General features: G+C 39.4%; 1 protein-coding gene across 1 annotated transcript; it reads right to left on the bottom strand.

Annotated features, from left to right (window-relative positions):
• Nucleotides 1-37,066: 37,066 nt before the first annotated feature.
• LOC110564177 (STAM-binding protein-like) lies at nt 37,067-91,018 on the bottom strand. The gene is made up of 10 exons (XM_060388330.1): nt 90,938-91,018; nt 50,793-50,998; nt 45,729-45,807; nt 45,381-45,473; nt 44,675-44,987; nt 43,707-43,831; nt 42,821-42,958; nt 39,609-39,721; nt 38,506-38,605; nt 37,067-37,123 (listed from the first exon to the last, which is right to left on the bottom strand). Exons 1-10 carry the CDS (start codon nt 91,016-91,018, stop codon nt 37,067-37,069), a joined length of 1,305 nt encoding a protein of 434 aa, XP_060244313.1.
• Nucleotides 91,019-144,179: the final 53,161 nt, after the last annotated feature.

Raw genomic sequence — 144,179 nt, 5'->3', positions numbered from 1 at the left:
TGTCTCACCAACAAAGTTCCACCAACAAAGGCTACAAGCTCTAACCCACCCAGAGAGTCACTGAATTCTTCATGTCAAAAGACCACCAGCCCTTCTCCCACAACCTGCATATTCCCCTTCCACCATGAGACTGAGGACCTCTGCCCCCAGCAGGAAGCTGCCTATGAGAAACTGGCCTCCAAGACCCTTTTTCCCTTTTCTTTTGACCCTTCCAGAATTAGGATATGGTCTATAATAATCTCAGATCATGAGTCATTGATTCCAGCTACACTGGACAATATAACCTCAAGCCATAAAGAAAGACCTATCCCCAATCTGATGGCTCTGCTCTATCTGCAGAAACAAAATGCCCAGGTAGAGAAAATAGCCCACCATGCTCTCCCAGTCAAACCACAAAAAAAATGCTGTGACTTCCATGATTGCTACTTATGTGTGTATACATGTCCCCCTAACCCTCTAACTGCATTTAACCTTCATCGCCTGGAAAGGTTGGTGTTCCTCACCCTTTCAGTAAAGCAGTCTCAAGGTATTAAGATAGAGTCTGTCTGCATCTCTGACACATTTTTCTTAGACTGTTTGAGACACCCGATTAATAAAATTCTTCTTAGAGGTTTCCTATTCACATTCGTCCCATTATCTCAGGATCTTGATGAAGGGAATCACCATACACCTCAATTCTTTCCTGCCCTTTTCTCCGTGTCACTTGTCAAACCATTATTAGAAATGAGCCTCTGACCTTTTTTTCTCCCACACAATTTCTGGTAAAGATGCTGCCACATGGCCGTATCCTAGTAACAAGGTTTTACACCAAGAAGTATGATTAAAAAAGAGGCCAATATAGACTGGTTCCCCCATCAGCAAAGGTGATTTTCTGGTCTTGCTCTCTTTCTCAGTTTCCTTAATTTAGATGAATAACTGAGCTAAACTTAATGTTCTTTTTGATTAAAAAAAATACTGTTCTTTAGGCCCAAATTAGCAGATTTGCTTTTGATTACCTTGTAGAATTCTATTTGCTCTTTTCTTAAAAGCATAATAATTCATATGAAGCTCCAGAGGAATAAAATCACTGTGTGCCTGAACAATCCTCGCTCCCCTGCTGAAGTTAAACTGCAGGCTTCAAGGAAATTTTAAAAATAAATAATGGAAAGTGATACTCCATCTTGTCTCTGAACTGCTGCATAAGCAGTGCCTTGGCCGTCCGAACTGCAAAGACTCAGCACTCATGAGGGCAGGTGCTGGACACCAGGCATATTCTAACTGAAGAGAATGCAGCTGTCACACAGTGAGCTTGAGACTGAGAGTCTTCTACTTTTAATGCAGTAGCTGGCCAGTGAGAGGGTTAAAACTCACAGGAAAGCAGAACCCAAGTTTGAGGAGATGAGGGGTACACAAGCACCCTAAAGAAAGCCCTCTGCCCTTGGAGTAGTCTCCATGGTAGAACAGGAAAAGGCCACATAGCAAACAGAAATAAGCTTGCAGACGGCTGTAGAATGGCAGGATATTTTTGCTTCTCAGGTCAGAGGAATCCAGGAACCCACTGTGGACAATCTCTTACCTCGTCTCTGCCCAGGTAATGGCACTCCTGTCACCTAAGGACATGGATGCATATTCAAGCAGAACACCAGCAGCATTAAGGTGATAATGCAAGAGCAGCCTTTTTAGGACAACTCCTCCCTTTACTAACTCAAGCAAGTTCTGGAGATGGTGATCCACTGAGATGTCAGGGCTGGGGGAGTGAGATCAGGCAGGCAGTTAGATTTGCTCAGCACAGGAACTGCACTTCTTGGAAACACTAATCTAATTTCTTAGAAATGTTGCAAGTCCTTCCTAGAGGCGCACATATTCACGTCTATGGATAGAACCAACTGAAAATAGTGTATTCTTTTTAGTGTGTCCATGTTTGTTGGTTACATGTTTCTTGGTGTGTATGCCTGTGTGGGGTGTATGCATGCACGCATGTGTGGAAGCCAGAGGGCAATCACCGCCCACCTTATATTCTGAGGTCGTGCATCTCACTGAGCATGGGGCTCGTGGATTCAGTTAGAGCAGCTTGGCAGCAAGCCGTGGGAATTCTCCTGTCTCTGCTTCCTCAGTCCCGGCGTTAAAGGTGTACATCACCTCTCCAGAAGAGTAAATGGTGAATTGGGAATGGACTCAGGACTTCATATTGGTGTGGCAAGCTGAGTCCTTTCACTGACTCAGTCATTTCTCTCAGACTCTCATTTTTGAATATTTGTAATTTTGTTTGTATTAAAATTTGTGTCACACTATACCTAAATACTACAGCTGTTTATATAAGTTTAAATTTTACTTAATATTACAAATAATATAAGATTTATTTACATCATACAGGAGATGTGCCTAGGTTATATGCAAATAACACAATGCCATGTACTATGAACTTGAGATCAACATTTGATCTCTGTAGGGACCCTGAAACCAACTGAAAAACAAGTGTACACCCCCATCCTCTGGCACCTTGTTCTATAAATCCAACCCAACCTACAGACTATATAACTCAGAGCTATGGACACTGCATTGGCCAGCATTTCAGTTACAATAGGTTTCTTTCCAAAATAGATCAAGCATCTGCTTCTTTCTTTCTTTTTTCTCTCTCTCTCCTTTGCTGCTAAAGAGCCCCATATGTCTTATTTCATCACAGTGTGTTCACAGCCGCAGTAGGTTAAACAGTGCCAGTTGAGAGCTGTCTGGTGAAAAACGAAAACCCCAGTTGCGTTTCTTTCTCCCGAATGTGGCTTTTCCTGAGCTTTATTCATTCATACACCACCATCACAACTTTTTCCACGTCTACATTTCACCTGGGACAGTTAACAATTTGGCCTAGGTTGATTCATAATTTTATTACCGTTAATTAATGTCAAAGGAAGTACTATCGATGTGGCCAATCGTCACAGATTTGAAAACTAATATAAAATACATAATCACTGAAATAAAAAAGTTTCATTGTCTCTAAAAATCATTTTGCAAATGAAACATAGACTGCACATTTTGAAATGTTTTTTTTTTAGAAAAGTTTATCCTTTAGATATATCTCAAGTGTGTAGTCATTTATTTCACAAAGTGATATGAAACTGTCAAAATTGTCATAACCTTACTCATTTTTAAAACGTAAAACACCTGCCGGCTCCAAGAATGTAGAATTCCATTTTGAAAATGAGAAAAAAGCCTCAGTCTGGCTTTAAGAAATAGAATCCTTGTGCTGAGAGAGACCCTAATGTTAACTTCTTTTGAGAATCATGTTTCGTATTTTGTTTTTCTTTTAATCCTTCTCATGTGCTCATGGTTTTGTGTGTGTGTGTGTGTGTGTGTGTGTGTGTGTGTACCTGTGAGTGTGTGCGTGTAGAGGTGGAGTCACCTGGTAGTTTGCTCCAGGAGTTGCTTGTTTTCTCTTTTCAGTCCTCTCATTTGCGAAACAAGTGTTCTAACTGCTAAGCCAGCAACACCCCCTCCCTAGCCTCATATTTTCTAACTTTTCCACAGGTTATGTGACTTTTCCACAGTCCTTGTGGTCTAGGAGTCTAAAGCCCCCAAGATTTTCCATTGCAGTGCTTCTTGCATCCGAGACCATGCTAGCTACCACTAAGGGTTATCCCTTTAATTCCTGAATTTTTATTCCTCTATAATTGTAGACAAATCAATATATTTTAAGTAACTGATAATTATTGAATCCTGAAAATTTTTATTTTCAATTAATTTTAAGTGATTACTTGAGAATTTCAAAGAATGATTTTTGCTCATATTCACCTCAACTCCTGTCCTCTTATCCCCCCAACTTCATGATCTCTCTTTAAAAAAGTAATAATCCATCAACTGCAGTTTAGACTCTCCACCTATTCTGGCTGTGGGACCATTCACTGGAATATGGAAGACCCACACCCTTAAAACTGACTCTCCCTCCCTTAGAAGCCATGAACTGTCCATAGGTCCTTACTTGGGGATAGGAGCTTGTGAAGTTCCCCTTCCATTCTGGAATGGTGAATAGCTTCATCTTGTTTGGATTTTGTACACAGCTTCTGTGAGTTCACGAGTGCAATGGTCCTGTCATGTCCAGAGCTCACTGTTTTCATCCTCCTCCCTGACCTCTAGACCTTACAGTCTTTTTTTTTTTGCACAATGGTACCTGAGACCTGAGGAGGAACTAAAATTTACATAACATAAACATTTTTATTTGGTAAGGCAGGTAGTTTTCAAATTTTTTTTATTTTTATTTTTTTTCGTTCTACTTTGCACACTGTAATAAAGATATATGTAAATCTGGTACCTTAGGTCATTGGCCATCCTGACAAACTATAAAGTTATATTTAAATAACTATTATATAAAATTCCCCAGAGTAAAAATATGCTGAAATACATAAACATTTAATTAAGATTAAACATCATAATAATTTTTCACTGATGAAATTATAACCATTTAAAGCAAATGTTGGAATTTGCATTGCAGACAGCTTTAAAACGTGAGATGTCATAATTGCTAGTATGCATAAAACATTACACTAATTGAAACTGAAAACAAGATTATTCATAAATTCCTCTTGCTTCTATGAATATTATTTTTATTATTTTTCAATTCTAAATTTATTATATGGACACTTTTCTATAACAAAGAAGGAATAAATATTTCCCTTCCTTTCCCTTCATCATTCCTCAATTCAGTCTCACCTTATTTTGTGAGAGGCAATTGTTATAAAATTCCCATGTATATATACTAGTCAGATAAAGTCTATGTGTGTGTATGTGCTTGTGTATGTGTGTATGTGTGTGTGGGTGTTTTGTGTGTGCACGTGTCTCCTGCCTTTAGGAGGATAGAATCCTATTTTGAATAGCTTTTCTTGATGGTAAACATTTTTCCATGCCATATGAACATCTTCTATATTCTTTTGCCCTAGTGCTCCACTGAATGTAGATATTACTATTGATGTCAGCGGTTGGCTTTTTTCCCCCCTCTAGCAGCTTGTATGGTAAATGTCTCAAGCTTGGTGAATTATGTAGTCTCTGTCACAACCATTCTTGTCAGCCATAGACACTATATAACTGATCAATGTGACTGTATTCCAATGAGACAGGAGAAAGATAGGCTTTTGGCTGGGTCTATAGACCATAGTTTGCTGACTGGTGACTTGTTTAATTGACCATCTATGCATGAAACGCAGGTTATTCCTCTTTGCTGTTGTTAAACACAGTAATGCGAGGGAGTTGTCATTGTATGTTCATTTGCTGGAGCAATGTAGAACAAATCTACCATTAGGTGCTTGAATGTTTCGTTGACAGGGAATAAACAGGCACACATCATGGTGTCCTCAAATCAAGTCCTTATATTTCTACATGGACTAGTGGATGTTTCCTGTATCAGCTCTTTCATATTCCCATGTAACCCTACCCTAATAGTTGAAAGAAATATTGGACCTTTCTGTGCACCACTCTTGCCCCTTTTCTTCTCTCTCTCTCTTTCTCTCTCTCTCTCTCTCTCTCTCTCTCTCTCTCTCTCTTTGTATTGGTTTTTATTGTTCTTGTTTGGCTTTCTGTTTGTTTTGAGACAGAATCTTAGTATGCAGTCTAGGCTGGTTCAAACTAATACTCCCAATTCTACCTTCAAAAAGATGGGAGTGTAGGCATGTGCCAACACTCCTGCAGTGGATTTTCTCTTCTGCTGTTTTCTAATATTCTTTGTGGTACACTGAACTTGTGTTCAGAGTTGATCAAACAATGAGAAGTTTCGGAATCAGCTTTTAGCTACCAGCTATTTGCAATACAGCAAAAGTTGATGTTTCAGATCATCTGCTAGTGTGTTTTCAGAGGAGGGGCACAGTTTCCCTCACCTCCTGTGTTAATTGTTTATACACTGTCTGACAGCACATATGGATGTAGATCTAAGAAGGATTCAGATTTAAGAGGTTCCAGCACTTGCACAAATGGCCTCAAGATCAGACAATGAAGACAACTCCCTCTTGCTTCCTTTATACATGAAGTGCTCATTGGGATATCCTTACTATCCAAAGGAGCTTTGTTTCTCATTTTACTAGTACTTAAAAAAATAAAGTTTCTTGTCCTTGATTCACCATTCTCCTCTCAGATTTTCCGGCTGAGTTTCTTGAAAAAAAATGTCTTTGTGCTTGAGATTTATTGATTTTATGACTGAATGCCTTGTCTTCAGAAGGGAGCACTTATCATCTGGATGAGGGTCCCAAACTAACAAAGGAGCTATAAACCCATGAAGACTTACTCATCTGGCAGTTAATGTTTTCTGGGTTCAAGATTCAGCTTCACTGAAATCTAATCAGACTCACTGGATTCTGGCTGTCATGGATGCATGGTGGAGCTTTTCTTCATGACCAGCTTATTCTAAGCAATTCCACCAGCCATATTTCACTCCATAAAATAGGCTATGTTCAAACTAACATTCAAATTAATCCACTTTGGGGCACTCTTACTTATCCAGAGAAAGTCTTTACTTGCATATGTCTTATTTCCTTATCATAATGGCTGTGAAGGCCAATGGTGTTCACTATAATGAACAGGATCAGGCTCAGTTACTCATAGCTCAAAACAAAAACAAAAACAAAAAAGCAAAACAAGCAAGAAAAAAAAAAGACCTGAAGGCTCTATTAATCACCCAAATTTATCATTCTGAAGTATATTTAGTGCAGTTGTTGTCACCAAAATCAGAGTCTGTCTGTGATCCAGTCATGAGCTACTAGAGACATTCTGTGATTCTGTTGTAGACAGACAAACAGACAGACAGATAACCAAGAAATAAAATTTGAAAAGAAAAAGTCTTTCTTAGCCCTGCCCCTGGGGATTAGAAGTCTCCCTAGAAGACTGAACAGCCTTGAAACAGGTTTAGGGAAGGGACTGAAGCTTGTCTGTCAAATTATTGCAACAAAGGGAAAGAGAGTGGGAAGTTTGTACAGCCTAAAGCAGAATATCCCGCAGTGCTTGCACCTCAGGAGTCCCGCTAGCATTACCTTCAGCTTGAAACAGGCAAGTCACTGCTTAGAAAATCAGAAAGGGCTTTTGTGATACCCCCATGCTGACTCGAGAAATCGGTTTTGGGTACAGACTGGAAACATCTACTTTGACAATGGCTTCTGTCCTCTTACACATGTATAGGCATAGAAGTCCCCATCTATTACAAATAACCCTTTCATATTAGCTGAAACTGAAAAAGATAAAAGCACACTGCCAAGCTTCTCTCCACAAGCCAGAAAGCCTGTCATCAAACGGACAACAGCAATATGTCACCCTCAGGGTTGCAGAGGCCAGCGCCTTGCTAGATAGAGCTTGAAAGATAACAAGCAGAGTAACTAAGATATCCCTAATATACTATCTGTGTCTTCTCTCTCTCTCTCTCTCTCTCTCTCTCTCTCTCTCTCTCTCTCTCTCACACACACACACACACACACACACACACACACACACACACATACACAGAGAGAGAGAGACACAGAGAGACAGAGACACAGAGGGACAGAGGGACAGAGACAGAGAGCACTTCTGGTGACAGGAACTAAGTCGACCTGTCTTTACAGTTTGAGAGTTCAGAGTGTAGCATTCCTTCCAATGAATTTCAGCTCAAGGATAGACCAGCTATGACCAACCCTACAACATCTGATCAAACTTAATAACTGTCAGATTTATCAGGAACTGGTCAGGAGGGCCAGCATCATAGTCAGCAAAAAGGCTTTGTTGTCTCTTTTGCCCCATTCCCATCTCAAAGTCACTCCAGCAACTTTAAAGTGAAGACTTTAAAAACTTAGAACATTCATAGGCATAATTCTGCTCGTTTACATCTATTATGGACAGGCACAGATCTAGTGGATTTTCCAAACAAAGAGCTCCCTCCATAGTCTGCTGGAGCTCTGATTCCTGGGACCCTTACATGGGTCTTCAAACCACATATGATTTGTTGCTGTCTCACATGCCAATGCTTTCCAATGCTCAATGGAATTAATTAGATATTTAACTTTCTACATATGTGTATGTTACAATAGATGGTTGAAACTAGCAGAGCAGAAATTAGCTTTTTTTTTTTTTTTGGCCTTTAAGAGTGGATTCATTGTCCCCACTGATTCAGTTATACATGGCCAACAACTCTGGAATATGAACAACCTGGCTTCTACTGAAAGCTGATCCAGTGGAATAGCTCTTTGCCTTCAAGCAGACCTTCAGTGAGACTGTCTTAGATAAGTGACTATCTAGTAAGAATGGAAGCCATTTTATGCCTCTGTGTTCAAAAGCTTTTATTTGTTTGTTTTGTTTTGAGGTCATGTCATCTTCTTGTTATAGATGTAGCTATCCTTATGATTTCATTTCCAAGTAGCAGAATTTGAGTGTTAGCAGGCCAAGTTCTTTACAAAACTTGCGTTTCCAGGTTAGCTATTTTTAAGTGTTTCCATAACTGTATTATGATTAAGTTTTGAGGAGCCCCTCACTCTGTTTATTCATCTCCAGGAACACCTCAGAATAGTACAGTCATCCTGAATTACAGAGACAATGCTTCTAGCATGTTCCGTGCAGTTGATCATATTAATAATAATAAAAGTAAGCTGGTGCTTAATCTGTGTCCTACGTGCAAGAGCTGCTTTAAGTGACTGATGCGCTTCTACTCATTCACTAGCAAGTAATCCTGATACAAATGGGACTCCTGAAGCAGAAGCTGAGACAAGGTGACAAGCAGTGTTTATTCAGATGGGTCAAGTGTTGGATGATAAGAGAAATCAACTTGCAGTGCAGTTGTTCTCTGAACACCCCAATAAATTCAGAAGTGGGCTCTGAAGCAAATGCTGCCCAACGGAATTTCCGGTGGGAGCCCAAATGGCTGGTCTGTTAACTAACACTCTCATGCAATGCTCAGTTTGGGTGGAGAATGCCAATGGAAGGAAGGATCTTGAGACAGGCAATGAGACTCTGAAGCTGAGCCAGATTCTAAAGGTACACTTATGAGAGAGCCAGATAACTCCTAGAAATCTGGTCTTGACAATGCATTTTCATATCTACCACAAACCTACAACACAAATACTTTTATTCTCCACATTTTACGTATTGAATTGAATTGAGATGTCAGCAGATTAAGAAATTTACCTAGATGGTACAACCAGTATCTGAAAATATATTTGTGAAATTCTTAAGTCTACAACCAACATAAAATCAAATATGAACTCAATATAGTATCACTGGGAGTGGTCTTTGAAAGTTCCAAAAGCTCATGTTGTTCTGAGCCATGCCATTCTCTCTGAATCCTCTTTGCAGCTAAGGGTATAAGCTGTCAGCTACTGCTCCAATGCCCTGTCTGCCTGCCTGCCACCATGTTTCCTGACATGGTGGTCCCTGACTTACCCTCTGATACTATAAGCCCCCAGTGAACTCTTTCATCTTTAATTTCCTTGAGTATGGTGTATCATCACAGCACTATAAAATAAACTAAGATATCAAGGCACTTTCCCTACAATGTACAATAATGTGTCAGCTATTGAAGGAGCTGTCAAAAAAATGTGCAAAGTCTGAAATAGTGCTCTCTTTGCAAGCACCATGTCAGAGATATTGGCAGAAGACATGAGATCCTGGGGTAAAAGGATAGAACTTGATTACTTGCTTTTTAAAAATAGTATGAGCTTCAAGTCCACACTAATTTCCTGTGCCCATTGCCTTCCACCCAAACTTGTACGCAGGTCACAAAGGGATGTAGATGGATACAGTATACTCAGTGAGCTTGCTGTAGGTGAGGAACTTTGGAAGTGAAATAGTAAGAGCTGGAGAGGACAGGGTCTCCACAAGGAGAGCAACAGAACAAGAAAATTTGAACACAGGGAACTTCCCAGAGACTCATACTCCAACCAAGGACTATTCGTGGAGATAACCCAGAACCCCTGCACAGATGTAGCCCAGGGCAGTTCAGAGTCCAATTGGGTTACATAGTAATGTGAAGAGGGACTGCCTCTGCCATAATTTGATTGGCCTGCTCTTTGATCACCTCCCTCTGGTGGGGAGCAGCCTTACCAGGCCATAGTAGAGGACAATGCAGCCACTTTTGATGTGAACTGACAGACTAAGATCAGAAAGGAGAGGAGAACCTCCCCTATTAGTGGACTTGGGGAGTGGCATGCAAGCAGAGGGAGGAGAGAGGGTGGGATTGGGAGGGGAGGAGGGAGGGGCTTATGGGGGGATGCAGAATGAATAAAGTGTAATTGATAAAAAAAAAAAGAGGTTGCTAGAAACCTCCTTAACCTTTGCTTCAAATGCAATCCCCACCCCCTCTGGAAAGTCTGCCCCTCTGGAATGAGATGCTATGATTTTTAAGGCTATTTACTGTGAAAAGATGGGTTTTAAAAAGAAAATCCATACACTGCCGTGGTTTCTGGCCTCCATTATCCTAGAGGGAAATCAAACCACATTTTAATTATCCACCACTGTGAGAAGTTTCCCTAGACAAAGAGGTGCTCATCTTTAATCTTAACACTCAGCAGGCTGAAGCAGAAGGGTCTCAAACTGAAATCTAGTTTGGGCTACACAGCAGGACTGTCTCCAGGGAGAAAAAGTTTCTATAAACTGGACAAGATAAGGAAGCTGCAGGAACAAATGGATGGAGACAAACAAATAAGAAATAGTGAGTAAAGCTGAGGAGTATCCTCACACAGTAGGTGTTTATATTTGGGTGTTGTTAACCCATCTATAGGATCACCAAGGGTGTTGACAAGGCTTTCACATCGGTGATTTCCGGTGCTTCATAGCTTTCTGTAATTTAATTTCCTAGTAGGAATGAAGGAAGGAGTAGCTGCTTTTTCACCATGAAGTTCGGCAGCATGTGGAGAATAGACATTACTTTATAAAAAAAAAAAAAAATTTGAGTCCTAGGATTTTAAGCTTTGGGAGAATGATGGCAGTAGAAACACATTCAAAACAGCCTTTAAAAGAATCTAAGGATGTTTTCCAGTCTTTTGCAGAAAGCAACAGTCTTCATTACCTAGGACATCTACGCACAATACTTAATGTTGAAATTAATATATTTGAAACCTTCCTGAATTTCAGAATAATTTTGGATGAATAACAGCAAGTACCCTGTATGGCCCAGGCATTTCGCCCAATCTGCTTTCTCTAGCAGGCTCTCATTAAAGAGTAGTTCTAAGGGCAGAAATGAATGGGCCACAGTTGTGCCACTCAAATCAAGCTTTATAAATCAAGTGAAGCCTGGACCTTATCACATGTTTCTCTTATATTTTTGTCTCCTAATAGGAGTGAAACACAGAATAACATCTCTAATTTATTGAGTTTTTGTCTCTGTCATTTCCTAAAGCTTTTGGTAAAACCACTGTTGTTAGATGACCAAAAATCCAGTTACATGGATGTTATGAGATATGAGAAATACAGAGAAAAGAAGGAAAGGGGATAACATCAGAGTAAACATCCAAAATCTCTTCTGAAATCAGATTGACCCAGGGTCTAATTTTAAGTATCTCTAGATGAATTCCCAAGAGGTGAGATGCAAAGAATCCAGAGGCTAAAATACCCCACATGCCATCTCAGAAGTCACATTTTTCTTTCAAACATTGAGGAAGACTTCACCTTCTCTCAACATTACACATAGTTTTCTACACGTATCTCACAACTCCAATATACCAATATCATCTATTCTATGCACAAACATCCTCTACTCTAGGCACCGTCATCAGCAGTGCCGTATTTATTCTTCCCTTTCTTCCTTAGTTTAGCTTTCCCTCACTACTCTAGTGACCCAGACTAACCATGCAGAGAATAGAAGCAGCTTGGAATGAACTCCTCTAACTAAACAAATGCTTATTTTATGCCTGTCATGAAGATATGCATTGCATGGTGATAGTCCAAAGACCCACAGGCCAGACTCTGCATTCAAGAAGCTTGCCCCTTGCTTTCTGCCTGCTTTCATAATCGTCTCGAACCTTCTTTACTCTTGATTGAAACCAGTTCATTTAAAGGGCAGAAAGTGTGTCCTCCCTCATTCCTCATGTCCTTTTTCACATCTCACTTCATCTCTACTATTATTCTCTTGTTTTTATTGACTCTATCCTCTAACATCGGAACCATACCAAACACTTTTCCTATCAATTGAGACTCACTTTTCAGGTAATGCTAGGCTATGTCAGGTTGACAATTAAACCTAACTTGTATTCTCAGAATCCAAGATGATTTATTCTTTAAAACATCTTGTTCCGAGATACATAAATAAATTCATAACTAATATTAAATATCAGACTTCATAAAAATACATCTGATCATAGAAAATATTGTTAGAACAATGAATAGAAAATGAATTAAAATTTCCCTCATACCCTGAAATAAATGGTTATAAAACATGTATATCTGCCAAAAGCTTGTATATATAATCTATAAAGAAATTCTGTAACCCAATTTTAAAAAGACAACAAAGCAAAAAGTGACTGAGACAAAAACATGAACAGGTATTTCACACAAACATACATACACACATACATATACAAATAACCACTAAGCCATCGAAAGGTTGTTCAGCATAACTAGTTATATGGAGGCAAAATCAAATGTTGGTGAGATAGCATTATGCATACAGTAGAGTGACTAAAATGAAAATTGGTCACATCTGTTAAAGATATGGTGTAAGTAGAAAGCAGTTTCTGGGAATGACAACACACAACCACAATTTCAGAATTCAAGAGGCTGAGGCTAGAGGGTCATGAACTCAAGTCCAATCCAAGCTATATGGTGAAACTCCTCCCAAAACAACATAGGAAAGAATTTTGCAGAATTGGTTGGAAGTATCTTTAAAAGTTAAATAGACTTTTATCGTTTTACCTAATAATTCACTTATGTGTATTTGCTAAGAAAAGCTGCGGCAGCACACACGTCTTGTACTGGTCTGCAACAGATAGGGTCTAAGAGCTGAAGGGACTGTTCACTTTAAGGAGGTGTATCCAAATTAAACCCCAAAATTGACTAAGGAAAAAGAGTAGCTAGGAAGATATACCAGCCTTAAGATATGAATCAGCTTCATCCTTAACTTATAGTTAGCACGAAGGACCTGAAGTCTAGTTTTCAACAGGATGAAATCAGAACAGAAAACCATCAGAACACATATGGTTTGTTTACCAGACTCTCCATCCTCCCCTATTCACTCCTTATTACTCCCCACTACTGCCTAGCTTCCTCTCCTAGATGACTACCCAGTCCCATCCTCGCTCTTGGATGACTGCCATTTAACCTCTCAAGCAGAGGCACAATTATGAGTCAGTGCATTCAGTGTTGGTGCACTTCAAATTCATATAAATCAGATCTTTAAAGGGTCTGTGGAAGTGTAACAGTGTTACCTGAAGCAGAGAAACAGTGCTGTGAGAAGGGGATGAGACAAAATAAAGATGGCAGAATGTCAACAATTATTGAACCTGGGTGATAGGCTTCTGGGGAACAGTCATATGCTTGATTTTTTTAGAATATGATTGAAATGCTCATTTAAATGACTTCTCAAATAGATATTTCAGCCAGAGGGTCATAAGTACTATAGCTCCTCCTCATTCACTAAATTGTGGTCATTTTAATTCAAATAAATGAGCCTTCTTCACGCCCTGCTCACACGTGGTAGATTCCAGCTCTGGGTATAAAATAAAATCCTAGAGGTAAGTCTGCACATAGCTAATGATGTTTTAGATTTTGTTTAGAATCCTTTAGTAAATGTAAGAAAAAATATCTACCTCTTTAATCATTACTTCTCATTATTTCTAACTTCATCTCACTCAATGTTTGTTTGCTTTATCCAAGACAAGCATTTGACCTTACAGGCACCTGAAATGAGTTTCTATGACCTTTTACCTTCTCAGGCTTACAGATACTAACCTCCTCTGTCTGGAAAGACATCATCCCCATGCTCCTGGTCTCCTGGATACATCTGATGTATCTTATTTCTATGCAAAAGCACTGTAGAATGTTGCTATCTAGCCTTTCTTACAGTTATTTGCCTTTTCTGGTAGACTAAGAGCAGCTCCAGGGCTAAGACACTCTCAATACCAACCCATGTTTTATGTATTTATTGAATCAAGTATTTATTGACTCAAACAAAAAAATACACATAGAGGAAATATAGACATGGATACAACTTTTTAAAACAAATATCTGGAAAGACAAGGAAGCGTCAGAATATCCTCTTCCAACCACTTCCTTGAATAAAAAAGTAGTTACAGAGTCTAATAGTAAGCTGTTTGGGGAAATACACTGGTGGTTTAAAAAATAACTGTGCTTCTAAAAATCTCGTGCTTTCCATTTTATTGAGAGTACACAAATACAAAATGTGAAATAGGAAGCAAATGAAAGGCTTTTGAAAGGACAACATTTGAGTGAAGAGACAAGTGGGTGGCTAAGAGGAAAAACAATTAGAGCAAAAACAGTCAAAAGAGGGAAGGCTGTAATTTCAAATGGTGGGACTGAGGCACCAATCCAAACACAAAACCTACAATCTATCCTGCCTGTAGTGGAGGCAAAGCACTTGTGGGTCTGTCTAAACAATGACTGATCTAATTTGAGGATCAAACCATGAGAGGGAGCCATTGCCCAGCACTGCCTGGATGACCAGGAAATGGAGACTAGAGAGCCCAGAGACCTAGGGTAGAAAAATAAATCAGTAATATGTTCCCTAGTGATATTTCTGCTATACTCATAGACTCATGCCTAGCCCAGTCATCATCACAGAGGCTTGTTCTGGCAGCTGATAAGAACAGATACAGAGACCAAATGCCAAACATTAGTTGAAGAGAGTCCAAATTGGAGATCTCTACTGGGTTTCTCCCCTTGGAGCTTTTGGAACCCCATGGAAGGCAGGGAGAAAGAATTGTAGGAGGCAGAGGGGTTGAGGATACCAGGAGAATAAGGCCCACAGAATCAACAGGGCTCGTAGGGGTTCACAGAGACTGAAGCAGCAATCACCACAGAGTCTGCCTGAGTCTGTATGAGGCCCTTTGCATATGTTATGGTTGTTAGTTTGGTTTTATATGGGACTCTTAATAATGTGTGTTGGGGGGGTTCTCTCTTTCACCTGCTCTTGAGACCCTTTTTCTCCTACTGGGTTGCCTTGTTCAGCCCTGACATGAGGTCTTGTTATGCTGTGTTCAGATATTTCTGAGAGGCCTGTTGTTTTCTGAAGGGAAATGAAAGGGTGACTCTGGGAGAGAGGGGAGGTGGGTAGGGGAACTGTGAGTACTGGAGGGAGAAGAAACTGCAGTCAAGATGTATGAGAAAAGAATTTAATAGACAGACAGACAGATAGATAGATAGCCTATAATGAAAAATTTAGGAAATATGAAATTTTTGTCACAATAATGTAAAATTCAACTTTCAAAATGATAGCCTTCCATGAATTTCCAAAACTCAAAGTTTTTGTCATTTTGTTGTTTTTGTTTTGCTTTGCTTTGTTATTAGGAAGAACGTTGTAAAGGGTGCACTTTCACATTCCCGTAATTCAGTCGATAAAAGCAGGAAGGTTGAAAGTTTAAGGCCACCTTGGCCTAAGTTTTATTTTTATCAAGAAAGTTAAAAAATTTTGCTCCACTGATGCTCCAAGTAAGACTCAATTAAGAATTCTCAGAAGAAGGAATACTTGTGGGAGTATAGGGATTTCAGAGCAGGTCCCGAAAAATGAAGACCATGAGGCACTCTGCCACCCTAGGTCACAGTTACTTCTCAGCTGGTCCTAGAATGAGTGGTATAGTTAGCGAGGCAAGATGGGTAAGGAGGAGGAGGTCATCATACCCCCTTTCCTGCACTGTGCACAGCCAATCTCCTCGACCATTTCATCTACTTAGAAAGCATCATCTAGGCAGCACCAATGGACATAAAAACCAGGATTGTTAGGTAAGCTCTGATGCTATCAGTCACTGGACAAAAAATAAATGAGTGAATTCTTTTCAGCTCTAGCGGGGGAAAAAACCCTCTACTATGACAAGATATGAAAAAAAGAAAAATGTGGTCATTAAGAGTCCAAGTGGGTTCATAGCAATGGCTTTGTCACTGACACAGTTTAGCAATGGCACTAACTAACAGGATGACCAACAATATAGGCACAGGAGGCCAAAAATCCCTGATTCTATGACAGAGAGAAAATGTGCTGATCTATTAAACACTTGGAAAAATCAACAGAGCAGCAAGGGCCAGATAATGATGACAGCTGTACCCAGCGTCAGGGACATACGGACAGAAAAATCCATCACAGAAGCGAGGTTCATTGTGCAGATTTAGCAATGGCACAATTCAAACTCCTGCTTGATCTATACACAGAAGCCAAGCCTCAGCACCCAGAGTCCCCTCCATCAAAAGACCCACTAATGCTCAAAGTACCAGTCTGCTTATGCTCAACCCTGCCCCTATACTCAATCTTGACGGGCTTCTCTTTTTCTCTCTGTAACATGGGAATAAAAATCAAATATTCTATTGCTTAAAGCAGAGCCTGTTCCGTAAAGAACTGCAGTGAGATCTGCTATCTTGAGTCTCTCCCTTTGAGAGTCACGCTTCACAGTCTTCATTGAATGGCTCTCCCACCTTGCCTAGTCCTCCTTTCTTTCTTGTTTCGCCTTCCTTGACCACTTTGCCCCATCTGCTTATCTACCTTGTGCTCTGAACCAGTCTACTCTCTTCTCATTTGCAGTTCTTCCACACTGCTGTCAACCGGAGATGCTTCCACTTCCTCAGCTGCTGGTATCCACACACTCCTGCCTGCCCTGCTGCCCCTGAAGTTGAGTGGGCAGGTCAGAGTCCTGACACCTCTTGGAATAAATAGCTTAAAAATCATTTTATTAAACTGTTCCTGAGTGAAGAGCCGGGAACACTTTTCAGAGGGTGTGCGGCAGTGAGAGGACATGGGAGATTTTCAGCAGATGTTGCTTTCTTAGTGGCTAAGGACTCTGGAATGTTTCTGAATCGTGATGAGCCCACACCTTAGCTGCAATCCACATGTGATTGCTCAGATGCTGACAGCATCCTATGTCAGCTAGTGTGTCAGGTTAATTAAAGCCATGTTTACCTGCCTTAGCTACATTTTCATCCCTTCCTGTTTACCCAGACCAGATAGAATGAATCTTACACATGCTTACACATGGGTGCATGCATACGTGCGCGCGCGCACACACACACAAACACACACACACACACATACACACACACACACTTACAAAGAGATCCTGGCATTTCTTCTGGAATTCCCATATCCTTAATGACACAGATCGTTAAGATAATCTTCATTCAAAATATCTTCTTTAGGAAATGAGCTAAAGGTTAAAACATCCGAAAAGCAATGGACCTCCTTCTCTCTCTTTCTCGTGTATATATGTATGTATGTATGTCTCATGGGCTATCACAGGAAATTCAAAAGTATAAATCTCCAAGATTCGTCAAACATTTTATTGTGTGAATTTTTGTAGAAAAAAAAAGAAAAGAGAAGAAGACAATGCATTCAGCATCTCAGTTTCATTGGAGCACAGCCGACTGAGTACTTCAGCAATGTAGGAGTCAGCTCATTGACCATGCAGTACTCACTGATGTTCCTTGATGGTGTGTATAGTAAACACTTCACTTCAACAACTCCAGAAATAGCTCTTCTCCTATGGCAATGGAAATAAATCTTGAGCATTGGGCCATTTGTCTTTAGTACCCAGACCCTGTGGTACCCAGCTCATCAACTTCTAATCTTAGGAAAGCTCAATAAAATCCCAGCAAAGGGTGATGACCCTTGTAATATAAAGACCTTTGATGATGACAGTGTACACAGGGGTTTCAAATTCAAATGTTGCTGGAGCCAAGAAGTAATAAATATAAATGAAAGGGAACAGAGCTGCAGAACACTTGAGTGCTTATAGCCCTTCCAAGGACATAGATGTTCCTAAGCTCAGGCTGGTTCAGAAACACAACACTAAATCACTAGACACTCCTTTTATTTTTCCTTCTTTTACCAAAAGAAATGAAGCATGGACATAACTGTCAACAAGTAACTGGACTTTTTGAAAAACAAAAAATCACGAGCGTTTTAAACAAAACATGTTTGCAAACATGAAATATCTGACGATCTAAGGTCCAAGAACTTGGCTAGACGTAAAATGGCAATACCTATAATCTCTATTTTTCTATCCATAAAATAAAGATAATCATGACAAGATAGTTTAAGAGAATAAACATGTTGCTACATGGTAGAAAATTGAAATATTCAATGTTATATTTTTACACCTTTGGGAAGAGCCATCTGAATGCAACATGATTCTAATGAAATGTTCTGGGTATAAACCTTTCCATGTTTGATACAACCCAATTTCAATTAAAACCTTGCACATCTCTCAAGTCCTGTTAAAAATGAGCCATCTTTGCATTTCAGGATGGTAGAAAGTGACACCCAGGAGACACAATGTACTGTTAGATTTTGCACAGTGTCATTGGCAGGCACAGAAAGTGTCTCTTTGTCTCAGCCCCAGAAATTCCATTACTTAAAATGGCCTTTGCCACTGCCTCACTGTGCTCAGTTCCAGGTTCTCTATGCATTTTCTGTATTCAAAAGACAAGGTTATCAGCTTCAACCTGGAGGAAGGATTCAGTTGTAGGCATAGGGCCACACTGTTCATTTATATTCACTGTGTGTCTTTGAAGCTAATCCACAGAGCTTCACCAGGTTTTCTACAAAGTTTCTTCTGAGGACACATTTTCAGATTGGATCTGGCAAAATAAACAGCATGGGAAATAGGAGTCTACACTGCAGAGTGACTCTGAAACATGCTGCATAAATGTTACAGCCCCAAAGTGTTAGCATGGGCATTAGCTTGTCAGAAATGCAGAACCTTGGCCCTAACCCCAGACATGTTGACTTGGAATCATGGCCACCAGATTATGTGTTCAGTGTAGTTTGTATAAAGGTAGTTTATTAGCAAATGTATCCTTGTAATTTCCTGAAATAGATGTGTGATCAGGAAAGAACCAAAGCTTTACATAAGATATCATAGGAAAAGCTTTTACTATTTCATAACTCATTTAAAGAATAAAAATAAAAAGGATTTTTTAAATGTCAGAAGCCAGTCATAGGCATGCTTAAAGAATCCAAAAAAATGTCAAAGAAAAATAGAAGTTTTCCTAGATCCAGGCTGAGAACTACTTAAGATGAGACTCTGGCTTCTGGCTGATGCACTGATGTCAAACAACTTAGCTACTGGGATCTTATCACTGGCAGCCTTGCTCATTCCCAAGGACAACAGAAGCAGGCAGTTAAGTTATACTTGAAGAAGAAAGAAGAAGAAGAAGAAGAAGAAGAAGAAGAAGAAGAAGAAGAAGAAGAAGAGAAGAAGCTAAGAAAGAAAAAGTGAGTGGAGGGAGAAAGAGAAGGAGGGAGGGAGGGAGGAAAATATCAGAATGTTTCCTTGTATCTCCCATTTCTATCTTTTTTCTTTTCTAGTTATTGAAAAGGTTTTCAGTGCTGAACCACCTTGGACTTATCATAAAGCAGGAGAAATGTCAAAGAGCCTCCTGAGGGAGGTGAGGGGAGGCACAGCACTTGACAAGTAGAAGCCCACATTCAAGAGAGTTATTCCTCTGGTTTTTTTTGTTTTTTTTTTTTTTGTTTTTTTTTTTTTTTTGTTTTTTTTTTTTTTTTTTTTTTGAGTCTCCATGGGGAAATTCTATGCATTTGCTAAGAGTATCCTCTTCCAGCTGTAGTCAGGCAAGAAGGTAAAGGTTCACACTACCTTGGCCCAGCCTTCTTGGTCCTATTGGCATAGCTCCATACTAGTGGTCATGCCCAGTAAGTAGGAAAGCACAGGGTTCCAGCTATCAAGAGTATTAAAGTCCACCTGGAAAAAATGAGCTTACAAAATTAGTTTTTCTATTTTCTCAAAAGTCTTAAATTTAGCTCTAAATTTTCTCTTTACCAAGTGATATATTTCTGAAAAATAATACATGTGTAACACACACACACACACACACACACACACACACACACCAGTGCTTGTTTGAAGGAAACTCTTAAATAATTTATTTGGCCAGGCATGGTGGTTCATGCTTTTAATCCCAGCACTCAGAAGGCAGAGTCAGAATGGTTTCTTTGAATTCTAGGCCAGCCAGGTATATAGAGTGAGTTACAAGTCAGCTAAGGCTATATCATAAGTCCATATTTCAAGCAAGAAAGAAGAAGAAGAAGAAGAAGAAGAAGAAGAAGAAGAAGAAGAAGAAGAAGAAGAAGAAGAAGAAGAAGAAGAAGAAGAAGAAGAGGACAAAAATTATTGTTTATTTGAAATGCAGCATCATGACTTAGTTCTTCTATACATGATGTTTGAGCTACGGCCCAGTGCTGCCATTCTTCAAGGTCTTCAGATGTCATAGAATGCAACATTAAAATACTTTTAAAGACATATGTGTGCCCAGTGCCATACTAATTAATTTAAACGTGTAATACTAAAAATCCTAGAGAGAAAATCAATTACTCATGTTAATCCTGTCATTATGTGATCAGTACAGGAGAATCTGTAATGCTTGTTCATGATGGAACACGTACAAACAGTATTTAAATCTACAATCATAACATGTTCTGAGAGTAATTTTTCATTCAGTAATTGAACCTTCAGGAAAATTTCCACAGCAGGCATTGTCTCTGCACCATAAGTCACTGAAATTCAAGAAAAGCTTTTGTCAGCTCAACAGTGACTCAGAATGCATCACCCCCTTGCAGGAAAGCCAAGCTTCTGTCTGGGAGCTAGAAAGCAGAGCATCCAGGTCCCAAGAGAACCTCTCAAGCGTGCACCATTGCCCCATCCATCAGTTTTTAAAACATCCTTTTCTAGAGATTCCCTCTCTAAAAAGAGGTGGCCTCACCCTGACCAGGAAGCACCAGGAACAGAAACACCAACTAATTCTCCCTTGTCAGTAGTGGCCATGACTGCTGCTGCTCATCTCGATAACACAGACTGCAGTTTGAAACCATTTTATTTTCACGTCTGTTTGTTCTTTGTGAACCATCTTCCACTTCCTTCTGAATAGCCTGCAAAAGTTCCAGGAAGTTAGAAATCATAATTTGATCCACTTTATTTTGAATGCCTAGCACAGGGCTCTGCTTATAACAGGAGGTTAATAAATAGCTTTGTTAAAATTAATGGAATCTTCTTCAAAAGTAAAGCAGAGAAGAGGGAAAATGAAGGCTGTGGCTAACCTTTCAGCTTCTGCCTTGCCCCCTTTATGTTTCAGACCCCCGAGCTCAGACTGGTGCTTATTAGCAAGTGAGTGGACACGGTCTCCACTCTCTAGCAAACACTAGAATGTAATTCAATTAATATGATTGCATTTAATGCTGAGATAGGAAAAAATCCGGCAGGAACTACTTCCTCAAAGTACAATATTGGGATCAATATATTCAACATTTCTTGTGACCAGTGTAGCTGCATTGTTAGAGGAAGAGCCTAAAAAGAACAGCTCTTGGACACTGTTCTACAACCTCATAGCATTCCTTCCTTGGCATGGCCTGTGTCATACACTCTGGAATATCAAGGTCAGATTTTCCAAGGGAAGCCAAAAAGTGTTATCAAGAAACAAAGATCTCTGGGCATTGTTTACTCAGGAGTTCTAGCAGCCAGCTCAGCACCTGGCAAGAGCAATGCATGCTAGGCAGCTTGCCCACTAATGAACAAATTAGAATGTGTTTTTTTTTTCATCTCCTGGACAGTTAACTAATTCTTAAATGCCTAAAAATAATATGGTAGAAAGTTACACTTACAATATACAAAGATGCTTCTATGGGAATAGTTGGAAGAAAATGATTTAGTAAATTAGTTGAGGTAGCATCTCTAAAAATTAAAATTAAGAACTTTTTTATAACTCCCAGAAGCATTAAAAATGCAGTATCATCAAACTATGCAAATGAATGTGCTATAACGTAATCCTTTGAAACTTTGACTTTTTACTTAATAGACTACTTAAAATAATTTCTCATATTGGACAAGATTAGATTTTGTTGTCTTTCCTAGTTTTTAAATAAAAACAAATGGTTTAGGAATTGACTTTTTTTTTTTATTCTTCCCTGGCTCAGGGTTTTGCTCTTATGAGCCAAGTCCCTCCTCTCTTCAAAAAGGAAACTCACTTTGCTCCAGAGAGCAAATTGTGGAGTGTGGTGCTTGGGGCCAGCTAGCTTATTGACTTAGTAGATTTAAAGTGTGTGTAAAGTTTGCAGCCAAGAAGCTTATGTCAAATTCTATGATTGTTCTGAAAGAAAAATTCTGCTGGATAAACACCCTAAACACAGGAAGGAAGAGAAAGAAGAGAGAATGACAATTCTTACTCCAGTTTGTTGAGGAGTACAGGATTAATCCAATGGGTTGAGGAGTGGCTAGCAGAGCCTCCTGTTGTAGCCATGAACTTACAGATTTCTCTCTTCTGACTTTGGAGGTATATCAGTTCACAGACAAGAAACTTGATGTGGCCTTCATCCAGAATCTTGAGTTTCTAGAAAACACTTTTCATCTCTTCTAATATCTGCATGCTTCTGTTGCTTTGGCTGTAAATGACTGGAGTAGCTTGTAGAAATACTACAAAAGCCAAACATAAACCTCACAGAAATGTGTGAGGAACGTAAAAGCAGCTCTGTGTATTCATTCCTGGAGTAATGGTCTGCATGGTGATTTTATTATAAGAATGCACTTAAACCCTGAAACCTACAATGACATATAAATGAAAAAAATTAAATATTAAGAAATTATGTAGATTGTATTATTAGTCCCAATGCTTCACCTCTAGTTTGTATGCATGTCTAATTGTTTCTGCCAAAGCAATAGGCTATCAAGAATAACATTGGCAGTTCCATCTCTAGGCCTTTTTTTTAACCCCTAGCAGCATAAGAATATGCCTTAAGAATTCTCCTGATCCCAGGGGATGAGGAGATGCATAAAATAGACAAAGAGACCGAGAATTTATGTTTAGGGAATGGTACCATCTCAGGACATACCAAAATTAAGTTCTCAGCACAAAGGAAATTTATTTGCCCCAGAGAGACAAAGGGCAAAGAATAAGAGACAAAAAGCAGGAGATAGAAGATGTGAGAGAAAGAGAAGGGAACAAGAAAGGAGGAGGAGGGGTGTTTTCCCCGGCAGGGGGCGATGAGGACAAAGGACTGCCTTTGGATTGAGGGGAGACCAAGGAAGATGGTGGTTTATAAAGATATAAAGGGAAACCCCGTGTTAGGATGAGGTGTGTAATTTTAATTGGAAATGTTAATAAGTTGAGCCAAAGGGAGCTTTTTATTGCTGGATTCCATACTTTGATAGCTAGACCTTGCTAGTCAGCCTCAGGATAAGGAAGTGGCCAAATAAGGGAATATACCTCTGTGGCTAGCATTAGGTGTATAATTTAATAGTTTTAACAAAGCAGGGGGAATGGGGGAAGGGCAAGGCCTACCAGAGCCATGCTTGCCAAGCTTGGGCTGACCAGAGTCTCTTCAATGTGCAGATTGTCTTGTAGCTAACTCAGTCATAATCTATATACTCATGAAAAAATAGATTTGAACAATAGTAACATAGACTAAGACCATGGCAATAAATGCAAATTTTTGTTCATGTTTAGTTGTATAAATAAATTTATATGTCAAAACTTATAAAATTTTATCTTCAAAAGTACTAAGTAACTAAATATACTTAGTCTTTGATATGTACATTGTAATCGCTTAGAACTTAATGAGTAACATCCTAAAATTAAGTAATAAAATCACTTCAAGTGCCTAGTCAATAAGCAATCAATAAATATTACTTAAAAATTATTGAACAAAAATAAAATTAAGCAGTATATTGTATTTTTACCTCACTGAAAGAAACTGCCCCATCAATCATTTGCATTATCTATAACTAACATTATTTTACTAATCTGATTTTGTAAGCAAACTGCTGTGTATATGAGAAAATAGGTAGTTATCTTAGCTTTATTATTTTCTTTTTAGTAAGATACTATCCCCAGTTAATAAACATTTAAAAGCCAGGAGTTCTGTTCCTGATGACAAAGAGAAATACCACTTGGAGTTCTCAAACCAAATAGTTTAATGCCCAAATAGTTGGGCATTAGAAGAAAGTTGTTCTTGTTCTTGTTCTTGTTCTTGTTCTTCTTCCTCTTCTTCTTCTCTTTCTTCTTCTTCTCCTCAAAGAAGAGCAATAATATACTAATATACCTGTCTTCTACATATTCCAAATGCATAATGAGTCTAAACATTGCTTCTCTCTCATCAAACATATCTATGCATTGGAGATATTCCCAGTCAAAGTACAGTAGTAATCGCAGACTCAACCTCTGTGAACAGAATCTTGGATTTCTGTCTTTTCAACTGGAATTTGTGCTTATGTTCCAACTTGTACCTTAGGATGGACTAATAAGAAATCTCCTCACTTCTCTGGACCATTTGTTCCTTGCAGTCCTTACATTGTTTTCTCATTCAAGCATATGTTTGTGTGTTTACCCGACCTCACTATCCTCATGCGGCTTCACAGTCTGACTCTCCCCACTTTTAGTGCCATGAAGTCTGCTATTGAGAAAAGAGCAAGTGTTGCCGTAAAGCTCTTTCTTGATGGGCAAAAAGTAGAACCATTTTAGTAACCACAGTTATTTATAAAATTATATCAACTCAAATTAGCTGTTATTTCTCCTTTGTTAAAGAAAAAGGAATGGAGAAGCATTTATTCCATGTGCACATTTCATTTTAACCTGACAAAGCCTGTTCTCAAATAGCATTTATGCTTTTTTCACCTTGCAGTCTTCCACTTGCACATCTCTCTTTAAACCTAAAACAAACTGATTTTTTTCAGCTGAAAAAAATTAGCAACTTAAATGTACATACATGTTTATAGAACTCATAGTCAATAAGACACACAACTTTCTCCTGATGTCTAGTTAATCCTGACCATCACTTACTTCCAGGGAAGTAAGTAAAAATGGTGGCAGATTAAAGTACAGGATTGAGTTGGAGATATTTCCACCCCAAATCAAGACAGTAAATCTTTTAAATAATGTTTAACTTTTTAATTTTTTCATCCCTCTCACAGCTAATGTCAGGGGCACATGACAGCCTAGCTGCTACAATAGCTTCAGAGCTACTACGCAGTTGTAAAACCAATGCCCACATCAGTCAGTGCCATAATAACATGAGGAAGAAAAATATCACTGTTGTATAGGAAGTTCCTGAAACTGAGAAGATTTCACCATGTTCCCCCCTCCCCGACAGAATAAGCTGAGAGGTCTTCTCGGATACGTGGAGTTGAGGGGCAAAGAAGACTAATCTTAGACAAGGCAAGTTGCAAAGTAGACTCTCAGTCAAGTCAACACACCAAGAAGGCTTTGAGATGAGACCAGCTTTCTGGAAGAAGCAGAAACCAGCTTAGCTACCTGGAAGAAGGCTAGGCCAACAGTCACTTGGGAGGGACATTTTCCAGCCTGTTGAGCTGCCTGGAGGCTGTACAATGTGATCTGGGTTCCCAGGTTTTGTGAGCTGTCACCCATTCTGGGGTTGGCTTGGGTGAGGTAGTTGTCTCAGAGTCATTTCTATAAGTAACTCTATAAGTAACCTCTGGCCCATACTCCTTTAAGTAACCCCAATAAAATTCATGAGTTCACGAAATTGGACTTGGTGGTATCCACACTTTGGTCTGACATAGGCTCCCTATCTTGAGTAAACAAGTGTACTGAGTCTCCATGGGGGCTGGGGGGATGTTGTCACACAACTATAGCAGATATATAAAGAACTGAAGAATTATATCTTTGCTCTAATTTATCTAGTTAAAAACTCTTTAAAAAATTAAAAATGCCCCAGGTCTCTACAGACAATATACTGCCCAAAATGGACAAGACTTGGTTGCAGGCTCAACTGTCTGCCAAGCTCTGCCCTAACAGGGTAAGCAAGTCCTTCGTATTTTCCTGCTTCACAATTATGTCTGCCAGATATGCTGGGCCAGAAGGTTGAAGATGTCAGTCTAACATTATATAGAGAGAATGGGTGACTGACGAGGCAGTAAACTGTCTCTGTCATCTCTTAGTTTTAGAAGCTGCTTGCCTGCACTTCCTATTTAAGTAATACTTTTATTCCTTCTCAAGTCTCTAATGGGGTTGAAGACTATATAGTTATAGCTTAGTTATAGCTTACATAGTTGTATCGTAAGCTTAGGCTTAAGATGTTTAGGATTTAAGAAGCTGTCTTAAAGTCTGGAAAGACTTTTTTAAGTTGATAAATACAAGATATGACAGAGAATGATTTAGGTACAAAACTTTAGACTCACCTTGATAGGATAGATAGGATTTTCTTCATGGTAGCTAAATACAAGTGACCCCCTCAATGGCAAAGTCTATATTTCATTTAATTGTTTGTATAATGTTAGGGGCTAAATAGTATCCAAAACATTAAAATATTGGCATGCTTACCCCCAATACATCAGAATATGACTTGACTTTAAAAGAAGACCATCACAGGTCTCTAATTAGTTAAGATAAAATTATATCAGTGTGGCCTCCAGGATATCAAGACAATACATTATTGTTATACAAACCATGCTATTTGTGCTACTTTTTTACCTTAGGAAACTAACAAAGATGAAAATACAAAAGTATGATTCATTGAGTACATTCAACAAACATTTACCTAATGCCTCACTTCCATTCTATGGAAAAAGAGGATGGTAAAAACAATTGTCCCCATGTACATGATATTCTAGCATGGAAAACAGGATATCAATAACTGTCAAATATTACTTATATTCATTTTCAGAGAAAAACTGAACTCAGAGAGATTTGGCCAGAATTTAAAAAGTATGTCTCATTCTTGTTCAGCTGGTGGCCCTTTCCCCTGGGGAAGCTGCCCTTCCCCCACCAAGCCTGTCCTCACAAGGAAGCCTCTGAACAAAGGAAAGGTGCCAAGAGCCCAGTTACACATTCTTGGCAGTTGACTTGACCATGATTGAGCTTATGGTTGAGACAGCATCATCTCTCTTCAGCAGTCTATAAAACTTCTGGGCCTAGCCTGGGGTGGGTGACTTCTTCATCCCTGGAGCAGCACCTAATAAACCTATCTTTATCTGCTTTTACTCTCATCTAATCTGGCCTATATGTGTGTCATGGGGGAATGGAGAGAGAGAGGCAGAAAAAGAGAAACTGTTAATCCATGAGTATAATTAGGAATCCCAGAGAGATGACAACTTACTATGCCTTACTATGTCCAAATTGTATGTTGCCATGTAACCAGGGAGTCTATTTCGTGGCTGCTGTGCCCCAAGGATGAGATTCTGACTGAGTTCCAGACTTCTAACTTTCCAGGACATTTGATTCAGAATCAACTGTTTAAAGAATAATTTTTCTCTAATGTTTCAAACACTTAAAAAAATCAATAAATTATATACATATATTCTGGATTTTCAATTTTGTTTCATTGATCTACATCCCTACCTTTCTAACATTGTAAAATGATCTTGATAGTTTTATAATAAGTTTTGTTATTACCTTATATGTCTTCCAACTTCATTCTTTGACAGAGGTGCTTCAGCTATTTTAAGTTCTTCACATTTAAAATATTTTTAAAAAACTTGTTTTTATTTTAACTTTTATTTTTTCATATTACAGTTTATTCACTTTGTACCCCAGCTGTAGACCCCTCTCTCGTTCCCTTCCCTCCCAATCCCACCCTCCTCCCTCATCTCTTCCCATGCCCCTCCCCCAGTCCACTGAGAAGAGGTCCTCCTCCCCTTTCCTCTGACCCTAGCCTATCAGGTCTCATCAGGACTGGCTGCATTGTCTTCTTCTGTGGCCTGGCAAGGCTGCTCCCCCCTCAGGGGGAGGTGATCAAAGAGCAGGCCAATCAGTTCATGTCAGAAACAGGCCCTGTTCCCATTACTCCAGGAAACCGACTTAGAGACTGAACTGCCATGGGCTGCATCAGTGCAGGGGTTCTAGGTTATCTCCATGCATGGTCCTTGGTTAGAGTATCAGTCTCAGAAAAGATCCCTGGGCCCAGACTTTTTGGTTCTGTTGCTCTCCTTGTGGAGTTCCTGTTCCCTCCAGGTCTTTGTATTTCCCCCTTCTTTCATAAGATTCTCTGCACACTCTGCCCAAAGTTTGGCTATGAGCCTTAGAATTTGCTTTGAAAAACTGGCATGTTGAGTTTTTCAGAGGCCCTCTGTGGTGGGCTCCTGCCCTGTTTCCTATTTTGTCCCTCTTCTGATGTCCATCCCATTTGCCTTTGAGTGAGGTTTGATCATATTAGCCTGGGTACTCCTTCTTGTATAGTTTCTTTAGCTGTACAGATTTCAGTATGTTTATCCTACAGCATATGTCTAATATCCACTTATAAGTGAGTATATACCATTTGCGTCTTTCTGCTTCTGGGATAGCTCACTCAGGATGATCTTTTTTAGATCACACCATTTTCTTGCAAATTTCATGATTTCCTTGTTTTTAATTCCTGAGTAGTATACCACTGTGTAAATGTACCACAATTTCTGTATCCATTCTTCAGGTGAGGGGCATCTGGGTTGTTTCCAGGTTCTGGCTATTATGAATAAAACTGTTATGAGCAGAGTTGAGCAAATGTCCTGGTAGTGTACTTGAGCATAATTTGGATATATTCCTAGGAGTGCTATAGCTGGATATTGAGGAAGCACCATTCCTAGTTGTCAGAGAAGCATCAGATTGATTTCTAAACTGGTTGTACAAGTTTATATTCCCACCAGCAGTGGAGAAGGATGCCCCTTTCTCCACATTCTCTCCAGCATGTGTTGTCACTTGAGTTCTTGATCTTAGCCATTCTGATAGGTGTTAAGGTGAAATCTCAGGGTCATTTTGATTTGCATTTCCCTGATGACTAAGGACATTGAGCATTTCTTTATGTGTTTCTCTGTCATTTAATATTCATCTATATAGAATTCTCTATTTAGCTCTGTATCTCATTTTTTAATTAGATTACTTGATTTATTGCTTTTTAGCTTCTTGAGTTCTTTATATACTGTGGATATTAATCCTCTGTCAGATATAGGGTTGGTGAAGATCCTTTCCCAGTCTGTAGGCTGTCATTTTGTTCTGATGACAGTGTCCTTTGCTTTACAGAAGCTTTTCAGTTTCATAAAAGCTTTTCAAGTCCCATTTATTGATTGCTGAACTTAGAACTTGTGCTGTGTTCAGGAAGTTGTCTCCTGTGCCATGAATTCAAGGCTCTTCCTCACATTTTCTTCTAAGAGGTTTGGTGTGTCTGGTTTACATTGAGGTCTTTAATCCACTTGGATGTTAGTTTTGTGCAGGGTGAGAAATTGGATCAATTTTCATTTTTCTACATGTATACATCCAGTTAGACTAGCACCATTTGTTGAAGATGCTTTTTTTCATTGTATAGTTTTGGCTTCTTTGTCAAAATTTATGTATCCATAGGTGTGTGGGTTTATTTCTGGGTCTGCTACTCAATTCCATTTATCCACCATTCTGTTTCATGCCAGTACCATGCAGTTTTTATTACTATTTCTTTGTAATACAGTTTCTGATCAGGGAGGGAGATACCTCCAGAAGATCTGCTGTTATACAGGATTGTTTTGGAAATCTGGGGTTTTTGTTTTTCCACATGAAGTTGAGAATTGTTCTTTCAATGTCTGTAAAGAATTGTGTTGGTATTTTGATGGGAATTGGATTGGATTTGTAGATTGCTTTTGACAGGATGGCCATTTTCACTATGTCATAATCCTACCCATCAATGAGCATGGGAGATCTTTCCATCTTCTGATATCTTCTTCAATTTCTTTCTTCAGAGACTTGATGTTTTTTCAAACAGGATTTACACTTGCTTGGTTAGAGTCACACCAAGATACTTTATGTTCTTTGTAGCTATTGTGAAGGGTGTTGTTTCCCTTATTTGTTTCTCAGCCCTTTTGTCTTTTGTATACAGGAGAGCCTCTGGTTTTTTTGAGTTGATTTTGTATCCAGCTACTTTGCTGAAAGTGTTTATTAGCTGAAGGAGTTCTCTGGTTGAATTTTGGGGGTCACTCATGTACACTATCATATCATCTGCAAATAGTGATACTTTGACTTTTTCCTTTCTGGTTTATATCCCCTTGATGTCCTTTAGTTGTCTTATTACTCTAGCTAATACTTCAAGTACTATGCTGAAGAGATATGGAGAGAGTGGGCAGCCTTGCCTTGTCCCTGAGTTCAGTGAGGTTGCTTTAACTTTCTCTCTGTTTAGTGTGATATTGGCTATACGCTTGCTCTATATTGTCCTTGCTATGCTTAGAAATGTGCCTTGTATCCCTGATCTTTCCAAGACTTTAAATATGAATGGGTGTTGTTTTTTGTCAAATGCTTTTTTGGAATCTAAGGAGATGATCATGTGGTTTTTCTCCTTCAGTTCGTTTATATGGTAGATTACATTGATGGATTTCCATATATTGAATCACCCCTGAATGCCTGGGATGAAGCCTACTTTTTCATGGTAGATGATATCTTTTATATGTTCTTAGATTCGGTTTGCAAGTATTTTATTGAGTAATTTTGAGTCAATGTTGATAAGAGAGATAGGTCTGAAGTTCTTTTTATTTGTTGGGTCTTTTGTAGTTTAAGTATCAAGGTGACTGTAGCTTCATAGAATGAGTTTGTTAATGTTCCTTCTGTTTCTATTTTGTGGAATAGTTTGAAGAGAATTGGAGTTCACTCTTCTTTGAAGGTCTGGTAGAATTATGCATTGAAACCATCTGGCCCTGGGCATTTTTGGAAGGGAGGACTTTTTGATCACTGCTTCTATTTCCTTGGGGGATATAGGATTATTCAATCTATTTACCTGTCTTGATTTAATTTTGGTAAACAGAATATATCAAGAAAATTGTCCATTTCATTTAGATTTTCAAATTTTATGGCATATAGACTTTTATAGTAACACCTAATGATTGTTTGGATTTCCTCACGTCTGTTGTCTTGAACCCCATTTTGTTTCTGATTTTGCTGATTTGGATAGTTTCTCTCTGCCTTTTAGTTAGTTTGGCTAAAGGTTTGTCTATTTTGTTGATTTTCTCAAAGAACCAGCTCTTGGTCTCATTGATTTTTGAATTGTTTTCTTTGTTTCTAATTCAGTGATTTCAGCTCTGAGTTTGATTATATCCAGATAATCAAACTTGGGTGTGTCTGCTTCTTTTCATTAAGTTGTTTCTATGAGATGTCTCCAACATCTTTCTGGAGACAGTGCTATAAACTTTCCTCTTAGCACTGCTTTCATTGTGTCCCATATGTTTGGGTAAGTTCTGTCTTCCTTTTCATTAAATTTTAGGAAGTTTCTAATTTCTTTTATATATATATATATAAATATATATATATTTCTTCCCTGACTAAGCTGTCATTGAGTCGAGAATTGTTTAGATTCCATGTGAGTTTAGGCTTTTTGTTATTTCTGCTGTTGTTGGGATCTAGTTTTAGGCCATGTGGTCTGATAAGATACAAGGGATTATTTCAGTCTTCTGGTATCTGTTGAGGTATGCTTTGTGCCACACAATATGGTAAATTTTTGAGAAAGTTCCATGAGGTACTGAAAACCAGGTATACTCTTTTGAGTTTGGGTGAAAAGTTCTGTACACATCTATTAGATCCATTTGGTTTAGGACCTCTGTGTGTGTCATTATTTCCCTATTTATCTTCTGTCTAGATGATCTGTCCCTTGGTGAGAGTGGAGTGTTGAAGTCTCCCAATATAAAGGTGTTGGTATAAATGTGTGATTTAGGCTTTAATAATGTTTCATTTATAAATGTAGGTGCTTCTTGTATTTGTGGCATAGATGCTCAGAATAGTGATGTCCTCCTGGTGGATTATTCCTTTGATGAGAATGTAGGGCCAGCCTCATTTTTTGATTATTTTTTGTTGAAATTCTATTTTATTGGATATTAGGATTTCTATCCCACTTGTTTTCTGGGTCCATTTGCTTGAAAAACATTTTTCTAGCCTTACTCTGAGGTAGTGTTTGTCTCTGTTGCAGAGGTGCATTTCTTGGATGCAGCAGAATGTTGGATCCTGTTTCCACAACCATTCTCTTAGTCTGTGTCTTTTTATTGGAGAGATGAGTCCATTGATCCTGATAGATAATAGTGACCAATGGATGTTAGTTTCCTTTATTGTGGAGTTGGTGGTATACTTTGTTTCAGTGCTTGTTTTCTTTTAATTTTTTGTTGTGAAGTTATCTATATCCTGTGTTTTCTTGGATGTAGTTGTTTTCATTGGTTGTACTTTTCCTTCTAGTATCTTCTATAGGGCTGGGTTGCTTTATAGATATTGTTTAAGTTTAGTTTTGTCATGGAATATTTTGTTTTCTCCATCTATGTTGATTGAAAGCTTTGCTGGGTGTAGCAGTCTGGGTTGGCATCTATAGTCCCTTAGAGTCTGCATGACATCTGCCCAGGCCCCTCCGGCTTTCATAGTTTCTGTTGACAAGTCTGGTGTGATTCTGATAGGTCTACCTTTATGTCACTTGGCCTTTTTCCCTTGCTGCTTTTAAGATTTTTTTTTCTTTGTTCTGTAGATTTAGTGTTTTGACTATCATGTGATGTGAGGAGTTTTTTTTCTGGTCTAGTCTATTTTTTGCTCTGTAGTCCTCTTCTATGTTTTTGGACATCCCTTTCTTTAAGTTGGGAAAATTTTCTTCTGTGATTTTCTTAAAAATATTTTTGGACCTTGGAGCCTTGAATCTTATTTTTCATCTATTCCTATTATTCTTAGCTTTCAGCTTTTCATGGTGTCCTTGATTTCTTGGATATTTTGTGTTTGGAACTTTTCTGATTTTACTTCTTCTTTGAGAGATGTATCAGTTTCTGCAATTGTATCTTCAGCGCCTGAGATTCTCTCTGCCATCTCTTGTATTCTATGGGTGATGCTTACCTTTGTGGTTCCTGGCCTTTTCTCTAAGTTCTCTAGCTCAGGTGTTTTCTCTGTTTCAGGTTTCTTTATTGATTCTAATTCTCTTTTCATGTCTTGCACCATTTCCTTCATCTTTTTAATGTAGATTCCTGTCTTTTCATGATGGCCTCTATTTGTTCATTTCCTATCTATATGCCTCTTCTCGTGCCTCTTCCTGTGCTCCTGTTTATTTGACTGTATTTGCCTGTATTTATTTGAGAGCTTTGTTCATTTCCTCTTTATGTGCCTTTAATACCTGGATAAGCATAGAATTTAAATCATTTTCCTGTGTTTCAGATGAATTAGCATGACCATTGATTTTTGGGGTTGCTGGTGAAGCCATAATGTCCTGATTTTTGTTGGTTATGTTCTTACACCAACCTCTAGTCATCTGCTTATCTGTAACCATCGCTGTTTGTTTCTGGAGTCTGTATGTCAGACTGGGTCCATCTGTCTCTGGTGTCTGGAGTAATCTTCAGGAAGATGAGAGAAGTCCACCAGTTTGAGAGTGGATGTTGTTGTTTCAGCTGTAGCTAAGGGAGGAAAGTTGCAGGTGCAGGTGCACAAGTACAGGTAAGCAAGTGTGGGCATGTGCATGGAAGCGTGCCTTGAAGAACAGGGTGCTAGAGCATGTAGATGCCTAAAATGTGTGGCTTAAGTGCAGAAGAGTGCACAGGTGCTGGTGCTGTTTGCAGTCACAGTGAGTATCCTCAGATACCCAGAACACCTCAGTGGCCTACAGGCCTGTCTTACTGTCCTCTTGGTATTCAGATCTGCCTGGGTTCCAGGAATTATTTGCCTGGACTCCACTGGAAGACCCAGAGAACAAGGGCTTCAGTGTTGAGAACACTATCCCAAGAATCCCTACGTTGCCCACAGTGGTTGTATGGGTGGGAGGGATCCAATGTCTGGCTGCTAGAGAACAGGGACCCTGGATCTGGGGCTTTTCATGCACTCACTTGAAGGTACACTTACTTGCTCGCAGGCCTAATTGAAACGCAAAAGGGTTCCCCGTGTTCTCTACTCTCGGGTTTGGCCCTGTAGGCGCAAAGGAGAGGGTAGGAGATCTGTCAGCTCAGTGGTGTCCACTGTTTTTCTGCTGGACAGGGAGACCCTTACATGGGGTAGCCACTTCTGTTGTCTCACTCGCGGAGCATGGAGGCTCCTGGAGGTCAGGCTGCCACCCCGCTGCCACTGCTGCAGACCTGGGAGGCTGGTACTTCCTCCTGCTGGGAGGCTCTGGGGAGCCTGTACAGCCACGGAGACCTGAGAGGCCTGTACTGCGGCCCCCTGGGAGGTCCATACAATCACTGCCACTGAGGAACTGGGAGGCCTGCCTCTGCTGTCTCAGTTATGGAGCAGGAAGGCAGGTCTTGGAGCAGTGGGTACTGTGGTTCACCTCCGCCAAGGAGGGAGGTCCATGCATAGGTTAAGGGGAAGTGCAGGGGGATTGAATATTTGCCACACTCAGTCACCATATCTGATTGGCACAGGATCCAAAACTCTGAAATTGGTGAGTGGAGAGACAGCTGAATCTATAACACTGACAATGAGGCTTTCTGGGAGAGAGGGGACAACCTGTGAGCTGGGACAGTTTGGATCCAGGTCACCAGTGAACATCTCCAGGGACTGAGAGTGGCAAATATTCAACCCTCCTGCACTTGCCCTTGCCCCAAGAATGGGCCTCCCTGCTCAACAGAGGCTGCAGTGGTTTTCCCAAGCAGGACCCTTCACTCTTGGTGACTGAGGCCACAGAGGCAGCTACCCAAGTATGGGTCTACCTGCCCAGAGGCCAAACAGTAAACACCAGAGAGCTGAGAGACTTCCTACACTCTCCTTTGCCCCTACAGGCCCAAATCTGAAAGTAGAGAACATGGGGAACTCCTGTGCTTTCTGATTAGGCCTGCTAGCGAGTGAGTGCACCTTCAACTGAGTGCACGAAGAGCCCCAGATCCAGGGTCCCTCCATGCTAGCAGCCAGACATTGGATCCTTCCCACCCATACCTCCACTGTGGGCAACAGAGGGATTCTTGGGACAGTGTTCTCAACCTTGAAGCCCCTGTTGTGTGGCTCTACCAGTGGAGTCCAGGAAAATAATTCCTGGAGCCCAGACAGATCTGAATACCAGGAGGACAGTAAGACAGGCCTATAGGCCACTGAGGTAGTCAGGACACCTGCACATGCGCATTGTGTCCACAAACAGCACCAGCACCCGCACCCCCTCCTGCACTTAAGCTCCACCCTTCCAGACATCTACTCGCCCTAGCACCTGAACATTCAAGGCACACTTCCACTCACACAGCCACTCTTGCACACATGTCTGCGACCTTCCTCCCTTAGCTACAGCTGAAACAACAACATCCACTCTCAACCTGGTAGACTTCTCTCATCTTCTTCATGAATACTCCAGACAGCAGAGACAGATGGACCCAGTCTGACATACAGACTACAGGAACAAACAACGAAGGTTACAGATAAGCAGATGACTAAAGGTTGGTGTAAGAACATAACCAACAAAAATCAGGACATCATAGCTTCACCAGCAAACCCCAAAATCAGTGGATGAAGTAACTCATGAGAAACACAAGAAAATGATCTCAACTCTATGCTTATCTAGGTATTAGAAGCACATAAAGAGGAACTGAACGAAGTCCTCAAAAAAAATACAGGCAAATACAGCCAAAAAAATAGAGGCACATGTAGAGGCACAGTAGAGGCAGATAGAGAGGAAACAAACAAAGCTCTCAAAGAAACACAGGAAAATACAGACAAAAAAAATAGAGCACATATAGAGGCATATAAAGAGGAAATGAACAAACAAATAGAGGCCATCATGAAAAGACAGGAATCTACATTAAAAAGATGAAGGAAATGGTGCAAGACATGAAAAGAGAATTAGAATCAATAAAGAAACCTGAAACAGAGAAAACACCTGAGCTAGAGAACTTAGAGAAAAGGCCAGGAACCACAAAGGTAAGCATCACCCATAGAATACAAGAGATGGCAGAGAGAATCTCAGGCGCTGAAGATACAATTGCAGAAATTGATACATCTCTCAAAGAAGAAGTAAAATCAGAAAAGTTCCAAACACAAAATATCCAAGAAATCAAGGACACCATGAAAAGCTGAAAGCTAAGAATAATAGGAATAGATGAAAAAGAAGATTCAAGGCTCCAAGGTCCAAAAAATATTTTCAAGAAAATCACAGAAGAAAATTTTCCCAACTTAAAGAAAGGGATGTCCAAAAGCATAGAAGAGGACTACAGAGCAACAAATAGACTAGACCAGAAAAAAACCTCCTCACATCACATGATAATCAAAACACTAAATCTACAGAACAAAGAAAAAAATCTTAAAAACAGCAAGGGAAAAGGGCTACGTAACATAAAGGTAGACCTATCAGAATCACACCAGACTTGTCAACAGAAACTATGAAAGCCGGAGGGGCCTGGACAGATGTCATGCAGACTCTAAGGGACCATAGATGCCAACCCAGACTGCTACACCCAGCAAAGCTTTCAATCAACATAGATGGAGAAAACAAAATATTCCATGACAAAACTAAACTTAAACAATATCTATAAAGCAACCCAGCCCTATAGAAGATACTAGAAGGAAAAGTACAACCAATGAAAACAACTACATCCAAGAAAACACAGGATATAGATAACTTCACAACAAAAAATTAAAAGAAAACAAGCACTGAAACAAAGTATACCACCAACTCCACAATAAAAGAAACTAACATCCATTGGTCACTATTATCTATCAGGATCAATGGACTCATCTCTCCAATAAAAAGACACAGACTAAGAGAATGGTTGTGGAAACAGGATCTAACATTCTGCTGCATCCAAAAAACGCACCTCTGCAACAGAGATAAACACTACCTCAGAGTAAAAGGCTGGAAAAATGTTTTTCAAGCAAATGGACCCAGAAAACAAAGTGGGCTAGAAATCCTAATATCTAACAAAATCAACTTTCAAACAGACTTACAGATATGTCACTACTCTAAGCACACACACACACACATATATATATATATATATGTACATATATGTGTGTGTATGTGTGTGTGAGTCACCCTCACACATACACAAAATACATGCACACACACAGACATACACACACACACACACACACAGAATCTCACTGTTGTTGGTTAAGTGGGTTATACTCATCGTAAATCGGTGACTGTCACCGTGGTGTTCTTGGTGGTGACATGGCCACAGTCCTGCAATTGAAGAAAAGTAAATAAGGTCAAAGCATGGAAAAGTCCTGTTTTGAAACAACTTATACTTCTAATATTATACCAAAAGAATGGCTCTTGTGACCTAGTCTAGACCATATAACCTAGGTAGTCCTGGAGGATCTTGAACTTATCCTCCTGCCATTAGCTCCCAATGCTGTGCCATCATGGCATATTTCAGGAGTGCTACAAGTGAAATCCAAGACCTTGTGCTTGAAACACAAGTTCTTCCCCAACTGAGCCATGCCCCCACAAATAAGCCTCTATTGTAAGAGGCTCTCTGAAGGCCAGTAGTTCTTAGCTTAGAGGTGAGATTGTGAGTCAGTGAGATACATGGACAAAGGTCTGGGACCCAGCACTCCTACCTAGTACTCCTCATAGACAGAGTCAATGTCTCCCTTATATCTTTACACATGTTTTCCAGAGACACTTGTGAAATATCTCCTTATTAAAAGGAACCAGTAATCTTGGAGCTGTGATGATAACCATATGAATAGTTCTTGAGGGTAATCATATGTAAAACAAAATCACAAGGCTTAATCAATATGACCCCAGGATTTTACACCTCATTGGATCTCTGTGGCTTCATCTCTGGATCCTACATATTTTATGGAGCAGGTTCTGGTCCCTTCACTATGTTGCTTCATTTCCTCTGAATACAAACTCTGTGGAAGAGTCCAGGCTGATATTAAGTGCCAAAATTTCATTGACTTGAGGCTGATCTGACAAAAGATCAATGTGATGATACTAAGTGTGTTATTACTAAACACAACATGGGCGAAGAACTCCCCCCCAGGCTGGTGAGAACCCTAATATCCTAGGCAGAATCTCAGGATAAGAGACCCTTATTTTACCTATCTTTCATGGGCTTTTCCTTTGTATTAAGAGCTCTAATTGAAACTAAGTAACTGATACTGCTGAAGAACAAGGTAACATATAATAACCACTGAATATATTAATGGATTCCATACTCTTTCTGTTACTTCTTTTCGCCATGATATTGGAGATGGAATTCAGGGTCTCACACATGCTGAGCTCATACTCTGACCCTGATGTACACCCCAGTCCTACTTCCATTATTCTCTCAAAAGCTCTGGAAAGTACATAGTATTAACATCCACAGATATTAGGTAAAAGGAACAGAAAGGGTCAGTACCCTTAAAGACCGTAAATGACCAGGTTGTAAATGAGAGAAAACTTCTCTTCATTGCCCACTGCTTTCTAATTAATCACATAGTTATTATGGATTTTTTAAAATGTGACCAATGATGCTGAACTTCCAAGTGGATCAGACAAGATGAGAAACCTTATCAGCTCTATGTCCTGGCTAAGACCAAGGTCTTGATTCATTGTACAAAGATACATACGCAGAAGAGAGGAGTGTCTACTCTATGAGGATGGAACCCCCTCCTGGAACAGCAGGAAATTTCTTTTAGACCAATAGGTGTCAGTGTGAAAATTCCAGTTCTGAAATGAAAAAGCAGACTCAGAGTCAAGCAGATATGGCCCTAGGTCTCTTCCTTCTCTCCTGTTCATCTTTCTTTCATCTTTTCTTCCTTCTTTAATTTTTGTTTCCTGTTTCCTTTCCTTTCTTAGACCTCTCTCCCTTTCTCTCTTTCATTCTCTCTTCTCACTCCTCTTCTTATCTCTTTTTTTTCTGCACAACTTTTCTTTCCATTTGACTAAAGGTTGTCAAGTGAACCTCCTCCTACTCCAATTCATACTCATCACTGTCATCTTTATCCTTCTCCTAGACATTGTCCTCCTTGTGCTATTCCTAATCATTATACTCTTCTTCTTTCTTTTTCCTCTCTTACTCTTTCTTTTCTTTCTGTATTTCTTTCCTTCTTTCTTTCTCTCTCTTTCTTTCTTTCTGCTTTTTCTTCCTCCTCCTTGTTCTTACCCCTGTATGTCTACATACCCCTCTGTCTATCTCTCTCTCTTTTTGAATATCTTTATTTCACCATAACCAAACTGGACAGAGGAATTCAACAGTATAAATTAACATGAAGAAGAACCAAGCAATGCATAAGGTCTATTTAGAGGAACAAGGGTCAAAAATGCTAAAATCAGGATCTTATTGTCACTGTGGGACAACATCCAGGGTAAATAAATAAATAAATAACCAAGTACAGTATGATCATTTATTGCTTTTCCAATACTAAATCTGCTGAAGAATTCAGAATAACTTGACATTGGGAATGAAAAGAGAGGACACTCATGTGCAATGTTTGGTGTAGAATTTCTTCAACCTCTGTCTCTTGAGGTTACTTCTTGATAGTTTGTCCAAAAAATTAGTAGTGATATCACCACATATTTTAAGAGCAGCTAGTATTAATTAGAATGTTGATCTTAACTGTAGGCTTTCATAGCAATCAGTTAAGACACTCTATAGATAAATTTTAAATAATGTTCAGCCACAAAAGCATTTTGCTCTTGTATCTTACAGATCTGAATCTTACACACTCACTCTTTGTATTTGGGGGCACACACCACTGCGATGGACTCAGGCAGCATCTGCTGGTAGCCAAAATGGGTGTGTAGGTCCACACTGGACAAGAATGCTCTCTGGGTTGGATGGGTCTAAGAAAACATAAGAAGACAAGAATTGCAAGTGAGCATAGCCAGCCAGGTCTGATCCACCAAGAAAGGCAAGCCCAACCAGCTTCAACAATTGGCCCCTACCGTAATTCCTCAAATCACTCAAGCGAAACACTCATCTGCTAGGTAGAAAAGGAAAAGGGGACAATCTGCTTTGTCCTCCTAACACATAAAGGCCAAAATAAGCTAAGTTTCTCTCTATCACTTTTTAGCTTGTTCCTCACTGAGAACAAGACTCTTTTATTCATATATGATTGGTTATACCTGATGTCTAAAAGGTAACCATTTCAAGTTTTGTCCTTCAGTTTCTAACCTACATCTGCTTCCCTGCTGCGAAGAGCAGACTGAGTGATTCCTCATTAAGCTTTGGATGACCACTCCAAATATTAGTTCAACAGTCTCTCTGGGTCTTCAGTTATCTGCCTTCACTTCTGCCTCTGAAACCAATGTGATTACTCCCTATGTGAAGAGAAGTTCTTTCTGCCCTTCAGATGTGTTACCGTACTACTGTCACTTGATTTACCTCTCTTTCCTTTTCATCCCTCCTCCTTTTAACTGGATCAACAGTATAAAAACACATCAGACAACTACATGCCAGAGTGGGAATGAATCCTGCAGATATTAAGCCAAACATACCAGAAGTAAAAGTTACATATCTAGCCATTGCATTTTAAGGACTGGTTTTCTTGGTGGAAGGTACATGTAGGCTGAGACCACTAATGAAATCCAGAAATAGATGGTGAAAGCAAAATTCAATCTGGAAGAAGGAAGGAAGGAGGGAATTTGGACTAGGCTCCTGTTTGGTTTCTGTTTCCTTCTCTAAGTTGTGTATGCACATCATATTTATTCAAGGAGCTATTAAACTGTAGCTATATTCTAAATATGACTCATTTGAAAAACTAAAGTGAAGTCAAAGAAAAAGTAAAATCAAGAAAACCAACATCAACCATGTTAATGTTCATACCATCTGATAAAACCATGTTCATACCATCTGACAGTTCCCTCCCGTGTCAGTACGCTCTTAGCCAAGTTCTCCCAAGAGCAGACTCATAATTATTTCTTCTCCTAGAATCTAGGGATTAGATCCAAGCCTTAGTATGACAGTCATGACAGATTCTAAAAAAGCCATCACTTTCACAGATGACTGTTGTTTTGAGGCACAATCTTTCTATTACCCCAAGTTGGTTCTGAAGTCACCATCCAGCAGCCTCATCCTCCTGAGTGGTAGAATCCCATGAGGGTGCCATTATACCCAGATTTCTAAGAATCTGCTAAACTTTGAAGTCTCTACCCATCATGGCCTAAAATCCATTAGCCAATATCCTCAGAACCCCAGCAGGAGATATGAATACTCTCCCTGCTGAAGCCTGTCTGTGAGTCAGATGCTAAATTAATTCTCTAACTCTGCTATGTGGCTTTGGAGAACCTCCTAACCAGTTTTCATGCAGCATCATTTCTGTTTCATCACCCACTATGTTCCATGTTCTCCTAATTAGACCTACACCTCAGTGGCCATGTAATGGATTCTCTAGCAGCCAGCTCCCCCAACATTTACCACATTTCCTAGGCAAACTCTGTGCAGAAGCCTCCCAGGTCCCTCTCCTGGTTTCCCCTGGCTTCCCAAAACTTCCTTCCAATGGCCATGTAGATTAGATATCTCATGTATGCCTTAAATTCCACACAGTAAGAATTACTCCATTTCCTATCTCAGTCCTTCTCTAGAAGCCCTACTCATCCTTATGAGAGGATCACTAAGATCACCATGAGCCCAACAGAAAGCCTGCTCTGTCCCAGACTCATCAGCCTCTGGTCCTCATTACTTGGATCTCTGAAATCTCATTCTTCCTCAACACACTGCTAGCACCCTCTTATTGGATGTTAGCAGCTCCCAAACCTTAACAGATCTTCACATCTCAATCAGCCTTGTACCTTCTTCATTTTCATTTCTGGACTATGGCAATGGTCATGAAATTGGTTTAGCCAGAATAACCCAAACAGTTCTCCCTCTACTGAAAATCACCACTATTTTTCCTGCCCACACCAGACAATGGAGACCATGGCTTTGATAGGTCATATCAACAAATATATGTCATCCTTTTCTGACACTAAACACAAATCCCAACCAACAGAACTGCTCAATGATGCAGGAGCACAGTGTAGGTATCTAGTGTTGACCCCTCTCCCATGAACCCCTTCTGGCGCATCTTCACAAGTCATCATAAGTCACTTCAAGTATGGCCCCTCTTCTCTGAAACTCACAGGGATACAGATTTACTTCCTGAAAGTTGTAGTTCAAAATGCCTCATCTGATTTGGTACTAGGTTATGTGTGATTTCCCATTTATGTTATCAGACACAAAGGTTCAAATTTTGATCACTATGTTATTGAGTTAGGCAAAACAGTAAGAATTTGTATTGAACTGAAAATCATGAAGTCACAGGAGACTGCTTCAGAAATCTCAACTTCTCAAGTTCTGAGTATCAGTATGTATGATATCTTAGAACCTAGAAATAAACCATGTGATTGTGGCTTACATCTGTCAATACTATAAGAAAAGCTTCTTTTTCTGTGAGCTTCAGTACTTGATAATGAGAGAATCATCCAGAAGAAATCTCTAGGCATGTTGCTGTGTTTACTTGAAAATCAACAGAAGTATGTTCAGCATGTGAAAACACTTTTACACCTTGAAGCTAGGATCCCTTTGGGTGTGCAAAAGGAAAGTACTTCTTCATAAATACAAAATACAATCATTACAAATAACTGTTGTATTACTTAAAATAGTGTAATTTATATAATTTGGCGGGACATGATCCCTATACCATGTTCCCTTACATTTTAGGCAAGGTGCCATTCTCAAGAAATAGGAACTTTACAGAACTGCTTTGATTAAAAGGTAAAATTTAAAAAGCTGTAAGAACAATAGGGAATGGTCCTATGACTCACCCTGGAACACTATTGACTGCATTTTTACAGAAGAATATATTAATATGGAATGGATTAACCCTGTGCAGAGAAAGATTTAGGCAGGATGTTTCTAAGAGAGAAAAGAGAACTCTGCCATCAAGGACGTTATTTGCTTACATGAATCCACCCTAAGGTGAGAAGCCCCAGTTCTTCTTGAATAAAAAACAGTTCCTCTTCGTTGGTGGCATAGCAATAGTCAGGGCCTCCTTTCTGGAGTGGTATGACTATGTGCGTGATATGGTATTCCTCTCCTACCTGCCAAGAGAAAATAACGTACTTATTACAATTCCCTAGAAGTTTCAATCACACTATCTCATAACACAAGTAAGTGAATCCCTCACCCAAGTGAATGACCCTTACTGTTCTCCCTCCCCTCACCAATCAACGACCTTGGGAGGTCTCGTAGGTTCTGTATAAAGGAACAAATGCTGAGATGACTCTGAGATGTCCCTCTTGGCACATCCTAGTCCTAGACTCCTCCCTGAAGCAGCCAGCAGGTCTTCTCAGGAAGCTGAGGTGTTTATAATTTACATTCCAAGGCTAACCAGAGTTGGTGCTCAGACTAGGACCCCAAAGTAATTGAGTCTTCTTCCTTTTAGATTTAATCAACATGCATGTCTACATGGCTCATCCCTTCCTATCTGTCTGTCTGTCTGCTGGCCTGCTCTCTTTGCCTTCAAGACAATGTCTCATCTCCCTGTGAAGCTGGTTTGAACTTGGAGGAAGCCTCCAGCCTCAGTTTAGCAGCAACAGGAATTAGCAGCATTAGCTACCACTACAATGAAATTTTCTATCTATAGCATTGAATCAAAGGGTTCAAGGAATTCTGAAAAGCAAACAAACACAAAGTCATCAAATTCAAGGTTTCTAAGGCCTTGCCACCCACAGTTCCTTCTATCTGGTGATATCTATGGACACAGACCCTGGATATGTTCTCTGAGAGTCATGGGAAGACAAGGGGAAGAAACAGCTTCAGATCAGGAAGGATTTTTCATATTTTTACCATGGATCCGCACAAAACACCACAGGTCTCAATTTTCTTCTTAGTGTTCTTCCTCACAGACTTTAAAAATGTCTCACATAAATCGTGAGGGAGGATCACAGGACGTAGGCCTCTGACTTTCTGAACTGCAATGGAAAACAGAGAAAAGTCTTAGGCAACAGGACCTGGTGTTCATGAGCAGAACTCATCTTGAGAGCCTGAGAGAGAAAAGAAATGTCATTGGAATTCTCTCCGTGAGTCCCTCCCCATGATGGAATCACAAAGTGAGCTAGGTTTGTTTATTCCAAGCTCTGGGTAAAGCTGGCTGGGAGCTGGGACCATGAATTTTATAGCCAGCTTGAGTGGATGGAGCAATATACTTGGATGTGACTGTGAGATGAGCGTAAATGGACCACAGAAGTCAAAGACTGAGGACAAAGACAAGAAAATACAACATTCCCGGTGGTGGTGCTCAGTGCTCCAGACTTCAGAGACCTGTCCACCAGCATGTGCTTACTTTACTGGTGAGCTGTAGTCTCACACCTGTGTGGCTGAGCCAGATGAAGTGGGGAAGTTAGGTTTCAGACCATACCAAAGTGCTTTCCCAGCATCCCTTGGTCCCTACCTGCTGTGGGCATGTCTCGGATAAGCTCTGACCAACTACCCTGTGCTTCCCAGCCCAGGAACAGGGGTTTCCCCTCATTATATAATCTGGACATTTAGGTTCCCTTATCTCTCTCTCTCTCATCTCACTCTACTGTCTGTGTATCTTTCCTTCTCCTCTTCTTCTCACTCTTTCTTCATTCTCTCTCTGAGCATGCTTTTCTGTTTTTGTCTTCCATTTCCCCAGTACTGCAGCCAAGAGCTGCTCCCAATAAACTTGCTTTTCTATACTATAACTTCTTCTTGCAATTACCTCATTTCTGTGTTTAAAAGAGAAACCAATTCTATATGAGTCTTTTCCAAGTCAGAAACCTGTGGTTACTTACCTGTGCTTTTCTCTTGGTCGTTTTCCCCAGGCTGCTCAGCAGATGTTGATGTGCTTGGGGTGACGACCTTCACATTCTCCTCTACTGAACACTGCTGTGCTGGGCTGGAGGTTTGGGTTGGTACTGAGGAAGGTTGAGCTTCCGTTGATGTTACTGTTGCACTAGGTCCTACTTCTCCACTTTTGTTTTCTTCAGATCCATACAAAGGATCAGATGGAATAGAGTGCCAACTGGAACATCCTGATTGTTTCAAGATGTCTCTTATGTCCTCCCAGAAGGCTGCCCGCTCTGCTGCTTCCTCTTCTTTCTTTTTCTACAGGAAAAAAAGTATTAATTAAACATTTCAAAACTCAGAAGAAAAGTCTTGTCATTACAAGAGATGAACATAACCTAGTTCTGTTCATGTCTCACATCTCAGAATAGGATCAATAACACTGAAGTGGTGGAAAACAGCCACCACCCCCTCAGTTCCTATATGGCTGTCTCTACTAATAGCTAAGTCTCAGTCTTCTCTACACTTTTTATCTGTGTGTATGTGAGTGTGTTTGTGTGTGTTGGCTTGTATGGATGCAAGTGCCTTTATGTGCAAGTGATTGTGGAGCCTTTTCATTGACTCAAAGACTCCAAAGGAATATAACAAGACAGTCCAAGAACAGGCTGAAAAGCTGACACACAATCCCACTGTCTCTATGCTCCTCATACTGACCAGCTCTGTTAGGTATTTTTCGTATTCGTTGTTGTATTTCTCTAGTAGTTTCCTCTTCAGAGCCTCAGCCCTGTCAAAAACTATATTTAGAGTCTGAAACACAAAAGCAGAATGGAAAATTAGAACAGTTCTAATGTGAGAAAAGAGGGAATAAAACAAGTTGGGAAAGGCAGCCATAACTCATGTACAGCTTGAACCATATTCCCAGCCATCCCTCTTCTCTTTATTGTTCTGCTGAGGCAGCATCTGACCCCTTTCCACCAAGTGTCAGAATCTGTGGATTTGCATTGAGTAGCTCCAGGGTGCTATGGAAATATTTGTTCATCAGCTTAGGCAACAAAGACTCACCTTGATGAAGTTCGATCTCCTTCCTTTGACATCTCTTTTACAAAGTTTTGGGCCAATGTTCAGTTTTTCCAAATATAATCTAAAGGGATAAAGAAGAGTAAATAGGATGTACAGAAAATTTTGACATGTTTAAATGAGGCCCAGAGGAAATTTGGCCTCTGCATGCAGGATTTCAGAAATTCCTGGAATTTAGAGAGTCACACCCTGTAATCCAGCATCAGTTTCCATCCCAGTGTCTGGAAAGAGATGTGTCTTTACTCTAATATTAATCTGGCACATTCAGCAAATATCAGCTGTGAAGAAAAATAGCTAAGCTGTTAAGATACATGCACTTAAAGAAATGCTCAACCTCATTAGCCATTAGAGAAATGCAAATCAAAACAACCCTGAGATTTCACCTTACACCCATCAGAATGGCCAAGATAAAAAATTCAAGTGACAACACATGCTGGAGAGTTTGTGGAGAAAGGGGAACCCTCCTCCACTGCTGGTGGGAATGTAAACTTGTACAACCACTCTGGAAATCAATCTGGTGCTTTCTCAGACAACTAGGAATAGCGCTTCCTCAAGATCCAGCCATACCACTCCTGGGCATATATCCAAAAGAGGCTCAAGTACACAAAAAGGACATTTGCTCAACCATGTTTGTAGCAGCTTTATTTGTAATAGCCAGAAGCTGGAAACAACCCAGATGCCCCTCAACTGAAGAATGGAGGCAGAAATTGTGGTACATCTATACAATGGAATATTACTCAGCAGTGAAAAATAAGGAAATCATGAAATTTGCAGGTAAATGGTGGGACCTGGAAAGGATCATCCTGAGTGAGTTGTCCCAGAAGCAAAAAGACACACACGGTATATACTTACTCATATAGACATACAACATAGGACAAACCAACTAAAATCTGTGCATCTAAAGAAACTAAGCAAGAGAGAGGACCCTAACTAAAATGCTCAATCCCCATCCTGAAAGGCAAAGAGGATGGACATCAGAAGAAGAAGAAAACAGGAAACAACTTAGGAACCTACCACAGAGGGCCTCTGAAAGCCTCTGCCCTACAGACTATCAAAGCAGATGCTGAGCCTGATGGGCAAGTTTTGGGCAGAGTGAATGGAATTTTATGTAAGAACTGGGAAATAGTAAGAGCTGGAGAGGACAGGGTCTCCACAAGGAGAGCAACAGAACAAGAAAATTTGAACACAGGGAACTTCCCAGAGACTCATACTCCAACCAAGGACTATTCATGGAGATAACCTAGAACCCCTGCACAGATGTAGCCCATGGAAGCTCAGTCTCCAAGTGGGCTACATAGTAATGTGAAGAGGGACTGCCTCTGACATAATCTGATTGGCCTGCTCTTTGATCACCTCCCCCTGGGGGGGAGCAGCCTTACCAGGCCATAGTAGAGGACAATGCAGCCACTTTTGATGTGAACTGATGGACTAAGATCAGAAAGGAGAGGAGAACCTCCCCTATCAGTGGACTTGGGGAGTGGCATGCATGCAGAAAGGGGAGGGAGGGTGGGATTGGGAGGGGAGGAGGGGAGGCTTATGGGGGGATGCAGAATGAATAAAGTGTAATTGACAAAAAATTTAAAAAAAAAGAAAAGATAATTTAAGAACCTTAAATGACTTTCAAAGGTGGAGGAAAACATGGAGTTAGTCAATTTACATGGAGCACATCTCGCCCCTGGGGGCAATGGTCTCCTGAACCTACTCAGACCTCGGACACCACCACTGCTAGTTCTAGAACTGATGCAGGATGCTCCAACGAGGGGGTTAAGGCTTCTCATAATATATCCTATAAGTCCACATCTGTTTGTTTATAACCCCCATTTTTATTCATTGATAGCCAGATAAAGCCAAGTAATTGTGGTAATGATACTTGCTTTTTTGCCCAATGCTGGAATGCTAGCGAATTTAGGTATGCCCTGGTTACTCGCATGCCTCGCTGGGTGCCTGTGCCCATTGATGCCCCTCACGCTATGACTCTCTTCAGACAGAAAAGGGATCTTAGAACTACAGCCACCATTGTTACTGCCATCTCATTGGCGGATATTGGAGCTACCACCGCGGCATTAGCCATGAGTCATACTGTGCAGACTGCTCAGACCCTGAATAATCTTTTAGCCAATGTAGCTCATGCCTTAGATGTACAAAAAGGAATTAATGCTCAACTAAAAGGAGGCTTGATGGTGTTCAATCAGAGGATTGACCTCGTGCAGGAGCAAATTGATACCCTATGGCAAATCGCTCGACTTGGCTGTCAATGAAAATATGCTGGACTTTGAGTCACTAGCATACAACATGAGAATTTTTCCCGTGCTGCAAATCTGTCTAAACAATTGTCTAGCTATATTTTAGGTAATTGGACTGGAGAATTCGATACTACGATGGAGCAGCTGAGAGTGGCCATTGTCACAGTAAATTCTACCAGAGTGGACGCAGGACTAGCCACAGGATTATCATCATGGATTGCTGCAGCCATGAATCATCTGAAGGAATGGGCGGGCATGGGAGTGTTAGCAGGCCTTCTGGTGTTGGTCTCCTTGGTTTGCCTGTGGTATATATGTAAGATTAGAGTCTCACAACAGCGTAATGCAGCCATGACCATTCAGGCTTTTACAGCCATTGAAGCAGGACATTCTCCCCAAGCATGGTTGGCTACCATAAAAAGCTAAAATGTTATGCTCAGGATGCGAGGCTAAGCACTGCACTCAGGGTCAGCTGCTTTGGACCCAGAGAAGAGCATGTCTGATTGCAGGCGGGTTGATGCCCCAGGTCCCGCCTCTGAGAAAAAGGTATCCGACGGGTCTGATGCTCTTTGGGTGGATGACACCTAAATGAACATCGGTACAAAGTCCCAATTTATTTCTAATATCATAGATCAGACCTCTACTCTTGCCTGATGGCGTCTAAAACAAAAAGGGGGAACTGTAGAGAGCTGCGTAATGCCGCACCTTAAAGAAGGAGCTGGTTTCTGCCTTCCACCTTCCCGATGGTGAGTGCTCTCTGTCACAAACAACTCCATATTTGGCTAAGGCCGAGGATCTGGCTTGCTTCCATGTATGTGGACCTATCTGCATTGCCCACGTGGCACGCTGGGGTTGGCTACCCAGAGGCTATTTAAGCTGTGGGCTGGATTTCCCCAGGGTCAGATGATTGTTCAAGGTTCCTGAATAAACTGCATTGAAAAAAAAAAAAAAAAAGAAAAAAGAGGTTCCCATTCTGAGGTGCTGGCTTACTAGGAGCCCAAAGTTATGGAGCCATTGTTCACAGAAGCTCCAAAAGTAAAAGCCACATAAATAAGTAAATCCGTGTTTGCTGTTATATTCTATTATAATATAAAAATGACTAATATAACCACAGTGTTTTCACTGTGGTATATGCTAGTGACTGCAAAGGACCCATGGGGAACCTTCAGCACACCACAGCTATAGGGTTTGACATTTGATATACTCAGTGTCTTAATATCTGTGGCCACATTGAACAAATGTCATAACTCTCATGATTCTCATGATTTCCTCATCTATAAAACATATATGATAATGTCTGCCTCATATTGCTTTCTGGATTTGATTTAATACTTATGAAACAATGAAACAGAGCTCAAAAAAACAAAGATACATGCTTGTCATCCCAGCACTCAGGAGGAAGCATACAGAATTAACAGATTAACAGACCCACAGATCTTTGAGGCAACAGGGCATAACCCTGAACCTCAAAACAGGAAATAAAGACAGTGGTCTCTTTCTTCCATTCCCAATCGCAATATGGATTGCTGCTCATAGAGCACCTTTGTGTGTATTGTTTTCCAGCAGGGCACAACCTCACCTGAGAGACCATTAGGTAATGAAAGGAGACATTGAGGGTGCTCAGAGTTAGGAATGCTGTGGTTACCAGGTGGGATGCATGTGCTGTGGTTACCTGGTGGGATGCTGCACCCAGGGATGCTGCTCACCTGCTTCAACCCTCACATCAGTCCAAAAATCAAGAACAATCCATGAGCATGTCAGAAACTCTGCTTGAGGGGAGGGTATCATCAGAATCATTTTATGTGCATATATGCTTTTCATCTCCTTATGAAAAGCTGGTATCACAGAGGACACACGAGTATTTTATAAGAGTGATTTATCTTTGAAAGGGTAAGAAAATGAGAGGGAGATGCAAGATAAGCTCAAAAGAATACCTTCATATTACAGAATACCAACAGTGGAAAACAAACAGAAGAATCCTTGTTCTAGGAATTGTACAAGCAGGGAAATGCAAACTGTCCTACTGAAATATCTCTAAACCTGAGCTTTCTCCTCCTCTGTGGAACAAGAAGCTGATATCTATACTCAGCACACACAGTCTTCTGAAGATCAGTGACGCCATGGCCAGAAAATCCCACCCCATTGCCTGAGATTCTCAGAGTCCTGTGCATCTCTTTAGGCTCTGTTTCACCAAATTCAGGGCTAGACATAACTAGTGAGATCTTAACATCATTCACTTCATCAAACACAGCACCCTTGTCACTGAGCCTATAAGAGTCATTCCCTGGTGATAGCTCCACAATCTTGTATTTAATCTGCCTGTGCAAGAATGATGAGGAGCTTGGGAAAACTCCTTACGGTGTTGAGCCCCACTGACTCCAGGTGCTCTACAGACCGCTGGTGATGTAGCTGCAGGGAAGGCTACCCTCTATGCTATACAACTCAAGAGGCTACAGGATGAAGAGAAGAGGGACCTGGGTTTAGCTACACATCAGAGATAATCCTGTGCCTGAGAGGCCATTTGCTGATCAATCCACTCACCAATTCAGAAATGTGCTGCTTCCCTCCCAATTGTTATTTTCAAAGGTCTGGCCATGTGTTCACAGGATCAAGAACTCCTGCTCATGAAGTTCTTTATTTGTGACCACAGCAACTTTGATCCTTGGGTCTTTGAATAGGGAGGAAAAATGATTAAAACCTGACACTGTCAAATTCAGTAACTGTCAGCAAATGTGACAAACATGAACAGGAGAGTAACATAAGTTAGACAACAGTCCCAGAAAAGGAGATAGAAACTGCAGGTTCTCACGTGAGGAATTTATGATAGAGAATAAAGGCTGATTCTTCTTTTCCACATTCATCCAGGTCAGCTGCCATTTTGAAGAAGTCATCTCTCAGGCTCATGTAAGAAGCCTTGGAAAATTTTTTGTTGATTTTGATGTCCTGCCCTAGAGCGCTTAAGATCTGGAACCGCTCTTGGGGAGGTAGACTGACATCATCATGTCTGCGGATGGTCTAATACAAAAGAGAATACAGGAAACATCAAAACCCATTTCCTGCCATCCTTCCATCCTGCTGTGCTAGATAGCTAGTACACAGTGTTTGCTTGTGTGTGCTCATGTGTATGTGTCACATGTATGTGTGCCAGCTTGTGTGACAAACCTCTCCCTAAAGAAATTAGAACAAATAAAACACCATTTCTTGTGATTCAGCTCAATAAATTTAGTGAGCAAGTACAGCATGGGATCCCTTTAATACGGTAGTAAAGAGGGAGATTCTGGACCTGGGATCTCTGTGTCCTTTGTAAACTAATGCAAAGAAGCTTTCAGGTAGCACACAACTTAAAGAAGGGTCCTTACAAACAGCCTGTTTATTGAGATTAGCACCATGACTTTACATAACTATGAGTGGTTGTGCACACTTTGGAGGATTCTGCATACTTATGAAACCAGCACTCACCACAGTCTTCTCCTGATATTACCAAGACAATTAAGGAGCACCTGAGCTTGGAGGAACCCATATTCATGTATTCCATAATTCAATCCTAGCTAGAAGCAAAAAGTTTTGGGATTGGGTGCTCCCTGTAATTTAATTAGTATCTATGATGCTCAAATCTTCAAGAAGATCTGCGTGATAATGAAAAATGAAAACTCAGTTCCTGCTGTTGAAGGACTTCAGGAACTAAGGCTGAGAAGCAGCAGAAAGAAGCAAACCTTTGAGATCTGTCAGCACCTCGGACCACAGCATTGCACAATCCTATCCTGAATGCTTTCAAGTGAGTCAGGGTGATTGAGAGCAGAAATGCAAAGTACTCTAAAGACTACCTATTTACAGTATTGACCTCCTTTCTCTATCCCACTGACAGTGTAAAGAAAAGGTGATATATTATCACTCTAGCTCTTTAGTTTAAACACAGAGAAAGACACTAGGATTTTAAAATACCAAATATGATTTCATGTAAATTAGCTTTATGGTAAAGTGTAATGAGACTTACCACATTTGTTGTTCCAGTAGTGAAAGGTCCTTTATTATCTGGACAACTCTGGTGGTCTGATGGCCTGGGTATCACAAAGTTTCCTCCTGTCACCAGATAAACAAGTTTTTAGGGAAGGATGCCTTTGCTTCTCTGGGAATTAATGTTAATATACATTAAACTACGCCTTGCTGAAGTAAGGACAACTATGGCCATGGAGAAACAGGCTTTTCATCCTGCGATCCATTGACTGAGGCAGGATGGTAGTCACAACCTTTACTGCAGAGTGAACACTTAAAAACAATTTTAATTTAAAAAAAAAACAGGATTAAGTCTTTGCTTTTTAAAATAAGTATGTGCAATAAAGTTGGATTCAAGATGGCAGCAGCTGCATGCATCATAAGAACTTTGGAGCAGCTACAAGAAGCCTGAGAGAGATTGATGTAAGATGGTGGCATGGAGAGGACACTGTGCCTGAGGATCAGGACAGCAGTGACTGCACAGCAACCAACAGACTGTGGGATGCAGGGCAGCAGAGACTAGGTTTCCCTTTTGTGAGGAACCCCCACAGTGAGGAAAATAGCAGGTCTGACCTCAAGGAAAAGTTCCTGGGTGTCTGCAGGCACCCAGTCACCAGCATGCAGCTACTCACCTCCACCTGCTTGCTCTACTTGCCATCCCAGACTGAACTGTGGACCCCAAAACACCACAGACTGGGTCTCCCACAGTTGGGGGAACATCAGGATACTCAGCTCTGGAAAAGTTTCTGGGCTCCTGCAGATTCCAGGCTCTAACCTGCAGCTGCATGTATGAGTGCTGCACACACCTCCCACTGATTACTGCTTGGGTACTGGGGTACAGAACTCCATCCTCAGACCTACAGAAGCCTGGGATCCACAGGATCAGTCCTAGACACTGCACCAAGGTGCAACCTGTCACCTTAGCTAAACTGACCACCCTGCAGAGCTCTCTAGTTCGAGAGGGCTACTCCTAGCAAACACAGTGTGTGAGCAGCAGCAGCAGCCCACTAAATTCAGAGCAAGAAGCCCAGCAGCAAGGCAGCTGTCTCCAGGACATCTCCTGGTGAGAGGAGAGCCCCACTGACTACCAACGACCACAGTTACCATGCAGGTCCATATGCCTAAGGTGGCAATTCTTAAGAAACACCACCATTTGGGTGACTATAACCAAAAAGCTGAGGAGGCCTCCTTCAGGAACAACCATCTTCCTGCCAAGGGAATTCTCCCCACCCCTGCCTTCCAGTAGGTACCAGGAACTAACAGCCAACACCTGAGGCAGCTAGATGTGGAGAGGCCAGTGTAAAAGTACAACCAACAAAAGCCAAAGCAATATGGCATCTTCAGAACCCAGTTATCCAGGGACAAGGAGCCCTGGACATCCTATTATAAGTGAAATCCAAGAAGATGACCTTACACCTATGCCTATGAAGAGGTTAATGGAGGAAACAAATAAAAAGCATAAAGAACTAGAGAACTATGGCTATCTGTAAAGAAATACAGGAAGATGCAGCCAAATAGTTTGTGGCCTTCAGGGAATAAATAATTAAGTCACTGAAAGAAATAAAAGAAAGAGCGGAATGTTCAAACAAACAGGTGAAGGAAGTGAAGGAAAAACAGGAAAATGCATTCAGACAGGTGAATGAAATCAATAAAACAGTTCAAGATCTGAAGATAGAATTGGAAAAATTAAATAAAACACAAACAGAAGAAATCACAGAGAGGAGAACCTAGGAAAGAAAACAGAAACTACAAAGGTAAGTATAACCAACAGACTACAAGAGATGGAAGAAAGAATCTCAGGTATAGAAGATACAATGGAAGAAATTGAAATATCCGTCAAAGAAAACAATAAACCTAAAAAGTTCCTGACACAAGCCGTCCAAGAAATCCAAGACAACATGAAAAGACAAAAACCTAAGAAAAATAGGAAGAGAAGAAAAGGAAGATTTCAGTCTCCAGAAAATATTTTCAACAAAATCATTGAAGAAAATTTCCCCAACGTAAAAAGAGAGGCCTAAAAGCATACAGGAGGCCTACAGAGCACCTAATGAATTAGATGAGAAAACAAACAAACAAACAAAAAAACTTGCCACATAATAATTAAAACAGTAAGTATACAGAACAAATAAAAAATACTAAAAGCTGCAAAGGAAAAAGGCCAAGTAACATAAAATGGTAAACCTATCAGAATCACACCTGACTTCTCAACAGAGATTATGAAAGCCAGAAGGGACTGGACTGAAATCATGCAGACCCTAAGAGAACACAGATTTCAGCCCAGGCTATGATAGCCAACAAAACTCTCAGTCATCAGAGATGCAGAAAACAAGATATTCAACAACAACAACAAAAACAACAAATTTAAACAATACCTACCTGCAAATCCAGCATTACAGAAGATATTACATGGAAAAATACTACCCAGGAAAGCAAGCTACAGTCAAGAAAACACAAGAAATAAATAACTTCACTACAGCAAAACTAAAAGTAGCCAAGCACTCTAAAACATTACCAAAGCCAACAACAAAATCAAAGGATGCAACAGCCAATGGTCATTAATCTCTCTCAACATCAATGGACTCAACTCTCCAATACAAAGACACAGACTAACAGAATGGATGTATAAACAAGACCCAACAATCTTTTGCATGCAAGGAACACACCTAAGTCACAAAGATAGACATTACCTGAGAATAAAGGACTGGAGGACGGTTTTCTAAGCAAATGGACCCAAGAAGCAAGCAGGAGTAGCCATTCAACTGTCCAATTAAATAGATTTTTAACTAAAATTAATGAAAAGAGATGGGGAAGGTCACTTCATACTCATCAAAGGAAAATACCACCAAGAAGATATCACAGTTCTTAAGATCTATGCCCCAAACACGAGGGCACACACATTTGTAAAAGAAACATTGATAAAACCGAAACCACACATAGATCCCCACACATTAACAATGGGAGACTTCAAAACCCACTCTCTACAAAGGACAGGTCAACAAAACAGAAATTAAACAAAGAAAAAATGACTCTAACCGAGGTCATTGATCAAATGGACCTAACAGACATCTACAGAACTTTCACCCAAATAAAAAAAAATTTACCTTCTTCTCAGCACCTCACGGAACCTTTTCCAAAATAGGCCATATAGTTGGTCCCAAAGCAAGCCTCAACAGATTGAAATAATACTTTATATTTTATCTGACCCCCATGGACTAAAGCTGGACCTCAACAAGAACAGAAATGGCAGAAAGCTTACACTCATATGGAAACTGAACAACTCGCTACTCAATGACAGCTAGGTAAGTGAAGAAAGAAAGAAATTAAAGACTTCCTAGAATTCATGAAAATGAAGGCACAACATATCGAAACTTATGGGACACAATGAAAGAAGTGTCAAGAGGAAAGTTCAAAGCACTAATCTCTTCAAGAAGAAATTTGAAACATCTCCTATAAGTAATGTAATAGCTCACGTGAAAGCTCTATAAAAAAAAGAAGCAGACACTCCTAAGAGGAGTAGATGTGTAGAAATAATCAAACTTAGGGCTGAAATCAATAAATTAGAAACAAATAAAACAATTCAAAGAATCAATGAAACTAAAAGCTGGTTCTGTGAGAAAATCAACAAGATAGACAAACCCTTAGCCAAACTAAATAAAAGGTAGAGAGACACTATCTAAATCAACAAATATCAAAAATGAAAAGAGGGACATAACAACAGATGCTGAGTAAATTAAAAAAATCTTTAGGTCTTACTTCAAAAACTTATACTACAAAAAATTTGAAAATGTAAATGAAATGGACAGTTTTCTTAATTGATTCCACTTACCACAACTGAATAAAGACCAGGTAAATCAATTAAATAGTCTTATATCCCTTTAGGAAATAGAAGCTGTCATCAAAAGTCTCCCATCGAAAAAAAGCCTAAGGCCAGATGGATTCAGCACAGAATTCTACCCAGACCTTCAAATAAGAGCTAACACTAATACTCTTCAAACTATTCCACAAAATAGGAACAGAAGGAACACTACCAAACTCATTCTATGAAGCCACAGTCACCTTGATACCTAAACCTCACACACACACACACACACACACACACAAAAAAAAAAAAAAAAAAAAAAACAGAAAGAGAATTTCAGGCCAATCTCCCTTATGAACATTGATGCAAAAATACTCAACAAAATACTTGCAAACTGAATCCAAGAACATATCAAAGATAGCATCAACTATGATCAAGTAGGCTTCATCCCTGGTATGCATGGATGGTTCAATATATGGAAATCCATCAATGTAATCCACCCATAAACAAACTGAAAGTAAAAAAAAAAAAAAAAAAAAACAAAACAAAACAAAACAAAAAACTACTTGATAATCTCTTTATATGCTAAAAAAAAAAAGCATTTGATAAAATCTAACATTTGTTTATGTTTAAAGTCCTGGAGAGATCAGGGATGCAAGGCACTTACCTAAAAATAGTAAAGGCAATATACAGCAAGCCTATAACCAACATCAAACTAAACGGAGAGAAAAATTAAATCAATCCCACTGAGACAAGACAAGGCTGCCCACACTCTCCATATCTCTTCAACATAGCTGATAAACACCTTCTGCAAAGTGGCTGGATATAAAATTAAGTAAAAAAAAAAAAAAATCAGTAGCCCTTCTGTATATGAAATTCAAAAGGGCTGAGAAAAAAATTAGGGTAACAACACCCTTTACAATAGCAACAAAGGACATAAAGTACCTTAGTGTGACTCTAACCAAGCAAGTCAAAGACTTGTATGAAAAAAAAGTACCAGTCTCAGAAGAAAGAAATAGAAGAAGATATCAGAAGATGGAAAGACCTCCCATGCTCATGGCTTAACAGGAATAATATTGTAAAAATGGCCATCTTATCAAAGCATTCTACAGATTCAGTGCAATTCCCATCAAATTACCAACACAATTCTTTACAGACCTTGAAAGAAAAAATTCTCAACACCTTATGAAAAAAATAAAAAAAAAAACCAAAATTGCTAAAACAATCCTGCACAACAACAGATCTTCTGGAGGTATCTCCGTCCCTGATCTCAAGCTGTACTTTAGAGCAACATTGCTAAAAACTGCATTGTTTGGCATACAAACCAACTGGTGGAACAATGGAATCAAACAGAAGACACTGAAATAAATCCACACACTTATGGACACCTGATTTTTTACAAAGATGTTAAAATCATACATTGGATAAAAGATAGCCTCTTTGATAAATGATGTAGGTCTAAATGGATATTTACATGTAGAAAAATTGAAATAAATCCATACTTATCACCCTGCATAAAACTAAAGTCAAAGAGGAACAAAAAAACTCAATATAAAACCAGAAACACTAAACCGCTTAGAAGAAAAAGTGGGGAAGAGCCTTAAACAGAACACCAACAGTACAGGCTTTAAGATCAACAATCAACAAATAGGACCTCATGAAACTGAAAAGCTTCTGTAAAGCAAAGGACACTGTTTTCAGAACAAAACAACCATCTACAGGTTGGGAAAGGGTCTTCACCAATCCTATATCTGACAAGAGGCTAATATCCAGTATATATAAAGAACTCAAGAAGTTAAACAGACACAACACAAGTAACCCAATTAAAAAATGGGGTACAGAGCTAAGCAGAGAATTCTCAATAGAGGAATGTTGAATGGCAGAGAAACAAATAAATGCTCAACATCCTTAGCTATGAATCAAAATATCCGGAGGTTTCACCTTAACACCTATCAGAATGGCTAAGATCAAAACCACTGCTGGTGGGAATGTAACCTTATATATCCACTTCGGAAATCAAACTGGTACTTAGGAATAGTGCTATCTCAAGATCCAGCCATACCATTCCTAAGCATATATCCAAAATATGTTCAAGTATACAACAAGAACATTTGCTCAACCATATTTGTAGCAGCTTTATTTTTAATAGCCAGAATCTGGAAACAACCCATATGCCCCTCAATTGAAAACTGGATACAGAAAGTGTGGTACATTTTCACAATGGAATACTACTCAGCAATTAAAAACAAGGAAATCATGAAATTTGCAGGCACATGGTGGGAACTAGAAAAGATCATCCTGAGTAAGGTATCCCAGAAAGACACACATGGCATATACTCATAAGTGGATATTAGACGTATATTATAAAATAATCATACTAAAATGTGTACACCCAAAGAAGATAAGCAAGAAGAAGGACCCTGGGTAAAATGCTCAATCCTCATTCAGAAAGGAAAAAAGGATGGACATCAGAAGAGGGAGAAAACAGGAAACAGGACAGGAGCCTACACAGAGAGACTCTGAAAGACTCTACCCTGCAGGGTATCAAAGCAGATGCTGAGACTCATAGTCAAACTTTGGGCAGATAATCGTATGAAAGAAGGGGGAGATAGGAAGACCTGGAGAGGACAGGAGCTCAACAAGGAAAGAAAAAAAAATCTGGGCACAGGGCTCTCTTCTGTGACTGATACTCTAACCAAGGACCATTGTTGATGACCTAGAACCCCTGTACAGATGTAGCCATGTCAGCTAAGTGTCTAAGTGGGTTCCCTAGTAATGGGAACAGGGACTGTCTCATGTACCCTAGTAATGGGAACATGAACTCAGTCGCCTACTCTTTGATCACCTTCCCCTGAGGGAGGTGCACCCTTACCAGGCCACAGAGGAAGACAATGCAGCCAGTCCTGATGAGAATTGATAGACTAGGATCAGATGGAAGGGGAAGAGGACCTCCCCTATCAGTGGACTGAGGGAGTGGCATGGGAGGAGAAGAAGAAAGGAGGGTGGGATTTGGGAGGGGATGGAGGGGGCAACAGCCCGGATACAAATTGAATAAACTGTAATTAATAAAATGATAAATAAATTTTTTAAAAGTAAAACACAAAAACAAAAAAAGAAGCCTGAGAGGCCCATGAAGGCTCAGAGGAAACACACTGCAGCAGAGCACAAGTCTTCAGAGAGCACACTATCTTCAGAACAACTAAAAATGCCATGTGTTTGGGGAATATGTTTTGAAAAAGCAGTTTCATGAAAATGAAGAAAATAAAGATGGCTGAGCAGAGTTCCATGCATGGGGCAGAGAGAAGTGAAACTAGAGCCATAGCAGCTGGCACTGTTGGAGGTGGATAAGGATTCATTTTCTTTTCAGGGCCTCCTCAAAAGACCTCCATGTTCTGTATTGTACCGGGAGGCCATGGTGGTGTCCATGGTCCTTGCATCAGCCAGAAATCATGTGGGAGTGCATGTTCTCTTAGCCTCTACACCAAAAGGAAGATACAGTCTAGACAGGAAGACATTGAAGAGAGTTCTTAAAAATTGTGATTAAGTGAGTATATACCATATGTGTCTTTCTGAGTTTCCTCACTCAGAATGATCTTTTCCAGTTCCCACCATTTGCCTGCAAATTTCATGATTCCCTTGTTTTTAATTGCTGAGTAGTATTCCAATGTGAAAATGTACCACAATTTCTGTATCCACTCCTCCATCTAGGTTGTTTCCATCTTCTGGCTATTACAAATAAAGCTGCTATAAACATAGTTGAGCAAATGTCTTTATTGAATGGTGGGACATCTTTTGGGTATATGCCTAGGAGTGGTATAGCTGAATATTGAGGTAGCACTATTCCTAATTTTCTGAGAAAATGCCAGATTGATTTCCAGAGTGGTTGTACAAGGTTACATTCTCACCAACAATGGAGGAGGGTTCCCCATTAGTGGATATTAGCCATATAATATAGGATAAACATACTAAAATCTATAGTCCTAAAGAAGATAAACAAGAAGGACACTAGGAAAGATGCTTAATCCTCATTCAGAAGCACAGACAGGATAGACATTGGAAGTAGGAGAGGACAAGGAACAGGACAGGAGTCTTCCACAGAGGACCTCTGAAAGACTCTACCCACCAGGGTATCAAAGCAGATGCTGAGACTCATAGCCAAGCTTTGGGCAGAGTGCAGGAATCTTTAGGAAAGAAGACGGAGATAGAAAAACTTGGAAGAAACAGGAACGCCACAAGGAGAACAACAGAGCCAAAATACCTGGGCACAGGGGTAGCCTGCAGGGACTGATACTCCAACTAAAGGCCATGCATGGAGAGGACCTAGAGGCCCTGTTCTAAGGAAGCCCATAGACTGCTCAGTTTCCAGGTATATTCCCTAGTAAGAGGTACAGGGGATGTCTCTGACATGATCTCTGGGTCAGCTCTTTGATCACCTCCCCCTAGGGGGTTCAGGCTTGCCAGGCTTGGGGGTTGTTCAGATGATGTAGCCAGCTTTGATGAGACCTGATAAGCTAGGGCTAGATAGAAGGGATGGAGTCCTCCCCTATCAAGTGACTAGAGAAAGGGCATAGGGGTAGAAGAGGGAGGGTGTATAGGACTGGGATAAGAGGGAGGGCGCTGCAGAGTGGATACAAAGTGAAAAAATTGTGATAGATAGGTAGATAGATAGATAGATAGATAGATAGATAGATAGATAGATAGATTAGAAAAAAATTATGATCAAGGTGATGAAGTATAGAGCTCTTCAAGACTGATGGCTTCTGTTTGGGGGTGGGACCAGGGTTTAGCAAGGTTGAACTCAATTATCTTTAAGGGCCTTGGCACTGAGACTTTGACCATGTTCCAATGAGTATATGAACAACACATATCTGAATTTCTGAATTGATTTATTAAAAAAAATTTTTTTGAGTGTGACACATGGATAGGAATGTAAACCTGGGAGCAATGGAATAGGAGTGTAATGTGTATTGTAGGAAATTCCCACATAATCAATAAAAATAATATGTTGACAATTTTTACAATGACTTTTAACAAGCAGAAAAGATTCCTTTAAAGGAGGGCAGAGTTTTACATTGTAAGGCATGCTTTCCAGGAACTCATTATGTAGCAGAGAATTCTAGCCATGAACTAGTGGTTACCCAGCTACCTCAGACCCCATGACCTCAGGTGGCACCTCTCAACAAGCAGTCGTGGCACTAACTCTATTTTTAGAGAATTTGTCTGGAGGACCACAGCAGGAAACACAGCTGCCCTTGTGCCCTAGACAGGTAACACAGACCCATTTCTCTGCCCTGAAGGCCCAGCTTTAACTGTAAACCCCAGGACCAGGAGGGTTGCTCACTGACCACTGAATGGGACACAGTTCCCTATCCAGCCAGGTCAAGGCAAACTTGCTCATAGAGGGTTGGCAAAAGGAGCAGCCAGTTTCCCTCACATTCCAACTCTACTGCTGAATAGCACTGACATTCAAATGTTAATGTGGAAATTTGAATGGAAGGAGGCTGGCACAAAGAAGCATCTTGTGTCTGAGAGCTCCTGTCTACAACCCCAGCTCTCTTTGTTTTTGTGGTAAAGTGATCAAGAACTAGCTGGGTGCTTTCTCTACACTGTCCTCCCCTAAACACTCAATATCTTAGTGAGCACAGAGACCAGCCTGTTGGTTATTCCACTATGGAATGTGAAGATCCATTCAGCGAGAGAGGAAAAGCTCTGCCCAAAATCATAAGCAGAGATACATCAAGGATAAGACTGATGTTAGGGAATCAGATCCTAGTAGTACTTTCCTCATGTTTCCACACTGACTGGACTCCTCAAAGTATATGTGAAAATTGGATGGAAGAAATGGTTAAAAGTGTTTTTCCTTACCAGATATTGATGGTAAACACAATTATAAGAATCACATAAAGGGATAAGAACACTGTCAATTTTCAGAGAAAAACGAACAAGCAATCAAACAACCCACATGTCCAGGGTCAGAGATACTGGACTGTGAGGAAAATTAGGTTTGTCAGCATTATAAGGATCACAAGACTATTCAGGTGGTAAATAGCTAGGATATAGATGTATCATATAGCCACACCAGTAGCCCTATCCCAAGACTTCTAGGAAAAAAAAAAATCAAATAGAGATGTAGAACTGCATTTTAGTGAGTTCATGTCTTTTCTCTGTAGCTTTATAATTTCTTACAGTTACGAAATTTGGTCTGTGTCTAGTGAAAGACATGATTGCGAAGATAGGACAGCAAATTTAGCTTCCAAGCCAATCATGAAGAGACACAGGGTCACAATGATTCCCTACAATTCATGAATTTCCCAAAGGTTAGAACAGAATAAAGACCCCAGCACTGTCCCTTATCACTTGGAGACCCCTAAGCAGTATGTGATCAGGAAGAATTCAATTCTTCCTTCAGGAATAATTTTGACTTTTTGGCAGGAACTGGCTTATAATTCACAATTAATTCTAGAATTACCATGAACCAGCACCAGTCGTTGTGTTTCAGCAACCAGAATGCCGCAATTTCACCCTTGAGTCCAGCTCAGCTAAGAACTATTACTACACTATATTTATAGAATGCTAATATTTGTAATTTTAAGGCATCAGCAGACTTCAGTAAGTCATCAGAGAAACACAAATAGCAAAGATATCTTTTCTGTTACTGAGTCCCCTCAGAACTCATTGCTAGTGTGGAATAGCACCAACTGTCAAAGAGTACCTTGCCCCTCAGTTCTCCTTTTCCATACACTGATCTCTCTCTGTTTCAGACAAAACAGTCCCTAGAACTCTCTGGTTTCCTTCTTTTTTCCCCTCTTCTTAAAGACTCAATACACCAGCAAACCCTAGACCCTGACAGCTTATTATATCAATAAGAATGTGAAGGTACATTTAGTGAGTATGTGAGTAACTGCTCAGTGGAAAGTCACAATCCTAGGGAATTTCAGATCCAAGACCACAGTGGGAGACCATGTTGTCATTCTGTACATTCCTTAATCCCACATCATTTTGAAGCTTCCCAATTTAGGAAGCTTTCCAATTAAATAAACATTAAAGTTTCATTTCCTACCTGACATTGTCACGGAGGGAAATAGGAGTAAAGGGTATAGGATCTGGATAAAGGGACAGGATAAAGGCTTGTTGGATTTCACAAGAAAAAGTCAGGTGTGCACAGGATCAGAGATACTGGACACTGAGGAGTTTGTTTACTCGTCTCCATGGAAACCTCAAGATTCTATCAGGTGCTGATTGGCTAAGAGCAGGAATGATGTCATGAAACAGGTAAAAGCCAGTAATAGTTTCAGGAGCCATGTATTCAAAGGGCCAAGTGGACACCTTTCTTGAGAGAAAGGCTGAGCAGCCTTACAATGCCTCAATCTGGGCAGCTGAAAACACACAACCCAGAGATGACAGTTCATGTTTCCAAGATTTTTAATTCATGGAAAGTATCACATATTTCTTTCAAATAGTTATTAAAAAAGTCACGTGTCATTGACTTTCACATTATCACAGATTTCATTACTATTTGTTAAATGCACAGATATTTCCTTAGTCATTTAATTACTTACTGTGAAAATGCCCCATGACCAAGGTAACTCTTTGAACACTGTTGGTGTAATGTTCTTTTGGAATGTATACATTTTATCCTTGTTCATTCAAGTGCTGATTTCTCTACCCCACTATCTGGTTTCAATCTGGAAACTGCATTATGATGCCTAAGTATGTGTAAACATGCCACCATTTGTTCTCTATATTGTCAATTAAGCAACCAGGCACAATGTTGAACAATGGAGAGGACAGGGTGGGACATCCGGGTCCCAAGTGGGAAGAAGAGGAAGAGAGAGGAGAGGAGAAGTCTTGGAACCACTTGAAGAAATGAACCAGACCTAAGATATGACTAAAAGCAAGTATAATGGGTGAAATCTGAATGGTAGGAAATTGTGTGAGCTTGGAGGTTTAGGATGGAGTAACTATTGCCCAGCATTGTGTTGGTTAATTAAATAAATCCTTGTCTCTGTGTGATGATTTAGGTATACTGTGTTGTAGGAAGTTATTAATATTTACTATTGGTTTATCTTCTAGTAATGCTTGCTGTTAATCTTAAACAGCTGTATAACCAAATCACCACAGAGACACGGTTTTTAGTTAACCTTGATCACTATGTTGGGCAATATTTACTCCCTCCTAAACCTCCAAGCCCTCAGTTTCCTAACATTTAGATTTCCCATATTATACTTGCTTTTTGTGAAATCTTAGGTCTGGTTCATGCTCCACGTCCTCCAAGATCTCTCTTCCAGCTCTGCTCCTAGCTCTCCTCTCGCCCCTTCTCCTCCTTCTCCTCCCACTCCTCTCTAGCTCCTCCCCTCTTTCCTGTCCTCTGGCTCCTCCCATTGCACAACATTGTATCTAGTTGCTTTATTTTGTCCTGTTTACATAAGCGTTGAGACAGGAAGCTTATAATGAGTATCACAATGCAATATACGGATTGAAACCAGAGAGTTGGGGGTGGGGAAATCAGCATTTGAATTAACAAGGGTAAGGCATATACATTTTAAAAGAACATTATACCAACAGAGGTGCTTTAGGAATAACCACTATTTAACTAAAAGAAAAATCAATAGTAAATATTATAAGCCACAACAAATGGCACCCAACTAATCTAAGTATCCACACCCTTTAAATCATACTTTATCATAATTTGGTAGGGGGGGAGGGGGAATAAGCTCCCACTGATACAACCCAGACTTAAAACCTAAAAACTCCTAGGTCAATTACTGTCTCTTAAGAGAGACTCTTAAACAGGTCCTGGAGCAAAAGACAGCCTACTGTGGGCAGACCTGAGACTTTGTTATGCCAGGATTATGAGACCCTCAGAGACCACCAGGAAACCACTCAACTCAATGGAAAAGCAAGAGAGCTTTATTACGAGAATGATCAAACTCGGGATCCAAGTCTCACTGACTCAGCAGTAGAGAAGTGGTACTCTGAGCCCTGGGTGAACAGAGTTTTTAAAGGGAAAAATCGCAAGCAGGGGGTTTCCATGACAGCAAGAAAGGGGGATCATGCCTTGGCATTACAGGATTGGGTAAAAGTCATAGTGGCAAGGTGACCCTCTAGCTGAGGCACATAATCACAATTGCCATTCTTCTAAACTACATCTGGAATGTTGGAGAGAATTTTCCCAACCAATTCTCATTGATTGTTGCCAGGGAGATTGTCTCTGTTTTCTACCAAGTATTTTTACGTGATATTTTCTGGAAGCTGTTGCTAGGAGAGTTAACTTTCTTTTCTGCCAAGTGCACATTCTGTGATACTTCCTGGTACCTGAGTTCAGCCCCCAGTCAAGACAGCTTCTCATTTCAAAATGGAGTCACCCAAGCTAACTTAAACTCTTCAACTTAACAAAACTGGCTGCTCTTACAGTCTCACAGAAGGGGTACAGGAGCATAGCTGGCTCAGCTCAGCTCAGCTCAGTAGCCATGGTGGTAAAGAAATGAACTGGAGACAGACAGACCTCTAGGCAGAGTTTGGCCTAAAACTGCATCTAAAATTAAAAATGCCATGGCAGAGGATGTTTTAATCCCATTTGGCTTTGTTTTGATTGTCATAGTCATATATCTGGTTGCAATATGTTTAATGGTGATAGCTGTTCTCCATGCCTTCTCCAAGAAAGTTCAAGGAGAAAATGGAAAAAAAAAATCCAAGGAATGGAATACTAAGTTACAGACAATAGAAAGGGCATTCTTTCTAATAAAAACTGGATAAATAATGGCTAAAATTCAAAGCTGTCTGGGTGCAAGATACTTGTCAGCTCTAAATTCCAAAAAAATAACCAACTGGGCTTTTCTTGTTACAGCGTAAATTGGCACAACTGACTCAAAACTTAAAATTATCTTGTCTCTTTGCTTGATTTTCATTTAAAGGCTTTGAGTTATAATGATATTAATTTGAAAAAAATTATATTTGAATAAGTTGGTGAAGGCACATGACCTTATTCCCAACACAAAGTAAAAAGAAACAGGCAGATCTCTGAGTTACATAATAAAAGCCAGGATGACAAATCCTGCTGTTTAGCCACTTGCAGAGATAGTCTAAGATTCAAAATGGCAAAATTTTCCTTAAGGTTATCATGTAAATTCTTTTTTTCTTAATAGTAGATGTAATGTCCTTGCTGATCTGAAAGGTTGGATTCACATCAATTTTAGGTTTATGTAAAGAGAAATAATGTCACCCTGCTTTGGAAGCTAGATTATCTTTTCAAATGTGAGACATTTTCAAAGGGCACATATGTTGGTCATGCCTGAAGCAAAAGAGACACAGGAGGCTTACAGGTGGCAAAGTACACACCAGCCTAGTTAAATCCTAAAAATTCAAAAATTAAAATTCATATATTTAAAAGGCAGAACAGTCCATCCCATATCAAAAAGGGGACAAGCCAAAGATAACCAAAGCAAATGTAAAAACCCAGGTATAAGATGCCTAGAATATGGTTAAAAGTTAAAGGTAAAAGGGTATTTATATAAAATTTGGCTATAAAGGCATAACTGCTGATTCTGTATAAAAAGGGGCAAGCCAAAAAATAGCCACAACCTATGTAAAAATCCAGGTACAGATGCCTAGGGTATGCTTACATGCTAAAGGTAAAAGGGAGTTTATATAAAGTTTGGCTATAAAGGCATAACTGCCCATTCTATATAAAAGGGATAGGACAAAAAATAGCTACAACATATAAAAACCTAGGCTTAAACCTCTAAACAGGTACAAGATGCCTAGGGTATGCTTAAATTCTAAATTAAAAAGGAGTTTATATAAAATATACTTAAAACATGCTTTTTGTATTGCTCAAGGCAACCAACTTTTCTCTTTAATGGGAGGCCTTCTCTCAGGTGATAGGTAGCAGCTTGGCCTAATACAACAGGCACCCAAGAGCCCCCAAAAAAGATATTTGAATCTATACAACCTTGTTTTGATTTCAACATGATAATGATTATATATTCAATAATAATGGCAACTTATATTGCTGATCCTTTTACATGGGAACAACTCTGAAACTGATGGAGACATAAAATATGTCTCAAGCTAGAACTTCAACAGTACATGGCCAATAATCCTTGGCAACAATATCCTTAAGATTTATTATGCCATTCTTTTGACATAGATAAAATTGGTTTACAGTTTAGTTTCATCTTACACATCTCATACATTTATAATTTTAGAACTGTATAATGCTTGTGAGTAATTATATGTTTGTAGAACAAAAGGACTGGACACTGTAGACCTTGGATTAAACCTGACAGAATCCTCCTTCCAGCATGCTGAGACATCGACACATCTGTTCCAGCATCTTGCATGTTCCAGCATTCTGCTTGTTCCTGCCCCAACTGCTTCAATTGTTGTTTCTCATCAAAGCCTGTTCCCAAGAGAGCTTTGAAGAAAGATACTAATCTTGATTGGTCCAGCATTTCAGACTGTTCCAAACAGGACTTTTATTAAGCCTAAAATTTTCCACATTCAAAGACTGGACCACAAATGCTATTGCTTGCTTAATTAACAATTTTTTCCCAATTCTTTGGGGGCACCCTAACAGGATTTCTGCATGTCCAAAATGTCAGCTAACAGAAATCCATGAGAACGACATCTAATTTCCCTTCAGAAGGGTAGGTACGGTTTTGGTTGTTTTCTGTGTCTATGAATGTTTATTGTCATTGGGAGTTGTTTATAAATTATTAATGGTCTCATTCAGAAAGAAAAAAAAGGTTAAACTCAGGGATTTCTCTCTTTTCCTTTTCCTTTTCTCTATCTTTCTTTGTTAGATAAGGAGAAAGGGGGTTGAAAAGAAAGAAAGGGAAATACAGGGATATCTTATAAGAATAATAAGACAAAAGGTAGATTATTGAATCTACTCAACTTAGGGTTTCATTTGTTATTCTCAAATAAGGTTAATTTTAACTCTAGTATAGGGTTTTGCATATTGATGGAAAAAATAAGCCTATTTTTGTTACATTGGTATACGCTTTAGTATATTGATACAAAATCAAGGTTACTTCCAATACTTTTAAACTGCTATTAAAAACTGTTTAGGGTATTAGGTGATGCAAGATAATTGCTAGTTAATCAAATCATAACCATCTCAGACACTAGTGTAATTTATCACAGGAGTGTACATCCTAGGTTTAACAGATAGATATGATTTTGTAGACGGATTGATACATAAAGATAGGTAGTCTTCAAAAACTTCAGAGCCCTACAGAATATAGCATTTAAAAATGTCTTTATTATTTTAAAGATTCTTTGATGAGACAGGTCAATTAAATAAATCCTTGTCTCTGTGTGATGATTTAGGTATACAACTGCTTTAGGACTAACTGCTATTTAACTAAAAGATGAATCTATAGTAAATATTATAACCCACAACAGAACATAAAGCATTTGACTGGGATCTTGCTTATAGTTTTACAGAATCCATCCCTGATGTCATGTCAGCAAGCAATCATCTTGTTGTCATCCTTCAGCAAAGCTGAGAGTTTTCATACTGAACCACAAGGGGCAGGTAGGGAAAGAGAGACAGAGACAGACAATAACAAAAACAGAAAGAGACAGAGAGACAGAAACTCCAATCTGTCTGGTCATTTCCATTGGCATATTAAACCTCAAAGCACACCCTCCTATAATACAACTCAAATAGGAATTATATTGTCTAACAAGGCTATACCTCCTAACCCTTCCCAGACAGTTCCTCATTGGGGACTAAATATGCAAACATATGAGCTTAACGGGGACATCAAAATTCAAATCACTAAGAAGTGGAAGAAAATGGAGGGAGACCTCTAGGCTGAATCAAAATACTCATCGTGATAGTTTGTCATTCAATATAATGATTAAAGTCACAGCAACTTTCAAGAACCACAGGACAGGATTGACAATCTCCTTTGGGGAAAATGTGGAATATTTAAATCATGGAGTATTATTCAGGTAAAAAAAAAAATGACAGTCATGATATTTTCAGGCAAATGGATAGAACCAGTAAAAATCATCCTGGGTGAAGTAACTAAAATGCAGAAAGATAAATATGGCACATATTCACTTATCTATGGATATTATTCAGTAAATGATTAATAACCAACCTGCAATCCATACAGCAAGAAAGGTTAGCTATAGAGGAATGAGCTAGTAGATGACACTAGGATCTCCCTGAGATGAGGAAATAAAATATATTTTACAGGCGGACTGGGACTTGTGGGGGAAGGGAATTGGTGGATGAGGTGAGGAGTGGCAAAAGAGATAGGGTAGAAGAAGTGAATCCTTGATGATACAGCTTGAATGTGGAAACTTACTGAGGAGGAAACTTCCTGAAATAAAAGAAAGAGATGCTAACGAGTTCTCCTAACTATGGGGGATGAAGTTCCAATAAGCCATCTATAGTGATCAAACCAGTCTTCCACTAGTGGGATGGGGTTGCAGTTAATTGAGTTGTTGGGCCAGGGCATCCTACAGAAATTTTCAAACAACCCAGGCTGTTGTTATTAAAATATATTTCTCTCTGTCAACGGATAGATCAGTGCCATATTCTTCCATCCACAGAGATGCTTGTTCTGCAACAAGTGGAATTGAATACGGAGACCCACAGTAAGATATGATGCAGAGACCTTAAAACACACATCTCTAAATGGAATTTCACTATAAAATTCTCCCTCCCCTCAGAGCTCTGGGAACCCTGCAGAAGAGGAGGCAGTAAGTGCAGAAGTAGAGAGAATGGAAGAAAAAGGAGGCAACAGAAGAAGATGATGCAGCCAGCCTTGATGAGATCTGATAAGCTAGGGCCAGATAGAAGGGGAGGAGGCCTTCTGTATCAGGGGACTAGTGAAAGGGCATAGGGGTAAAAGAGGTAGGGGGGTGGAACTGGGAGGAAGAAAAGGAGGGGGCTCCAGAGAGGACATAAAGTGAATAAATTAAAATAAATAAATAAAAAGAAGAATGTGATCAAGGTGATGAAGTATGGAGCTCTTCAGGACTGATGGCTTCTGTTTGAGGTTGGGGTCAGGGTGGGATAAGGTTGAACTCATTTATCTTTAAGGGCATTGGCACTGAGACTTTGACCATGTTCCAGTGAGAATAGGAACAACACATATTTGAATTGATGTATCTTTTTTATTTATTTTGAGTGTGACACATGGGTAGGAATGTGAATCTTGAGCAATGAAAATATTGTATAAAATTCCCACATAATCATAAAAATAATTTGTTGACAATTTTTACACTGATTTTTAACATGGAGAAAAGATTCTGATAAAGGAGGGTAGAGTTTTACTTTGTAAAGCATACTTTCCAGGAACTCATTATGGAGCAGAGAATTCTAGCCATGAACTAGTGGTTACCCATCTGCCTCAAACCCCATGAGCTCAGGTGGAACCTCTGAACAAGCAGGGACCACAGCAAGAAACACTGCTCTCGTGTCCTAAACATGTAACAGACCAATTTCTCTCTTCTGAAGGGCAAGTTTTAACTATAAATCCTAAGACTAAGAGGGTTGCACACTGACCACTGAGTAGGACACAGCTGCCTATCCAACCAAGTCAGGCAAGGCAACCCTGGTCATAGAGGGTTGGCACAGTGCCAGCTGTCAAATAGTACCTTGCCCCTCAGTTCTCTTTTCACATACACCATTTTCACTCTCCCTGTTTCAGCCAAAACAATAGCCCAGGAATTCTTGAGTTTCTTTCTCTTTCCCCTGCTCTTAAAGACTCAATACCCAGGGAACCCTACACCCTCCAGCCAATCATATCAAAAAGAATGTGGAAGTACATTTAGTGAGTACATGAGTAACTGCTCATTGAAAGTCACAACCCTAGGAAATGTCAGATCCAAGACCACAGAGGGAGACCATCTTGTCATTCGGTACATACCCCTTAATCCCACATCATTTTGAAGTTTTCCAACTTAGGAAGCTGTCCAATTAAATGAACATTAAAGTGTCATTTCCTACCTGACATTGTCACGGAGGGAAATAGGAGTAAAGGGTATAGGATCTGGATAAAGGGACAGGATAAAGGCTTGTTGGGCTTCACAAGAAAAAGTCGCGTGTGCACAGGATCAGAGATTACTGGACACTGAGGAAAGCTTGTTTACTCATCTCCATGGAAACCTCAAGATTCTATCAGGTGCTGATTGGCTGAGAGGGAGAATGATGTCATGAAACGGGTGAAAGCCAGTAATAGTTTCAGGAGCCATGTATTAAAAAGGCCAAGTGGATACCCTGTTTGAGAGCCCTACATGCATCAATCTGGGCAGCTGAAAGCACACAACCCAGAGATGACAGTTCCTGTTTCCAAGATTCTGAGTTCAGGAAAAGTGCCACATATTTCTTTCAAGTGGTCATTAATGTGTCATTGACATGTGACTTTCATATTATCACAGATTTCATTACTATTTGTAAAATGCACATATATGTCCTTAATCATTGAATTACTTACTGTGAAAATGCCCCTGACAAAGGCACCTCTTTGAACGAAAAGCGTTTAATCAGGACCTTGCTTACAGTTTTAGAGTTCATCCATGATGTCATATCAGCAAGCAGTCATCTTTTAGTCATTCTTCAGCAGAGTTGAGAGCTTTCATACTGAACCATAAGAGGCAAGCAGAGAGAGAGACAGAGAAAGAAAGAAAGAAAGAAAGAAAGAAAGAAAGAAAGGAAGGAAGGAAGGAAGGAAGGAAGGAAGGAAGGAAGGAAGGAAGGAAGGAAGGAAGGAAGGGAGACAGAGGGGACAGAGACTCCATTCTGTCTGGTTACTTTCATTGGCATATTAGACCTCAAAGCACACGCTCCTATATTACAACTCAAATAGGAAGTATATTATCTAACAAGGCTATACTTCCTAACCCTTCCCAGACAGTTCCTCATTGGGGACTAAACATGTAAATATATGAGCTTCATGGGGACATTCCAATTCAAATCACCAAGAAGTGAAAGAAGATGGAGGGAGACCTCTAAGCTGAATGAAGATAGTCATCCTGATAGTTTGTCATTCAATATAATGATTAAAGTCACAGCAACTTTTAAGGATAAAATGACAGGAATGACAATCTCCTTTGGGGAAAATGTGGAATATTTACATCATGGAGTATTATTGAGGTTAAAAAAAAAAAATGACAGTCATGATATTTTCAGGCAAATGGATAGAACCAGTAAAAATCATCCTGGGTGAAGTAACTAAAATGCAGAAAGATAAATATGGCACATATTCACTTATCTGTGGATATTATTCAGTAAATGAATAATAACCAATCTGCAATCCATATACCAAGAGAGGTTAGCTATAGAGGAATGAGCTAGTAGGTGACATAGATCTCCCTGAGATGAGGAAATGAAATAGATTGTACAAGTGAACTGGGACCTGTGGGAGATGGGAATGGGTAGATGAGGTGAGGAGTGGCAAGAGAGATAAAGTAGAGGAAGTGTATCCTTGATGATACAGCTTGAATAGAGGACCATCTGAGAGATGATATGGAAACCTACTGAGGTGGAAACTTCCTGAAAAATAATAAGAAGATGCTAAGGAGGTCTCCTAATAATGGGAGATAAAGTTCCAATAAGCCATTGAGAGACCAAAGTCTTAAAAATCAGTGGGTATTGTTTTAAAGTGTAAATTCTGAAGGAAGGCTAGCTAGGTGGAGACATGTCCATGAATGCCCTGTGGGAAAGAACTGGCCTTGCTGCATTCTTTCCCTGCCCTGTAATTATACAGTTCCTAGGAATTCAGCCCATATGACCAGGCCAGAACTGTTTGTAGTCTTGAAGCCAGAAGTGGACCAATCATTTCAAAAGTCAATTTTCCTTACCCAATCATGTAATGCCAAACATGTAAGTCACTGCTTGAGTTTTTTTCCCCTTAAAAACTCTGTACCCGTAGACCTGAAAGACCAAGAGATAAGCAGCGATTGTTATGTAGAGTAAGCGTGGTATAGCGGTAAGTTCCCTGAGGGGATAGCTACCTCGCTGAGTTCTTTCCCGCCTTCCGGTTCCGGGTGGGTACGTGACCCTGCTCACAATCTGCCTTCCCGCCTTCCCTGTTCTGGGTACGTAACTTAACTACGGCTTTGTTCAAACCACCCAATCAGAACCCTGTAACTGCTTCTCGCTTCTGTAACCGCGCCTCCTGCTCCCGAGCCCTATAAAAACCCGTCACCCTAACCGAGAGGCGCGCAAGTCCTCCGATAGGCTTGGTCGCCCCGGGTACCCGTGTATCAAAATAAACCTCTTGCGGCTTGCATCCGAAGGCTGGTCTCGCTGTTCCTTGGGAAGCGGGGTCTCCCCGTCTAGATAGGCTCCTGGGAGTCTTTCAGACCTAGGGGTTGCATTCCTCTCCTGGTTCCACAGAAAGTTTATGTCCCATGTTCGAATGCATATACAATTTATAAAACCTCATGTATTTACAGTGGAGTCTATTTATTTCTACTCTTTGGGGTTCATGACCTGGGCATAACACCATCTATTGTGACCAAACCAATCTTCCACTAGTGGGATAGGGTTGTAGTTAATTGAGTTGTTGGGCCAGGGCATCCTAAGGAAATTTTTAAACAACCCAGGCTGTTGTTATTAAAATATGTTTCTCTCTGCCAACTGATAGATCAGTGTCACATTCTTCCATCCACAAAGATGCTTCCTTCTGCAGCAAATGGGATTTCATACAGAGACCCACATTCAGATATTATGCACAGAGAGACCTTTAGAGTTTGTGTTTTTTGTTTGTTTGTTTGTTTGTTTGTTTGTTTGTTTGTTTTAGTGTCAGGCCTTCTCTGTGTAGTCTTGAGTATCCTAGAAGTCTTTCTGTAAACCATGATGGCCTTGAACTTATTGAGATCTAATACCTACCTGTGCATCAGAAGTGCTGGGATTAAAGGTGTGCATACCACTACCTTGCCATGTTTGCTGTTTTTTAGTGAAACTGTTTTCCTAATATTATTTTCAGGTTTATTTTGTAAAACAGATTTTGCATATTGATGTTTATCTTGAAACTTTTCTAAACTTAGTTTAGTGTTTTGAGCTTCATTAGGCTATTGTAAATATACAATTATATTTTAGAAAAATACTTCAACATCTTAGGACAAAGCCTATATCTATATACTTTTGTTCCTTCACTATTAAATATGATATCATTATAGACTTTTGGAAGAAGTGGAGAACATGCCCTCACTATGGAGCTCAAGATGGTCTGATTTTATTATCTACCCTTATACCTGAGTTATACCCTTTCCAAATAATAATTATCCTATCACATTAATTTCAACTGAAGCATTAGGAAAAGTTACATTACTTATTATTTTATTATATCAAATATTAATTTTAAAATCCCACATACTACATAAAAGCTGTCTTCAAGGACACCAGAAGAGTCTGAATGTGGTTAACACTTTTTCAGGATCCACACTATGGACTTCTTGCTTTAATATGCCATCTACTAATTGTAACTATAGTAAGAGATTTTTATACATTATCTATTCTTGGGTCATTTAGTTAGCCAAGAGGCCAAAGCTCAAGGTCACCTGATTTATGTGTGTTGGGCAGCATAAACATAAGAAACAGAACATATTGAAATTACTAGGAATTCTGTAACCAGCTGCCTTCAGCCTTGTTGTAACCTGCTTACACTCTATAGTCCCTCCATTGAGACCTACTTCAGTTCTTAGCATAACTATGGCTCCTCTGTTAACACTGATGTTGCCTTTTGCATATCAGAAGCCATTTTACCTCCCATTCCCCACCTTGAGTATGAGGTAAATTTAAGTTAAATTCCAAGGCTCTGTGAGCCTGAGAACAGGATACAATTCAATAATTCAATGTTTGCTGCTTACAATAAAACAATAGATGATAAATACATGGTCTGCTTAATTTAAAGATAAATGTATGTTCTTGCTTGAATTAAAAATAGATGTGTGCATTGTTAGAGGTAAGATCCATACATCCTTCTACGTTCCTTACTACTAGAAAGTTGGAAATCCCTCAAGAGATCTCCTACCCTAAAATCCAGCCAATCAGGTTAAAGTACTTTGTCTAGCTGCCTAGATATAACACAATACACTTGGAACAAAATTTATTAAGTTTAGCTAGTCAAAATGATGTAATGATGTCCTTGACCCTCACTTCCTACACTGGTTACCTGGTTGTTACCTGGTTTCTGTTTTTTTTTAAAAAAACAAAACAAAACAAAACAAACAAACAAACAAAAACCTGCCTTAGAAACAGACCAGCCTCAAGGAGCAGTAGGTAAGTACCCTCATCTACTGACCTGCCACAGTCAGCCAGCAACAGTGGCAAGGTCTTCCAAGGGCCCCCTCTGTTCTATATCCCCTGTGCCTCCAACACTCTGAAGGAATTGAAGGTAACAGGGCTAATTCCATTTTGTTTCTCAGACTCTGTCTTAAGTTGACTGTCCTTAGAGTGACTTGGCCCCCACCTTTGGGTTCCGAGATAAAACACCTGGCCCTCCACCACGTAGGCTGTCATAAATACCACAGAATGTGCTAATGGGTCCTCCATCCAGCAGGCTTTCATACAGATATCTCTCAGTTTTACCTGGTAGCTGAGAACAATCAGCTTAAAGGTCACCTCCTTTGCTGAACCTCCCCACCAAATCTTACCCCACCCTGTAACACCCAGGCTAGGAATTCCCCGCTTGCAGGTTTTCCCTTTAAAAATTCTGTTCTCCTGAGACTCAATGCCGCTCTTTCTAACCAGCTGTGTCAGGGATGGTTAACAGCCCAAGCTTAAGCTTGAATAAAGCCCTCCTATGTTTGCTTCGGACTATTCTTGGTGGTCTCTTCAGGACAACTCCAGTTCCTAGGACTGAGCTATTTCTGTGGATCCCCCCCCCATCTGTGGTCTCTGAGATCAGAATGCATCAGGGAACAACAGGAAAACCAGAGGACTGAGGCCATCTGGAACCAAGACCTCTGTACCCCCAGAGGCCTACTACCATTAGAGATTACCAGGCCTGTTAATACCAAAGTTAACAATATAGTTAGAGGTTAGCAAAAAAAGAAAAAAAAAAAAAAAAAGAACCTAGGGTGATATGACACACCACCAAAATTCAACTATGCTATCACAGCAAGTCCTGAGGATTCTATCACACCAGAAGCACAAGAAAATGATCTTAAATCTGAGGTTATGAAGATGATTGAGGCCTTAAAAGAATAAATTAAGTCCTTCAAATCAGTGCAGAAAATACAATCAAACAGGTGAAGGAATTGAATAAATCCTTTAAGGAATCACAAGAAAATACAATCAAATAGATGAAGGAATTGAGGAAATCCATTAAAGAAATAAAGGAAAATTCAAACAAGCAGGAGAAGAAATTGAATAAAACTGCCCAAGACCTAAAAATGGAAATAGAAGCAATATAGAACACCCAATCCGAGGCAATCCTGGAATGGAAAACCTAAGGGAGAGAACAGGAACTACAGACAAAAGCATCACCAACAGAATACAAGAGATGAAAGAGAGAATCTCAGGTATAGAAGATACGATTGAAGAAATCAATACATCAGTCAAAGAAAATGTTAAATCTAAAAAATTCCTGACACAAAACATCCAAGAAATCCAGGACAATATGAAAAGACTGAGAGACCAAAGATTTAAAAATTAGTTTTTTGGATTATTGGATTAAAGTTTAAAACACAAACCTGGACAAGGACTAGTCACATCTGACTAGCCGCCAGGGGGGTGGGGACTTTTACTGCATTCTTTCCTGATCCCTAAGGATACAGTTGCTAAGAAACCAGTCTAGGTGGCCCCAGCTTGTGACAAAAGTCACATAGCCTTGTTCCTAGAAGATACCACCAACTACTTAGTTGCCTGTGTATCCTAGCAACAGCCGGCCAATCAGCACAGGACAGGGCCTTTCAACTGAAACCCAAGAATAGGTGGTCCCTGCCCATACTTCCACAAGAGAAAACAAAGAAAGTCAAAACTGTTAATGAATTGGCACCTTCCCATAGCCAATCATTTTGAAAAGCTGTAGTATCCCCCTTTGTGTTTCAACCAATATATGCTTGCCAGACTGGAATTCTCCTGCATGGGGTGTGCTGGGAGGGAGTGGGGCCCATAAATGAACCCCAACCCTGAACACAGGGCCCTCTCAATTGGATACCAGTGCCTTGATGACTGAGAGGCCCAGCTCCATCTGTGGATAAAGATCCTCATGTATTTTGCAACGGACTCAACTCCTGGTGGTCGTTTGGGGTCTTGTGAATTGGGCACAACAAAGACCAAACCTAAGAATAATAGGAATAGAAGAAGAGGACTCCAAGATTAAAGGTCCAGAAAATATTTTCAACAAAACCATAGAAGAAAACTTCCCTAAGCTAAAGAAAGAGATAACTATAAACATATAAGAAACCTACAGAATAGCAAATAGATTAGACCAGAAAAGAAAATCCTTCCATCACATAATAATCAAAACATTAAATGTACAGAGCAAAGAAATTATACTGAAAGCAGAAAGGGAAAAATGCCAAGTCACATATAAAGGCAGACCTATCAGAATTACACCTGATTTTTCACCAGAAACTCTAAAAGCAAGAAGGACTTGAGCAGATGTCAGCCCTGACTACTACACCCAGCAAAACTTTTAATCTACCTAGATGAAGAAAACAAGATTCAATGACTAAAACAAATTTAAATAATACCTAGCCACAAACAAATAACATTCAGGGAAACAGAGCAAAACCAATAGAGGGGAGCCATACACCACACACACACACACACACACACACACACACACTACTAAAACTACAATCAAAATAACAGGAATGAACAACCACTGTTCATTAATATCTTTCAACTTCAATGGCCTCAACTCCAACAATAAAAAAACACAGGCTAACAGAATGGATGTGTAAACAGGACCCAACATTCTGCTGCATACAAGTAATACACCTCATCAGCAGTGATAGACATTACTTCATAATAAAGGGTTGGGAAAGGTGTTCCAAGGAAATGAACACAAGAAATAAGCTGGAGTAGCTATTTTGATATGTAATAAAATACACTTTCAACCAAAATTAATCAAAAGAGATGGGGAAGGGCATAAAAAAATCGACCAAGATGACATCTTCATTCTGTGCCCCAAATTCAAGGGCACATTTATTTATGAAAGAAACATTACTAAAGCTTAACTCACACATCGAACCCCACATATTTATAGTAGAAGACTTCAATACACTTTTCTCAGAAATAATCAGATCATTGAGACAGAAACTAAACAGAAAAATAATGAAATGAACAAATGTTATGAGTCAATTGGACCTAAGAGTTATCTACAGACATTACATCCAAATTCAAAAGAGTGTACTTTCTTTTCAGCACCACATGGAACCTTCTCCAAAATTGACCACATACTTGGACACAATGCAAGCCTCAACAAAAACAATATTGAAATAATACCTTGTATTCAGACCACCATAGTTTAAAGCTAGACTTACTTCAACAACAACAGAAACACAGAATGCCTAAAAACTCATGAAAATGAACAACTCTCTACTTAATGATCACTGGTTAAGGGAGGAAATAAAGAAAGAAATTAAAGACTTTCTAGAATTCAATGAAAATGATGGGACAACATACTCAAACATATGAGACACAATGAAAGCAGTGCTAAGAAAAAGTTCATAGTGCTAAGAAAGGGGAGAGAGCTCATGTTAGCAATTTAACAGCTCACTTGAAAGCTCTAGGAAAGAATGAAGCAAACACACCCAAGAGGAGTTGACTGCAGGAAATAATCAAACTAAGGGCTGAACTATAAAACCTACAAACAAAAAGAACAATACAAAGAATCAATAAAATCAGGAGCTGGTTCTTTGAGAAAATCAACAAGAGAGACAAACCTGTGGTCAAACTAACTAAGAGACAAAGGGAGAGTATCCACATTAGCAAGATCAGAAACATAAAGGCAGATATAATAACAAACACAAAGGAAAATCTAAAAAATCATTTGATTGTACTTCAAAAACCTGTAGGCCACAAAATTGGAAAATCTAAATGAAATGGATGTTTTTCTTGGTAGATATAATTTACGAAAGTTAAATCAAGATCAAGTTAACAATTTAAATACACCTATAATCCCTAAGAAATAGAAGCTGTCAACAAAAAAGAGCCCTGGGCCAGATGGTTTTAGCACATAATTCTACCAGACTTTCAAAGAAGAACTAATAACAATACTCCTCAAAATATTCCACAAAAGAGAAACAAACTCATTCTATGAGGTCATAGTCACTCTGATACCTAAACCACACAAAGACTCAAAAAAGAAAGAGAAATTCAGACCAATCTCCCTTATGAATATTAATGGGAAAATGCTCAATAAAATTCTTACAAACAGAATCCAGGAACACATCAAAAATGTCATCCACCATGATCAAGTAGGCTTAATCCCAGGAATGCAGGATGGTCCAACATACAAAATCCATCAATGTAATCTACCATACAAACAAACTAAAAAAATAATAATAATAAAACCACATGATCATCCCATTAGATGCTGAAAAGGCCTTTAACAAAATCCAACACCCCTTCATGGTTAAAACTCTTGAAGAGATCAGGGATACAAGGCACATACCTAAACACAAGAAAAGCAATATACAGCAAGCCAATCGTCAACATAAACTTAAATGTAGAGAAGCTTAAAGCAATCCATCAAAAATCAGGTAAAGGCAAGGCTGCCAACTCTCACCATATGTCTTCAGTATACTACTTGAAGTTCTAGTCAGATCAATAAGACAAGTAAAGGAGATCAAGGGAATACAAATTGGAAGGGAAGAAGTCAAAGTATCACTCACTATTCTTAGATGATATGATAACATACATAAGTGTCCCCCAAGATTCTACCAGAGATCTCATACAGCAGATAAAAACCATCAGCAAAATGTCTGCATACAAAATTAATGAAAAAGGTCGGTAGCCTTTATATATGTATATATATATATATATATATGCTACAAAATGGCTGAGAAAGAAATTAGGGAAACAACACCCTTCATAATAGTGATAAATAATATAAAATATCTTGATATAACACTAACCAAGCAAATGAAAGACTCATATGACAAGAACTTCAAATCTTTGAAGAAAGAAATTGAAGCAGATTTTAGAAAATAGTAAGCATATATTGGTCATATAATATAGGATACTAAAATCTATAGACTTAAAGAAGGTAAAAAACAAGGAGGACCCTAGCAATGATGCTTAAATCTCATTCAGAATGGCAAACAGGATAGATACCAGAAACAGTGGAAGAGAGGGAACAGGATGGAAGCCTACCATGGAGGTTCTCTGAAAGACTCCACCCAGCAGGGGATCAAAACAAATGCCGAGACTCACTGCCAAACTTTGGGCAGAAAGCAGGGAGTCTTATGGAAGAAGGGGAGGTAGAAGAACTTGGAGTGTACAGGAGCTCCATAAGGAGACCAACAAAGCAAAAAATTCTGGGTCCAGGGGGACCTGCAAAGACTGATGCACCAACCAAGGACCATGTCTAGAGAGGACCTAGAACCTCTGCTGAGATGTAGCCAATAGGCAACTCAGTCTCTATGTGGGTACCCAAGTAAGGGGACCAGGGGCTCTCTCTGTTATGTACTGGGTTGCCTGCTCTTTGATCACTTCCCCCTGGTGATGTGACCTTACCAGACCACAGAGGAAGAGGATCCAGGCAATCCTGAAGAGACTTGATAAGCCAGGGTCAGGTGGCAAGGGAGAAGGACTCCCTTTTTCAGTGGACTAGGGGAAGAGGAGAGGGGAAGAGGGAGGAAAGATGGGACTGGGAAGAGATGAGGTATGGGGCTACAATAGGTATAGAAAATGAACAAATTGTAGAAAAAAAATAAAAATTGAAAAAAAAAAAAGCAGAGAGATCTCCCATGCTCATGGATCAGTAGGATTAACATAGTAAAAGTGATCACTGTACCAAAAGCCACCTACAGATTCAATGCAAATTCCATCAAAATTTCAACACAATTCCTTACAGACCTGGAAAGAACAACCATTCACTATATATGGAAAAATAAAAGACCCAGGATAGCAAAAACAATTCTGTACAATAAAAGAACTTCTGATGGTATCAGCATTCCTGATTTCAAGCTGTACTACAGAGCAATGGCAATAAAAACTGCATGGTATTTTTATAGAAAAAAACAGGTTGATTAGCAGAACTGGACTGAAGACCCAGTAATCACCACACACTTCTACAGGCATTTGATTGTTGATAAAGAAGACAAAACCATACAATGGAAAGATAAAAAGCATTTTCAACAAATGGTGCTGGTCTTACTGGACGTCTGTATGCAGAAAAATGCAAATAAACTCGTATTTATCTCCCTGCACCAAACTCAAGCCCAAGTGGATCAAGGACCTTGACATAAAAGCACAGACTCTAAATCTATTAGAAGCCAAAGTAGGGAAAAGTCTAGAACTCATCAGCATTGGAGACAACTTCCTAAACAGAACACCAACAGCAGAGGCTGTGATATCAACAATTAATAAATGGGATTTCATGAATCTAAAAAGCTTCTGTAAGTCAACAGAACAAAATGGAGCCTAAAAATTGGGAAAAAGATCTTTACCAAGCCTACATCAGACTGAAGGCTAATGTCCAAAATATACAAATAACTTAAGAAATTAAACATCAACAAGTCAAATAATCCAATTAAAAATGGGGTAAGAGTTAAACTGAGACTTCACAACAATGGAGTCTCGAATGGCTGAGAAGCACTTAAAGACATGCTCGGTGTTCTTAGTTATCAGAGAAATGCAAATCAAAACAACTCTTAAGATTTCATCTTATACCAGTCAGAATGGCTAAGATAAAAAACTCAAGTGACAATACATGCTGGCAAAAATGTGGAGGAAGGGGAATATTCCTCTATTGCTGGTGAGAGTGTAAAGTTGTACAGCCTCTCTGAAAATCAATCTGGTGCTTTATCAGAAAATTGGGAATAGTTCTACCTCAAGGCCCAGCCATACCACTCCTGGGCATATACCTGACAACAAAGACATTGTTCAACTATGTTCCTGTCAATTTTATTTGTAATAGCCAGACACTGGAAACCTAGATGCCCCTCAACCAAAGAATGGATAAAGAAATTGTGGTACATTTACAAAATTGAATACTACTCAGCTATTAAAAACAAAGAAATAGGGAATTTGAAGAAAAATGGTGGGAACTAGAAAAGAGAATCCTAAGTAAGGTAATCCAGACCCGGAAAGACACACATGGTATGTACTCACTTTTTAGCGGATATTAGACCTATAGTACAGGATAACCATAACTACAGTCCACAGACCCAAAGAAGCTAAGTGGCAAGGAGGGCCCAAGGGAGGCTGACAGAATGCCTCTCAGAAGGGAAATAGAGCAGACAGCAGAAGTGGATGAAGAGACAGAAATGGCAGGAGATGGAATGGGGGAGGGGGGACAAGGATGTAGGAAGAATGGGGGGTGGGAGGTGAGAGGGCTGGGAACAAGAAGGGAAACTGAGGGGGGAACATCTCTTTGACAAGCTGGAGGACCGTGAAAGGGTAGGCTCCTGGGATGATATGGGTGTGACTCTAGCTGAGACTCCTAGTAGGGAGTTGGGGGGACAAAGAGAGTAAAGTGACCATCTCCTCACCAGACAGGACTAGTGGAGGGAGGGGAACAACAACCCACCAAAAAAAAAAAAAAAAAACAATTTTTGTTTCAAAAATTACCCTACTTACAGGAAGTACAGGGACATGGAGAGAACAGAGATTCAGGGAATGTCCAATCAATGATTGTCCCAACCTGAGACCCATCCCACAGTAGAGAGCCAGCCCCTGACACTATTAATTATGCCCTGCTATGCTTGCAGACAAGAGCCTAACTTGACTGTCCTCTGGGAGGCTCTACCCATCAGCAGAAAGATGCTGGGACTTTCAGCCAAGCATGGGTCAGAGCTCCTGGAGTCCTGTGGGAGTATTTGGGGGAAAGATGAAAGGACCTGGAGTGTACAGGAACCTCACAAGAAGACCAACAGAGACAACTGATCCAGTCCCATTGGTGGGCTAACAGAGACTGACACTTCAACTAAGGAGCATGCATGGTCTGGACCTAGGTCTCCTGCACATATATAGCTAATGGGAAGCTTGGGCTTCATGTGTGGAGGAGGGGCTGCTGTTTCTGTTGTCTGCTTTTGGATCACTTCCTCCTGGCAGGGCTGCCTTGCCTGGCCTCAGTGGATGAGGATATGCTCAGTCCTGGTGTGACTTGATATGTTAGGAAGGGTTTATACCAGAGAAGGAGGGCTCCCCTTTTCTGGGGAGAAAGGGAGAGGGCAAAGAGAAAGGATAGGGATCGGGGAGTAAGAGGAGAGGAGGAAGATACCCTTGGGATATAAAGTAAATGAACTTAAATAAAATAAAAAAGAAAAAGAAAAGAGAAACAGACTGCTGTCATAGTCTGGCTCCTGAATCCAAATTATGGCCGTGACTGGTCAGTTTTTATTCAGTGTTCAATAAACTTCCATCAGTCTGAGTCTGGCATCTGAGTGGTCAGTGTGTGGCTATTCCTGAACCCATAACAAATTTTAAATCCATTCTGCATACGTGAATTGCTTTATATATCTGTATTTAGTTTCACCAAGTATAGAGATTGTATCTATCTCGTAAGGCAGTTGTACAAGTTTCTTTTTTTCTTTTTATTGTTTTGGTTTTAGCTTTTTCAAGACAGGGTTTCTCTGTGTAGCTCTGGCTGTCCTGGACTTGCTTTGTAGACCAGGCTGGCCTCAAACTCACAGAGAACCACCTGCCTCTGCCACCCCAAGTGCAGGGATTACAGGTGTGCGCCACCGTGCCTGGCTCAGTTGAACAATTTTCATAACAATATATTCAAAGCACTCAGCATAGCATCCACACAAAACGAACACTGGCTTCTGCTGTTACTGTTCTGCTGTTCTTAGTGTGGAAAGGTCAACAAATGTCATCTCTCTCAGGTGTTCTCAAAGCACACGTTAGGATTTACCAGGTGGTGTTCCACTGGAGAAACCTAGATATCAGCCTCTACATTTCAGTTCCCATTGCCTCCTAGTTGCCTCAAGGCTGATGATTTGGCCTGAAGGAAAATACCTAGATTAATCAAAGCAGCTGACACAGGTCTGTGGCCTCAGGCTGAAACCCTAAGGCTCTCAGATTTTATTGGTTTAACTACTTGGGAGATTAGCAGTACACAGACAAATCTTGCCGGTTTTGGTTTTTTGTTTTGTTTTGTTTTTCTTTCATTTTTGATATTTCTTTTAAGAGCAAAAACAGCTTTGAGGATTTTTCTGGGATCGCAGGTGTTCCCACCTCTTTTACTATTTGTCTGCTGAATATGAGGGGGATGGGAAGATTTTCTTAGTGTTACTTATGTATAGTAGCAATTAGTGGTTCATTTACTGAAGGCTAGACACTGTTAACATATTAATTCCTCAAATATTCTTCAAAGCTCTTGACTTAAAGGCATTAATTTTAGGCCACTAAGGCTATTTCACCAATTGGTAGAATTTGTCCCTCTTAGATAAGGTTTCAAGCCAAGGATTTCAAAGAATATAAAGACAGTCCTGATGAGACTTAACAAGTTATGAGCAGATGGCAATAGTGGAGAACTCCCCCTTTTAGTGGACTAGGGGAAGGGGATGGGGAAAGAGGAAGGGGGAGTAGGATTGGGGAGGTTAAGGGAAGGGGCTTCAATTGGGGTATATAATGAATAAATTGTGAAGAAAAAAATTAAAAGGTAAAAAAGAATATCAAGGATAATACAACTTCACACAGCAAATCTGTCCAGAAGGCCTCATACAGCAACAACCACAAAATGCATATGTCACCTTTGAGCTTATGAAAGATCATTTATAGCTAGATAGAAGACTAAAGCTAAAAAGCAGATCCTACTCTTTTTTTTTTTTTTGCATGATTTCTGAAACAGTCACTGTGAGCTAAATTCAATCTGTCATGAAAAGGCTGAACTCAAGCACATTCTTTCTGCTCACAGGAGCCATTTCTCACTTATTTTCCCATCTGCCCTTTTGAAGGGGAAAGAGAAAAGAGAAAAACACTGTGAGGAACAGAAAAAAAAATTGCTCTGAATTTTCCTAAAGATGGAAGGTATGTATTTAGCCAACAAACAGTCAACAACTAGATGATCAAATTGGATAACAGCAAATGCAAGTGACTTAGAATGCTACAGAAAGAGCAACCGTCTCCAATTCAGCATCTTGGTTTTTCCTTCTCAGTCTAAGAATTCATGATCCAAGCCTTTGCTTCCACTTCTCCCCCTGGCTGCCTTTGGTTTTCTTATCTGTATATTCTTCGGGATTATAATACTGTCAGTTTAGGGTTGATCTGCAGAAGGTACAAACTACTTTCACAGGAAAGGAGATTTGAAATGTAAAAGGAATGTTTATTCACCTGTGACAATTGTTGTCTGGGAGGCTTACTGCCTCCTTCTGTTATCCTAGGCCTAGTCCTAGAAGCTTCTAGCCTCCATACAATCTAACCTAGGCCTAAAATGTTTCAGCCTTTGAGACTTACTGCTCAATAAGCTCAGTCCTTCTGATTCTTTCTGAACTCCGGGCTCCCAGGTTCAACCCAGCTGTTTTGGCTCAAACTTCTCTCCCAGCTGACATATTCAATCTGGCTTTTTTTCTCTGCCTTTGAGTTGCTCTTTTTGGCCTCAAACTAACTCCATCAATCTTTTTCTAATCTTCTGCTTTCTTTTCTTCCTTTGGCTTGTTCTGCCTTCACCTGTGTCTAGCTTCAATTTCTCTCTGTAAAAGGCTCCCAGTAAAACTGCCTCTTTCTCTCTCTGCATTGCCCCTTAAGTAGCTTCCCTTTCCTCCCTCTTCTTGTGAGAGTTGGGCATATCCTATTCTATCAAATCTTTCTTTGATTCACCACCTTTTCTGCCACTCAACTAGGCATCACTTTCAAACATTGATTCTTCCTCTACAAACTATCTTTACCTTCATTGTTTGGAATTAAAGGCGTGTACCACCATGCCTGGATCTACACCAGAATTGCCTTGAACTCAGATCTGCTTGCCTGTTTCCTGGATTGAAAGCATGTCTGTATTCTAGCAGGATCACACAACCCTAGAAGCTCTTTGGATGTGATCTCTTGCCAGAACAGCCATGTTTTGCATTAAAACTCCTCTACTTTGAGAAGGAGACCCAGGTTTCCTCAGACAAGCGGGCAGTGTATTGGGCTTTGAGGAATGACTGTGATAGAGGCCCCCTTCCTAGATTCTCTGCCTGGGCACGTGCTTGTCTTAAGAAAGTAGGGCAATTATGTTTCTCAGGTCTTCAAGAGCTCAGTCTTAGCTACGCTCTAAACCCTGCCTCTCAGTTGCTGTAAAATTATCAGTTAGATACAAGAATACTACTGGGGTTGAGGGTCTGAATTCCACAAGTAACTACAGAAAAAAAAAAATAGTGAAACACTGTTTTTAATACAAGTACATTCTGAATGTCCAGATCTAATCACATATGTACTGTGAGTTCAAGTGAGTATATGAAAGAAAAATTTTAGTGCTCTGGTATAGTTTGCCAGTCAAGAAACATTTGGAGCATTTATCCAAATTCCATATAGCAAATTACTTATGGGTTATAAAGTCAATTTATTTAATGGGTCATGAATTAAATTGATTTTTAATAAAATACAACAGAATAAAATAGAACATATATCAGTAGATTTTGTGCAGATAATGAAGACAATTTGATAAAGTCTTTCCTTGTGCAAAGTAAGAGTGTAGATAACATACATTGGGTCAATATTTTGATATCCACTTCACTAAATGATGGTAGATTTCGAACATCAATATCCAACATATACCGTGTGAAGATGAAATTATATCTAAATTAACTCTATATGTTTTCAATGGTTGCTATGGTAAACTCACAAGGTTAGTGCCTCGAAGCAACATGAATTTAGGCTTCAGTCCTATAGTTAAGAAGTCTAAACACGAGTCTTCTTCAGTTAAGATCAAAATGCTGTCACATCTGCATTCCTATCTAGAGGTTTAGCAGATGGAACAGTCTCTCTGTCTTTTCAGTTTCTGTTATTTTGCTTTTATTTATTATTATTATTATTTTATTTATTTTTATTATTTATTTATTCACTTAACACTCCAGTTGTACCCCCTTCCATCCTCTCCTCCTGGCCCCATCCTCCCTTGCTCTTCCCCCTCTCCCTTTCTCCTACTACTCAGAAAAGGGAGCCACCCCACCAACTCACCTCAGCCCATCAAGTTGCATGAGGACTGAACGTGTCCTCTTTCACAGTGGCCTATAAAGGCAGCCCCACCAGGGGAGAATGATAGAAAAGCAGGCAACAGAGTCTGTCAGAGACAGCCTTCGTTCTCCTCACTAGGGAAGCCACATCAAGACCAAGCTGCCCATTTGCTACAAATGTCTAGGGAGCCTAGGTCCAGTCCATTCATAGTCTTGGTTGGTGCTTCAGTCTCTGGGCCCAGATAAGTTAGCTCTGTTGGTCCTCTTGTGGAGCTCCTATCCACTCCGAGTCCTTCTATCTTTTCCCACACTCTTTCACAAGTCTCCCTAAGCATTGCCCAATGTTTGGCTGTGAGTCTCAGCATTCATTTCAATCCACTTCTGGGTGGACTTTCTCAGAAGACCCCTATGCTAGGCTCCTTTTTGCAAGCATAGCACAGTGTAAGTAATAGTGTCAGAGGTTGGCTCTCTCCCATGCAGTCTCAGTTTGGGCCTGGCATTAGTTAACCTTTGCTCTATCTTTATTCCTGCACATTCTGTAGGCAGGGTAAATTTTGGTTCCAAGTTTTTGGGTGGGGTTGGTGTTCCCCTCCCTCAACTAGGAGTCCTGCCTGGTTAGAGTGTGGCATCACCAAGTTTCCATGACTCCTGCTACTAGAGGTCTCAGCTACAGTCACCCCATATCCTTCCAGAAGCCTTTCCTGCCTTAGATCCCCAGCTTGTCTCAGAGAAGCCCGCCCATGTTTTCTCCTCTCTCTGCAAGCCCTTGGTCCTCCTGTCCCATTCTCCCCACATCTGATCTGTACCCTCATTTTTCTCACCATTCCTTTGCCTCCTTTGCCTATCCTGGTCCCTCTTTTCAATCACTTCTACTGTCTATTCTGTTTAGAAACACTAAATTTATTAGAAGAGAAAGTGGGAATCAGCCTTGAACTCATTGGCACAGGAGACAACTTCTTAAACAGAACACCAACAGCTTAGGCTCTAGGATAAAGCAGTTAATAAATGGGACCTCGTAAAACTGAAAAGCTACTGTAAGGCAAAAGACACTGTCAACAGAACAAAATGACAGCCTACGGACTGGGAAAAGATCTTCACCAACCCTACATCTGACAAAGGGCTAATATGGAAAATATTTAAACACCACCAAACTAAATAATCCATTTTAAAAATGGGGTACAGAACTAAACAGAGAATTCTCAACAGAGGAATCTCAAATGGCCAAGACACATTTAAAGAAATGGTCATTGTCTTTAGTCATCAGGGGAAAATCAAAACAAAACAACTCTGAGATTTTATCTTTCTCCCATCAGAATGGCTAAGATTAAAAAACAACAACACTAACAAAAAACAAACAAAAAAACAAGTGACAACACATGCTGGCAAGGATTCGGAGAAAAGGAACACTGCTCTATTGCTTGTTGAAAACTTGTATAACCATTTTGGAAATCAATCTGGAGCTTTCTCAGAAAAGTGGGAATAGCTCTACTTCAAGACCCAGCTTTACCACTCCTAGGCATATACTCAAAAGATGCACCAGGATATAAGGACATTTGCTCAACTATGTTTATAGCAGCTTCATTCACAATAGCTAGACTCAGGAAACAACCTAGTTGTCTGTCAACTGAAAAATGGATAAAGAAACTGTAGTCCATTTACACAATGTGATACCACTCAGCTTTTAAAAATAAGGAAACCATGCCATTTGCAGGCAAATGGGTGGAACTTGAAAAGATCATTCTGAGTGAGGTAACCCAAACCCAGAAAGACACACATCGTATGTATTCACTTATAATTGGATATTAGCCAGATAGTACAGGACAACCATACTACAATTCATAGACCGAAAAAAGCTAAGTATGAAGGAGAACCCAAGGGCATTTTTTAGTGTTTTTTTGTTTTTGTTTTTGTTTTATTTTAAGACAGAGTTTCTGTGTTTCCTTGGCTGTCCTGGAACTCTCCCAGATCTGCCTGCCTCTGCCTCCAGAGTGCTAGGATCAAGGGTGTGCAACACCACTGCTTAAAGATTGTCCATTCCTCTTGTTTAGAATCATTTCTCTCTCAGCTGAGAAACTTTCCCTTTCTCTTTTCCTGTGCTGTTAGAAGTCCTGTCCTGTTTTCCCCACTGCCTCTCAGCCTTCCTGGAGTATTGGTGCCTGCAAAGTTCCAGGATTCTCTGCCGTTCTAGAAAAGCTGTGGAGCTTGCCTGGGTGCACAGAGCTTGCTGATATTCAAGAAGTCTCTCTTCGTCTGGCCCACTCTTGAAAGGATTCTAGGAAGCATGGTTTTTATTCATTTGTTGTTTAGGTTTCGTGTTTCATAGGTAATTCATCTCCTATTTGTAGAGATTTTCAGTTTCAGTTGGTGATGGTACTTTTTTTTTCTAAATAAATAAATGTTACAAAAAAGTTACACTTTTTCTTCTAAGCCTTTTGTCATTACATTCAAGAATTTTATACAATGAAATGCTATTGTATATGTCACCATCTCCCTCTTTCAATTTTTTCATTATGCCACATCACACCTCTTTCACAATTTCATGTTGTTTTCTTGTTTTAATAACCCATTAAGTCCAATTATTGCCTCTAATATGTGCACGGGGATGAGACCTTCCACTGCTAAAGCATGAGAATCTAGCAGAAGTAACACCCCAAAAAGGAACAATTCATCTTTCCATGGCTACCATGTTTAAAAACACCAAAATAAAACCTCATGCTTTGTACACTAATTAAAAGTTTCTCATTTCTTACTTGTTTCATTTCCAGGACCTGAAACTCCATTAAGACATATCTCATAACCATAATCAGATATACCACTTCATATTCACTTTAAATAGCTACTATTTAAAACAAAGGATAAGAAAATGAAAGTCAGAAAATAACAAGTAATTATTAGTATGCTAACTAGTATATAAAATAGTATGCTGATTTCTCTGAGAGCAGCAAACACAGCATGTGACAAAGCAATTCCATTTCTGAGAAGTAAATGCTTAAGATGTGGTTGTAAACCTATTCTTATGGCTCTATTATTCATAATAGCTGAACACAGCCAACTGCCCATCCATGTATGAACAAATGTGGCATGTATACAGGCTGTTGAGCCTTTGAAAAGCAAGGGTGTTCTGAGTTCTGACATGCTCTACATGAATGAGCTCTGTGGATACATTAGCTGACATGCCAATCAAATGTTTGATTCCTAAATGAAGTTCCAAAAGAACTAAAAGTTAGAGAGACAGAGAGTAGAATAGTAGAAAGAGTGGGGATCTGCTGCTTAATTAGTTGAGAGAGGTTCAGATTTGCAAGATGAATACTTGGTTGCATAGCAGTATGGTTACTGCTCAAAGCGTACACTTGGGAATGGTTAAGACAGTAAACTTAATGTTATATGCTTAAACATCAGTTTAATTTTTTTTTTTTTAAGTTTTAAAACATGCACCAAATCTGGAGTTTCCTCCACTGTGCTCCCTCGGTGAGCAGTAACATCACAAACCCAGCAGAACAGACCCATGTAGCTGAGGCTGTCTTGGAACTACCTATATAGCTCAGGATGACCTTGAATTCCTAATCTTCCTGCCACCTTCCCCAGTGTCCCAGGTATAGGCTCCTTTGCCCTAGTCTGAGAGCCTTTCTTGACTGTCTTCATTCACAGCCAGTCTTTTTTTTTTTTCCTACTTAAGTCCAAATCTGCAGTTTTCTTCCTCTCCTTGACCTCAATCTTGGCTTTCTTCCCGACATTGCTTGTCTGCTTTCCATCAACATCTGTGCTAATTCAATCACCACACCTCATCCAGATAAACAGAGAATGGATTTCATTATTTCCTTAGGAAAGTCCAAACTTCTTAAATTAGGCTTATAAACAAGAGCTACATAATCCATCCACATTCTCCCAACCCTTACTTCTGGCCAACTCACCCTGGAGCCACAGAGACTGGGTCTGGGCTCCAGGTCAATCAAGTGCTCACGGATTTGAAAGATGTTACAGCTCAAGGCCATCGCTCTTCTACCTTCCTGCACAATTCAGCTCTAATCTTCATTAAATGCTTTTTTATTTGTTCTGCAAAGTCCTCAGCCATGATTCACCAGCCCCAGCAAGTACATTAATATCAAAAAAGAAGCTATAATGGGCTTTTAACAATATGAGTCCCCAGAAAAACAGAACGTATTTTAGCCTCTGAAATGTCCATCTTTTTAAAATGCAGTAATGAAAAGATAATTTGATCTCCCAGACATTCCAATCACATTTTCTCATAATCTACTCCCTCGTATTCTCTATTGGCCTTGCTCTCATATATTATTAATAAAAACAGTAATAAAAATTCTGTCTCTTACACTCAAATCCGCATTGCTTCAGCTCAGAGGGATTTGGGATTTTTTTTTTTTTTTTGTAACTTTGTCTTATTTTCTTGGGTTTTACATTTTTTTTCTTCTTTCCATTAGTCAGAATCCTCCCCTGAGCACTATAGCTTCAAGGTCAGTGTGTCTAATGGGGGACAGCAAAAGACTTCTGCATATTTCCCTTTTTCTTTCTTCCCTTGGCCTCATGGAGATACTATTGCTATTTTATGACAACAAGAAGAAAACAGATTATATACATTTGGAAATCATTCAAAGTTTCTGGGCTAAACCCAATAGTGCAATTACATATATTTATATTTATTTTAAACAGCACTGTTGTGAGTGCTGACAGCTTGTGTTCAAACCTTCTACCCTTTCCTCCTTATTGCCCCATTCTCATAGACTTCACCCTATCTCAATTCTCACTTTCATCTGGACTTTGTCTTATTTATAAAATCATAATTTTTTTTTCTCTTTGGGCCTAACATGACTCAAGATAGATGATTCCCATCAAAATTTAAGGTACTTTTATGAGAGATTCCTGCCATTTCTATAAATAGAGAATTTCTAAATTTTATTTTTCCCCAGATAACCACTCCATGCATTTTCACAATAATAACATTCTTCAGGTTATCTTACTAAGCACCTGATATTTATGTGAGTTCTAGAAACAGAGAAATGGAATACAATCATCTTCACTCTGAGTACATTTCCAACTCAGCCCGGAATAATGACAAAAAAGCTCAGGGTAGTCTGAAGGCTGTGACTATAAATGACTTTCCTCTGCCTTTCATGTTTGATATTCAACATTTCACCAAGTGCTGCTGTATTTTAATCTCATGTTTATAAGTCTCATCAGTAACACATATTCCCCTCAGCTTGAGATCTTAAAGCTGTGTTTCCCGTGTCCTTCATGAAATCAGTCTCAGCATAAGCCCTATATTTTCTTCCACAGATTTATTGCCACCCATCACAGGTCTGCCAGGATATTACTTCCTCTCTCAGGTATTCTGGAACCCTCTTCTTATAGTTTTCACTTGTTCTAGTTCATCTAGAGTGTTAGGCTCAAATAGCCATTTCTGTACTAAGGAACCTTCTGTAGAATCAGTTCTCACAATGGTATACCTTTAGACATCACCCTGACCCCCAGCAAGTCCACTCCACCACAAGAATTCTTGCTCCCCTATCTATCCCCAAAACTTTACACATTTACAAACATTCGCTTTGTTTACTACCCCTGTTTTGCTAGCTCTTTTCAGCAAACTCAAATCCTGTTTAGGTTTTAAAAATATTCTCAAATTCTTCTTCATTTACTGTCTACTTGTTGTTAAGCCCAATTCTTCCTCCCCTGACTTCACCCATCATTTCTCCATATTGCCTGGATCACTCAGGGCTAGTGGACTCAGTTAAACTTAGTACAGCTATTTATGTGCACATGTGCAAAAGTGGAGCATCTTTTGTCTTTTCTGTTGCATAAATACTTTGGATATCCCAGTTACTCTAAAACTTAAAAGGTAAAGAAAAATAAAGACATTGGTATTGAAAATACAAACACAAGATTTGCACTTAAAGTACTTGAAACAATATCAGGTACCTACAAGGTACAAGTAGAATCAAGAACAGGCTGTGCTGCCAATCCAATTCCCAGAACTCTTATTACAGTATTAATCTAAGCATTGTCTCCAGTGTTTGCCCCCTTGAGCTAACCTTTTCTTTCTTTCAAAAGTTGCTGTCATTAAAAGACTTATGAGCAGGGTACTAGGAACTCTAAACTAAAGCCGTGTTCTGATGTCAGTTCTAATAAAGAGCCATCAAGAGAAATCATTTTATGCATAGACAAAATTTTTCATGTCTTCAAAATAATGCATGAATGAAAAAATCTTTGGGGTTCTTTCTACTCCTGAAGTTTTTAAAAAGCAGATCTGTATATGTGGAGACTGATAAATACTCAGTTGTTATTTCTTCTTTGAGGAATTTTTGTTTCTAGCAGATTTAAAACTTTAAGGAAAATAATGATTTAAAATATACTTAAAAGTTCTTATAGTAAAAAAATTTAGTAGGAAAAGGAGTAAAGGAGGAACCCAACAGACAGAATCTTCTTCATAAAATCAGGCTCCTACCTGTTTGAGTTTATAATTCCATGGTTGCAAAATGGCTACCAGGTTAAAAGTAAATAAAAAGTCAAGAGTTCCATAAAGTGGAAGTTTCTGGTTTTGTTGAAGACTCAGTTTTGTCATGTAATATATTGCTGCAAGATGGTGGGTTGTGCTGTGAGTTCTCATATGTGAGGGCCAGCTGAAAACATCTGTTGGTAGACTCTGAGGAGAGGAGATGTATAGAGGCCTACACACAGTGAGACATCGCTTTTTAGATCGACATTACCGTGCTGATCTTCATGCTCTGCCACTTGACTTCTCAGAAAGAAACATTCCAGAGAACTTTTTGGAGCAATCCAACTGAGTATTGCGGCTTTCACTGACTTTGTGTTACTGCTTGGTGTTAGTCTTTGGACTCCACTGTTGGTATTTGAGGACTTAGTTTGGTAATCTCCTAAAGACCAATTGACCTTAATCAGCAGGAAGTAGATACAAGTGATCTACAACCCTTTTCCTTACTAATCTCTTACCTAGGGTGGGGGGTTGGAAGGGAGATAAAAGTGTTTAAGAACCCTAAATAAAGTAGGTTTGGTGAAAAATCTATACCTGCAGTTCTGGCATATAAAAACAGAAATAAACCCCCAAACAAACACTCCATCCTAAGCATCTCTTTGTTCAACTATAGCTCAATACTTTTCTGGGTCCAGTAAACAGACGTATTGGTTGAACAGAGACTTGCTGTTATTCTTTTTCAAAAGCTATGGGAGCTTCCTGGCATGCCAGCGCATTGTAAGAACTCTTTAATTAGTGATCCAAAGACCAAGAGGTCAGGAAACTGAAAAAAAAAAATTCTTATAGATATGTCACAGTCACTTTGCATCCTCCAAACATCAGAAAAGGCCAATGAAAACAGGTGTGTGGCCTCTAATAGAACAGACTTCAGAGAAAGCTTACCCCAAGCTCTGAACAACATCTCCTGGAAAATTAAACATTCACTGACCCATAAGGATCAACCTGGATGCAGCATCCTGGCCTGACAGTAAAGGGCAAGGATTCCTAATGTTTCAACTAAGCAGCAGGTAGAGATACTGCCCACTAAAGCCATCATGTTCAATCACATCTTTCTTTATCATCCCCTTGTTACATGGGTAAAATCATGAACATAAAATAAAAGAGATTATGAGAAAATATTTTCAATCAAGAAGCATCCAACGAAGCATGTAATTAAGTAGAAAACTGTCAGAGATTGCTTATTGTCTCTGCACAGGGCAGGACACTGGTTTAATGGCTTTGTATAAATGAGAAAAGACAACTTGGTAATTGACTTAGTACAACAGAAGACACTGTAAAAAAGAGATTTCTGGATGCAGCAGGGCATTAAGTACAATCTAACAGGTGCTGAACACTGGAGGAAAGTAAATGGTCTTGTTTGGGAATCATTCTTTAAGTAATAAATATACCCAAAACAACAATCTTCCCAAATTTTTTAAGTGGGCTTATGTTATTAAAAATAAGGAAATCCAGGTGGGTGTGGTGGCACATGCCTTTAATCCCAGCATGTGGGAGGCAGAGGCAGGTGGATCTCTGTGGGTTTGAGGCCAGCCTGGTCTACAAAGCAAGTCTAGGACAGCCAGGGCTACATACAAAGAAATCTGCTTTATAGCAAACATAGAGATGGAATTAATTGATCAGAGAACATAAAAGACTGTGTGGTAGAGTAATTGTTATGGTACTCTTGATCTCTTAGTTTTAAAACCCCATGTCCTCATAGCAGAAGGCAAGAAGGGATATCAATCCGTTAAACATATATATATATATATATATATATATATATATATATATATATTATCACACATGAGACTCCTCCACCATTATAAAGATGAAACTCATTCTTTCTAAAAGGATTTATATGTTAGTAAGACAATCAAGATTTCTTTCAAAACAAAATCTTGTCTTCTAGCTTCCATTGGCTCTTTTTTTTCCCCCTGAAAACAAAACAAACAAAAACAAAACCAAAACAACACTTTTTTTTGTGGTCACAATCTTCTAAATGAGCCTTCTAAATGCATTTCATTAGTGTTTTCAAACATCTTACATTACACGCTATCTTTGAGGGAACATCTTTTTCTGAGATTTCGGGCATCTCATTTGTATAATTTACTAGCCAATCTAGACCACTAAAGCACAATTATTTATTAAATTCCCATTTAATGCCATTTCATTTCTGTTCCAGCTCATTCTAGGTCATCTGAGCATGAATATTTCAAAGGCATCCATTCTTAAAATATCTAAAACAAATTATTTTCTGGCTCTTCCTTCTGTACCTTTTTTCTTCTCTAAGCATACCTTTATTTCTTCCAAGGCCAAGACATAAGATGAGACTTCCAGTGGAAATAGTAATTTTTAGATGATGGTTCAGAGGAGGGTATAAGAATATAGAAACAATGTGACCAGGAAGGAAGAGTAGTCCAAAAGGCTAATTGTCAAACAACTTAACACTATGACAAACTCCAGCCAAATCGATGGTACAAAGGTGCAGAGGTCTTGATGTACAACCTCTTATCAGACAATGGCTGAAGACGGTTTCCCTTGTACCCCATGATGGAACTAAGTTCACAGGTATGCAGTGTGGTTCAGCTGAAAGGCATCATACAGTCTATGAATGAGACACTGGTAAGATCTGCTTGCTAACAGAACAAGCAGTTCTCATGGACTTGTATACAAATAATGTCTCCATTTCACCCCTTACATTTACACAAATCTTGTTGGGTTATGCCCACCATATTTTGTGCTTACATTGCACAATTCTTGTGAACATAGGTCTTACTTATCATATCAATATTTCTCTTAAAATATTGCATAAATGGGCTCCTTTCTGGTCTTTAGACTTCTCTCATCTTCCTTTGCACTGCCAGCCAAATCACTATGAAAGTGACAGTGCATGTGTTCTAAACAGTATCTCTGTGTCACGCACTTGGCCAAGCCTATGACAGGCATCATTTCATGTAATGCTCTCAACAGATTTACAAGCTAGGTAATAGTTTTTATCCCAACTCTATAGATGAGACTACTAAAGCTCAGAAGTTAAGAAGGTCAGAGCTGACAAGATTAGGGAAGGAATCCAAGCAGAGACAGCTTGACCCCGAATGTTCATGATTTAAAAGCATATCTTACCATACCTCTATCGCACTCATGTTTACCCAGCTTTAATTATATCATTTCCTTGATTAAAAGAACAACCCTACCTGTGTTTTCCTAACAACTTAATGAATAAAGCCTTAACTTTTAAGTGTGTCAAGATAGCATATCATATATTAGCCACAGATATCCTTTCTAGTTTATCTCTCTCCACCTGTCCTCAGAATTAGCTCATAAACCCAGGGAGCAGGAACAGAAAGCAGTGTGTTTGCCTCCAATGCTGGGAGCTTTGAGGAGAGTCATGGAAGATAAGTCTGTGTTCTTATCACAGGCCTTTTACGAGGCGCTAGTTCAAAGAAGCTGTATATATATATCTTAAAGAGATATCCACCTGCCTCAGCCATCAGCAATTCTGAAAAGGCAATCAAGACTTCTAACTTCATGCCAGTCAGTACTGGCCAGAGGCAGCTGGGAAGCAGGCTGACTTACAAAGCTGCAGACTGATCCCTTATTCTCAACAGCAGGTGTTGGATAGCTTCCTACTCTTCCCCAGTTATTCAGCCTCTCCATCCATTCAGTCCTACACTTGTGCCATCACCATTCCAACTGTTTTTCCTCTGCCTCGTCTTTGCACACTGGACTCATTTCTCTCCTTCTGCTAAGAAGTTGAAAGAGGTCCAGTGTCTGTCAACCAGCTCTGCCTTGCTCTTTTATGGTGTCATTTCATCTTCCCCCAGAAGTGAAACCCAAGTACATAAGAGGGTAAAAGGCTTCCTACATTTCACTGAATGCACGTTGGCACCCAGGATGAAAAAAGATCTGTGATAGATAGCTGAATGACTAAGCTAGATGGCATATCAAGATTCTTTCCAAGCTTGTACTTTAAATCCCAGTGTTCTCACGTTTGTGATGTATATTACCATGTAAATGACATGTGTCACTGTTGAAAATTAGACAATGCAAAAAAGTAACTGAGGTCTAATTCGTAATAAGCAGTAGGCTGCATATCATAGCTGAAAGTGACCCACTATTGGCAAAGCAAATATAGTGAAAGTTAAATATTCACAGGATTGGCCATTATCAGCCTAAATGGTGTTGGAGGTGGTTAAAATTTCACAGAAAAATGGTGTGATCCTTTCACAGGATTCTAATCACCTGGAACACACCCACCACTTCCCCAGCAATACCCTTTTTTACTATGCTATAGACTAGCGATTTGGATGTAGGAACACGGAGTGATACAAATTTCTCTCAAAGACATAAAGCTCAGTGCTAGATAAGTTTTAAAATTATTCTTTATGAAATTGCTGTATATTTGTCATCTACTCACTGTTAACATTTTCAGATTGGGTGGTAAAACTGTCTATCTGTAGAAAAGAGATAGATGGATTTAGAAGTACATTTTCAAACTGAGTCAATATTTTACCATCAATATGAAGCAGAGAATTATGTTATGATGGAGAGCATATATTTCTGCCATGAAATATTTTGCTGCACAAAGGTGGGAGACATAGAAATGGACCCTCATTTAAATGATGGTGTCAACTAACAACTGAAGCTAGAAAAGCACTTTCATATCCAACAGGGAGAGTCATTGATGAGTAGAAGGCAGAGCTCTAGGTGGTCAACTTACAAAACACTGCAGCATAATTAAATCAGCTCCAAGTTTCCTTGGCTTAAAATCAATTTTAGAGAAAATTCTATTTCAGTGAAGATAGCTCTTCCTCTCCCTTGCGATACTGCTGCTAATGTAAAATCGAATATTAAAAGGCACACTCAGCTAACCCTTCATGTGACTCTCTTTCAAATTAGGCATGTGTAAGAAGGCTACTTTGTATCCTGACATGTTACATAATGATACTCATATCTCATGATTTTGATTATCATCAAAATTATGTGTCTTATTAGAAAAGCATTTATCCCTTTATATATATTAGAAAAATAAAGAGCAAAGGATATGCTTTTTCTCTCTCCCCACCCCTAAGAGGAAATTCTCACAACAGGTGGTCAATTTGTTTGTTAAGGTAACTATGGCCCATGGTATTAATAATAATAAAAAACAGTAAGAAGAAAATGTAATGATGTAAAATTGAAGATCTTTCAGTAAAGAAGGATTTGTATGTGAAGATTAATATAACCGGATAATTCTGGACTAGAAGAAAGCTGAAAGCTTATACAAGTTATAAATATGAGTAAGTTATTGAGGTATGTAAAAATATGAGACTTAGGAATTATACATATGGCCTTAAAATGTTCATGGTCAAAGTTCAATCAAATCTCTACTTAAGTTGAGGGAGCTATTAATATACTCTTCATAATTACAAGGACCAGCTTAAAGAACAAAAACATATGACTAATCAAAGTTTACCTAAAAGTGTTTGGTTTTTACCCAAGCTTTATCTAAATATTACACTGCAGTTAAAAGAAGTAGACTGTGGCAATTGACCTTCTGGGTGTTCAATAACCATACTTGAAAGACTACACTAATATGATTAAAGATATTAAATGAGACAATATGTTGTCTCCTGCCCTCATTGCTCAACTAGGCCACAGAAAACTATGCGGCAATTCATTAAAATGTCCTGTGAACAATTAGGGAGTTACCTGTTTTCTTGTTTAGGCAAGTGTTGGAGAGTCCATTGCTTGGACTCTAATCATTATCCAGTCTACAAAGAAGAAAGCAGAGAGATGGGGTTGCCCCTAAGTTTGAAAGAAAAGCCTTTGGCCTATCCTTATATACATAAACTAACTGTTAAAACTAGAGGAGCTACAAGCCCCTTTCAGACCAAGTGACTTCTGAGGAACCCATTCTCAACTAGCCTTGATGGGGAAAAGGAAGATTAATTTTAGTCTCAAATCCTTAACAGGAAAGTATAACCAAGCACTAAAATGATTTGTGTTTCTTAAAAATCCAAGGGATCACACTCCTAGATATTAGACATAAGTCTATATATGTTATTTAGATAATTATTTATCTCTGATAAGTTCTACTTGATAATGAAAATGTAACCCAGACATAGGCCATCGTGACCTGTCTCATTTCAGTACTACACATTTTTCCTTCAGCTAAGACAGACAGGACCACAATTGTTACAACCTAAAAATCAAGTTATGGTTTAAACTTATTCTTCTTTTCCCTCTCAAAAAGCAGTCTAGGAGGTCCCTCATACTTTGATTCTAGCTACCCCAAACAGTTATCAAAATGACTGAAAGGATATCCTGGATTAGTCACCCCTGAGTTCAGGCTTGGAAGCCAAAAGAAGAGTTCAACAGATGATACTCTTGTGAGCCCTCCCCCAAACAAAACAAAACAAAACAAAACAAAAAACCTAATGAACTTAGATTTGAACTTTCAAAAGTAATCATTTATAGTTGGTGTCTCCTGGTTCCCTAGGACTGGAGATGCTAATGAGTCTTGTCTTTGCTACTTCCTCACATGTCAATCACCAGAGTCAGACTTTCTTACTCCCTACATCTACAGTTTTGCAATTAAAACCACTGACAACCCTTTGGGGTCTTTCAGATAGACCCATTGGAGAGATGCCCTAAAAACATGCCTGACACCCCCACTCAGTTTGTAAAGGCCAGATTAGTCATCATGCCAATTCTGTAATGTCTGTAAGGATTACCTCTTCAGAGAAAGGAATGAAGGTAGGAGGTAGAAATTGTCTAGGCAGTTTAGGGCAATGAGATGCCCACCCAACCTCTCCCTACCTCACCTCACTCCACCCCAAAATAAGAGGTTTCTTTCTTGGCCAAAGTCAGAAGTGTTCTTAGGACTCTTGACAGCCTCATCCTTACCAGAGGCCAAAAATGCCAGAAAAGTTTGAAGTGCCCTAATGTATGACCAGGTCCTAAATTATTTTGGGATTACCTCTTCAGAGTAGAGAGTCATAAGTAGAAAAAAAAATGCTGAGTATATTCCATTGTGTAAATGTACCACAATTTCTGTAGTCATTTCTTGGTTGAGGGACATCTAGGTTGTTTCTAGCTTCTGGCTATTATGAATAAAGCTGCTAAGAACATGGTTGAGCAAATGTCCTTGTTGTATTGTTGAGCATCTTTCAGATATATGCCTAAGGAGTGGTATAGCTGAATCTTGAGATAGCACTATTCCTAATTTCTGAGAAAGGGCCAGATTGATTTCCAAAGTGGTTGTATAAGTTTACATTCCCACCAGGATGGTTTGTCACTTTAGTTTTTGATCTTAGCCATTCTGCTGGGTGTAAGGTGAAATCTCATGGTCATTTTGATTTGCATTTCACAAATGACTACGGACATTGAGCTTTTCTTTAAGTGTTTCTCTGCCATTCAATATTCCTCTATTAAGGATTTTTTTGTTTAGTTCTGTACCCCATTTTTTAATTGGATTACTTGGCTTGTTGGTGTTTAACTTCTTGAGTTCTTTATATATTATGGATATTAGCCCTTTGTCAGATATAGGGTTGATAAGGAAGGATCCTTTTCTAGTCTATGGGATGTTATTTTGTTCTGTTTATAGCAACCTTTGCTCTACAGAAGCTTTTCAGTTTCATGAGGTCCCATTTATTGACTGTTGATTTTAGAGCTTCATCTGTTGGTGTTCTGCTCAGGAAATTGTCTCCTGTGCCAATGAGTTCAAGGCTCTTCCCCACTTTTTCTCCAGGTTTAGTGTGTCTGCTCAACAATTAAAAACAAGGAAATCATGAAATTTGCAAGCAAATGGATGGAACTAAATAATATTATCTGAGTGAGGCAACCCAGAAGCAGAAAGTTACTGTGTATATACTCACTTATAAGTAGCCATATAATATAGGATAAACATAATAAAATCTATAGTCCTAAAGAAGATAAACAACAAGGAAGACCCCAGGGAAGATGCTTAATCTTCATCCAGAAGGGAAAACAGTATAAACATCATGAGCAGAAGAAGACAAGGAACAGGGCAGGAACCTATCACAGAGGGTCTCAGAAAGAATCTACCCAGCAGAGTATCAAAGCAGATACTGAGACTCATAGCCAAATTTTGGGCAGAGTGCAGGGAAGCTTAAGAAAGGAAGGGGAGAGTAAAAGACTTGGAGGGGAGAGGAGCTCCACAAGGAGACCAAGAGAGCCAAAAAATCTGGGCCCAAGGGACCTGCAGTGACCAATTCTAAAACCAAGGACCATGCATGGAGAGGAACTAGACCTTTTGCTCAGACGTAGCCCATGGGCAGCTCATTCTCCATGGGAGTTTCCTAGTAAGGGGAGCAGCAGCTGTCTCTGACATGAACTCAGTGACTGGCTCTTTGATCACCTCCCCTTGAGGGTGCAGCATTGCTAGGCCACAGAGGAAGAAAATGCAGACTGTTGGTATAATGTGGTTTTTTTAACGTATACATCTTACCCTTGTTCATTCAAATGCTGATTCCCCCACCCCAAACCCCCAACTCTCTGGTTTCAATCCGGATATTGCATTGTAATACTCATTCTAAGCATCCTGTCTCAACTCTTGTGTAAACAGGACAAAATAAAGCAACTAGACCCAATGTTGAGCAGGGAGGAGCCAGAAGACAGGAAAGAGGGGAGGAGCCAGAAAGCAGGAGATGAGTGGGAGGAGAAGGGGCAAGAGGAGAGCTAGGAGAGCAGAGCTGGAGGAGAGATTTTTGAGGACAGGGAGCATGAACCAGACCTAAGATTTCACAAAAAAACATATATAAAAAAGTATAATGTGGGAAATCTAAATGTTAGGAAACTGAGGGCTTGGAGGTTTAGGAGGGAGTAAATATTGCCCAGCATTGTGTTCTAGGTTAACTAAAAACCTAGTCTCTGTGTGGTGATTTGGTTATACAGCTGCTGAGGATTAACAGCAGCCTTACCAGAAGATAAATCAATAATAAATATTAATCATCACCTACAACAGCAGACAGTATTAATGAAACCAGATAGCAGGGGAGGGGGACCTTCCCTGTAAGTAGACTAGGGAGGGGCATAGGGGAAGAAGAGAGAGGAAGGATGAGACTGGGAGAAAATGAGGGAGGGGATACAGCTGGGATACAAAGTGAATAATTTTTAATAAATAATAACAATTTTATTAATTTTAAAAAATTAAAAAAACAGGCCCATAAAGTTAAAAAGAAATCCTGGTCAAGAGAATAGAATCTCTGACCTGAGTTGCAACTGGTTCTATTAATCTTTGCGATTGATTTGCAGTTGGGTATATTAATCACCTGGCCAAAGCAGAGCAGGCTCCCCCCCAAGTCATGCTAAAATTACAGAAAAAAAACATTTTCCTTCCCAGGTTCCTTGTCTCTAGTGCACTCCCAGTGAGCTGTCAGAGGTTCACCTGTGTCTGTCTGCCTTCATGAGGCCTAAGTCACCAAGGCACCATATTCTTTTTCTTTATTTGTACTTTTCTTCCAGGCACTGGCTAAAACCTAAATATGCTTTTTCTGATATTTTGGACTTTCTTATGCTTTCTCTAAAGCTCCCTTCAAGCATCATTTGGGCTCTTGTTCACCACGTGTCTCCACGCAAGCTTAAATGGCATAAGTTGTTTTCATTCACTCCTCCATTCTCAGGGAAGCTGCTGAGATTTACAACTTGCCTGCCAAGGAGGTCTTTATTTTAAACTCTAATAAAATTGTACTTGAACTTTACAAAAGAAAAGAAAGTCCAAACATATTGTCCAAAGCATATAGCCATATTGTGATCTTTACAGTAGACAACATGGCTTCAAGTTAGGAGTTATGTATTTTTAAGTTTTAAAAAGCCTGGATTCTCAACTAAGTAAAAGTTATATTTGTATAAATTTTATCTATCACACTAAACTGCTTCATCCCTTAAGAAATAGTATCTTATTTTTTCTTTTGCCAAAAGAGAGTTGCTCTTGAGATTGATTTATTTGTGGTGGGAATGCTCTTTACCGTTTCTAATCTTATACTAGGTACTAACATGAAAATACACATTTGAAAGAATGTTTAATAATAACTGAATAATAATCTTTCCTTCAAACACTGTATAATACTCCTGAATATACAGTAGATTGAGGAGAAGGTTAAAGAATGTGTTACATACCATGTGTGTCTTTCTGGGTCTGGGTTACCTCACTCAGGATGATCTTTTCTAATTCCATCCATTTCCCTGAAAATTTCATGATTTCCTTGTTTTTAATACCTTAGTAGTATTTCATTGTGTGAAAGTACCGCAATTTCTTTATCTATTCTTCAGTTGAGGGACATCTAGGTTTTTTTCCAGTTTCTGACTATTATGAATGAAGTTAGTATGAACATGGTTGAACAAATGTCCTTGCTGTATGGTGGAGCATCTTTTGGGTACATGACCAGGAGTGTTATAGCTGGGTCTTGAGGTAGAATGAATTCCCAATTTTCTGAGAAAGCACCAGATTGATTTCCAGAGAGGTTGTACAAGTCTATACTCCCGCCAGGATTGGAGGGGTGTTCCCCTTCCTCTACTTCCTTGCCAGCTTGTTTTTTTATTTTGAGTTTTTGTATCTTAGCCATTCTGACTGGTATAAGATGGAATCTTGGAATCGTTTTGATTTGCATTTCTCTGATGGCTAGGGATATTGAGCATTTCTTTAAGCGCTTTACAGCCATTCGAGATGCCTCTGTTGTGAATTCTTGGTTTAGCTCTGTACTCCATTGTTTTTAATTTTATTTTTTTCTTATCAGTTACATTTTATTAACTCTGTATCCCAGCTGTATCCCGCTCCCTCATTCTCTCCCAATCCCACCCTTCCTCCCTCATCTCCACCCTGCCCCTTTCCAAGTCCACTGATGGGGGGGACCTCCTCCCCATTCATCTGATCCTGTTTTATCAGATATCTTCAGGACTGGCTGCAAAGTCCTCCTCTGTGGCCTAACAGGACTGCTCCTCCCTTGGGGGGTGGGGAGGTCAAAGAGCCAGTCATTGAGTTCCTGTTAGAAATAGTCCTTGTTCCCCTCACTTTGGGAAACCAATTGGTTACTGAGCTACCACAGGCTACATCTGAGTGGAGGTTCTAGGTTATATCCATACATGGTCCTTGGTTGAATGTCAGTCTCAGAAAAGACCCTGTGCCCAGATATATTTGGTCCTTGTGGAGTTCCTATCCTTTCCCCATCAGACTAACTCCCCTTCTTTCTTATGATTCCCTGTACTCTGCCAAAGGTTTGGTCATGAGTCTTTGCTTTGAAAACACTGCTAGTTAGTCTTTCAGATGCGCTCAGTAGACTCTTGTCATACGTTCAATGCACATCCCATCTGTCTTTCTAAACGAGGATTGATCATCTTACCCCATGTCCGCTCTCTTGATTATCTTTTTTAGGTGTATAGATTTCATTATGTTTATCATATCTTATAGGTCTATATTAGTGTGTACTCCATTTTTTAATTGGATTATTTGACTTGTTGGTGTTTAATTTCTTAATTTTTTTTGTATGTTTTGGATATTAGCCCTCTGTCATATGTAGGCCTGGTAAAGATCTGTAGGCTTTCCTTTTGTTTTATTGACCATGTCCTTTGACTTACAGTAGATTCTCAGTTTCATGAGATCCCATTTAATAATTGTTGATATTAGAGCCTGTGCTGTTGGTGTTCTGTACAGGAAGTTATCGCCAATGCCGATGTGTTCCAGACTTTTCTCCACTAATACATTTATAGTCTCTGGATTTATGTCAAGGTCTTTGCTACATTTAGACTTGAGTTTGTTGCAATGTGATAAATATGGGTCTATTTGATTTTTTTCTACATGCAGACATCCAGTTAGACCAGCACCATTTGTTAAAGATGCTTTTTTCCCCATTTTATGGTTTTGGCTTCTTTGTCTATATACAGGATAACCATACTACAAACCACAGATCCAAAAAAGCTAAGTTACAAAAAGGGCCAAAGGGGGAATACTAGAAATAAGGGGAAATAGAACAGACAACAGAAGTAGGTGAAGAGAGACAGCTGGGCAGAAGATGGAATGGAGAGGGATACAAGGGATCAGATGTAGGGAGAACAGGGTTGGGAGGTGAGAGAGCTGGGAACAAGAAGGGAAACTGAGGGGAGCATCTCTTTGACAAGCTGGAGGCCTGCCCCAGGGTAAGCTCCTGGGAAGATATGGGTGTGACTCTAGCTGAGACTCCTAACAGTGGGGGGATATGGAGACAGAAGTGACCACCTCCTAGCAAGGCTGGACTAGTGGAAGGAGAGAAACAGCAACTCACTGACAATGCATTTGATTCAAAAATTATTCTGCTTACAAGAAGTGCAAGGATAAAGAGGGAACACAGATTGAAGAAACATCCAACCAATAATTGGCCCAACCTGAGACTCACGCCATGGTAGAGAGCCAGCTCCTGACACTGTTTATGATGCTCTGCTGTGCTTGCAGACAGGAGCCTAACTTGACTGTTGTCTTGGAGGTTCCAGCCAGCCTTGGATTGAGACACGTTCTGAGACTTGCAGACAAGCATGGGGCAGAGCTCTGGTGGTCCTGTGGAAGTATTGGTGGAATCATGGAAGAATCTGGAGGGGACAGGAACCTCACAAGAAGACCAACAGAGACAACTAACCCAGTCCCATGGGGGCTTACAGGGACTGAGACATCAACTAAGGAGCATCCATGGTCTGAACCTAGGTCTCCTGCACATAAGTGGCCAATGGGCAGCTTGGTCTTCATATAGGTCACCTGGAAAATGGACAGGGATGTGGGGGTGGTAGGTCTCTGTTTCTAACATCGACTCTATTGCCTGGTTTTGGGTCAACTACCCCAGGCAGGACTTCCTTGCATGGTTTCAGGGGATGAGGATATGTTCAGTCTTGATGTGACTTGATGTGCTGGGGAGGGTTAATACAAGGGAGAGGGGAAGGGGAAGGAAAGGAACGGGGAATATTGTGAGGAGAGGAGATATGGGGCACCCTTGGGACGTGGAGTAAATAAACTGAAAAAAAAATTTTAAGAGTGTGTTACATTATTATTCTATAGACTGTTGTCAAATACAAACTGAATATAGATTTTGAAATATCTAAAGATGGCCACAAAAATTATTTATACCATACCTATAACTAGACAGATTAAAGTAAATAAATCGTAGGTGTTGTTCTAACTTTTGGCATATTTATTTGGAACTATTAGATATTACATAATGCATGCAGAAATGTTTCATCCATAATCCAAAATTGTTATTCTTTGAAACTTAAGAAAGTAATAGTGGTTGCACAATGGTTGCTGAAAACAATCTTAGGTATGTCCAGCTCTCATTCAGCCTTACTACAGAGGACACTTGACTATAAGAAACACACCAAGACCAAAGGTCTTCCTGCTTGCTCCATTCTAAAATCTGTTATTGCATCTACACTGGAAACCACACCCCTCAAGACTTGCTCCTAGCTAAGGACCCAGTAGATGAGACTCGAAGCCTGACTCAATCTTGGCTGTAGTTACATGGCAGCCTGACTGCTGTGCAAGCCAGGTCTGGCTCCCTTCCTATTTTCTCTTATACAGGCACTTCTAATAAAATCTTGCAGGTTTAATCCTATCTTGGCTTCTGCTCCTCATATGACCCAGACTAAGACAAATAGAAATATAGTTTGAGAACATAATTTAATTTCACTCTCTAATTTGAAATTAAATGCTTGTGAAATATTGCGTGTTTTTAAAAAATCAAGATGCAGACTGACTGTCCAAAGTTAACCCTGTATTATGGCTAAATAAAAGAAAACAGCATCTATTCATGAAGATGCACAATAAATCACTGAATAAACAAAATATATCAAAGGATTGAAAATGTTTGCTTTGGTGTAGTGATTTTATACCGGATTTTTAACTATCATAAGGTTTGTAGATATTGAAAATTTTCTAAAATTAGGTATTTTATTAAATATCACAACCTAAAAGAAAATAAAACTATAGGATAGCAGATAATAAACAATTTGGCTGAAGTATAAAATGTGATAGGATTGAGGCATAATACTTACATAAAATAATGTACTCTGTTTTATTTGTTCATTTATTTTAAAGAGAAACATCAAAGAGAAATGTAAACTTGTGGTTTCCAAGTATTTGATTAATTTAACTATATGAGTTAAACACTGCAGTTTTTTAACAATGAACTCATATAAACTATCTGTTGAATGTGTTTCTGTCAGAAGAGTAAGAAACAGCCTCGTTCTTCATTGTAAAATCAAAGAACTGGGTGTTTGATTTGATTTAATTTATTATAGATTCTTAACTTACTTTAATACTAGTTAAGCTGTGTAATAGTTAAACTTGCTTTATGCGTATTAAAGTAAAGACATTACTTTAATCTGAGTTATAAGTCCTAAGGACCATTGTTTCTGAAGCTCAGATGGGGAGGGAGGAAGAAAGAAGAGACTGAGTGAGGTGGGACCATCAGTCCTCTTGACTGGCAGAGCTCAGCGGTGCCCTTTTCTGTCGAGGACCTAATTTTGCTGGGTAGAGTGGCAAGAGCAATGAGCACAGCACCTACCTCAGTGGGGAAACAGACGTGCTTGTCATCTTTGGAGTCTGGGGTAGTAGGAGAGAAATGCAGCATCGATCTAGTATTTTTTCTGTCAATATATTTTGCAAGTTTCATGTACAAGCTGCATTTTGGTCTCTGCCAGCCTATTATTGATCAAAATCATGCCCTATATTTTATTGAATATATGTTAATTGTGAGGATGGCTTGTAATACAAACTAGTGTATTTGGGATCTGATCGTGCAAAATTGGCCTTTGGTTGCAGCTTTTAAATAACTCAGCAACCAAGAATATTTGGAAACTAATAAGCTGTTTGGGGAATTGATTATTTTTAGGAGTGGGAAGTTATCCATATAATATTAAATTTTAGTAAAAATTTATTTTCTCTATTAGCTATAAGATAAAATTCTTAACAAATTCTTCTAAAAAAATTAAAGTAATTCACAGATTGGTCTATTTACTTTTGTTTGCTTGTTTCTGAGATTGTATTTTAATTACAGTATTTCTTCCCCCAATTCTTTCCATCTACCCTTCTTCACTCTCCTTTAAATTCATGATCTTTTTTCAATTGTTTTTATATGCATATAATGTATTTGTGTGTGTACATATATGTATATATTCCCAAATATAACCCATTGCGTCCACATACTGTTAGTTTTATCTGTTTTGTGGGCTGACACTTGGCACTGGACAGCTAATTGGTGTGCTCCCCTGGGCAGGACCCCATCTCCTGCTCCCAGCTTTCCTCAGTTGCTTGCAGTTTTTTGTGAAGGGTTGAGTTCTTGTGAGCTTTTCCTCATGCAGTTTTGCCTGTCTATTGTTGTCATCCCTGTTCAGCTCACACTTAGACAGGAAAGTTGGTGAACCTTCGTAGGTGTGGCTTCTGACCTTGCAAAATCCTTGATCTTCTAGTTCTTTTAAACCAAAGGTGGGGCCAGGGAGACAGATTAGTGCTTCCATATAATTCTTGCCCTTGCAGATGACCAGGCTTGGTTCCTAGCACCGTAATCATCTCTAACTCCAGTTCCAGGGAACCCAAAGTTCTCTTCTGATCTCCAAGAGCACCAGACACTCATAAGGTGAAATATATGGAAAAAAACAGATATAAAATAAAAATATAAAATAATTTTAAAAAGTAAATAGACCAAATGTGTTTGTGTGGTATGATTTGAGAAGAATGTCATTATTAAACAGAGACAAAAAAAAAAGTGAGTGTGTTTTTTAAGCTATGATTCTGTGGAATGGATCAAGATACATTAGAGGAGCACAGACTATCACAGCATGGGATGTAGGACCGCTGGCTAGCAGCGCATGGGGTCATTCTCAACAGTGCAGGCTCCATGTTGCCATTTGTACATTCTCAGCCAAAGTCTTTGAAGCCTCTGAAGTTCTATAAACCAACAGACTCAACACCAATGCATCCACTGATTCTCAAATACACAAATATCAGAACCACCAAGCTAGTCTCCTGAGCTTTTGTTCCTTATGTCCAGGTTCTCCGCTGCCAGCTTCCATTTTTCTCAGTAGAAATGTCGACATTATTGTCTATTCCAAACCCAATTCTTTGAATCGACTCCTGAAAAACACACACTCACTTTTAATCCTGAATATTAGCCACCTTCTCAAAATGCTGACACTTCCAAAACCAGGAAAAATATTGCTGGTAGCTTTTAATACTGCAAGTTTCTCTGCTCTCACACTCCTACTGTGCTGCTCTGTATTCGCTGGGGGTCACAGCATCTTCCACAATAGTGTTAGAAGTAGCTTCAGAGGCATTTCCATCTGAACGTATCTCAGTTATGACTGATTATTTTTGTAAATCAGATTTAAAGAATTGGAGGCAGACTAGTAAATAGCAATGGACTGCATTGAATGTTTTTCCTATATTAAACGCTGTATAATTTATATTAAAATATCCTTGGATCTGTACTGTAGACTTCTGGATTGGTGATTATATTTAGGCCCTTTATGACTTAAACTCTTTCTTTTGCATAGTTCCTGTATGAGTTCCCCCAAGCCCTACGTTATAGCTCACTCACTTCTTGGCAACAAATATGGATTATCAGGAAACATTTCACTTCATAAAGTCTTGTTTTAAATAAAAGAACTTTAAGCAACATTATCTTAGTAAATCCAAAAGAAGATCTCTAAAAATAATGTGTCTTGGCTGCAGTAAGAAGACACATCTAATATAAGATGCCTACCTAGTACAACTGTACCACAGATGTCCTGGCTGTCGGCTCTGTGCCAGATCCCCTTCTTCTGCTGAGAAACCTGTGAGTTTTCCACTGGCCACTATAGTAAGCAGAGTGTTGGTCCTTTGGCACAGAGAAAATTTTTATTTAAAGTTTTAAATGTATACTAGATCTGCTTTTTTTTTTAAGACAGATGGCTCCATAAAATATTCAATAAAAGTAGTCTCCAGGGTCTTTTGAAACTAAAAAATGTGAGAATTCACAGTAGTGCCATTTGGTTGCAAGTTACGAGTCTGTCACCATTTCATTTCTTAACTTCCAAAGCTTTTAATTTGATCTGGGGAACACTATTGTCAAACATCATGAAAAGCAAAGCTTTGTGTATATAGAGTTTATTCTGAAATAATTTGTAACATCTGAGAATTACCAAAAATGTCGATTGTGTATATAGTACGTAAAAACATCTTCTTTTCAAGTTTATTTTTGCTTTTAAAATGTATATGTGATAAAAGGTGCATATTCAACATATCCATTTTAATCAAAAAGTTAATAACCTATTTGCCTCTACAGCTTGGGCAAACAAAACATTAATTAGCTTAAAAAAACCTACTAGGCCTACATAGAGTTGGCGGTCTAACTCTAGAGGCAATGAGTGAAATTCTGTTCTCTAATTTCTCTGTTAACTGACCTTGTGACTCTAGGAAGACCATGATCAGTTCAGCCAACATGACCCCCAGCTCTCTGAAGACAGAATAATGCTATAGAAACACGTAGTCACAACAAAAATATTTTTTTTCAAATTTGACTCCAATCTCAAGCAATTCCTTCCCACACTTTAGTAATATTTACAGTATTCTAAAAGAGAAACTTAAGAGTTTACCACACCATGCAAAGCTTGGTCCTGAAAATTTGGTTGGGGTGGCAAGGGATTACTGAAAGGACAGATACATGCACAGAAAAGCTGGGATCGGGCAAACCATGAAAATTCTGACAGGGTGGCATGAAGCACAGCCTAGAACCTCAGCGCCATTATTACATGGAGCATAAGGGGAAGCATTAACTCAGGAGGATATGTCTGTAGGTGAACAGTCTCATGCTGCAAACATCCAGGAGCAACTGAGCTTGTTCATTTCTGCACACTCTGTTTAATAGTTGGAAACACTGGCATTTGGACCAGAGGAAGGTTTACCCTTGCCTCTGAGTCTTCGCAGGAGGAAGGTTTTGCCTGTTCTTATGTTTCAGAGGCACTGGTATCTTGGATGTGCCTGTATTTGTGTCAACAAATACACATTCACTGAGGACTTTCTCAGCTCTCCACAAGAGTTCTAATTAGAGGAGAATGATGGTTTTAAATTGAGCAAGATATCCAGAAAGTCTTGTTTAGAGTTTTGGAAGTCACTATTATGGGTATATGGAAATTACTACCACTGTTGAGAGTCTTGCTTGGGCTTACGTTTTACCTGTGGGGCTCCAAAAACACTCACCAAGTAACTAAATTTCCTCATGAAACTATATGTAAAATCAGGTACATGGTCCCAGGGAGAGAGTTTACTATTTAATCACTGTTCCCATAAAAACTAATGATTAAAATTATTTTCAGGTTTGGTAGGAAGAAAATGATACATTATCCACATTGACTGGAGGATGGGCTGGTTATTTTTAACTTTATTTTTAACGTGTCCACACGTTATATGTGAAATATTACATACACTCAAAAAGTGGTTCCAGAATAAGAAAGTGGAGTGATGAATGAAAAAGCAAATGTGCTGACTGCATCTGGGAAGAGTGCTGGCCATGACACAGCCTCAAGTAACACAGCTAATCAGATGGCCCCATTCTCAAATGAGCCATAGGCCCTGCTTGCCCACAGCAATTTGTGAATATCTCTATGCTTTTCTTTCTACCAGATACAGTGCTTATTATTATTGCCCACGGCCAATTAACTTCAATGGGAAGGGGCGATCCATCATAATACTCATTTTTCTAATGGAAAAGTTAGAAACAATCTTCTCTGAAATAAAGATGCATGGAGGACTTACTGGAATACAGCAGAAAATAGAACACGGCTCTTGCTCTGCCATAGTGTGGTTGCAGGAACTAATAGCAAGACAGAGACACTTGTCCCAGGGCCTTTGAGACTCAGAACTGTCTAAATTTGTTAGAGCCTGTTAAACCATGACTGCTCTGGCCCCTGCTCAGAACCCAAGATTACAGGTAGCTATGGTATATTTACTGTTGTGGCTGTATTCTCTCTGGCCCTGTTTCAGTCAGCAGCTGTCTTCTGCATACAGTACCATGGCCCCAGCCATGTTTCCACAGGATTCACTGATGGGGTTCCTGGAACTGCCTTTGGGGTACATTCACCTTGTCACACTCTTCAATGACTCTTTATCTTTACCCTTACTTCACACAGCAAAGCCATCTCTCTCCCTATTTTCCTGACACTGGACCATAGAGTTTCATCTAGGATGCAGGGAAAGAGAGGAGCCACTGATTCTCTGAAGATGTCCAGAGATTTGTGCAACATCAAGGTTGTATACAATCTGCAAATTACTTCCATTTCTCTTCTGGAGTTTTTCTTCTGAATTACATCATCTTTATTTCTATATTAAATGCATCTTCATATATAACGTGAAAATGTACATAGCAGTGGAGCATCATGTGATGTTTTAATACATGCACATATAATAAAATTACATCCTTAGCATTCATTCATTAATATTCACAAGAATATTTATCGAAAGTATTCAAAATAATTTCGTCTGACTTTCTGAGATAGGCATATAAAATTAAAACTCACAGTCATGCTACTATGCCATACCACACTAGACATTGCTACATCTATTAGACCGTAATTTAGTGCCTATTGATTAGGGTTTCCTCAGTCTCCACCCCCACAACTCTCTTCACTCTTTGGCAAACCCTCTTAATTTTTTTCTGTAAGTTCAACTGTCCTAGAGTCTATATGTGAGTGTAACCATGCAGGTGTGTTCTGCTGTACCTGGGTGAGCATAGTGGTCTTCATTGTTACAAATTAGTGTTGCAGTATGAATGTAAAATCCCCCATAAGCCCAACTGTCTCAGCATTTGATCGTCAGCTAGAGGCACTGCATGGGAATATTGCAAAACCTTCTGGAGTGGTGATTCACTGTTAGGCATGGGTCACTGGACACATATCGTGAGTCTTTTGTAGGCTGCTTTCATTTCCTGTTTACTGAGTGTGGATGCAGGGTGACCAACCTGCCTTCTACTCTTGACACTGTACCTTCCTGCCCACAGCTGTGTCTTCTCTGCCACCAGGGACAGTATGTCGCTGAAATCAGAAGGCAAAATAAGCTTTTTCTTGGTTGCTTTTGTCATAGTATCTTGTCACAGCCATAGAAAAAGAAACTTAGATAACAGAATCCTTTTTTTCTCCTTCATTTATTTATTTATTTACTTTTCGTCCTGATGGTAGCTTTCCCTCCTTCCTCTCCTCCCAGTCCCTCCCTTACACTTCTCCCCCGACGCACACACACTTATTCATCTTTTTCTCTTCAGAGGAGAGGCCTCCCATGGATATCAACCCACCTTTGCATATCAAGTTACAGTAAAACCAGGTGCATCTTGAAGGTAGACAAAGCTGCCCAGTTGGGGGAAAGTGATCCTATCATTGGATAGGCTCTAGGGTCAGACAGCTAGTGCTATAGTTGTGAGAGGACACACATGAAGACCAAGCTGCACATCTGTTACATATGTGTAAGAAGCCTAGGTCTGTCCCATTCATGCTATTTGGTTGGTGGTTCAGTCTCTGTGAACCCCTATGGGCCCAGGTTAGTTGGTTTTGTAGGTTTTCTTGTGATGTCTTTGATCTCTTTGGCTTCTTAAATCCTTCCTTCTTTTCTTCCAAAAAAGTACCCCAAGCTCTGCCTATTGTTTGGCCATGGGTTTCTGCATCTGTTTCCATCAGCAGTTGTGTGAAGCCTCTCAGAAGATAGTTATGGTAGGCTCCCATCTGTAAGCATAGCAGAGTATCATTAATAGTGTCAGAGGTTGACTCTCTGTCATGGGATGGGTCTTAAGTTGGGTCAGTCATTGGTTGGACATTCACTCAATATCTGCTCCATTTTTATGCCTGCAGCTCTTGTAGACAAGACAAATTTAGGGTCCAAGATTTTGTGGATGGGTTGGTATCCCTATCAATCCATTGAAAGTTATGCCAGGTTATAGGAGGTGGCCATTTCAGGCTCCATATCCCTGGTGGTCAGCAATCCTATCTAGAGTCACCTTCATAGATTCCTGGGAGTTTCCTTTGCCCTAGGTTTTGGGCAAGAGATACCCCTCTCCCCAATTATTTCTGTTCTGTCTCCCAGTTCTTTCTCCCTCATTCCTCCCACACTTCAGCCCTGCTGTTCTTTTCCCTATGCCCTTTCTCAGCTGGTTCTCTCTCTTCATCCACCTCCAATGTCTGTCTTATTTCCCTTTCTGTGTGAGATTTAGAATCTTTTTTAAAATTAGTTCTTTATATATTTTAGATACTAGCCCTCTATCAGATGTGTTGGGAAAAGTATTTTTCCATTTTGCAGGTTGCTGTTTAGTGTGAATGAGATCCCATTTATCAGTTGCTGATTTTAGTGCCTGAGCTGTTGGTGTTCTGTTCAAAAGTCTTTTGCTATGCCAATGAGTTCAAAACTGTTACCCACTTTCTGTTCTATCAGACTCAGTGTTTGGCCTTCTATTGTGATCCTTGATTCATGTGGAGTTGAGGTTTATGCAGTATGATAAGTATAGATCGAGTTCATTCTCTACACTCAGCTATCCAGTTTGACCAGCATCATTTATTAAAAATCCTGTTTTTTTTTTCTGTTGTGTATTTCTGGCTTTTGTTTTTATAGATAAAAATCCCAGTGTTCATAGGTATGAGGACTTATGTCTGGGTCTTCAGTTCCATTCCATTGGTTAAAGTGTCTGATTTTAGCCCAATACTATGCTATTTTTATTACCATAGCTCTACAGTACAAATTGAGACCAGGGATGTTGATACACATCTATAGTAGGAGACTTCAATACCACACTCTCACCAAATAGACAGGTCATTCAGAAAGAAACTAAGTCAGGAAGTTCTAAAGCTAACTAACATCATAAACCAATAGACCTAACAGATATTTACAGAATATGTCACCCAAACACACACTACAGAGAGAGAAATATATATATAATCCTCCCTGGGAAAGGGAAATAGCATAGATATTTATTGATGGATGGAGTGGGAGCTAGTACAGGAATAAGAATCAGGGAGGTAGAGAGGCAAGTGATGGACGACGTTGTCAGCACTCAGTGACACAACTAAAATTAAGGGCCATTTGAGGGGTAGTATGGAAACCTAATATAATAGAAGCTTCCTAAAATATGTAGATGTATGTAGGCAATCTAAATGAAATTGCCAAATAATGGAGATAGATCCCGCAACTGGACTTCTTTTGTCACCAAATAGAACTTCCAGTACTGAAAATGGGTCACATCTTATTGACTTTTTGGTCAAAGGGATCCCATGGGAACCGCCAAACACCCCCAAGACTGTTGTTAAGACTACAGATTACTCTGCACAAATTGACAGCAAGGCCCTGTTGCCAAAGACAATGCCTACACAACTCTTTGAACACAGAGAAGTAAACACATAAACCATAAACATCAGTCCAGCTAAAGGCCCTTTGATCGACAACAGTGTCCTCTCTGCATGATATGCTAATACAACAGAGGTACAAAGATTGGGGGAGTACACAACCAATATCTGATTTGATTAGGCCCACTCCATGAGATGGAACTCATATCTGACGCTGCTTGGGTGACCAAGAAGGAAAGAAGAAGTAGCTCAAGGTCCTAGGGTAAACTAAATACTACTGTTTTACTGAAAGAATGTAACAATAAAATGACTCCTATTGGCATTCATAAATCACTTCCTTGCTCAGCTGTCATCAGCAGATGAAAACAAATACAGAGACCCAGACCATTTGCAGAGAGTGAGAGACCTTGGAACTCACAGTCCTAAAGACTGTCTCCATCAAATTCCTCCCCTCAGGGCTTAGGGAACTCTTCAGAAGAGGAGGCAGAAAGACTATAAGAGCCAGAGTGGATGGAGGACACCAAGGAAAAAGGGCTTTCTAACCTTCTAAAGCAACAGGATTGGTGTATACATGACTCACACAGATTAAGGCAGTATGCACAGGGCTTGCATGGGTCTGCAGAGCTGAAAGGAGAAGTGGGTGGGCACAACCCCCATCCCTAACCCAGAAGCTAGTTCTAATTGATAACAGCTTGAAAATAAAAACACTTTTTTCTTTTTTAAGATAATCTCACTGGGGAAACCAGCTACTCTTAAGGGTGACCTACATGTCCAGCAGAGGTGGCTAACAGAAAACCAACTCAATGACATCTTTGGAGGGTCCTTGTCTCAAAGCATTATGTCAAGGCCTTTTCTCTTGTTTTCTTTTTTTTTTATTTTAAAAAATTTACTTTTTTTCTTTCCTTTTGCCATATTGGTCCTTTGCATGAATATTTTACCTTCTCTGTTTGTTTGTTTGTTTGTTTGTTTAAATGATGTTTCTGAGTGTGGGAATGAATGGGTCCCTCATCTATATCTGTCTCTCATGTCCTTTCTTATGCTTCTTTATTTCTGTTTGTTTTGTTCTATTCTGGTGTATTTATTTTTGTTTTTATCTTATTTTACTCTAGTTTATTTTATTATTATCCTTTAGGCGCATGCTTATTTTATTTATTTATTTTTATAAATTCACTTTACATCTCAATCATAGCCCCCTCCCTTCTCTCCTCCAGGTCCTACCCTCCTTCCCTCTTCCTCATATCCCCCATCCCCTCCCCATCTAGAGGAGCACTCCCCTACCCATCCTAGCACATCAAATTTCATCAGGATTGAGAGCATCTTCTACCATGGTGGCTTGGCAAAGTAGCCCTGCCAAGGGTAAGTGATTAAAAGCAAAGAAACTGAGGAACAAGGAGGGTTCAAGGAAGGATGAATGACTATCACTGAGAAGGGGAAATAGAAAAAAAAAAAACAGAGAAAGCGCTTGAAGAGAGGGAAGAGGATAGGAGAGGGAATTATGAGGGAAATGAGGGTGGGAATCTGAGGAGAGTGGGGGGACTGGGAAGAAAGAGAGAGGGCATGCAAACAGAAGAGAAGCAATGGCCTGAGGTATCTCTGAGACAGGAGAAGCTTCTGGGAGGAGATGGAGTGAGTCTAGCAGAGACCCCTGCCAGCAGAGGACACAGAGACAGAAAAGGCCAACCTCTATCCAGAAAGGACTTCAAGTAGAGGGAGGGAATATCAACCCATTTACAAAAACTTTGACCCCAAAATTACCCTGAGTACAAGAAATGCAGGAATAAAGAGAGCAGAGCTTGAGGGAATGTCTAATCAATGCCTAGTCACTCCATGGGAGAGAGCCAACCCCTAACACTATTAATGACACCCTGCTATGCTTTCAGAAGGGAGCCTACCATAGCTTTCCTTTCAGAGGCTCCACCCAGCAGCAGCAGATCAAAACAGATGCTGAGATTAACAGCCAAATACTGGACAGAGAGCAGGGAGCCTTGTGGAAGCGTGAGAGGAAGAATAGAAGGACCCAGAGGGGACAGTATTTCTACAAGAAGCACAACAGAATCTCAGCCCAGGGGGGCCTTGTGGAGACTGAAATGTTGGTCCTCCTCCTAAGGGTCCAGCCCCTAGGTGAGGACAGGGAGTCCAGCAGGGGCTATCTCTGACAAGGATTCAGTTGCAAACATGTTTGTTTTTCACTGAGAGACAGAAAGGGGTGGATCCAGAAGGAAAAGGAGATAGGGAATGGGAAAAGTAATGGGAAGAGAAACTATAATTAGGAAATATTTTCAACAAAAGAAATCTATTTTCAACAAAAGAAAAATAATTATAAATAAGAAAAGCTGCAAGACACAGGATCCTTCTGAGGAGTAGAGCTTTGAGAAACACCAAAGGGAAGACCATACTAAAGGCCTCAGAGTAGGAAAAAGGTAATGGTAAACATGTCTAGCGCAAACAGCCTAATTTCAAATCACATCAACACATACACAACAGAAGTCTTTTACTCCGGGTCCTGCTATCCAGCAGCATGAACAAATTTTAAAGAAATGATGACGTTCATCTAAATGGAAAAGCAAGCCAAAAGAGACAGAGCATCAGCACAGACTCAGCCATGATGCTGAAAAACTCATTCGGTGAGTCTAGCATGACTCTAATATCAAAGATAGATAAAGATATTTCAAAAATTCTAACTGCATGGCAATATCTTGCATGAATATAGATGTGAAAACCTTTAGCAAATTATTATGAAATCTGGCAATTCATGAAAGGGATGATATGCTATGACCAATTGGATTTATTCCAAGTAGGCAAGGCTAGCTTAAAACTCTGACAATCATTTCAACACACCACATCAATAAACTGCAGATGGAAAATTATGAGATGGTGCCAGATGATACTGAAAAAGCATTAAACAAAATTCCAACTCGTGTGCATGCTAAAAATAAATTAAACTAGAAATTTCTGACAGATCCATAATATAGAGAAAATGGAAAAAACAAACAAACAAACAAACCAGTAATCTTTTCAACAAATGGTATCCTGAACATTGTATGTGTAAATACAACGAGAAGGGGGAAACCCAGGAAAATGGAGAAGAAAAAGAGGAGAACCTTCCCCCGACAAAGATTTAAAACTTTGGGCTAATAACTTTAACAAAGTTAACTTCCTTAAAACTGTAACTTTCTTAACTTATTGAAGAGCATTTATTTATAAAAACCCTACTTTAACGTGTTTCAAAGTTAATCCCTGTCACCTTCCCCCATGCCTGAATATAATGAGTTTCACTTTCTTATCCCAATTCGAAGGTGTGCCACAATGTTAACTAAAACAAGAAATTTTAAATACATAAATTAGAAGAATGACTGTCTATTCATAGATACATGATTTTCTGTATAGAACATCTCAAAGATTTGACAAATTAACTTATGGAACTAATGTAGCAATGTAACAAACTCAATGAATAATTGGAATTTGAAGTACAATACTATTTACAATAGCACCCCCTAAGATGAAGCATGTGGTTACAGTCCTAACCAAATCACTACAGTACCTATGTGCAAAAACTGTAAAACAGTATGAAAATAATGAAAATCTAAGCAAATGCAGTAATATTTCATATTCATGGATTTACAGAAGCAGCAATGTAAAGAAAAATCCATAAATACCTTCTGCAGAAGAATTCTGGAGAATTTATGAGATGTTCTGCTATCAAGGGAGACGATTATAATTCTCTACTCTTCAAATGTAGTTGTTCATGGTGTTTTCCTTCCAAACAGTACAATAGGAAAAAGAGGGTGAGATGATCAAGGTCAATTGGAAGACAGGTCGACAGTCTATGCCCTTGAAACAATGTGATGAATGTGTCACTTTCCAATAGTGGTGTGCCTACAAGTATGCCCTCGGCCCAACTATCAGGAAAATATCAGTTGAAGAACAGTCTACACAATATAGCTGACCAGTGTTCCTAAAAAATTTTAAAGTCAGAGCTGGTATAGTCAGCACACACAGTCTTAGGTTTAATTCCCAGCATTAGGAGAAAAAAGAAAAAAACTAACAGATACCGCAATAGAAAATTATTATATCCAAGCTTGATCAGAGAAGACAAAATATAAGTGAATCCTGAAAATATGTTCAGCTGAAGATGACAAGCTAGAGCTTAAATTTGCCAAATACAGGGCCAGTCACAATATAGTAATTCTCAGACTCTAAGGAATTTTATAAACATATTTTGAATAAGCAATAGCTGGTTATGGTTTTCCTCAACATTATTTTTCTGATTATAAAGATTATATTTCATGTCTTTGGGAAGTATAAATTACCTTTGCATTTCTTGCAATATATTTCTAATGCAAGAAACAAAATATTCCACAACAGCCACAAGAGAAAGATTTAAAAAAACATCAATAATACCACATGCCTTTCATTTGACAAAGAGTGTTGAACTAAAATTTTCTATCCAATTAATCTGTTTGAGCCAAAAATGCAGTCAACCTATATTTCTGCCATTCTAAGGGCAGCCCACCCCTCCAGTTGGCTTATGTTCTTGATTCTCTGCTTCCATGAAACACACCTGGGTGTCTTCCAGAGATATGTTTTCAGAATGGTTGTGAAAAGGGCAAAGACGTTTTAATCTGTTGTCTGTTTTTGTATTTTTTTAAACTTGTTTCATGTACATGGGTTTTTTGCTTGTATGAATGTCAGTGTGCCACTTGCATGCCTGGTGCCTGAGGAGGCCAGAAAAAGAGCGACCAACAATTTGAAACTGGAGCTATAAATATCTGTGAGCCACCATGTAAGTTCTGGGAATTTAACCCGGCACCTTTGCAAGAGCAACAGGTACTCTTAAATGCCAAGCCCTCTCCCAAGTATCCATAATTTGTTGTTTAATATAATCAAGTTCTTTGTAAGTTCTGAGGGGAAACATTTCTATTGTTACAGGGCCTTTGCTACATTATAACTCAATACTAACATTTAAAACAATTTGGATTCAAAACAGAACCAATTAAAAAATTCTTAAGAAAATCTTCTAGTAATACAAAAAGATAATTCTCATTTTAATATTAATCCAAACATCAATTAAGAAAAAAACCATTAATTTAGACATGTTACATTTTATGACTTTTGCTATACAAAAATGCCTAATTTATCAAGCGCATTATAAAATGAAAATCATGATGGATGGACATGCTCAGTATTATATGTTTATTTTGGGAATAGAAATCTCACAAAAGTTAGCAATTGTATATTACTGCTGTGATTCTTTTTTCTTCATTGAATCAGTTGTACTCTTAACATGAGTTTTTCCATGAATTTTTATGACTTCCTGTGGACAGACACACTGTTTAGTGTGACTATTGCCCAGCCAGAGTTTTAGTGCATTCTGTCTCTTCTTAGATAATGACTCACACTGAATCAGTGAGATCCATACTTATTAGCAGGAAGCATACAGAGAGGCATCAAGGAGGCTGACATCCTCTCTTCCCAGACCCCTACAGCGTCTGTCTTCAGTCCCATCCACTTTCTGGGCCCAGAGCCCTAACAATAAACTGTAGCTCTGCCACCTAAAAATAAGCTGGGTAGCAATATTAATAATATTATTTCCACTGATATATATAATTTACATATATACACACTGATATATATATAATTTACATCCTAGGAATGGCAACAAGATGAAGTACCTGGCCAAGGTCACACCATCAATGACCAACAGAGCCAGCTCTGCAGTCTTCATCCTGATCCCTGTCTCGTGGCTTTCAAACAGACCTTAGTCTGGTTTCCCATTCAGCTACTCTTTTTAATCATGCAAAGCTTTTTCTTCTGCTGGATTTTATATTAATCCCCATTGTTTATCGTTTTGGTTTGATGGGAAAAAAAAAAAAAAACATCAATGATCTCAGGCACATCACCTGTCAAGAATTCAGTCCTCAGGTACTGATCAATAGGTGAGCATTTACTATCTCCAAGCTATGGGGTGGGAAGGACACAACTGTTTAGCCAATAGAAAGTGTTTACTTAGAGTCAAAGAGGCACAAAGGTCATGTCAAACACTACCCTGGACTTGAGGGGATTACCTCTAGAAAAAGAGGTCCTGCAGAATTTCTTCCACAAGTACAAGTTCTTCGTAGAGGCACATGCACCTGTCACTATGCATTTCCCACAGCTGTTTGCCAATGGTCAGTCTGGATGACCACTGCTTTTATTAGTGAGCAGTTCATGAAGTGAATTGGAGTCTGGATCATTAACTTCCAGACTTGACCACCTCCTGCCAAGTGTGTGGAAAGAGGGAGGTTCTTGTTCTTATGCAGTGCTTTAGAAGGCCAAATGATATTCAGTAAAAAGTATTTGTATGGAAGAACTCCTCAGCTCCTATGCACAACTTCAGCAGTTTACACAGAAAACTTCATAATACAACACAGTATGGACTCCATTACCTACATGGCTTGCCAGCAAGGACTTAAAAATATGCCTTCCTTCCACTAGAAGAAATAAATATCAGGAGTTGGAGGAGAGAAGATCCCCACAAGAAACACAAAAATGAACGCGTATAAAGCAGAGGAGTCCAACAGCACAGACACCTAGTATTTTTCCAAATACATCAATATAAATAAAATTTAAATATAAAATCATTTTTAGTGAAAATCACATTAATTTATAATTATCTTGCAGATTATACTTTGAGTTTAATGAATCTAATAAAGAGATAACAAAATGATTCTTTGCTGATATTTATTAAATACCTAGTGTGTGCCAAATACTAATATGTGCTTATTTGTGTTAATAGTACTGTAGACCGAATGTGACTACCTGATTTTATATTTTAGGAATAAAGACCAGTGCATAAGCTGTGAAAAACAATGCAGAGTCTTTAGTCTTCGGATGACGTTTGGATGATATAATACAATTTCATTGCAAAAGGACTGCAAGCCAAATTGCTGAATGTTTATTGCGTGTTTTCTTTTTGTTGGGTGGCACTGATCAAAGGATCTGCATCATTAAAAGATGGGGACTAGAGTTAGCAAAATATAGGAACTTGTATAGTTGAGGGGAAATAATGAAAATGGAGAGTACAAACAACGCAGGGCTACAAATACATTGAAAATCTATCAAAAGGATATATTAAATCTTGTTGGGGGATATGTAGATGATGGAGTTTTAAATGAGATACTGTTCTTCAAACAGCTAGCACCACACTGACAATGTAAGAGAAAAAAATGAAGTCTATAATCCCTGCCTTCGTAGAGCAGAGATTCTACAATCATATTAAAATTTTATAAAGTGTCCTCTGAAAGGGTCCACACAACAGGGATCAAAGCAGATGCTAAGACTCATGGCCAAACTTTGGTCAGAGCACAGGGAGGGAGTCTTAGGGAAGAGGAGAAGGGTGGAAATAGAGGACGTATGGAAGGGACAGGAGTCCTACAAACCTAGACCAACAAAGCTAAAGGATCTGAGCCCAGGGGGTCCTGCAGAGATGCACCAACTGAGGACCATGCATAGGGAAGACTTAGACCCCGTGTGGCAGATTGGCAGCTCAGTCTCCATGTGGATTTTCGAGTGAGGGGAGCAGGGGCTGCCTCTATTATGAACTCAGTTGACTGCTCTTTGATCACTTGCCTCTGATGATGCAGCCTTGCCAGGCCACTGAGGAAGAGGATCCAGGCAGTCCTGATGAGACTTAACAAGCTATGGGCAGAAACTATGGTGTAGAACTCCCCCTTTTAGTGGACTCTCTAGTCCTCTTTCTCTAAAGAGGATAGGAGGGAAGAGGGACGGAGGGTGTGACTTGGGGGAGTGGAGGGAGGGGGCTTCAATTGGGATATATAATGAATAAATTGTGAAGAAAAAAATTTAATTAAAAAAAATTAAAACATTTAAAAAGTGGGTATTGGGGACCAGAGAAATAGCTGTTGTTCAAGAAGATCAGGGTTCAACTCTGTCTTAGTCAAATATCTATTGTTATGAAGGGATGCCATGACCACAAAATCTCTTATAAAGAAAAGCATTTTCTTGGGACTGCTTACACTTCAGATTTAGCGCATTATAATCATGGTCAAAAGCATGACAGCACACAGGCAGATCTGTAGCAGCTGAGAGTTCTACATTTGAATCTTCAGGTAGCAAGAAGAGAGAGACACTGAGTCTGGCTTGAACATTTGAAAGCTCAAAGCCAAGCCCACCCCCAGTGACACAGTTCCTCCAACAAAGGCACACCTATTCTAACAAGGCCACACCAACTTTAACTAGGCTACACCTCCTAAAGGGCCACTCCCTAAATGCCTATAGGGGCCATTTTCATTCAAACAAATTCCCATGATTAACATGGTATAATCTCTTCTCACCTCCTCAGGAGCCAGACATGCAGACTCTCACATGTAGGAAATCCTCATTGAGGTAAAGTGGTTTTGCAGAAATGTTTTGCAAAACATGAGAAACTAAAGTAAATGTATCTAGCAGAGTATATGTTTAGATACTTTGTGTCTGGTACATCTTTGGAAGGCAGACCCTTATTCTTACTGCATAACTTTCTTATGTCCTCAAACATTTGTCCTAAAGAACCTTTTCCCCTTTTCAGGTTGTAGGATAGGAAAGACACAGAGTGTCTCTCACAGCAGTAGTAAAGCAGCCTATACTATATCTAGAGTAGCTGCTAAGAAGAAGGTACATGACCTGTATCAAGACAATTGAAATCTTCACCAACGCTTTGTCCTATCCAGTGGGAAAAAGAGTTTCTCTTTCTATGCAAATTGCTGAGATTTTAAAATGGAACTCTCAGGCTACCCCTGACCACTGATGTCTACAGTTTAGATCACCCATGTGTAAAATTTGGAAAGGTTTTTCAGGGCAGGTTATGGAATGCATGTTTGTATGGCATGTCCACCTGAGCCAACCCAGACACATTCAAAATAACATGCTGTAGTATTGAGGGAAGAAAGGCTCTTATAAAAGAATGTGAGTTTATCAAGCTTAAAATAACTATTTTGTATTAATTTCATGTAGCAAAAATATCTTGCGTATTGTATGGATGCATTGCCTGTCAATTAAAAAAAAAACCTATGGCCTATAATAAAGGGTAGAATAGGGGTGAGAAGTCTAGGAGGCAGAGAGGATTCACCCATGAAGATGTGAGGAGGACAGAGGCATGGAACCTGAGCACAGGTAACCAGCCACATGACAGAATATAGATTAGAATAAATGGGTTATTATAAGTTATGAGATAGTCAGAGAACAGCCTAGCTATATGGCCTAGGTATTTGTAAATATATTTTGAATCTGGGAGCTTGGGGCTGGGAGGGAAAAAAATCTGCAACAATTTCATTGTATTTTAAAATAACTTTATCTGGAAATCTTTAAAGTTTATATTTGGAAAACTATATATAGCAGCAGTTCACAACCTGTGGGTTACAACCCCTTTTGGGACTGAACAACCTTTTCACAGGGGTCACCTAGGAGTATCAAAAAACAAAGACATTTACATTATGATTCATAACTAGCAAAATTACAGTTATGAAGTAGCAATAAAAATAATTTTATGGTTGGGGGTTACCAAAACATGAGAAACTATATGACAAGGTCACAGCATTAGGAAATTTGAGAATGTCTGATATATACCAAATGTTAATAATGGCTACTTGAGGATTCTTGAGTAATAAATGTCTTATTTTCTTCACTGTTTTTTCTAAATTTCACACAGTGTTCTACAATTAAATTACATGTTATATAATCTGATCATCACGCAAGCACATATTTTTATATACTTTTAAAATAAAATTAAATAAAAATATATTTTAGTAAAATATAATAATTTTATAATAAAATATAATACAATTATATTATTTAAGAATTATAGAATATTTTAAAAATTCTAGATATCACGGTAGTACCAGTCAAATGTTTTATTTGGGTTTTGTTTTGTTTTGTTTTATGTGGGGGATGGTTTTGCTTTGTTTTGATTTTTGTTTTTTATAGTTAGGGATTTGTTTGCTTGTTTTGGTTTTTGAGACAAGGTCTTACTATGTATCACTGGCTGCCTTTGTGGGGTTTGAACAGTTACAGCCTCCATAGACTCATGTGTGTGAATGTTTGGCCTATAGAGAGCAGCACTATTGGAGGTATGGCCTTGTTGGAAGAAGTTTGTGACTGTAGGGGAAGGCTTTGAGGTCTTATATATATTCAAGCTATGCCCAGTGTGACACACACTCTCCTTCCACTGTCTGTAGATTAAGATAGAACTCTTAGCTCCTTCTTGAGCACCATGTCTGCCTGTATGCTGCCCTGATGTTAGTGAACTAAACCTCTGAAACTATAATCTAGCCCCAATTAAATGCTTTCCTTTATGAAAGTTTCCTTGGTCGTGGTGTCTCTTCACAGCAATAAAATCCTAAGACAGTCCTAGAATTCAGTGTGTAGACCAAGTATGTAAACACAGGCAGAATGAGATGTACCATTCAGATGTGAGCATGTATTGGTAAGCCTCAAGAGACAATCTCACAAGACTTAGTTCAGACCAGAATGATGTGGGAAGAAGACTAAAACGATTGAGTCTAAAGAGTTGGAAGAGTCAGCGTCCCATGGAACCCATTGCTCTGTTTGTCAGCACCAGTGGACATCAATTGAGAATCATCACAGAGTGAAGAAATTAGAAGAAATACACTCAACCCAGGGATTTTTATTTTTAAAGTGTAAAATATAGCTTAAGGGTCATTTGGTGAGTGTCCTGGTTTAGAGTACTTGGAGTAGACACAGAAGAAGGCGTAGGCTCAGGGGTGGAGGCCTATTTGTTGGGATGTAGAATCTTAACTGAGGGCCATTGTTTGCCTGGAAATAGTCTTTAGTTCTTCAACTGAAACTTTTCCAAGCCAAAAAAAAAAAAAAAAAAAAAAAAAAAAAATTTCCAGAAACCTAGTCTCATGTCCAGGAGAGAATTAATGTAGTCCAGGCTCTATGAAACTTTCAATTTCATTTCTTCTTATATTTGCTGTATATTAATAATAGAACAGTAATATCAGAGTTCAGGAAGGCTTTGAAAAGGACAAGTGTATGTCTTCCACACAGAGCACATGCTGCAGCCACAGGGGAAAAGAACAGACTAGGACAAATCTCTTTTAGTACTCCTGGCACCAGGCTCAGCAATCCTAACAAATACTACCTGAGTGGTTTTGCAGAAATGGAGAGCCATTGCTGCAAAAGGCTGCAGCAGTCTAAGTAATATGCTCTGGCTTGTGCTCAGGAGATATGTTCTTCCTTCTTCCTATAGCTGACTGCTTGCTTTGCTTCTTATTATCCAATTCACCATTTTCTCTGGTCTTTAATAAGATTCCATTCTGTTTCTGGCAAATCATTTGTGCTAATAATTTCCAGCTCAGGATTTCTCTATGGTCTTGTGTGAGCGATGGTTTGCTGCTTTGCTAAGAGTTCATTTTCTGGACAGTAATTTTGGTTAAAAAAGAATTAGCATTTTGTAAAGCAGATGGTAAGTAATAACTCATCACACCTTGGAAGTTTCAGTGCTGCTGCTGTTGCTGGAATGAAAACCAGGTGCATTTGACAGCTGTTCCAGTGTTATTTGCCATTGTTTGAGATTATATAAAACTTTTTCTCTCTTGTCTATTCAAATTTATTTTTTTCTATTCTTTGGCCAAATTTGCAATACCCCAAAGACTCAATGAATGAAAGACAGTGTGTTCTTTTAGGGTAAGCATGTGTGCATATACATACATATATATATATATATATACATACATATATATACACACATATACATATACACATATACATATATATCCTGTATCAACAAAAATAATTAAACAATTTATAACTTTTTCACATATGTTCTGTGCTACATCAAATTCAAGCTTTAAAAATATATTTCCAAAATAGGCATTTTGACTCAGCAACTAAGACTCAAAAAGACTAGAAATTTTGTTTGCTAAAAAAAAAAAAAAAATCAATTAAAGTCAGGCATAGTGGTACATGATTCATGGATGCCTCTCTTCCTAGCATGTGGGAGGTAGGGGTAGGAAGATCAGAAATTCAAGGCTAGCTTGGACTATATAGCAAATTTGCAGCCAGCCTGGGCTCCATGAGACCTTTCCATGCATACAAACAAACATGATTTCTAGCATGCAAAGTTGTTTGTAAAGTCAAATCCTCAACGCAATTATGATGCTTTGCTTTAAGCAAACTCAAATATCAAAAAATCTGATTGCAGAGGATCTGTTTTCTTGACCTTCTTCAGATGTCCTACATGGCACATAAAATGGAAAAGATGAATTGTGGGTTCTCATCTGAGGAATGTGTACAAAAAAAAAGCAAATCTGAGATGCAGGTATCCTCCAGAAAAGACCCTAGACAGCGAGAGCATGCAAGGAGCCAGTATTAAGAAATGAAGAGCTAAGAAGTTTCATATAACTCAGTTTGATATTATCTGTGGGAAACTCATAATTCCAGAATACAAATGTGAAGATTAAGTCATCATTCTACAGAGGTAAAAATGAATATAAGCTCTAAGAATACAAACCATGAAATCATGAGCATAAACAAAGCAGAGTTTTTAGGTGGGGAAAGGAGCATCTGTGACAAAAAAGCTAACTCCGCTCAGATCTCTGAAGAGCTTTCTGAGGTACGTTAGACTACAACAACAACTGGTGTAGTTGCCTACAATATGAACTGGTCAATATCTGACCCTGTGTTTGCTTTCATATCTCAGATACCTTCTCCCTTATCAGTACTTCCTTGGAACATCTACAAGGAACCACACACACAAGTCTTTATCTCAGGGTCTGTGTCTTAGGGAACCTAGGCTAAGACAAGATGTTGGTGCTCAGGAGAGTCTCTGAAGTATAAGAACACGGATTTCTGAGTTTTTCTTAGGGGAAGTCAATTAGAAATACAAAGCACTTTAAAGCTCAGTCTAAGGATTAAATGAACTCTAGACTTAGTGAAGAGGGAGTAAACCCTATGCATATTAATCATCATTTCCTTAGGGCAATGAAAAATAGCCACAACCTTCCTGGTACAAATGAACAGAACTTTATTTTTCCACTATTCTAGGGGTTAGTTAACTGGAATCCAGGTGCTGTCTGGACTGTTTCCTATGAAGGCTCTAGAGAATGGAATTTCCTTGCTTCTTCCTATCCTTTGAAATTTGTCTGCAGTACTTGGCATTCCTTGGTTTGTGGGTCCTGTGTCTTCACGTGGTGCTTCTCTGTGACTTCACACGATCTCTTACTAGGACACTATTCCTAGATTTAGAGGCACCCTTCAACCAAGTGTGACCTCATCTTAAATTCATTGTGTCTGCAATGTAATTAAGACTATTTCTAAATAAAATCATATTCATATGGTCCAGGGGTATGGAGTTAAGCATTTGTGGGGGACACAATTCAACCCATAACTTGCTACATAAACTGACTTTACAGATAAAACAAGACAGTAACTCTCGTTCCCTGCTCACTTGTGAACCCCAAATACAATAAAGACAACAACCAGGACAGGGACCACAACTATCCTGAGAAAGATGATGAGAATTTTAAACAAACTTCTGTGTCTGGATACAGAGCATTAGCACACTTAACATTTGTAGAAAACCAATGGCCAATGTTTCTTAGACTCTATTAATATTTTCTTTTTATTTCTGAGCCTAGAACAGTTATAATGCGAAGCAATTTTGCTCTGAGAATTTAATGACTAATTTTGATCCCTATTGTCATCTTTTTCTGGGAGTAGCAGGAGTAAGTTTGATAGGAAAAAGGTATTCTTTAGACAAAATGAGGGTCCAAAGCAGAAATTTATCTAGCCACACAGTCTATGACAGAATCCTGTTTAGCTGATGCTAAGAAATATGACCAGCCAGGAAGAAAATAACCACATGGCAGTTTTCACTCTTGGTCTATTGAATCCAAGAATGCCCCTGGTAAATAAAACCCCTCTCTCATCTCTCCAAGTACACTTGGCTTCCAAGTTGGTATTTCTAAGGTCTGGAGCTTCAAAATACATATTTTAAAAAGAAAATATCTTCAGGTTATAGAGTTAGTCACAAATATGACGTTGTATTTGAGCCACACAAATACATTTCCAGCTTCTGTGTTCCACTTTCTCTTTTGGCTGCTAATGAGAAGGCTCTGGAAAGGAAAAGGAAAGGCTATTGAACAACAAGAGCAAAATGTCCATCTCTAATTATCTGAAAGCTCAAAGATTCAGCATCCTGATTAGCACAGGCCTGGCAAAAGCACAGAGTAAGACAGGGCATTTATTCTTCAATTAGAGAGCAGGATGACTGCTGCCGTCCAGATGTACCCGGTAGAAGCATTTCAACTCCAGTGCTCCTTGAGAACATGACTAATTTTAAAGACAAAGAAAGACCCACTTATAGTCTGTGAGCAGCACCAAAATGCTCTGAAGACAAGGTACTCCTAAATTTTTTTTCAGTTTCTATATCTTGATCAAATTAGTGACTGCTTGCTAAAATAAAAACAAAAGAACAACACACAAAATTGCACAGCCAGAACTATCTCAACTCCTTAAAAATGTACACAAGGAAAGAAAGAGAGTGCACAGTAATTTACGAAGGCAGCAATTTTGCAGAATTGTAAATGCTTTATTATTTTATCGATACTATTGTGTTTTCCAAGCAGTAGCAATGCCTTCTTAATAGCTTGCTAAGTGCTTGCTATTTACAATGAACACAGTACAATATGGAGCAAAATAGTGCAAAATATCAATTAATTCTGAACCGGAAAAATAACCTGTATAGAAAGCGTTATTTGCGATTGGCTATTCTTTTGATTGTTTATTTAATATCTAATAGTCAAAAGCCAAACCCAGGTCTGCAAAATTATGTTATTTTTTCCATGTGTTATTTTTATAATCAGAGAAAAAGCCATACTAATGTTAGTATGTGAGATGTAGTAAGAATAACAGAAGCACCTGTTAAATAACAAATTGAAAATAAAATTAATCAAGATATTCAGATAGAGTAAAAGTCTATAAATATTTTATCTCAGATTTACTCAAGGCAAGCTCTCCAATATCTTTTCAGTATAAAAATGTCGACTATCAGCCTCACTCTAAGTATGGACACAGTGCCTGGAGGGTAGTGGGCTCTGCAGCTCTGGAGAGGCCACCCTAGGGACCTGAGCCAGGGTCTTCTTCCACCTCAAAGCCGCAGGAGGTAATGCATTCCCTTCGAGATCCCATGTTTTCGTTTGTTCGTTCTTTTGTCCATTCATTGAACAGTATTTCCTTTGTGCCTAATACACCAAGCAGGATGTCGGTCTGGCAGGTAAGTGTAATAAAAACAACGGACATAGTCTCAGTCCTTGCAGAACTCATGGCTTCCGAGTGACTGGGATTGCTGAAGAAGCTCCATGGAAGATGGCAAGCCATCTAATAGTGCTTGGCACACAGCAGGTGCTCACCAGATTTAACCATGTGTATAAATGGAATTTTTCCAATCCTACTTAAACAGGAGTGAATACTAACCACTACAACCTGTAACTATCGATTGACAGCAGCCCAGAAAATACACAGATTTTTTAATTTATTTTTGATATTGTCATTTAATTGCATTTCTACTTTCTCTTTCTTCCCTCAAACCCTCCCATATACTCACTCCAGTCTCCTTCAAACTCAGTCTGATATTGCTTGCATATATTATTTGTATAGACAGATATATTTCTAAATATAACTTATTGAGTCCATCGGCCGGCACTTGTATGTATGTTTTCAGGGTTAATGATTTGCACTGATGAGCCAGTTGCTGTGTTCTTCCATAGGGAAGGCTATCTCTCCCCCTTCTAGCCTTTCCTTGGCTACCTTTAGTTCCTTGTGTAGAGTTGAGGTTTCATAGGCCTTTCTCCAGCTATTCCGGCATGTTCATTGATGTCCTCCTTGTGCAACTTACATTTGGGTGGTCGGGTTGGTGAAACATGGGCATAGCTTCTGATATTACTAAAAGACCCAATCTACCAGAAAATACACTGATTCTTAAAAGAATCTTCAGAGAACAGGATATAAGATGACAAGCCAAGCTTCAGAAAGAGTCCTCAACATTGGCATAACCAAGTTATGTTTTAGTTGTTTCTGTTTTACCTATCAAAATTAAAATTTGTGTATGAGGCCAGCATATTAAAAATGATAATTCACTTGATGAGACATAAGAATATTTGTGTAAGCAGATTCTTACAGCTTAAATGAATTTCATGACGTTAGAAGTGAAGAAAAAGCATAGAGAACTGTGTGTACCAAGTCCCACCTTTGAAAGTCCTGCAGATACATGCTTTGACTTTTATGTAAAATAAGGTTTTTGTCTAACCAGTAATCAGTCCATACTCACACCTGGCAACAGGGGCTTTTGTCGCTTTCTCTTGCAGCTCATTTTGTCTTTTCAAAGCAAATATAACTCAGAGTTCTCCTTATATCAAGCTGCTATCTACCCTTTTCTCATAGTCACTGTTGGTTTCAGTTTCATGCTTTCATCAAATTAGTTAATCTAATTCTCTTCTACATAAGAGCTCTTCAAATATTCAGGCTTCTTTATTTCTCCCCTTTCTTTATTCACCAAGTTTTCTCTCTGTAAACAAAATAATCTTATTTTTCCATTGTTGTCTGAATTACATTGTTATGAGTCTTTAGCCTCAGTTCCAATAACCAAACTCTCTTTTGTTTTCATCATTTGTGAAAGAACCAAATACAATACCACAGGTGCGGCCTAACGAGTTCTGAGTTGAATCTCATTATCGCCATTCTTGTTATAGACACTACGCCTTCATTTGGGTAGATCAGAAGCAGATTTGCTATTTCATGTCCACTCCTCATGCGGCTGACTCACACAGTATTTTCTGTAATTACAGTGTGGGAGCTAGCTAGATCTTGTAGAAGTGTGCAATGATGGAACCACATGTTCAACGCTCTGCTCCTGCTCCTTACTTATATGACTCGTTTTCACATTAAGCTGTGCCTCTTAGGTCAGGAAAGCCTATTTTTACTTGTTTATGCTAATGAATTCTTCTCTTTCTCAGCAACATTGAGCAAAACATCATCGGCCAAACAGAAAAGACAATAGAATTTCATATTCTTCCCTGATCCTGTAAGGCTGTCATCAGTCCACAAACTGGCAAGCAGTAGGTAGGATCAATGGCACTAACTGGGCATTTGGTTCTGTGCCCCTGTGGTTCAAGGAGCAGCACGTGAGCTTTGATGGCACCCAGAAATCTCTGTGTGTTGTGTCCATTGGGTATCTCCCACCCCTAGTTTGGGAGCCTGCTGCTTTTAACTGCTTTTTATTATCTTTTTAATCATTTTTTTCTAATCTCTTTACTTTCTTCCTTTCCCAAAAGAATGGCTCTACACACATACTAATCTTGAAAGTGCTGGTGTTTGTGGTTCTATGGTTCCACAAACAAGGCAGGCATCACAGGTATGCAACCTGTGTGCAGGGCCCAGGCTTATCTAGGCATCATGTTCACCCTAAGTCTTCTACAACTGTTTTGAAACCCATAATATTTATATTTATTTAATTTTTAATTGACACAAGTGTAATCAGGCACTGAGTCAGAGTGGATTAGGAAAAGAAGAAAAGAAAAACTTCCTGTTTGAGTTTTTCTGTGGTGACTTTCTTCCTTCTATTTGAACAAAGGGCTCTGTATTTTCATTCTGCACTGACTCCACAGATAACGTAGCTGGCTCAGCAGTTGCTCCACATGCTAAGCTGAATGTTGGTGCTGCGGCTTTTCTTTTATGTTGATGAGTTCACTACCATAGCATGCAATCTCTTCACAGCCTAGGGCCTGTGCTCCCTCACTCCCACATACCATCTCCAAAATGCCATAATGCATCAAGTCGTCTTTGTTCATCCTTGGTTCTAGACTGTAAAAGCAAACTTCCTAGGAATGCTTAACGTGGCAAGTCTATTAAAACCCTATAAAAGTTATGACGTTATAAACTGATTTTCTATTCCCAATAGAGACCATAAAAAAAATCATCATGTCAATCAAGGCCAATACTACAATTTGCAGTGTCTTCTACTACCAGCTCTGTGGAAGATATATATATTATATTAAAACCCTGGAGGGAAGATGAAAACAATAGCTCAGGAGATCACAGTGGCTGTGGGTAAGGGGTTAAGCAGAATCCAGCATGCTTAGGTATCAGCATGGGTAAGGGGAGGGGCTAACTGGGTTGAAAATTTTTTTGCAATTATTTTTCTTTAGGTGTGCGGCCTCTGGTAGGTTACCCATGTTCTACTGGGAATACAGGCCTATAAGCCCAGGAAGACAGGCAACACGAATTGAACTTGGTGGGCTGTTACAAAAAAAATGAAAGGGCATGAATCTAGCAGGTAGGTGTGGAGGGAGAATCCGGGGTGAGTTAAAGGGGGAGTTGGGAGTGAGTATAACCAAAAAATCTTGCATGTATATGAAATTTTTAAACACTAAATGAAAGTATTTTAAAAACAACCATGATGATCTCATATACTATAGATAAGCACATCGTACATTTTTAAAATGCACATTTTAAAAGAGACTGTACATTTTTAAAAGTTAAAAGGATTTTTAAAGTTTTTAACTTCAAAGAAATATAAATGTTTGAGAAGATAACTATGTTTAACATGATTTAAACATCATACAGTGTTCACTGAGATGGCTCAGAATCTAATGGCACATGACACCAAGCCTGATGACCTTAATTCTATCCTTAGGACCCACACGGTGGCAGGAGAGAACTGTCCTCTGACCTATAAACAGACATGCTGTGAGAATATATTCACAGCCATGTACCGACACACAAACATACAGTGAAAAAATGTATTTTTAATGTTTAAACATTGTAAATTACACATATATGTCAGAACAGTACATGACACCACATTCATCTCTATGATGATTAGGTTTTAATATATTAGTTAAGTATTTTAAAAATTAAATAATAAATTAAAAAAACATTTTTTTTAAAAAGAATAGCTCATAGTTTCTTTGTTTCCATGGCAATAAAGATATAAAAAGGTTTACATTTCTTGAGGATTATCCCAAATGTCCATTTCTGTTGGCCAGGCATTTTGAATCCCTGCAGATCTGAAGCAGATTAAAAGTTATAGGGCACAGATGAGATTTATGTGACAGCCTCGTGCATCATTTTTCTCACCACGGTGACCTTAGTCCCAAGAATGCCACCTTTTGTTATGTGCATCAACACTGGAGAATTTAACAGGTTGTCTTTATTTTGCTTATTTCTCCAAAATCTTGCTCTACAAACTTTCTGGCCTTTCAGCTACAGAAATGATTTCTCAGGGATACATAAAAGTGTCAATGTTACCAGGCGGTCTGAAGATGCATAGCATACTTCTTGCTAGAGCAAAGGCGATGGGGAGGGCATTACTTTGAATCAAACACTGGCATGAGGCCAAAAATCATTCTCCTGTGGAATAGGTTACAGATGTACAGGCAGATGTGGTACTGCATGCATGAAATAAACACTACACATCATGAAAGCCAAGCCAGACAGGTAGGAGCTTGAAGAACCTTGCAGAATTAGTCTTACATTACCTAACCTGGATTTGTGAGCTCAAGACATGGTGCATTTGATTGAGTGCTAAGAAAAAGAATAAGAAAGCATCCTCATCCTTATTTGGCAGATTCTCAGTAGCCACCTTCTGCAGGAAGCTTCTGGGGTCCCAATTCCAACGGCGAACATCATGCCCAACGTATTCCACACTACCGCCACGACCACTGCCTCTACCCGCTCAGCACGTCCTAAGCACCGTTGTGTGACCACTGCCACCCACAGACACCTACCAGCACCCAAAATAATGCCTTTCTTAAGAAATGCTCAGCAGATGCCTGAAGAATAAATGAAAAAACCTAAAATTAGAAATGCTTTCTCAAAATGTTTGTAATGTGGAATTCTTTTCCTTTTCATCAATCTCTAGCATTCTCAACTTCATTCTTACCAGCCACTAGAGAAGACTTAAGGAAGAATGAACTGACTGACATCCTATTGACCAGAGAGAGGTATTATGGTTAATTCTAAAAGCAATTTTCAGGCTGGGTTCACTCACAGGAAAAATATGGCTCATGCTTCCTAGGATCGCAGGTTAGGGAACAGCAACTCAAGTCAACGGGCCTTGTCTTCGCAGAATGAGCCGTCCTTGCACAGTGGGTGTCAGCTATTGGAAGCAAGTGCTGAAACTCTGTTGAAATGAAACCTATTCTCCCATTACTTTTATTTATGAGTCAGATAGGTTTTTACAGATGGAGTTTCTATGCATAGAAATTCATGTTTGACCCTAACATGGGTTGTTAAAATGCTCACAAACCACATCTGAACAATTCAAGGGGGAATGAAGTAATTTTATTGATTTTTAAAACTTTTTTCATTTTCAGTAGGGTGCTGGTATGAACTTTAAAAAAAAAAAACAGAATGAACACAAAAACGGAAAGTAATATCAACAAGAGACAAGAAAAAAGAAAAGAACAAAATACTGAAACATGTGTTCAAAAACATAACATCACATCACTCACTATTATCGAAACCTCAAGGGTTTTTCGGTCTATAACTTCTGACATGAAACTCCTTTGCTCTGAGTGCTTTTAATTCTGCTACTAGCACCAGAATGCTGAGGATGTGAACCTTCTGTTACCTTTTAAGTTTAAGGTGCTAGCCAGGCTTAGCGGAGCATGTACTCAGGAGGCAGAGGCACATAGATCCAGGCCACCCTCGCTTACCGAGTGAGTTTTGAGTTCCAACCTCCGGCAGAAGATGCTGACATTAGTCACCTCAAGGTAAATATTCAAGGTCTCTTCATGTTCTTCAGTATCATAAAATTCTATAGATGTTCTTTGCTTTCTTATACTTCTTTCTCCCTCTCAATCAGAAATCTAAAGTCCATGCCAGGAAGGCAGGACAAAAGACGAGCATCTACTCAGAGGCATGCTTATTTAAACTAACACTGTGAGGGAGAAGTTGCTTTCTTCTGCTGCCAAATTCAAAAAGAGTTATGGGCACAATAATTATGTTTGGATTTTAAGACCTCTATCAATCAAATTACCCCAGGGTTGAATGTTGATCTCATAGTAATAATTCACTATTCTGCAGCAGAGGGAATATAAAACAAGTAGACAAAGCTACATATTACTCGGCCGTTGATGGTATGGTTAACGTACATGGCCCAGAAAAAAGGCAAAAGCAGTACTTACCTCCCTGGATTCATAATCATAATATATCCAACTCCTAGTCCAGCGCTATTGCCCTTCTAAGCAAAGGAGATGTAGGAGAGTGTGAAGGGATGGAGGACTTTTGTTTTCATGTTAAGAATTACATATACTGGGTCACCAACCTTCTTTTTCCTTATTTGCTATATTTGCTATATTTGTGCCTTTTAAACTAACATTAATTTAACTTTTGAAGTTCAAACTTGTTAGATCTCCCTCCCTGCTAATCCCCTCCCTGCAAAAAAGAATTGGCAACAACACTGTATCCTAGATGCCTGGCACAGACTAAATGGGCCAGGAAGCTACGCAAATGATCTGTGGATCTTGGCCAATGAGGAAAGATGCTTGCTGTGATGGGACTGGTCAGGATGAATATCTGTTTCTCATTTGGGAATTTACTTACATATTTGCTCCTTTAATGTAAACATCCAAAAATATGTTAAATAACTTGTTGCCCTTAAAAGTAGAATTGAGTTCATAACATGTAAAATTTTATCAGTACTCCAATAATAGTGACACAGAAATTGTGGAGGTGTCTATAAAACAGAGATTTAATATTTAACACGTTTTCCTGTTAATAACTACAAGTTTCCATACCTATTTTTTTCAGTAGAACATTGGGAATAGAACTTGGAACTTCTTGCATACTGGGAACATACAATACCACTGAGATATACTCCCAGGCCACTAAGGACATATTTTTTGAAATGGAAAGATATAAATTCATTTATAATATTAATGGAATTATGAAATTTTCATTTATTTTAAAAGGAGAGACACTTTCCACTCTTATTTCCCAACGTGAACAAAAATCCCTCGGAGATCCCCCATGGAATTAATCCAGCACAGAGCTAGTGGAATGCTGAATGCTGGCTCTCCAAATGAAAATCCCTCATTTGCAATATTTACCCATTTCCATGCTGTAAGTGCTCCTACTGTGGCTAATTTCAAGCTACCAATGGTGTGACAGCCAGCTTGCGAAATACCTAATAATTTAACAATTGGCTGTACGCCAGTGTGAGTTCACACAAGTGAACTGCAGCATATCAGCTTCACATAATTAAGCAGCCTATGATTTCTTTTCAGAAAGTAAACTTCTTTATTTAAATAACTTTCTGTCTAGTCACAGAATCGAAATCTCGTTCCTCTTCAGTGCCACATGCTGACTCTGTCAAAATGCTACCAAAACAACCTCTCAAAAAGGCAAAGTTGAATGCTTTGCTCCGTACAGAAAAGAAAGCAGTGCCCTTGAAAGGGTTGTAACAGTGTCGCAGATAGAGGACCAGCAAGGGCAGCCATTCAGATTTGAGGAGGGTCTGGTCTCAGCAAGTAGTAAGAATTTTACTTATTGTTTGAAATTTTCATACATGTGTACAATATATTTTAATCTTATCCACCACCCACCTTTTCCCCCAACTCCCAAAACTCACCTACCTGTATCCCTCCCAGCTTCATGTCATATATATATATATATATATATATATATATATATATATATATGTTGTTGTTACTATTATTATTAATAACCCCTTGAGTTCATTTGGTGCTAAGTGTGTGAAAATGTGTTAGTCTATCTGCTAGAGCATGAGCAACCTACCAGTGGCCACATCCCCAAAGGAAAGTGACTTTTCCTCTCTTGGCAGCCATCAACTAACTGCCAATAGCTACTAATCTAGGCGTTGATTGGGCCTCTGGAGCAATCCACCAGCCATTCTGAAAGTTTTACTGGCTTACCTGGCTCAACCTTGTACAGATCATGCCTGCCTTAAGCTGATGTGTGCTTCAGCCGTGCGCAGAAGTCAGCCTTCCACAGCACTCTTCCCCGTCTTCTAGCTCTTACATTGGCATGCTCTTCCGTGGTACTAGTTGATATGGATAATACATCTGTGGCTGTGTGCTCACAGTTACATATTCTCAGCATGTTGATCTATGCTCCGTGGTATTGGAGGTATAGCAGTGAGCACATTGGCCTTCCAAGTTTTGTTGCTGGTTTATGATAAATAGGAACTAAACATAGGCCAAACTCTTTGATATTTCTTTTATTTTAAGATCATAATATAATAATGCCATTACCCTCTTTCCTTTTCTCCCTCAGAACCCTCCCACGTAATCCCTCCTTGATCTCCTTCAAATTCATGGGCTCTTTTTTCATTAATTACTGTTACATGTGTACAGATATAGACAGTACATACATATTTATAACTACAATATGGAACGGGTTGTTGTTTACTAAAGCAAACTTCATTAATCTGAAGCTTTTGCTTTTTTTTTTTTTCTTGCAACTGGTAATTTTCATTCACTAAGAAGGGGGCCATTCATGATTCTCCCTGAATGTTATTCCATCTACAAGTTATTCATAGCTGTGAACAATTGCCAATTCCTACTGAGGCCTGAAGATTATTCTGCTCTTCCAAAATGAAGAACGGATCATGATGTAATCTTCATATTGGTACAAGGATGGAACCGCATACTCCCTCCATGAAAATGTTGCAAAGTATCTGTCCAAGCCCTTCCCCAATGATGTGCATGCCAATCTTAACATATTATTAGCAGAGCCCAGTTGCCACACTGTCCGAAAGCTTTCAGTGTGAATGAATAATCATTTTATTCACTACTTCAATCTATCAATCATGCATTCATCAAATATGCAGGAGCAATTAATTTTCAGGCTTTAATGAGCATACAGGTATCAATACAGACACAATACTGCCTGAGTTTAAGTAGTAGTCATGTGCATGCATGTTAATTTAGAACACTGAATTATTCATTAGCCGAGACAGGTATGTTGTTAATGAAGAAGCATTTCAAAACATTGTCCTCTCTATTTGGGTGACTATGAAATATCCTTTTCAAGTATTCAATAGGAAATGAATACTATCAATCCAGATCTTAGAGTAACTTATTCTATAGCAGCAAAGTTTCTGATTGAAATAGAACCAGACCCTCAACATTTGGAAGGCTCCTGGAACAATAAACATAACGAGAAGAAAGCATTACTAAGATACTGCTGCACATTACTAAGATAGTTCTGTGGCCCTGCACAGTCAAGAGATGAAAGGATACATAGGTAAAGCATCTGTGCCAACCTGGGAGTCTGTGAATATTTAACTAGGATTAGAGAAACAGATGTTCACTTGAAAAATTCAAGGTGAGAATGGACAAGGCCTATGGATAAAGCCTGAGGCTCCCTGTGTTGGAGGCCTATTTAAATCTTTACACAAAGGAGCTAAGGAGGCTTCTGAGTGCAAAGAGGGTAGCTGGCTTCCCCAGATAAATCACCATGGTAGTGGTAAGGTGAGTGGACTAGACTAGTCTTGGGTTGCCTTGATTCACTTCGTTTATGTTTAAATTGGAGCCATCTTGCTGATTTTTATTGTTTTCTTGCTTCCCATCTTATTTTAGTTTCTCATGTGGTTCATTTGTTGTTTGATTAGTATTTTGGTGAGTGATTTTCAAAGAAGGAATAAATAGCAAACACCGTAGAACATAAAGAAACCTTGCTTTTTAGCAGCGGGCTTGTCATAGCTTGACTAAATGAGGCTTATTCTCACATATGACACTCCAGGTACAGACTGGGCTGCACAATCAACTTGTCAAATTATATTCTGGTGGAAAGGATAGGTTTTTACTGAATCTATGCAGGCGTTTCACTGCTATGTGAGGGAGAGCACTCTATAGAATTACTTCTGAATTCCACAGTGTCAGTGAGAATCAGATACCATTAAAATATCCTCAATGAGTTTTTTCTAAGTCTATTAAATTGAACACAAGTGATAGATAGCTTAAGAGAAAAAAGCACTTCCTGATATTGCCATTGAAATGAAATGTTAAAAATAACATCAATTGTATTTCAAATTAATGGCTATTATTTATCTCCTACCAGTTCATTCATTTTGTTCATTGATAGGCTGCATACAAGGTAGTGGACCCAAAAGATTTGACCACCTAGTAGCTTCATAGTGATCTTAGTTTGTCTAAGTACATTTTGTTACTAAGTGTTGAAGTTGCCTAACAACATTTCTCTCAGAATTTATGCCCATTATTAAGTAACACATAGCTGTCATTCGTCTCTGTCCCACTACATCTTGAGTCTGCTTTCTTCCTTCACCACATGTATTCGTTTTCAAGGACTGTGTGACTAGTTAGTCTTTTGTCAGCTTGACACAAGCTAGAGTTATCTGAAATGGGGGAATCTCAATTGAGAAAAATGTCACCCCAAGATCCGGTCATAAGGCCTTAGTTAGTAATTAGTGGAAGAGGGCCCAACCCATTGTGGGTGATTGTGCCACCTCTGGGCTGGTGGTCCTGGGTTCTATAAGAAAGCAGTCTGAGCAAGCCAAGGAGGGCAAGCCAGTAAGCAACACTCCTCCACAGCCTCTGCATCAGCTCCTGCCTCCCGGTTCCTACCCTGTTTGAGTTCCTGTCCCGACTTCCTTCAATGAAGATCAGTGATAACGAAGTAAGCCAAACAAACCCTTTCTTCCTCAATGTGCTTTTGATCATGGTGTTTCATCATAGCAATAGTAACCCTAACTAAGACAAGGATGGAAAGAATCCTAGAATTCCCTGCCCTTCCCATTGGTAAAGTATCAAAGGAGAACTCAGAAATGTATATTCGTGTCTGCTTCTTTTTTGGATTTGTGTATAGTAATGGCAGTGTATATGACATATGGGTATATGTGTGTGTGAGTGAGTGTGTGGGGGGGGGGTATACTTGCACATAGAGGCCAGATGTCAATGCCTGGTGTTTTCCTTAATCACTCTCCTTTCTTTCTTTCTTTTTCCTTTTTTTTTTTTTTGAGACAAAGTCTCTCACTGAATTTAGAACTCACTGACTGAGCCAGACTGGTTGACCAGCAAGCACCAGGCATCCTACCATTTTTAATCTCTCCAGTGTAGGGCACAGAAGTATGTCATGCCTTGCTTTTTAAGAGGATGATATGAATGTAAACTAGGTCCTCATGCTTGGACAGTAAGCTCTTTATTCACTGAGCCGTTGCCCCTGGCTTCAAGAGTCTGTTCTTTGGCATATCAATACTTTAATTTAATAATTCAATATGATAAGCCTCATATCATGAGGCTCCAAAGCTATCCTTTGTTTAAAATACACTCTCTGCAGGGCAGTGATAGCGTACACCTTTATCGTAGCACTTGGAGAAGCAGAGGCAGGTGGATCTCTGTGAGTTTGAGGCCAGCCTGGTCTACAGAGTTACTTCCAGGAAAGCCAAAGCTGTCAGACAGAAAAAAAAAAGCGCTCTTCTCTTGTCAATAGCATAATAAAAGAACTTTCAGACAAGCATAAAAGGTAGAATAATTCATGGCTGCAGCAATCCATGATGATAATCCTGTGGCTAGTCCTGCGTCCACTCTGGTAGAATTTACCATGACAATGGCCACCCTCAGCTGCTCCATCGTAGTATCGAATTCTCCAGTCCAGTTACCTAAAATATAGCTAGACAATTGTTTAGACAGATTTGCAGCACAGGGAAAATTCTCATGTTGTATGCTAGTGACTCAAAGTCCAGCATACTTTCATTGACAGCCAAGTTGAGCGATTTGCCATAGGGTATCAATTTACTCCTGCACGAGGTCAATCCTCTGATTGAACACCATCAAACCTCCTTTTAGTTGAGCATTAATTCCTTTTTGTACATCTAAGGCATGAGCTACATTGGCTAAAAGGTTATTCAGGGTCTGAGCAGTCTGCCCAGTATGACTCATGGCTAATGCCGTGGTGGTAGCTCCAACTGCTGCCAATGAGATGGCAGTAACAATGGCAGCTGTGATTCCAAGATCCCTTTTCTGTCTGAAGAGAGTCATAGCGTGATTGCTGCAGCCATGAATCATCTGAAGGAATGGGCGGGCATGGGAGCGTTAGCAGGCCTTCTGGTGTTGGTCACCTTGGTTTGCCTGTGGTATATATGCAAGATTAGAGTCTCACAACAGCGTAATGCAGCCATGACCATTCAGGCCTTTACAGCCATTGAAGCAGGACAGTCTCCCCAAGCATGGTTGGCTACCATAAAAAGCCAAAATGTTACACTCAGGATGCGAGGCTAAGCACTGCACTCAGGGTCAGCTGCTTTGGACCCAGAGAAGAGCATGTCTGATTGCATGCGGGTTGATGCCCTAGGTCCCGCCTCTGAGAAAAAGGTATCTGACGGGTCTGATGCTCTTTGGGTGGATGACACCTAAATGAACATCAGTACAAATTCCCAATTTATTTCTAATATCAGAGATCAGACCTCTACTCTTGCCTGATGCATCCAAAACAAAAAGGGGGAACTGTAGAGAGCTGCGTAATGCCACGCCTGAAAGATGGAGCTGGTTTCTGCCTTCCACCTTCCCGATGGTGAGTGCTCTCTGTCACAAACAACTCCACATTTGGCTAAGGCTGAGGATCTGGCTTGCTTCCATGTATGTGGACCTATCTGCATTGCCCACGTGGCATGCTAAGGTTGGCTACCCAGAGGCTATTTAAAGTGGGCTGGCTTTATCCAGGGTCAGATGATTGCTCAAGGTTCCTGAATAAATTGCATTGAAAAAAAAAGGTAGAATAAAGTAAATAATACCAGCTATTGGGGTACACCACAAGACTATTTTTTAAATTGTATGATCAATATTTGCTGATGATACTGAGGAGCATACTGACGGCTCTCAAGGGCTTTCCTATAAAAGATACAGTTCCTGGAATATTAGTATTAACGGAATTTTACATTTTCAGACTTAACAAGGAAAAGTGCCTTTTGATTTGACAGTTCTTCCCCCACACTTCTCGCAGCACTGTTAAGCCAATAGTGAAATGTGGAGCCTAGCAAACACATTTGTTAACATTCCTTTTCAGAAGGTAAAATGATAGTTCCTTGTAAGTCTTCCAGAGGCCTTCTGGGAATTCACAAGAAGAGTTTTAGGTGTTAAAAATATACTGTTTTATTGAATATAATTTTAGGTTCCAACATTGGAAAGACAAAATCAAAACAGTAACTGGAAGATAAGTGTATCCTTTACTAAGATAGGATCGCGGGCGGGGCTTGCTGATGTGATCCTAACACTTGGGAAGACAGGAAATCTGTAATCATGACACAGTTTCAATTTTATTTCTTCTAGTTTTCTCTATGCAGTAGAAGTTCTTTGTTAGGTTAAAAGGTATAATTGAGC

This window comes from Meriones unguiculatus, chromosome 7, assembly GCF_030254825.1.
Source record: "Meriones unguiculatus strain TT.TT164.6M chromosome 7, Bangor_MerUng_6.1, whole genome shotgun sequence".
Classification (NCBI taxonomy): domain Eukaryota; kingdom Metazoa; phylum Chordata; class Mammalia; order Rodentia; family Muridae; genus Meriones; species Meriones unguiculatus.
Note: the sequence above shows the minus strand (reverse complement) of the source record. Positions and strands in the feature narration are given on the sequence as shown.

What these genes read in the sequence shown, in the direction of transcription:
- LOC110564177 (XM_060388330.1), bottom strand. Translation starts at nt 91,018, where the DNA reads ATGGCCTTGAGCTGTAACATCTTTCAAATCCGTGAGCACTTGATTGAC. An exon ending in AAAAATACCTAACAGAGCTG is followed by an intron (nt 44,988 to 45,380) that starts GTCAGTATGAGG and finishes TTTTTCCTGTAG; the next exon opens with AAAAAGAAAGAAGAGGAAGC. An exon ending in GTGTTTTGTGCGGATCCATG is followed by an intron (nt 42,959 to 43,706) that starts GTAAAAATATGA and finishes TTCTCTTGGCAG; the next exon opens with GTAGGAGAGGAATACCATAT.